General features: G+C 40.3%; 1 protein-coding gene across 10 annotated transcripts; it reads right to left on the bottom strand.

The window, feature by feature from the left end:
• Positions 1-26,910: 26,910 nt before the first annotated feature.
• Positions 26,911-97,860, bottom strand: Wac (WW domain containing adaptor with coiled-coil). Of its 10 annotated transcripts, none has more exons than XM_042685878.1 (14): positions 97,842-97,860; positions 96,280-96,316; positions 94,355-94,550; positions 66,785-66,891; positions 62,106-62,221; positions 61,008-61,120; positions 53,374-53,682; positions 43,073-43,318; positions 38,727-38,849; positions 37,801-37,949; positions 34,766-34,884; positions 32,033-32,222; positions 31,106-31,233; positions 26,911-28,368 (listed from the first exon to the last, which is right to left on the bottom strand). In XM_042685878.1, the coding sequence occupies exons 3-14, from the start codon at positions 94,491-94,493 to the stop codon at positions 28,299-28,301; spliced, it is 1,809 nt and encodes a 602-aa protein (XP_042541812.1). In that variant the 5' UTR covers positions 94,494-94,550; positions 96,280-96,316; positions 97,842-97,860; the 3' UTR covers positions 26,911-28,298. The 10 variants fall into 10 exon arrangements, with proteins under 10 accessions (XP_042541812.1, XP_042541809.1, XP_042541813.1 ...); XM_042685875.1 differs by lacking the exon at positions 97,842-97,860 and adding an exon at positions 97,439-97,690; XM_042685879.1 differs by lacking the exon at positions 97,842-97,860 and adding an exon at positions 97,439-97,522 and having other exon boundaries at positions 94,355-94,568.
• Between the last annotated feature and the right edge of the window lie 46,319 nt (positions 97,861-144,179).

Below are 144,179 nucleotides of genomic sequence, written 5' to 3' on the forward strand. Positions count from 1 at the left end.
TAACTGTAACCCCTCTGTACAGTATTTTTACAATAAAAAAGTATTAAATTTCTTTAAAGAGGGGGGAACAGAAAAAGAAGAGTTGGGTGTTGGTGTCTCATTCCTGTAATCCTATCCACTGAGGAAGCTGAGATCTGAAATTGTGGTTTGAAGCCAGCCTGGGCAGGAAAGTTGAGAGGCTCTTATGTCCAATTAATCAACAAAAAGCTGAATGTAGAGCTGGGACTTAGGTGGTGGAGCACTAGAGTTGAGCAAAAAAGCTCATGAACAGCATTTAATCCTTGAGTTGAAGCCCCAGAACTGGCACTTTAAAAAATATGGTAAGATTCTTCCTCCCTTCTCAATCAAGTATTAATTCAAAGTCATTTAGCAATTACTAGCTAAGTGGAAAAAGGACACATTTCCTGCTTAAAGGAAACAATACACATTATGATACAAAATGATGTATAAATTGATATGTAAAACCATTAATATGTGAGAACAGAGATCTTCACAGAACAGTCGAAACCTAAAAGAGGTCCTTGCTAATCCAACACATGTGAGACAGCTACACCAATTAGACAGTAGTGTGAAAGTTCAATATGAGTCCCATGGAACCTGCATGTTTAATAGTAACTTGTAAAGGAAACTGCAAAATATATAAAAGTATATAATAAGGGCTGAATGTTCCACTGAAGTTGAATGGCTACAATAAAGTCTTTAAAAAAAAAAAAGTTTATTGTCAACGGAGTGTCATTGGCTCATGTCTGTAATCCTAGCTACTCAGGAAACTGAGATCTGAGGATCATGGTTCAAAGCCAGCCCAGGCAGGCTCTAAGACTCTTATCTGCAACAAACCAGCAGACATCATGGCCTCCACAAATAAAAAGATGAAGAAACTCCAGCAGAGGGAGAAAGAAGCTAATGAAAAGATAGGAACCCAGATTAAGGAATAGAAAGAAGTATGATAACCAACTCCAGGAGGTAAAGCAAGCTAGTCAAGACTTAAAAGAAAACCTCAATAAGGAGCTGGCCATCATTAAGAAAGACCAGCAAGAAGAAAACATGATAGACACCAGAGTAAAAAGCCTTCAAAGTAGAATGGAGGAGGCTGAAGACAGAATATTGGAGGCTGAAGACAGTCTAGACTCCATAGAGAAAGAGCACACAATTATTCATAACAAAACTAAGAAGCATGACAGGTCACTGCAGGAAACACAGGATACATTCAGAAAGCCTAATTTGAGAATAATAGGTATACAAGAGGGCCTGGAGAAGGAAGCCAATGGATTAGGAAATATATTCAGCAGAATCCTAGCAGAGAACTTCCCAAATATACAAAAGGACAGGTACATCCAGATACAAGAAGCTTTAGAAACCCAAATAGACCAGACCAGAACAGGTCATCCCACCCCCACATTATAATCCATATCTGCTCAATAGCCACTAAAGAAAGAATTCTTAAAGCTGCCAGGGAGAAGAGAACAATCACATATAAAGGTAACCAATCAGAATCACCTCAGACTTTCAGCAGACACCATAAAAGCAAGGATGGCTTGGAAAGAGGTATGACATGCTCTAAAGTCAAATAACTACCAACCAAGAATAATCTATCCAGCTAAGCTCTCATTCATAGCAGAAGGACAAATAAAAACCTTCCACAGCAAGGAAAATCTGAAGCAATATATCGCTACCAAGCCAGCTCTCCAAAAAATCTTCCAAGACGTTCTACATATAGAAAACCAACAAGAACAGAATATAGGCAATAAAGCAGTCCACAAACAGAGAAATACATAATCACAACAGAACAGCCAAAACACAGTTTCCCCCCAAAATATGGACAAAAACATAGGGGCAGAAAAACACCTCTCAGTCCTAACCCTTAATATTAATGGTCTTAACTCTCCAATTAAGCAACATAGATTGTCCAATTGGATCAAAAAGCAAGATCCTTCTATCTGCTGTCTTCAAGAGACACATGTTGCCCACAAAAATAAATATATTCTGAAAGTGAAAGGCTGGAATAAAATATGTCAAGCAAATGGCTCCCATAAACAGGCAGGAGTTGCAATCCTAATATCAGACAAAATAGACTTCAAATTAAAATCAGTAAGAACTGATAAAGAAGGTCACTACATACTAATTAAGGGATCTCTCCTTCAGGAGGATATTACGATTCTAAACATTTGCTCACCAAATAACAGAGCACCCAAATTTATCCAAGAAACACTACTCTCCCTCAAATCTCACATAGATCCAAAGACATTAATTGTGAGGGACTTTAATACACCACTATCCCGCCTAGATAGATCAACCCGGCAAAAACTCAACAGAGAAACCTCAGAGCTTAAAATCTGCATAGATCAAATAGATTTAACGGATGTCTACTGAATATTTCACCCAGCAGCATCTGATTACACCTTCTTCTCAGCAGCACAAGGAACATTCTCCAAAATAGACCACATTCTAGGTCACAAAGCAAATCTGTCCAAATTCAGAAACATCGAAATTATGCCCTGCATTCTCCCAGACAACAAGGGAATAAAATTAGAATTCAACACCAAAAGCCACCAAAGGAAATACTGTAATACATGGAGGCTGAACAACACACTGTTGAGCCACCAGTGGGTCATGGAAGAGATTAGAAAGGAAATTCAAATGTTCATGCTATTTAACAAAAATGAACACACAAACTATCAGCTCCTCTGGGACATAGCAAAGGCAGTACTCAGAGGCAAGTTTATAGCTCTGAGCTTCTACATTAACAAATTGGAAAGATCTGAAACTAACAATTTAATGAGGCGCCTAGAGCTCCTTGAAAAAGAACAAACTAAACCCTAATCCAGTAGACGGAAACAATTAAAATTAAATCCTAATTAAATGAATTAGAGTCCAAAAAAACTATAGAAAGAATTAACAAAACAAAGAGTTGGTTCTTTGAAAAATTAATAAAATTGACAGACCCTTAGCAAATCTTAGGAGAAAAAAAAAGGGAACACACCCAAATATACAAACTCAGAGATGAGAATGGAAACATCACTATAGAAACAGCCAAGATTCAGAATATAATAAGGGGATACTTCTCAAACCTTTATGCTAATAAGTTTGAGAATCTGAAAGATATGGACAAATTTCTAGCAAATATTGACATGCCCAAAGTAAACCAAGATGATTTCAAACAACTTAACAGACCCTTATCAAGCATCAAAATAGAAGCAGCAATAAAAGTCCTCCAAACCAAGAAAAGCCCAGGACCAGATGGATTTATAGCTGAATTCTACAAGGCCTTCAAAGCAGAACTCACGCCAATACTCCTCCATCTCTTTACTGAAATTGAAAGCAAAAATTCACTACCACACTCTTTTTATGAAGTCAGAATAACCCTCATCCCAAAACCAGTCAGGGACTCATCAAAGAAAGAGAACTATAGACCCATTTCTAGGATGAATATCGATGCAAAACTTCTCAACAAAATCTTGGCCAATCGACTTCAACAACTCATCAAAAGAATCATATGCCACAATCAAACAGGATTCATTTCAGGGATGCAAAGCTGGCTCAAAATAGGCAAAATAATTACTATAACATCAACAAGAGCAAGGATAAGAACCACATGGTTATCTCAATAGATGCAGAAAAAGCATTTGACAAGATCCAACACCCCTTTGTGATGAAGGCTCTGGAAAAATTATGAATCCATGGAACATTCCTCAATACAATAAAGGCTGTATATGACAAACCTACAGCTAGCATTATACTTAATGGCGAAAAGTTAAAGCCATTTCCTCTAAATTCAGGAATGAGACAAGGATGTCCACTCTCCCCATCCTCTTCAACCTCGTATTAGAATGCCTAACAATTGGACAAGATGCAGACATAAAGGGGATCCAAATAGGGAAGGATGAAGTAAAACTCACCCTCTTTACAGATGAGATGACCTTGTATTTAAAGAACCCCTTGGACTCCTCTCTCAAGTTTCTTGAGCTGATCGGAAAACTTTGCCAAAGTAGCAGGGTATAAATTAACCCTCAGAAATCAATGGCTTTCCTGTATGCCAATAATGAGAAGAGCGTGGCTGAAATTAGTAAAGCAACCCCTTTTGTAATAGCCCCACAAAGGAGTTAACTTAACAAAAAGGTAAAGGACCTGTATGACGAAAACTTTAAAAACCTGAAAAAGGCAATTGAAGCAGAGCTAAGCAAGTAGGAAAACATTCCATGCTCCTGGATTGGGAGGATTAACATTATGAAAATGGCAATACTGCCAAAGGCTAGCTACAAATTCAATGTGATACCTATCAACATTCCAGCCTCATTCAAAGCAATCCAAAAATTCATATGGAACAATAAAAGACCTCGAACAGCAAAAACGATCCTTAGTAGAAAGAATAGTGTTGGAGGAAGATCAATTCTAAATTTCAAACTCTACTACAAAGCCATAGCAATCAAGAACATTTCAAAGATAACTTTGTTATAGGAAGTCACATTTATTCTTTAATACCTCATTTAATTATACTTTTTAAAGATAGTTGAAACATTTTCAGTGTAATTACATTTATTGAATTAAATGATTAGCAAATGAACACCACCTGAAATGGACAGATTTGTTGACCTGTGCTACTTCTTTCTTAAAACAGATTATTGTGATATTTATATAACACAAATAAGTCGACTGTACTTCTCAATAGCTCAACAAATCAAAAAAGGATTGTGTCAGAAGCCTGAAACCTGAAGTGGAAAAGATAATGTAACTAACCTAACGTCCTCTCAGAAAGGCCTCCACCTTCTCAATTGCAGATCTTACTTCTGGGTTCAAATTCACTTCCTTTTCTCTCACTGGAAAACTTGTTCTGGGTCCCACAACACTATGAGAATTTCTCACAGGAAGGTCATTTAAGATATTCCTGTACCAAAAGTTTCAGATGAAGTTTCAAACCGCTGATTTTTCCAATGAAGCTTAAAATTTTCATCCTCTAGTCTCTTATTAATTCTTTCAGATCTGCAAAAGGCAAATACCCAGGAATCCATCTTTCTCTGAATTAAACCCAAGGGACTTGTGGCTTTAAAAAATATGCAAAGAGGGCTGGAAAGGTGGCTCGGTGGTTGAGCGCTTGCCTTGCATGCATGAGGCCCTAGGTTCGATTCCTCAGTACCACATAAGCAAAAAAGAAAAAAGCCGGAAGTGGCGCTGTGGCTCAGGTGGTAGAGCACTAGCCTTGAGCTGAAGAGCTGAGGGACAGCACCCAGGCCCAGAGTACAGGCCCCATGACCAGACCCCCCCCCGCAAAAATATGCAAAGACTATTTTTTTAAATTAGTCTGAAGACTAAACTTAAGTTCTCCCAAACAATATCTTGAAATACACATTGGTTAAACAGTTACAACTGCATAAAATTGTATGTTTATTCTAAATAATCACACACACACACACACACACACAACACACACACTCCTTACAAGCAAGTTAATTCAAACGCTGTAGAGAGGAGAGACATGGCTGTCAGTGATGTCTGGCTTAACAGTTACCACTGTTACGTTCTGGTAGGGTTCTACTTAGAAGATTCCTCAGGGAAGTATTACTATGTCTGTCAGATGATCTCTATATTAATTTCCATGGTTATTGTAGACACTTTAGTATGCAAAAGTTCATTGAAACAACAGATTGTACTCCTTAAGTATGTGTGTTTAAACTATGAATAATGAACCTAAATTATTTGTCTTGAGTAAAGCAGTTCAGAGATTACAAATAGCGGACCAAGACATTTGCAATCATTTGTTTTCTCTGTATGTTATCTTTCTTGAGATATCAAGCTTTTGGCTTGAGGAATACAGAGCCACAGTTCTAATGGAGAAGATAGCAGAGCTGGTGATAAAAAGAACTAAAGCAGCCTTTTGGCGATTGGCACATAGTTCCTTTACACCAAGGCATCAGTATTGAGACCTGCCAATTCTGTCTCCCAAACACCTCCCCTTTCACAGAGACAAAGGAATTACTTTCACTGCTTTGCGAATTAAAAATCCCAGTCTTCTAGGATAGCCAAAACAATTCTAGGGAATAATGACAACATGGGAGGGATATCCATGCCGAACTTCAAACTCTACTACAGAGCTATAATAACAAAGACAGCATGGTACTGGCACAAAAACAGACCCGAAGACCAATGGAACAGAATAGAAGATCCAGAAATAAATCCACAGGCCTACAGCCAGCTGATATTCGACAAAGGAGCCAAAGACATACAATGGAAAAAACACAGCCTCTTCAACCACTGGTGCTGGGAAAACTGGGCGGCCACATGCACCAACATCAACTCAAAATGGATTAAAGACCTTAACATCAAACCTGAATCTCTGAAACTACTGCAGGACAGAGTAGGAGAGATACTTGAACTTATAGGCACAAGAAGGAACTTCCTGAACAGAGTCCCAGGGTCACAACAAATTGGAGAGAGACTCGACAAATGGGACTACCTTAAAATAAAAAGCTTCTGCACAGCTAAATCTATGGCAACCAAGCTAGAAAGACAACCAACTAATTGGGAAAAAATATTTACCAGCAATATATCAGACAAGGGGTTAACATCCTGTATACACAAGGAACTCAAGAAACTAATCCCTCCCAAACCTAACAAACTAATTACTAAATGGGCAAGGGAACTAAAGAGGGACTTCTCAAATGAAGAAATAAAAATGGCAAAGAAACACATGAGGAAATGTTCATCATCCCAGGTGGTGAAGGAAATGCAAATAAAGACAACCCTGAGATACCACCTTACCCCAGTCAGAATGTCCCACATCCACAAATCAGCCAACGACAAATGCTGGAGGGGATGTGGAGAAAGAGGAACCCTATTACACTGCTGGTGGGAATGTACACTTATACAACCACTTTGGAAAGCAGTCTGAAGGCTAAAGATTGACCTCCCTTACAACCCAGTCATACCACTTCTAGGCATCTACCCTGAACAACAGGAACCAATATACAAGGACACGTGCACCTCCATGTTTATTGCAGCACTGTTCACAATAGCCAGGATATGGAAACAACCCAGATGCCCCACCACAGATTAATGGATCCAAAAATTGTGGTATCTATACACAATGGAATATTATGCAACCATTAGAAATGACAAAATAATGGCATTTGCAGGGAAATGGATGGAGCTAGAAGGAATCATGTTGAGCGAGGTAAGCCAAGAGCAAAAAGACAAATGGTACATGGTCTCCCTGATAAGTGGATGCTAAATCCAAAATGTTAGGTGATATGACAAAACTAACAATACTTAAGAAACAAAGAACTCCCACTCATCTGGTCGAACCACTACTAAATATCCCCATGCTGCTGATCACATGTATGGTGTATATGTGTACACAGTTATATGTTATAGACTGTGATAGACAATTTGCCCCAGGAAAGTTAGAATGAACTTGTGACTTTAAATGAGCATGATTATTCCACAATACTGTGAAATTTGGGAAATTATGTAATTACTTAATCACAATTAAAAAAAAAAGAACCTCGGGGAAGGTAGGGAGAGAAGGGATGGTAGGGGGAAAACAATGGAGGGGGTAACAATGCTCAATAGGAAGTGTACTCATTGCCTTACTCATGTAACAGTAACCCTCTATATAATCTTTACAATAAAAAATTTTAAAGTCTTTCCTTGGAGCACTTTGAAGGGCAGTTTGTCCCCAGGCACTCTTAGTTATGAAACCAGATCTCACAGTCAGGGAAAGACAAATTGGCCCAAAGGCAAATTGTGCCTTCAGTGGGAGTGCTAAGATACAGGTAGTGCTAGAAAGTTTGCACGGGTGGTGCAATCTGCCAAAAAACACAGGTAAACTATTACTTTTTGGTTAAAGGAAGACTGACAAGTAATTGTATAAAAACAACTGTGCTAACTAGAATGATAACTAATTACTTATTTGAAAATTGAGGGGGCAAAGCCACTTAAAAATAGAACAATAACAAAACAACAACACGTAAAACCCCAAAGCAAAACAAGAAGAAAGAGAAACTGTTCTGGACTAGTAATATTTTTTTTTTGGTCGGTCGTGGGGCCTGAACTCTGGGCCTAGGCGCTGTCCCTCAGCTCTTCAGCTCAAGGCTAGTGCTCTATCACTTGAGCCTCAGCCCCACTTCTGGCATTCTCTGCTTATGTGGTGCTGAGGAATCGAACCCAGGGCCTCAGGCATGCAAGGCAAGCACTCTACCACGGAGCCACCTTCCCAGCCCCTGGACTAGTAATTTAACAGAAAGTTAATATATTCATAATATTTTCCAAAATTGTTTTGTTCAGTTAGGTTTCTCTTCCTAGTAATTTCAGGAGTCTGTCATATCAAAACTATATTTTACTGTCTACTTAACAAGTTTCATTTATTTGCTATGACTCTAGGCTTACTCCAATAGTTTATCTGACAGTGCAGAGATTTTAGATCGTTGTACTTTCAGTGCTAATTGCCAAACTTTGGCTATACATGCTTCAAGTCTTGTTTGTTCCTAAAGAAAAATTGAAAAGTTGTTAAATCAATTTTTCTTGAACAATATTTCTATTTCCCTTCCACATAGATGTCTATCAGTGGTATAGAATACTATTAAATATGTGAAAGCTAGTGCTGGAATTTAAGATATTTATCATCACTTCCAACCACATTTAATCTAAATATTAAATATCCACACATGGTTTTGAACAAAATTGACTGAATTCAATAACATGATTTTCTTTTTTATACATTTTTATTGTAAAAATACTGTACAGAGGGGTTACAGTTACATGAGTAATGTAATGAGTACATTTCCTATTGAGCATTGATGCTTCTTCCTTTGTTTTACCCCTACCATCCCTTCCTTCCTTACCTCCCCAACTACTTCCCCACACTCCCTCCCATCTACCCCCCTCACTGAAGTTGTAATATTTTTGAATTCAATAACATGATTTTCTAATCACCAAATTCTTTCCAGATAAATGGAGCATTCTAAGCAAAAATAACAGAAAAGCCAGGCGTCGCTGGCTCAGGAGACTGAGAACTGAGGATCGCAGTTCAAAGCCAGCCCAGACAGGAAAGTCCTTGAGACGCTTATCTCCAATTAACCACTAGAAAACCAGAAGTGGCACTGTGGCTCAGAGTGGTAGAGCACTAGCCTTGAGCTGAAGAGCACAGGGACAGCACCCAGGTCCAGAGTTCAGGCCCCACAAACGACAAAAAAAAAAACAAAAAAAAAAAACAAACATATAAATAACAGAAAACATTTGACACACTTTGAAAACCACTGGTTGATCCCAAGGCAACCATTACTTCTGAAGTCTAGACTCAGAATTTCCATCTGAAACTCAATGTTGCTGAACTTTCATGTAAACCTTGTCTTTCTACCCTGGAGAAAAGGACTGTTCTTTATTCTAGTGATAATAATGGTCTGACAGTCCTTTAGCCAGGCAACATAAACAGGCATTTTTTAATCTGAAATCTCACTTAATTTATAGATTGACTTTAAATTTAAGAGAATTATTTTGTATTAATGCTGACACCTAATGTGTGGGTTCTCATGAGAGGTGCTGAACAATGGTGAACAGAGGGTCTCCGCAAGAAGTTTGCTTGGGTCTGTCCAACTTGGTACAGTCACAACAGAGATAAGAGCTGGTGAAAAGACACAGAGACCTTAAGGCACCAAATCTACAACTGACAGCCAGATTTTCTCTGGACACTTCATGGGGTTTTGTTTCTTTAATTTTAAAAGCAATCTTTATGTATTTACATAGAAGGGTTACAACTTGAAGTATCATTTATGAGTACAATGAATCTTGATCCATGTCACCCCTTCTATTCTCCTCCCCCATGTATCCCAACTCTATCCACCCTCTCAATGAACACCTGTTTTCTTCTGCAGCTGTAGGGCTTTTGGTGGTTAAATGACTTTGGGGAGAAGGACATATAGTCTAAAAAAGCCATGACATTTGGACAAGCTTAGTCCTGTCTTCATTGTGTTTATGGACATGCCCTAATTTCACCCACTTGGGTAGATTCCTTGTAGAACTTCAGATCTTACTGTTACATATTAATTTTGTATGGTGCTATTTGTGTTGTTCAGTGTCCAAAATTAGGAAAACTAGGATATTCATCCACACACCTTCTACCAAAAGCCACACGTCCCTTGGCCTTTGGTAGAAGTTTCGTATTTGTTCAAATTGGGTTGGCAATTCTCTTATGCTTAATTGGATTCTTTATGTTTGGTGTCATATCTTTCCTATTAAAAAGAAAAACTTTGGGACACAGTTTGACAAAATGGTCTACTTAAAGTTAAAAGCTTATTAAGAAAAAGGTTTCCTCACAAAATAACTTGGCCTATGTATAAATATATAAAATGAGGACATATAAATTGTAGTAAACTTTATATTACAATTTTTTTGTTTTGTTTTGTGCCAGTACTCTGGGTCTGGGCACTGTCCCTCAACTCAAGGCTAGCGCTCTACCACTTGAGCCACAGTGCCCCTTCTGGCTTTTTCTGCTGAGAAATCGAACCCAGGGTCTCATGTATGCAAGGCAAGCACTTTACTACTGAGCCACCTTCCCAGCCCTATATTACAATTTTTGTACTATAAATTATTCTATAAAAAGGAGAAAAGTGGGGTAAAGTTCCATATTTATGGGGTTTCATAACATAAAAAGTCATTCTACACAGCCAAAAATGTTAACTACTGGAACAAAGCAAGTCAAAGGCTCTGCAAGACCTAAGTCATCTTAATAATGCAATGTCAGAAACCTGAAACATGTCATTAGAGGTACATAAAGGATGTAGCATTTCCTGTATCAGTGTTAGCATCCTTCAGTTGTCCCACATTGGTATGACATCATTAGGTAGTGGATTTTTATGTGCATGTTATATAACAAAAATAAAACATACATATAAGATAAGCCAGAGACAGATAACTGAAGACAAAAGGTCCTGAAGAGATTGTGTTTAAATATTACTTTTTCCATTTGCAGTTTCTTTAAATGTCAATTTCCCTAAATTCTAGTGAAAATGGATTCTAGGATAAGATCAAATTCAAGGACAAAGTATGAACATAGAGTCAAAATATCAAAGGAAAGTTATCACTGCAAATTCCATGGTTGAGACTTGAGAAAGCATCATGATTCCAGAAAGAATGTATGGGTACAAAACGATTAGAAAGTTAGTAAAGCTACAGAGGGAGCCTAATGTGAAGAATATGGCTTATAACACATGGAAGAAACAGCTTTTCTTTTTTAGGTGGGGGGGGCGGGGGGGGGGTCTGGTCGTGGGGCCTGAACTCTGGGCCTGGGCACTTTCCCTCAGCTCTTCAGCTCAAGGCTAGCACTCTACCACTTGAGCCACAGCACCACCTCCGGCTTTTTTTCTTTTTGCTTATGTGGTAGTGGGGAATCGAACCCAGGGCCTCATGCATGCAAGGCAAGAGCTCTACCATTGAGCCACCTTCATTTTCTGCAAAGTCTATATACTTTCTTCCATAGCTTGTACTAATTTATAATCCCACTAACAGTACATTAGGATTCCCTTTTCCTCTACATCCACTCCAGTGTTCACTGTAATTTATATTCCGCATGATGCCCATGCTGAGTTAAGTGAGATGGAATCTCAGTGCTGCTTGTGTTTGTATTTCCTTTATGGCCAAGGATGTTGAGTATTTCTTCATGTATTTATTGGTCCTTTGTGTTTCTGAAAACTCTCTAATTCATTTCTTTGCCTAATGATTAGTTGGGTTATTGATTTTTTTGGTGATTTCATTTTATGAAGCTCTCTCTATATTCTGCTTACTAGTTCCTTTTCAGAAGTATTGCTGACAAAATTTTCTCCCTTCTGTAGGTTCTCTTCAGACGATGGACTGTATGTTTTGCTATGCAGAAGCTTTTTAACTGGATGTAATCCTATTTGTCAGTCTTAGTTTCCATATGCTCAGCTACTGGAGTTCTATTCAGGAAGTTAGTTCCTTTAGCAATACATTCGAGTGTTTCTCCTATTCTGTCCTGTGAAAGTTTTACAGTTCCAGGCCTAACATGAAGGTCTATGGTCAAGTTTGAATGGATATCAGTACATGGTAAGAAATGGGGATCCACGACTATCCAGATCACTCAGAACCATTTTTTGGAGATGTTATCTTTTCTCCTACATATACTATGGGTTTCTTTATAGAGAATTCAGTTGGCCGTAAATGTGTGTATTTGTTTCTGAGTTTTCTAGTCTTTTTGATTGTCTTTTATTTGTTTTGTGCCAGTAACATACTATTTTTGTTATTATAGTAGAATGTTCGTGGATATGAAAGCAAGAGAAATCTGAATACACACTATGACTTTATTTGTGCTTAGTTTTGGGTGTTTACTACCAACTTTTGTAGTCACATAGCTAAGGTGTATCTTCCCCTTCATTTTGCTGTGGGCAGTACCTCTGAAATATGGTTATTAGGGTAAAAATTAATCAAATACAATCAATTTCAGGAAATTGTAGGCTACATATGTCTATCTCAGCTGAATGTACCCCACATCCTTTCCTTACATTTTGCTTGGGATCTTTACAGTTGTTTAGAGTTAATAGCTGTGAGTTCAGAGAAACAAACTCCCCCTTCACAGAACCCTGCTAGAGTCTCTGTTTTCTGAACATATATGCTACAAGGAGACAAGAAGCTTGTTTACACATCCTGATCATCCATTAACTCCCTTTTCCTTGCCTCCAATCACCTCTCCTGACATCTCCAATCTTTCCAACAAAACTGGCCCCACCCCAAAAGGGTTTTCTTTCCTTTAAATTCCTGCAGTACTTGTTGTGGACCACAGAACAGAAGCAATACTTCCCCAGCTTACATGTAGATATATATTGCTATCTGGGTACTCTGGGTTTAACATTCAATCATCTTTCTTATTTATTGTGACCAGTCCTATTCCAAAAATGACAAAGCTCCCTGCACTTGTAAACTTGATTGTTCAAGCAGTGGGCAAGAAAGAATTGATATATTAAAATAAAATTTCAGGCAGGTGCTGGTGGCTCACACCTACAATTTTGGCCTTTCAGAAGGCTGAACTATGGGATCACAGTTCAAAGGCAGCCTAGACAGAAAAGTCCATGAAACTCTTATCTCCAATTAAACAGGAAGTGGCACTGGGATTCAAAGTGGTAGAGCACTACTTGAGCAAAAAATGCTCAGAGACAGAGCCCAGGCCCTGAGTTCAAGCCCCAAAACTGACTGAAAAAAATTAAAAATTAAATTAAATTTCTTTTTTATATCCACAGAAAAATTTATACTCTTACATTATAAGTGATGTACAGAAATCAGAAAGATTAACAGAATAATGACTGAGTAGGAAAGGAAGCCCTTGTGATAAATAGAATGTGAAAAAAAACTGATCACATAAAATCTGGGGAAATTTCCAAGCAGAGTAGATTTGGGACAATAGGTTGTATTTGCCTACTTCTTAAAGAATGTGGGGCCACCCCAGTAGATGAATGGATCAAGAAAATGTAATATATATACATACATATATATATATATATATATATATATATATATATATATATATATATAATGGAATTCTATGCCTCCATCAGAAAGAATGACACCGCCCCATTTGTTAGGAAATGGAAAGACCTGGAAAAAATTATATAAGTGAAGTAAACCAGGCCCAAAGAAACATAGGTCCCATGGTTTCCCTTATTTGCAATAACTAGTATATATCTAGGACAAGTAGAAAAGGTCAAAAGCCATACAAGATGATGCTAAGCAAAATGAACCCCAAGATAGGGACACAAGAGGTTTTATCTTTGTTGCTGTTCTTTTTAATATACTTATAATGTACTATGTGATTTTTTTGTTTCTTTTGTATGTTCTTCCCCCATGGTATAACCCCTGTTTTCATTGTATTTGATTCCAGTGTCCTACATCTTGTATATACATTTTTCTAATTTGGAGAGGGGAAGGGAAATAACAAAATGCTGAAATAGGATACAGGTTGACCCATTATAACAATGAGATGTTCAAGACACTAAGTTGAAAATGAACTTTACAACTTGGGGTGGGGGACAGTTAGGAAGGTGGGAAGGAAGGGATGGTAGGGGAAAAACAAAGGAGGGGGTAACAATGCTCAATAGGAAATGTATTCATTGCCTTACTCTGTACAGCACCTTTACAATAATATATATATATATATATATATATATATATATATATATATATATATATATATATATTTAAAAAATAAAAGAATTTGGGACCAGGTACTGCTGGCTCATGCCTGTAGTCCTAACTGCTCAAAGGTTGAGATCTGAGGATCAGGGTTCAAAATCAGCCCAGGCAAGAAAGTCCATGAGACTCTTATCTCCAATTAAGCACCCAAAAAGCCAGAAGTGGAACACTAGCCTTGGGCAATATAGCTCAGGGACATCACTCAGGCCCTTAGTTGAAGTTGGAGGAGGGGGAAGGAGGAAGGAGGAAAAAGAGGGAGGGAAAAAGAGGAGGGGGAGGAGGAAGTGGAGGAGAAGAAGGAGAAGACTACTGGGTTCAGATACACACAGGGAGAACTGGGAATTCCAGAAGAAAGTTTGAGAAAGGTAAGCCACTCTAGGAGGCTTGCATTTCATGTTACCAGCAGGTTGGGCAGTGATAAGAGCTGTCAGGGAGCCTGTGAGACAGCTTGCATACTGGCATGTCTTCCAATCACGTTCTCTCCAGCACCCTATGAATGCCAGCACTATCACAAGGACACAGCAGGAGGTAGGGTACTCAGAAGGGAGCTGTGAATCATCAGAGAGCCACTGCTAATTCTAGGTTGCAGTGGGCAATGTTTTCTGAACCCAAAGCCAGACTCCTTCTTTCTCAAGCACAAGTGCACATGTACCACAGGGCAGACTCCATGAGGACCAGGTAGGTGCCTCCAGTGTGTGGCACATCACAGTCCCGCTCTGAATCCATGGGTACTGGCCATGTAGCTGACTGCAGAAGAGGCCACTGTCCACTCAGCACTCAGCAGCTCTGTCAGTGTGCTGAACATGACAGAGGAAGATGAGGTTTCCTGGAGGATGAAGCCAACAATGACTCAGTTGTGGAGGAAAATGAATCACCCAAAGAGAAGTCAACATGTTAGACACATTTGCCTCTTGTCCAATCCTGTGTCATGGCTTTCCAGGAAGCTCCACACCTATCCCCGCAAGAACCTTGTTTATGTATGAGCAGAGAAAACCCATCCTTCCTTCTCTTGGGTAAATTGTGTGTCCATGGCAAGTCGACTCTGAAGCAATAGAGCCAGAATGTGAATTCAGTAGCTTAAGGGCCAGTATTCCACCTAAAGTCTCAAGAAGGAAGTTTGCTCTTTAAACCACTCCTCAGTCATTTCCCGCCTTCCTATTTCTTCAGGGGCCCCCTTAACATTCTAACACTTAGACTCTAACACTCTAGCCATTCCTGTTTTCAACTTAGCAGATATACTAAACTTCATGCAGGAGAGGTTCCATTATGATGTCTTCATACATGTATATAATCTGCCCTGATCAAATTCATGCCCTGTATTACTCTCCTCTTCCCCCTCTACCATGCTTAAAACAATTTCAGCCAGGTACCAGTGTCTCACACCTGTAATCCTAGCTACTCAGGAGGCTGAGATCTGAGGATCTCGGTTCAAAGCCAGCCCAGGCAGGAAAGACCATGAGACTCCTATCTCCAATTAACCACCACAAAACCAGAAATGGCACTGTGGCTCAAGTGGTGAAGAGCTCAGGAACAGCACCCAGGCCCAGAGTTCAAGCCCCATGACTGACAAAAAAAAAAAAAATTCATTAGGTTATATTGTACAATTTTCCTACTTTATGTAAATTCCTTTGACCACATTCACCTTCCTTCAGCTTATTGGTTCTCCTTCCCACTCCTGGTACCTCTCCCTTTGCAGCAACAAAATCTGTTTTACATTTCTGTCACTAATTGTACATATGGGTTCTGTCTGCTAATTGTACATATGAGTTATGCAGTAGTATTTTACACATACATATGCTGTGGTTTAATCAGATCAATGTCCTCTACTGCACCTTTTCCATCTACACTAACCTCCTATAAGTCAAAAGCTTAAGCTATACATCATGCATAGATACAAACATACATAAATGCGTAGAGAGAACCTGACTTAAATGTGAGACTGTTTGAGGACAAGTTGGGGAGAAGGAAAGGGAAGGATGGAGGGTATCATACCAAGATATACACCTCTATAGACAGAATTGACAAAAAATGCACACTTCTATCCTCTCCCTTCATCCCTCTCTCCCTTTCTTCCTCCTTCCCTTCCTCCCTCCAAATCTGTCTCTGTCTCTCTGTCTCTGTCTGTCTCTGTCTGTCTGTCTTGTCTGTCTGTCTGTCTGTCTAGCTGTCTGTCTGTCTGTCTGTCTGTCTGTCTGTCTCTCTCTCTCTCTCTCTCTCTCTCTCTCTCTCTCTCTCTCTCTCTCTCTCTCTCTCTCACACACACACACACACACACACACACAACACTGAGATTGGGATTTCTCTCGGATCACTTTGCTGAGTGTAGCGCCACACTGCCACCAGGTGTCCACAGTAGATGTTGCAGGCCCCATGGGCACAAACATTACAGGGACCCTGAAAACAGAGAGTCCTGAAAACAGCTTGTATTGTGTTTATTTTCTGGCTGCAAAGGAACATTCTTTTTTTTTTGGGGTCCGGTCGTGGGGCCTGAACTCTGGGCCTGGGCGCTGTCCCTCAGCTCTTCAGCTCAAGGCTAGTGCTCTACCACTTGAGCCACAGCGCCACTTCCGGCTTTTTTCTTTTTGCTTATGTGGTGCTGAGGAATGGAACCAGGGCCTCAGGCATGCAAGGCAAGCGCTCTACCACTGAGCCACCTTCCCAGCCCCTTGCAAAGGAACATTCTTGTGATAAAACCTCAATGGATTCTTGTAAAGAGTGACTCTAAAGGGATCCTAATGGGAGGAGGAAAGTGAAGGAAGGAGTAACATTGTCTAAAACAAGAAATATACTCATAACCTGACTTATGGAATGTCAGCCCCTCTGTACAACCCCTTAATGATGAAAATGAAAGTTGCATTTTGAAAAACAAAATAAAAATAAAGAGATCGTAACACCATGAAAGGCAAGGTGTCCAGCTTTTCCCCCCATGTGGGTGCCGTCCTTCCTTTAATACTCTACTCTTGTGACAGTACTGGGGTGACGGAGGATGGTCACACCATTCTTGGAGCAATAGTGCCATCATGTTTCACGTTGGTCTTCATGTGGTTTGGGAAAAACGGAGGCATGGTGGTAAAGGCGAGAGAGACAGAGACATGAAGAGAGACCCTGGTAACGATTGAATCCAACTTGCTATGTGCTTGCTGTTTTCAAAATTGCTGGTCATCAGCACCACTGGGTGCTGTGGACGGAGCGGGCAGGGGTAGTCTGAATGTGCAATATGGAGCTATAGGAATGCAAAGTGTGCGGGTCCTCCCATGTCCACAAGGCTGGTAGAGGCTGCAGAGAGGAAAGTTGAAGGACCTGGCACTGGATTCCAATGACTTCAAGGTTCATCAAACCCTCATGGGGAGAAGTGATCTGCCTGAGCAGCCCACTGCCTCCATCAGACACAATATATTAGACCTTGCCCATCTTGCATTGGAATTACCCAAAGGCATTTGCAGTGAACCTCCTCCTTTGAGCACTGTAAGATTCTTCTGGAAGCAGAGAAGGGGCAGGCAAAGAGGTCATCAAATGTGAAGCGGCCAGGCCATCAAAGCATGGGGCTGGGTTTACCCTGGACTGGAGTGGACCGCGTCCCCTTAGCAGTTCAGATGCAAGGATGCAGCTCCTTCCCCTGTGAGGGCCACACACATCTCAGCCTTCGCTCCTTCTTCATTCTTCAGTGTCAGTATTGTTAGAAAGCCATGCAGGTATTCCACTTTTGTTCCTGTACTAGAGCAGGAAATAGTACCTCTGGGGGAAAAGATCAAAATCCAATTAAAAAAAATCAATATGTTAAGAGTTTCTAGTAAGTTAAGAGAGTTTCTATATAATTTCTGGTATGCCAAATGATGTATTTTCCGGTTGAGTTTGGGGAAGGGAAAGGGGATGGGTGCAAGGACAATGAAAAGAGGCTGAGCAGATCGACAGGAATGTGTGGACAGACAGCACCACCATTTCCTGAAGCCCATTTTCAGCTACTTGACAAATTCTATGATGGATGCACGTTTAAATCAGGTAAATGTTTGAACTTTTTTGCCACTTCACCACTGGATGCATTAGCATATGCCTGTAGGCCCAGCCCTCAGGAAGTTAAGGTAGAAAGATTGCTTGAGGCCAGGTATTTGAGACCTGGGCACCACAGGAAGGCCCCCATTTCAAAAGAGTCACCTTCTTTATTTAATCTTCATGTAATTAGAAATACCACTGGGGAAGCAAAAGGCAGGGAGGGACCCCCTCCCCAGCAGTCAGCATTTCCTTCCATGCTCCTCACTATTTCTCTCCGTCCTGTGCGCTGCACACTAGAGCTTTAACCTCATTCCTGTGAGATTCCCCTCTGCAAATTCAACATAGCTTTCCAAGTGGAAATGTCTTTTTACTTTAAAAGAGCTGAGAGGAAAAGTATTTTGGAGGGTGAAGGCCCAAAGAAACACAGGTCCCATGGTTTCCCTTATTTGCAATAACTAGTACGTACAAGATGATGCTAAGTGAAATGAACCCCAAGATAGGGACACCAGAGGTTTTATCTTTGTTGCTGTTCTTTTTTTTTTTCTTTTAAGCCAATCAAAAAATATTTTATTGAAATTGCTCACTACAATGAAGTTATTAACATATCCATCTCTTCACATAACTAATTTTATTCCTTTAAAATTACTATTTTAATTTAGAAATAATAACTGTATATTTGTGAAGTGCAAAGGAGAATTCTACACAGCCTTCAAAAAAGAGGAAGCTCTGTCAACTGTAACAACATAAATGGAACTAGCGGGCATTTTGCTACATGAAATAAGACTAGCCATATGATTTATATATGCACTCTAAAAAGGTTGACCTCAAGGAAATAGTAGAAAAGTGGTTGTCAAAGCCTGGGGAAGAAGAAAGTAGGACTAGGTTACAGAACAGAGATACTGATCAAATATACCAAGTTGGAGTCATACTGTTATAAAAAATTATCTTTAAGCCACTCTCAGCCAGAGTTCATGTCACATCGTCTTGTAGACAACTCACCAAATGCCTTTTATTGGGGTTCTTGGCTGAATGGTTGGAAAGAGAGATGCTAAGAAACACTACACATGAATATCCAAGCCTAAAATGGAAACTTTATTGAGTAAGAAGCTTCCCAAATGAAGTACTACCAAAATTTGATATTAGAAAGTGATACTGGTAAATTTTAGAAGTTTTGTTATTTACTTGACAGTCTCTAAAAGTCAAGGAAACTCTCTCATTTTTGCATTCCTGGAATGTGACATACACAATTCTAGCCTCCTTCAGTGCCTAGTTCCTAATCTCGAGTCTGTGTGCTAGAAGGAATTACACTAGCACATGGAATTAAAAATCGCCAATTGGGACATTATCTTGTATTACCCAGTGGGTCCAATGTTCTCAAAAAGTGTCTAAAATTTTTTTATGGAAAAAGAAGGTAGAAAAGTTAGTGTAAGCACGATGTGACATTAAAAAAAATTGGCTACGCCAACAACAATGACAAAATATTTGGCTACTCATCACTATGTTGCTGTTCTTTTTAATGTACTTATAATGTACTATGAAATGATTTTTGTTTCTTTTGTATGTTCTTCCCCCATGGTATAACCCCTGTTTTCATTGTATTTGATTCTGTTGTCCTGCATCTTGTATATACATTTTTTATAATTTGGGGAGGGGAAGGAAAATGCTGAAAATGCTGAAAAAAGGATACAGGTTGACCCATTGTAACAATGAGACTTACAAAACACTATTGTTAAAAACGAACTTTACAACTGGAGGATGGGGGAAGGGAGGAGCTGGGGGTAGGAAGGGAAGAGATAGTGGGGGGAAAACAAAGGAGGGGGTAACAATGCTCGATAGGAAATGTACTCATTACCTTACTCATGTAACTGTAACCCCTCTGTACAGTATCTTTACAATAAAAATTATATATTAAAAAAAGAATTTTGGAGGGTGAATAATGTAGGAATGTATGATGAATAAAAAAAAAAAAAAAGGTTCACTCAGAACACAGATATAGCCGGGCGCTGGTGGCTCACGCCTGTAATCCTAGCTACCCAGGAGGCTGAGATCTGAGGATCATGGTTCAAAGCCAGCCCGGGCAGGAGAGACCATGAGACTCCTATCTCCAATAAACCACCAGAAAACGGGAAGTGGCGCTGTAGCTCAAGTGGTAGAGCGCTCGCCTTGAGCTGAAGAGCTGAGGGACAGCGCCCAGGCCCAGAGTTCAAGCCCCACGACTGACAAAAAAAAAAAAAAAAGAACACAGATATATGGCAGTCATCATTCAACAAGGCTGGTCAGCTTGAAAACAACCTTAATAATGTCATATCCATGTCTGCCTCCAAGTCACAGGAGACTGTAATCTGAAGATCTGTCAATATTTTTATTAGACATTTATTCTTTTTCTTTTTTCCAGCACTGGGCTTTGCATTTGCTAGGTAGGTACTCTACCAGTTGAATGATACCCCTGGCCATTTAATTCAATTTTTTTTTTTACTGTGTTACTAGCCATGTGTACAGCACTGTGCTGCTGAAATGTTTTACAACAGGATCTGGGTAGCGACTGCTATACTGCATCCATGGTGCTGATATTAACACCATGGTCAATTTCGAGTTGCAATGTGAATTCAGAGTTAGGAATAAGTGTGCAGAATCCCCGTTCTCAATCTTAGCTCCTGCACACTACTAAAACCAATAGGAGAAAGTAAATCATATTAAATCAGATTTAATGAAATCATCTAACCCTCCAATGGAGATTTTCTTTCCTTCCTTCCCTCCTTTCTTCTTTCTTCTCTTTCCTTCCCTCCTCCACCTCCATTTTTATTGTTTTGGTTGTCTTTTGAGCTGGCACTGGGCCTAAATGCAGGCCTCCAACCTTGAAGTCTCACTTTGCTTTTTTGCCCAAGGCAAGCTCCACTTCTGGTTTTCTGGTGCTTAGTTAAAGAGTCTCACAGACTTTCTTACTCAGTCTGGCTTTGAAATTGCAATCCTCAGATCTCAGCTTCCTCAATAGCTGGATTATAAATGTGAACCATTGCTGCTTGGTCCTTTTTATTTATCAACCAACATTAGACTTCCTCTCCAGACCTAAGAAGAAACAATGAACCCCTCATATTACCTCCCATCCCATCAGTCCATTTTAGACTAGCAGATCACGTACCCCGTGAGTCTGCAGTTGCATGGATAAACCCTTTCCCCTATGTCTTCAAGTCTCCTGGGCACGGTAATCACTTCTGACCCTTTCATGTTTCATGGGAGTCTTATTTGTGTGTGTGTGCACGCGCGCTCGCACGTGTGTGCACACGCATGCATGTGTGCTGGTCCTACGGCTTGACCTCAGGACCTGGAAGCTGTCCCTAAGCTATTGTGCTCAAGGGTACTGCTCTACCACCTCCACTTGGTCTCAGACTTTCCTGCCCTGGCTGACCTTCTGAGTAGCTAGGATTACAGGATAGGAGTCATCACTGCCCAGTCTTACCTATTGTTGAAGTACAATTTGGGGGTCTGATGAATTTTCTTGCACATTACTTCAGATATGATAACGAAGTGAGAATGTCATTTTTCTCTTTTCCCTTGATCTGGTAGTGTGGTAAGGGGTTGTGCGGATTATTTGCCTGTTTGCCCTAAAAACAGCTCCCTTTTTCCTTCATAGCACAGACCCAGGTCAGTGCTGCCAGGGTATATGCTAGAAAACAACCAGGGGAAGGGGAAAACCTGGATTCTCCCTCAGCACCATTTAGCATTTGCCTTTCCCTAAGACTCACTTCCTGGCATGTAGCACTGTTGGCCACAGTTCCAGCTATCTCCTTTGTCATTTCTTTCCATCAGCAAACCCTAAATTCCATTGGTCCACCAGCTTCGAATTCCCTGCTTTTAGTCAGACACTGGTGGCTCACACTGGTAATCTTCACTATTCCAGAAGCTGAGAACTGAGGATTTAGGTTTGAGGCCAGCCTAGGAAGAAAAGTCTGTAAGACTCATTTCCAATTAACTGGCAAAAATCAAAAGCAGTGGTATGGCTCAAGTAGTAGAGCCTTAGTCTTGTGTGAAAAAAGCCAAGTGAAATCTTGAGGCCTTGAGTTCAGCACACCTTGCATACACACACAGACACACATGACCCACAAATTTCCTTTTTGTAAATACCATGGGCATTTCTATATTCTAGGGCCTAATGTAAAATGTACTAAACAATACATTTTGTGTCTTTTTTTTGGGGGGGGGTCCAGTTGTGGGGCCTGAACTCTGGGCCTGGGCGCTGTCCCTCAGCTCTTCAGCTCAAGGATAGCACTCTACCACTTGAGCGACAGTGCCACTTCCGGCTTTTTTCTTTTTGCTTATGTGGTGCTGAGGAATCGAACCCAGGGCCTCATGCATGCAAGGCAAGCGCTCTACCACTGAGCCACCTTCCCAGCCCCTTGTGTCTTTCTTTTATCCATGGACATCACTCCTGGTTATAGCTGAAAGTGGTGCCTGCTTTCCTTGTTATACAGGTGGATTGTGTTTTGGCTCTCTAAAAACTTTTGCTAAGCCAGACCTCAATGGCTTAACACTTTGAATCCTAGCAACTCAGGAGGTGAAGATCAACAGAACAACGTTCCAGGCCAAACTTTCACCTCAGCAGAAAAATGTGAGCATGTTCTCACACACATCTGTTTTATCAGCTACAGTAGTTAAGCATAAATTGGATGATCACAGTTCAGGCCAGCTTAGGTCAAAAGCAAGGACTCAAGGTGTGACTCAAGTGGTACAATTCAAACCCTACGACTGGAAAAGAGAAAAAGATTTTGCTTGAAGTTTTCTAAACTTTGCCAACTTCTCTTGCATTTTCATTATCCATATTTAGGTACTATCTTGACTTCACTGGCAATTTAAAAGCTAGTACTCTCTAGTTTTGGTAGTATTTTTGGTTCATCATCTTAGCAGTTTGAGCTCACAAAGATGATAAAATGCAAAGGAATCAGAGAAGTGAGATCAGTGTGCTAGCTCACACCTGTAATCCCAGAGACTCAGGTGATGATCAGAAAAATCAGGGATCAAGGCAATCCTGGACAAGTTAGTAAGACCTCGGGCAAAGGGGAAAGAGAGGGATGATTTGTTGTCCCAGTTGCACAGGAGGAACAGGGAGGAAGCTGGATCACAGACCATGCTTGCTGAGACAAAGAATCCAAGATAGTGTCTGAAATGAACTAAAGTCCCCCCCGCCCAAAAAAAAAGAGGTCATGGCTCATGTATGGTAGAACACCTGCCTAGCAAACACAAGTTGCAAACCTAGTACTGCAGGACGAAAGTGAAATTTAAGGTTTGTTGACTTGTGTGATTCTCTGCCCAAGCTCTCCTGGTAACCGGATTTTAAGGCATTTCTCTAAAACACTAAAGGATATAACAAATGCTTAGTATACACACTAAAACATTAGTATATACACTAAAACATTCTGTTGGGCCCTCATCGATTCTTCTAGGGAATGGAAGCAGACATACAACTACTTTCTGCCAGTATCACTCACCAAACATGCCTAAAGTTTATTCTGACCCTAACATCCCCAATTGGCAATTAGCAGGCAGCTTGAAAACAGATGTCAATTTAAGAAACACATAAATGGCAAGCAATTGTCCATCGTAATTGTTCTGCCTGTATCAAAGGCAGGCAATTCTCACATACCTCATTTTCCAACAGGATGTGTTGAGCATGCAGGCATCCTATTAGTTATGCATCAGAGTGCCCTGTACCTATCTTGAAGGCAGGGTGGGTGTCAGGGAATCTCAACAAAAAGCAGAAACAACTCTCTCCAAACAGTGCCTCAAGAGCAGCATCTCACTTCTTTCTCACTGGCTACACTACAAGACATTCAGATGGTTTTGCTATTGGTTTTGACCTAACAGTACTATCAATTATCAGAAATTTTCAGATTCCAAAACACCCTTTAGAGACATTAAGGCAAATACCTGTTGGAAACTCAGGTCAGGGTCAGAGATTATTGGCACGTGACTTACAAGGGTTTTTTAATTTTGTTGGGGGCGGGAGGGAGGGTGGGATTGGGCAGTTAGTACTCAAGTTTGAAATCAGTCTCTCATGGTTTCTAGGCAGGTACTTTACTGTCAGTACCTTTAATTGGAAGTGGCTTTTAAGTTAGAGCTCAGCCTCCCAAGTAACTAAGACTAGATAGCTGTCAGGAAGCCAGCTTCTATAAGCAAAGGGGTTTTTTCCAGGTGAGCCTAGAAGAGATAATCGAGCAAGAAAAATCTCTGGCCATCAAAGTCATTTGGTGTTTGACAGAACACGTATGCTTCTCGTAAGCTACACATAGCTGCTTGCATTGATCATTGTTTGGCCCATCAATGAGATGGCAGAAAAAAAAAAGTTCCCTGCCCCTGAGGCAGAAAGCTCCTAGGACACACAAACTGCAGGAATCAGCAAAATGCAGAAATAAAGCCTAAAATCTAAGGAGTGCCAAATTTAAGGAAGAACTGTTGTCTGTGATGCTGGAGTAGGGAGCCTAGCCAGGGCCTCCTGCAAACACTTTGATCACAGCCCTCAGAGTTTTCATTAAAATAATACTAAGTCAGAGACTTTTGAAATACAATTAAAATTTTAGCAACCCAGTATTTTAAATACTTATTAAATGTAAACTTTGCACTTAGGCTGTTTCCAATATTTACAAAACAACTGCACAACATAATCAAAACATATTTATTTTAGTGTCATTTTGTACACTCCCGTACAAATACAAGAATAGAGCTGTTTACAAGTATTGAAAAGAAACTGTATATTCAAACCCAGTATCTAATTACAGTAGCTGTAAGTCTGGAAGTCCAAGAGTGGTACAAAGCGAGTTAGTCTGCCCCGCACTCTCACCTTCCAAGTAGTCCCTTTAAAGCTGACTGGATTTAAATTGAACACGAAACTCTTCCTATTTAAAAAAAATCCATTCATGACAACATTCTAGGCCCTTCTGAAGAAAAACAGCTTGTTTACTTAAGATACTCTTGAAAAAAAAAGGCTGGAATATGGAGTTATTATGTGCAAAATTTGAACATAAAGCTCGTTTTAAAATGAAATTACACTAAGAAAAAAAAAGGGACTAACATATTTACTAACACAAAAGGTTAACATTACAAAGCTGCACACAGGTGGCTTATGCCTGTAATCCTAGCTACTCAAGAGTCTGAGATCTGGAGGATCACTGACTAGGAAAGACCTTGTGACTCATCTCCAATTAAACACCAAATAACAAAACAGGAAAAGAAAAAAAAAACCACACACTCAACAAAAAAACAAAGACCCATTAATGTGGAGATCTGGCTCAAATGGGTGAAGTGCTAGTGTTAATTTAAAAAGCTCAGGGATTGCACCCATACCCTGAGTTCAAGCCCCAGAACCAGAACCAGTACATATAAAATAAATTAATACAGGCCAGGTGCCAGTGGCACGGGTCTATAATTTTAGCCACTCAGAAGGCTGAAATCAGAGGATCAGTTTGAAGCCAGCCCAGGCAGGAAAGCCCATGAGATTGGTATCTCCAATTAACCACCAAAAAAGTCAGAAAATGGAGCTGTTGCTCATGTAGTACACACCAGCCTTGAGTGAAAAAGCTAAGTAAGGGACAGCACTCAGGCCTTGAGTTGGAGCCCCAGGACAAGCACCAAATAGGAAAAGAAGGGGGGGGGGGGGGAGGGTTAAGGAGGTATCATTCCAATAGTTTGTAAAATTTGAATAAATCACTAATCATCTACAGGAAGATCACCAAGTCTAGAAATACTCATTTCTATATCATGTGAACCCAGGAACATGTAAAATCAATGGCAACAAACTAGATGAAAAGTTATTTCAGGTTATCTGAAATATCAGGTTATTTCAGGTGCCTATCTGGTTATCTTAGGACGGTTAGGAGCTAACACCATTTCTGTATTAAAGTGCAATATTTAAAAGTCTACAGAATCATAAGTAGACCAAAACATAAAAGTATATCACACAAGAAATTTTAATTGTTTTAAAAAATTACCAGTAAGAAATTTCAAATGAGGCATCTTCTCTTAAGTATCTCTGATTAATTCATTTAGGAATGTAAACATTTTTTAAATGAGTGACAATCTGTAAGAGCAAATCAAATTCAACTTTACCTAACTCACAAGTCAATTGCCACCTCATCAGCAAACACTCATACATCACAAAACGGTTCAACTTTTTCCAGAAAAGATACAATAAGGGTTTTAGTTTAACATGACCCTTTGGGGTTTCATTACATGCACTAACGTCCAAATGTTAACAACCTGAAAAATATAAACATTTCATGACAATTCATGGCATTTGACTTCTTTACATTTAAGTGTTCTTGTAAGTTACAAGCAAAAATGTAGATTCCAGCATAAGACTTTTCTTTTCAATTGCACTGGAATATTTCTGATTCTCAGAAAATATCGACAATACTATCGCTTACAGTTTAATTTTTAAAGTTACTGGAAAGTCTGAGTCTTAATGTCTACTTTAAAGATGATTAATTCACAAAAGCAATATTGAAATTTCAGATCGGTATCTCAGAAAAGTAAAACTGATATTGCTGTACATCATCAAAAATAAGCCCTTGGTGCTGGCAGTAACCGCAAGTATGAATCTGACTCAGCAACAACACTTGAAATCAGAGTATACAACCATTTTGATAACTTTTTCATACAGAAACTTGTGGTTTGACACAATCCTGGCAGTGTCACCCTAAGGCCATGTGACTAGTATTTTTAGCAAAGAAAAGAAAGCCAAAGTAACTTTATAGTAGCAATAGTTTCTTTTTTATTTTAATATACTTTAGGAAACAATATACAAAGCTGAGCTTCCCCACCATTTCCAGATAACAGCAGGAAGCTCCAATTCCACAAATTTAGCGTTTTGTGATGGCTAGAACAGCAGTCAGCACCAGACTTGAACAGTTAGCTACAACACAAACATCCTTCAAAATGAAATGTCATAATAGCAAGACAGGTAAACCAGGGCTTAACAAATGACAACCACTTGGGAAATGCAATGCCTTAATCATTCTTGTTGAATTTCACATTTCATTAAACATCTTATACACAATTTCCTGTTAATATGCTTTAAACAAAACCTCCCTTAAGGAATTATTCCAATGAATTATAAATATTCAACAAGAACAGTTCAGAAAAGATCCCCAGGTAGTTCAAATTCTAATGTGCACTGACCGAAGGAAAAGAAAAATAACCATTGTTTGTTTGTTTAACATGTTTATTACAACAGATACAATTCACATCTGACTAGCTTTGTTTCCTTTTTCCCCTCCCATAACCATGTTCATTGGGCCATTTCCTTACATTTGAGCAATTAATGTACTTTCAGCACATATGCCCAGCAGTACTTTTCAGTCCATTCTTACAGGGTGCAAATGGATTTCAATAATTTATACAAACATGTGGGTTATGCTCAATCACTGCAATTTTAAGCTACTGTACACAGGAATGAAAAGGTTATAGAAAAGTGCCATAGCAACAGTGCCGTAAGAAAGGAGAAAAGGGAGCCTTAAAAAATGGATAAAATCAGTTGAGGATTTCAGAGGGAAATGGAACACACAGGAAATGAAAAAAACATTTCTTGCAAAAACAAATGGAGAAGCACTGCTCTTGATCAGGTGCAAGTGTGGGAACAGTTGTTTCATGATATTTTATACACTGCCCATGTGGTTCAAAATCGTATCCTTAGACACAGATCTCCTGGCGCTTGCACTGAATTTTTGAAAATGCAAGATTTTTGAATGATAAATTAACCCCCCAAATTTTTTTTTTAAAAAAAGCTAATTTTGCAGACAGGTTTACATGTAAAAGGCTAGGTATTTAGCCACCTCAGCATTGATTAGTTTTGGATGTCTAAGCTCTGTTACACATGGCTTCCCATGGCTTCACTCTACAAAACATATTTACAACGTGAAGAATACATCTACAAGAAATCTACATTTCAAGGGTTTTACAAATCAATCTTGTATCTTTCCCCTGAATTGACTCTCACAGACCCCCGACCCCTTGTCATTTCATTTGCCCAGCTTAACGGTCCAAAGTCTACTTGAATGCAGCTCAAAAATGTTAAGACTGGGCAACAGATTTACAGTTCCTGTACTCAAAAGCATGTGCAATTATTCACATCTTCAAACCATGAAGGAATTCTGATTTTTTAGCTTTTCAAGTTCCTTAATTTGTTGTCTCAAAAATAATATCCTGAAAAATAAAAGCAGATTATTAGAATATGTGTATACATATAGATGTTATAGAAAACCCAAACTACAAACACAGCCTATACAACAATTCCATTTAGTATGGAATATGAAGTATCAGAATGACATGTTCAGAGTGTTCTTTAGTTTGATAACAAACTATTTCATTCATTACTTTAAAGATGTAAGAAGTGATTTCAATCTTATTATTCTATCATGTTCCCAAAACACTCAGCAAGTACTCTATCTCTAATTAGCCAACAAAAAGCCAGAAGTGGAGCTCTGACTCAAATAGTAGAACACTAGCCTTTAGCAAAGAAAAGCTAAGAGAAAGTACTCACGACCCAAGTTCCAAGTGCATGGGCACACATATACACAGCTCAGAAAGACAAAGGGTGACGTGATTTTTCTCATATGTAGATGTTAGAATTTATAAATACATATGTAAACACAAAGGATCATATATATATTATATGGGTGTTCATATGTGACTATTTAGACTAAAAGTATGATCTAAACAGATGTGAGAGACCATGGTGAAACCCCCTTGGAACAATTAGCATATAGTTTTGTGTATACATATATACACATATATGTATGTATATATGTATATACAATATATATGTATACATATACATGGGTGGTATGGAAGAGAGAATGAATCTGATCAAATACATTATATATTTAAATGGACAATTAATTGATGCTATTTTTAAAGCTATTTATACTTTTATGACTTATGAAATGAAAGCCTAGACTAAGAAATATGGTAACATTTTATGTTTAAAAAAAAATATATATATATATATCATTAAACATTCTATTATCTCTAAAGCATTTATAGCTGAAAAGATAATACAGTAACTTGAAATTTCAACCAAAACAACTTCACTCAGAAATCCAATGTTTGCTCACTGTTATATCTTCTCTTTTCTTGGTATTGGTCCTAGGGATTCAACTCAGGGCCTAGCCACTGTTCCTGAGCTTTCTCTCCAATGTTAGTGCTCTACCACCTGAGCCACAACTCCCCTTCAGCTTTTTAAGTCTCATGGAATGTCCTGCTCCAGGCTAGCTTAAAACCACAAATCCTCAGATCTCAGACTCCTCAGTAGCCACCAGTAACCAGCTCAACATTTCTCTAAAATAACACTGTAGGAGTTGGGAAGTTGGCTCAGTGGTAGAATGCTTGCCTCGCATTCATGAGGCCCTAGGTTCCATCCTCAGCACCACATAAGCAGAAAAAAGCCAGAAGTGGCACTGTGGCTCAAGTGGTAGGGCACTAGTCTTGAGCTCAAGAGCTGAAGGACAGCACCCAGGCCCAGAGTTCAGCCCCCATGACTGACAAAATGAAAGAGAGAGAGAGAGAGAGAGAAGGAAAGAGAGAAAGAGAGAACACTGTAGCTGACAGTTACAACATTAAGACCTTTATCATAAATTAAAACAATAAAATCTAGCTGCCTTACTATTCAACTGGAATTAAATTTCAAGTCATGTATGGTAAAAGAAAATGAATGTTCCATTTAAGAGTAGCTTTTTTTTTTTAAGTAAGCACCATTTCTCATTCAATGCTTTTAGTTAAGTTTCCAGTTCAAAAATATTAAATGACGGGATTAGAAAGGGGTTATAGTGTTCAAAAAGAATGCATTTATTACCTCATTTATGTAAATGTAACCCCTCTGTGTATATCAGCTTTACAGTAAAAATTAAATTATATATAATAAATGAAAATTTTCAGGAAGAAAAATTGCTTTAATTAAATATATACTGTTCTGAGTAGAAAGAAATCTCACTAACTATTCCATGTGAATCACCACTTTCATACACAATTTTATGCATCACTCAGTATACAACATGTTATATATTCAACCTGCCAAATGTGTTAGCCATCTTGGCCATCAGACTGGTGGCTTTTGTAGTATCACAATGCTTATATTCAAGTAGTCATTTTTTCACTCAAAAATGACCCAAAAGCACACAGCAGTGATGTTGGCAATTCCAGTATGATATTGAGAAAAAGTATAAAGTGCTTCTTAAGTATAAAGGTTCTCACTAAGGAAATAATTTTAAGAGATGGCTGAAGTTGTTGAGCTGCGGTAAGAATCATTTTTTTGTGTGTGAAATTGTAAAGCGGGTAAAAGAAATGATGCATCTCAGGCTGGGAAAGGTAGCTCACTTTTAGAGTGCTTGCTTTGCAAGCATGAAGTCCTGGGTTCAATTCCTCAGCACCATATATTAAAGCCAGAAGTAGCGCTATGGCTCAAGTGGTAGAGTGCTAGCCTTTAGCTGAAGAGCTGAGGGACAGTGCCCACGCCCAGAGTTCAAGCCCAATGACAAAAAAAAAAAGAAAAGAAGGAAAGAAAGAAAGAAAGAAAGAAGGAAGGAAGGAAGGAAAAGAAAGAAAGAAAGAAGAAATAATAGAAATGATGTGTATCAAATTGGAAAACATTATGGAAAAGCTATGCTTAGTTGTGATAAACACTGTAAATTATAGTTTTGTGTCCATGGTTTGAGATATCCATAATTAAGGAGAGACCTGGTGTACCTAATTCTTTTTTTTGTTTAAATTATTGTGAAAATACCATACAGAGGGGTTACAATTACATGGGCAAGGTAATGAGTACATTTCTTATGAAGCATTGTTGACTCCTCCTTTGTTTCCCCTTCCCATCTCTCCACCACCATCCCCCGCCCCGGTGCACATAATTCTAAGGAACAAATTAATTTTGCCAAAAAAATGTTACCTTTGCTCCCGCAAAGTTGCTTGAATTTCACATACTCGGACTAAAGACCTTAAGTTTTTTAATTCAGTACAAATTTCTGACATGTGAACACTTCCCATGTTGTGAGCTTCTTCACGCAATCTCGAAGCCTATAAACAAAACACACTACATATAAATGCTAGCATATTAAATGAAACATTACATTTTAAATTACTTAATATAAAATCATACAATATTGTTTCCTTTACATGCATAAAAATGTTGATCAACCCATGAAGGAAAACTGCCTCTAACTATAAAACAGTGTCTCTAACTATAAAAGAAATTTATTTCTTATTTTGACTTCCAGTTCCTTAAGAAAATAGCATTTCCAATCTCAGGTGGTTACTAAAAGATGATGGGCCAAAAAGATTGTAAAAATAGAGCAGCATTTAAAATAGTGACAAAGGAGCTTTACTATATTCCTGTATCATGACTCACATGACATTGTTTCTATGAACTCTCACAACATCCTCGATGCCTTATCAACCAGAGACAAATAGCAATACTCTATATGCCCTAAGATTTCTTAGGAATGCCATTAAGGATTTTAATTTTAATTAAGGATTTTTTCAAGCAAAAATGTTCATAGTTTTAAGTTCCTGAAACTATAAGGTGGGGGAGGTGTGTGGGGAGAGAACCTTGTGAAGAAACTACATCACTAGGCAACCCTGAAACAATACCTCAATGGCAAAACTGGAACTCATCTACCCTGCTTAACAAGGTTAATAGGTCAACTCATAATATTCTTATCAAATATTTACAACCCAACTGTAGACAATATGAGGCTACTTATTAATATAACTTCAATTTAGACTCTAAATTAGATTTTCTAAAAGTAAAACTGTGTCTTTTTTGTTGGGCTAGATACTCGATAGTAAAACATTTGCCTTCAATCATGAAATATACCTGTTTTTCTGCATGATCTGCGGGCCATCCTTGAACATGTTTTATCAGATTTTCATTGAAGTGTGCCGCTAGGGTAGGTGTTAATGAACACGCAGGTCGGGCAGATGAATTCTGTGGTACAACTGTTGCATTTGATGCATTACTAATAGAAGTAGTATGATTTGGACCAGGTGATGGACTTCTCTGGCTACTGGAAGAGAAATCAGAATTGAATGTATATAGTATGCTTAAAAGTGCTTTGTCAGTATCCTAAGAAATACATCAGGGATTTCTATCAACAGGCATTGTCTATCAATTTAAAGAGGAAAAATACCTAAGAAAAAATTATATTTTAACAAATACATTCACTAATCCAAGCACATTAATATCATGTATTCGTATTCTTCAGTATACTGCAGAGAAAAGTGAGCCCTTTTAATCTGCTTTGAATACCACCCTTCTTATAACATATGTTAAGAGTTGAAAATATAACCAACATCACAATAGGGTGCATGCTATCTAGATAAAAGAGTGTTGAATCAGAGGGTAAAATAATGTGAAGCAAAATACAAACATTTTATTGGATAGCACCGAATAAGCCAAGGGGCAAAACAAGGCTAAAAGAAGTTACTCTCAAGGCCAGGTGCTGGTGGCTCACACCTGTCATCTTGGCAACTCAGGAGGCTGAGATCTGAGGATCATGATTCTAAGCCAGCCTAGATAGGAATGTCTGTAGACTCTTAACTCTAACCACCAAAAAGCCAGAAGTGGAGCTATGGCTAAAGTGGCTGAGGACTAACTTGGAGCACAAAAGCTCAAACACAGTGCCCAGGTCAAGTTGAAAGCCCAGGACTGGCACACAAAAAAATTTACTCAGTTGGGCGCTGGTGGCTCAAGCCTGTAATACTAGCTACTCAGGAGGCGGAGATCTGAGGATTGTGGTTCAAAGCCACCCTGGGCAGGAAAGTCCGTAAGACTCTTATCTCCAATAAACCACTAGAAAACCGGAAGTGGCGCTGTGGCTCAAGCAATAGAGTACTCGCCTTGAGCTGAAGAGCACAGGGACAGCGCCCAAGCCCAGAGTTCAAGCCCCATAACCCCCTTCCTCCCCTGCCCGGCAAAAAAAAAAAAAAAAAAAAATTACTCTCAAACTGGCTATACTCTTAACAGTAAACGGTTTAGGCAAGGGTTTAGGGATATACAGTGGTTTAAAAAAAAATCTTGGGGGCTGGGAAGGTGCTCAGTGGTAGAGCGCTTGCCTTGCATGCATGAGGCCCTGGGTTCGATTCCTCAGCACCACATAAGCAAAAAGAAAAAAGCCGGAAGTGGTGCCGTGGCTCAAGTGGTAGAGTGCTAGCCTTGAGCTGAAGAGCTGAGGGACAGCGCCCAGGCCCAGAGTTCAGGCCCCACGACCAGACCCCCCAAAAAAAAAAAAAATCTTACCCCTCATGTCTTATTTCCTACCTGATTTAGCAGACTTGGCTTAGAATTAAATTTATTTCCAAAAACTAAATCTCCCAAAGGATGATGTGTTCATCACTGGAGATATTTAAAATAATAGCATAACATCTAAAGACAATTAAAGAAGTATTTTGCAAAAATGTTCTGAGCAATGGCACGATTGCTGGAGTAATAGAGAGCTTTCCTTAGTGATTATTTTGAAGGAAAGAACTCTTTGGGGAAGTTTAAGTTTTCAAGTGATTATTTAGACAATAAAAAAAAGCTGAATTATTTTGCTACCTTGTAGCATGAAATTGAAATAGAAAAATGAAAACAAATCTCATTTAAAACTGTACTGTTAAAGAAAGAGGGGGGGGGGGGGGAGAATGGGAATGTGACATAGCCCAGGGTTCAATTCCTCAGTACCACATAAACAGAAAAGGCCACAAGTGGTGCTGTGGCTCAAGTGGTAGACTGCTAGCCTTGAACAAATGAAGCTCAGGGACAGTGCTCAGCCCCCGAGTTCAAGGCCCAAAACTGTCCAAATCCCTCCCCCACACCCCAAAAAAAGAGAAAAGAAAATACAGTTGTCTATGTATAACACTATGAAAAGCTATTCACCACTGGATCAGAAAAGCCTGTGACATCAATTTGGAATCACTATGAGTTTGATATGTGAAATTGCTACCTTCATTGATATGCTCAAAACTGCAAAGAGGTTAAAACGCAACAGAGTATTAACAAACAGAAGACTGTAAAAATCAAGTCTTTTGAACAAGTAGAAGTTAAATTTTACAGAGCCACTTTATTTACAACAAGCCAGGTTCACTACTATAGGTAATCTACTTATAATGTAAACTTTGTAACACATAAAAAATAAGGTAGGCTATTTATGGACTCTTCCAAGTTCTCTCTCTCTCTCTCTCTCTCACGCACACACACGCACACATACACACACACACACACACACACACGCACACACACACACACAATTCAAGCCATGCAGATGCCCTCCCTAAGATGCCCTCCCTAGGGGCTGGGAAGGTGGCTCAGTGGTACAGCGCTTGCCTTGCATGCCTGAGGCCCTGGGTTCGATTCCTCAGGACCACATATGCAAAAAGAAAAAAGCCAGAAGTGGCGCTGTAGCTCAAGTGGTAGAGCGCTAGCCTTGAGCTGAAGAGCTCAGGGACAGCGCCCAGGCCCAGAGTTCAGGCCCCATGACTGGACCCCCCCCCAAAAAAAAAAAAAAAAAAAAAGATGCCCTCCCTATTAAAGCAAACAACAATGTAGTTTCAACACACAACATTGACTTGCCTTGAGCGCTGAAGACTTCTAGGAGAGACAGGTTCATGACCCTGCTGTTTATCAACAGTTACAGGCTGCTGTGTGGCTGACTGTGACACTGGTCCTTGCTTAACTACTGGAGTACTAACCTGAAATGGCAAAATCTGATGAGACAATACAAATAGAAAGGTAAAGGGAAAAAAGCAGAAATTCTACATCAAACTCCCTTATTATTTCCATTCCCCGGTGATAAGTTAACAGAACTGTCCTAAATTTGTTTTTATTTTGATGCTAAGTCCTAGGGCTGAACTCAGGGCCTACTGCTCCCAAGCTTTTTTTCTTTTTTTTGGAGGGGGGAGGGGAGTAGGATAAAGGGCTCATCGCTAGCTGTCCTACCACTTGAGCGACAAGTCTACTTCCAGCTTTTTGGTGATTAATTGAAGAGTCTCACACTTTCTGCCTGAGCTGGCTTTGAATCAAATCTTCAGATTGCAACCTCCCCAGTGTAAGGTCTGCTCCTAGATGGTGAGCAGACTCCACTCTCCTCGCAGCAGTCTCCACCCAGTACCTACATTAGCTAGGCAATTGGCAACCTGGAAGAGGTTACATCTGCATCCACTGATGTCACATCTGGATTCGATGTGGCCATACCTTTCCCCGCCCCAGCCCTAGATAAGGCCTAGCCCAGAGCCAGATGCCCTCTTTCCCAGGCCTTTTCCAGACGCGTGCAGTGCCAACATGGCCTGATGCCAGCCGTAACCATGAATAAACCTACCCCTTACCTGAATACCACGTGTGTGGTACTCTTCTTACTCAACCTCTTTTTAAAAACCTGACACTCAGTAGTTACTATCACAGGTATAAGCTATCAGTTTAAATTTGTTATCTGGGGATTTTACTAAGTGAAATCAAAGTACTTTCCAAGTGTTACCCAACAAGAATCTAGCACATTATAATGTTTTTCTTGGTTTACTGCTACATTATTTTTCTTTTATATTGGTTGTAGGACTTGAATTTAGAGCCTGGGCACTGTCCCTGAGTTTTTCACTTAAGGCTAGCACTCTACTACTTTTGAACTACAGGCCATTTCCAGTTTTCTGGAGAGATAGTCTTATGGACTTTGATTCTGGGGCTGACTTCAAACCACAATCCTCAAGTCTGAGCCTCTTGAGTAGCTAAGTTTATAGGCATGAGCCACCAGCACCCGACAATGATTTAATTTTTTTTCCTTTAGGTGTAAAACCTGGACTTGAACGAGTAGCTGATGCTTTTCCTCATCAGTTAGTGCTGTACCAACTGGACTATGCCTCCAGTCCCTCTGCTACCTTTGTATATATAAAACTATCTAAAATTATCACATAGGAAAACATATGATTTAGACTTACACCAAGATTGAGAATTTGTGTGTCTTATCTTTTTATCACAGAGTGAGCTGTAATTAAACTTAAGGGGTCTTAAAAGTATTATTAAACCCTAAAACATACACATTATAGGTTGACAAAGGGAAGAAACAAACTAAAAGACTCAAGTAAGCTGACTTATCAGCAAGATCAAGATAGTTTTTAATGCACTTTTAATTAACCATCACTAGAGGTATGGTTTGAATGCAGAGCTTGTATGTGAGCAAGGAAGTTCAAGACTTGGGGTAAAAAAAAGTTTCAAATAAATGAAAGAATTTCTACCTACACTATCATGAAAAGTTTTAATCAGGTTCCCTGTGGCTCATGCCTATAATACTAGTTGCTACTGAAGAGATCTGATAATCATATTTCAAAGAGAAAGCAGGCAGATAAATCTAAGAGACTCTAACTTTAATTCATTAAAAAAAAAAAGCTAGGAGTTGTGGTTTGGGCTTAAATGATACACAAACTTTAAAAAGCAAAACAAAGGCTCCAGGGCTGAATTGCAAGTCACAGTACTGGTACTCATCCACCAAAGTCTTTGAAAAGTTTTTAAAAGGAGGGAAATCTCAACTTTTAAAATACAAGAAATTCTCAACTAATATTTTACATATGTATTTTTAAAGCAAAGAATGATAACTGATAAGCAGGAAGTAGAATATAGCTAAGTCTGCTTTCCAAAGCATCTATGTTTATAATATACATGTAGCATAGAGTTAAAAACTACCTCATATTTTTAAAATAAAAGCATTAAAAAGTCACTGGAGCCAGGTGCTAGTGGCTCACACCTAGCTACTCAGGAGGCTGAGATCTGAGGACTGCAGCTCAAAGACAGCCTGGGCAGAAAAATCCCTGAGACTCTTACTCAGAAAAAGCCAAAAGTGTTGCTTTGTATGTCCCTCCCCCACAGTATAACCCCTGCTTTCACTATATTTGATGTCAGTATAACTTGTAGAGGAGATGGGGGGAAAACAAGTCGTTTAAGCATACAGGTGGACCTGTTACAACAATGAGAAGTACAAGTTGTCATGTCGAAAATGAGCTTTACAACGTTGGTGGGGGTGGAGGGGGGGGGGGGGCGGGGGAGGATTGGGTGGGTGGAGAGGGAGGCTGGGAAGGGATGTGAGGGGTAAACAAAGGAGGAGTCTGCAATGCTTGATAAGAAATGTACACATTATCCTGCCCATGTAATTGTAACCCCTCTGTACAGTGTGTTCACAAAAAAAATAAAATAAATTAAATTTAAAAAAAAAAAAAGAAAAAGCCAAAAGTGGTACTGTGGCTCAAGTGGTAGAGTACTAGCATTGAACACAGAGACTCAGGGACAGTGCATACGGGCCCTCAGTTCAAGCCCCAGGACTGGAAAAAGAAGTCACTAGAATACTGTGTTGTGTCTTTTAGAATCTGAAAATTCTACAACTATTAAGATTCGTTTAATACTACTAATTAAGCATGCCATATCACAAAAGCTGAGACAAAACAGAACTGATTGATACCATGTATTAAAGTAGCACAGACCCAAATCCCTTCCTTTCCAGTAGCTAGTATCAGTCACCTATCATTCACTGCACCACTACACAATTTGAGAGCTACAGGATCCCAAAATACTGATTTTCTAAAAGTCATTTCTTCTCCATTATTCTATTCCTCTAAAAAATGACATACCTTTGGCTGTGATGAAACAGGAGGAGTAGTAATCAAAGGTTTGATAGGGACTGTGTTAGTCTGAGGTGTGCTTATTCTTGGAGACACATAGGATCTTGGGGATGAAGCATCGGATGTTAAAGACATTGGAGACTGATTTGATGGCTGGGCTGTTAAGAGAAGTAATTACTTTCACATGCAGATTGTGTGAAGGTCTTTACATCACTCTACATATTCCATATTCCCTAAAAACACATATGTCAGAGGAACGTGACATTCTCACCGATGCCACTAAATTCACTCTTCTGAGTCCCCTGTCCACCTTTCTCAAGGCTGAAAGAGAACACTAACCCTGAACGTATTCCAAACGGTAGTCTCCTGACCATGCTAACTTCTGTCTTACTTTCCATTCAGGACTAGCCATCTCTTCTCAGTCCCTAATGTCACAATTAACAAAAGGATTATTAAATGTGTTAAATTTATTTCCATTCCTGACCAAGTATTCATATTTAGTTTATCAACTTGCTAACATAGTGACCTTTGTACTTCTCCATCTCTCTAAATATGTCAAAGACCATAGCTAACTCAAGGTCACAAATATTTTCTGTATTCTATAATTTAAAAAATCTAATAATCTGAAAAACTCTTCCTATATATAACATTTCACAGACAAAGGGTATACCATAGCTTACTTTCAACTTTTCGAATTAATAATTATAATCTGAATTAAGCACCATTATCACAAATCCCATAACAGTATCAGAAGATACATGTGAAATTTTGCCTCACATTTAAAAAAAGAGGGAGAGGGGGTGTAGTATTACTAAATCCAACACATAAAATCATTAATGTGGCCATTTTTTTCTCTAGAAAACTAATATGCAAACATGCCCTTTATTCCAAAATAAAACAAAGGTACAAAGTTATCTATAACTCAAAATTAATACCTTGTGTGGAGAGCTGAGCAGCTTGAGAAATCAGAGATGTTATGTTGAAAGCAGATGGTCCAGCAGTAAGAAACTTATGAATTATGGATTGCAGTGAAGCTTGTGTCACAGCAGCTGTAAGAACTAAAAACATAGTATTTCCTAAATTCAAATAAAACCAAAGAGCTATGGAATTAGAAACATGAAAGTCGAAGAGAACCACAAAAATTATGAGCATTTCAAATAAAAACTTTTTTTTTTTTTTTTTTTTTTTTTGTCGGTCGTGGGGCTTGAACTCTGGGCCTGGGTGCTGTCCCTCAGCTCTTCAGCTCAAGGCGAGCGCTCTACCACTTGAGCTACAGCGCCACTTCCTAAAAACTTTTTTTTTAACTGTATTTTTGTCTTTTCTTTTTTGGTACTGGGGATCGAACCCAGGACGTTGCACTTGCTAGGCGAGGGCTTTGCCACTAAGCTACATCCCAGCCCATCAAATAAAAACTTTTTTTGGCAGTACTCAAACGTTTGTTTTTGGTAGGTTGTGGGGCTTTAACTCTGGGCTTGGGCACTATCCCTGTGCTCTTCAGCTCAAGACCGCTTGAGCCATAGCACCACTTCCGGTTTTCTAGTGTTTTTTTGGAGATCAGAGTCACATGGCCTTTCCTACTGGAGCTGGCTTTGAACTGTGATCCTCATATCTCAGCCTCCTAAGTAGCCATGATTACAGGCATGAGCCACCAGCACCCGGCCTAGTACTCAAATTTTGATCTCAGGGTCTTAGGCTTAATAGATAGGCCTTCTACCATTTGAGCCTTGCCCTAGTCATTTTTGCTTGAACTCAGGTCCTGGGCACTGTCCTTGAGTTTTTGTGCGCAAGGCTAGCACTCTACACTTGAATACAGCTCCATTCCAAGCTCTTTTTGGCGTTTAATTGGAGATAAAGAGTCTCATCGACTTTCCTGCCTGGGCTGGCTTTGAATCTGGATCCACAGATCTCAGACTCTGAGTATCAAGGATTACAGGTGAGTCATTACCACCCACTATAGTTATTTTTTGAATAGGATTTTATGTTCATGCCCAGACTGGTCTAGAATTCCATTTTTGTATTTATGCTTCCTACCCAGCTAAAGTGGAACCATACCCAGGTTTTGTTGGTTCAGATGAGGGTTATGTTAATTTTTTCCCAGGACTGGACTCAACTTCTCTTTTTCAAATCTCAACTTTCTTCCAAAGTAGTCAGGATTATAGGCAAAGCCAATATACCTGGCCTCAAATAAGAACTTACAAAATAAAAGCCTAGAACACAAAAATTAATAGATCTAACATTTGAAATGATCTGTGCCAGGCAAAAAGAAACTTAACAGACCCACAATGAAGATGTGCCAACATTTCCCTATAAATATCACTTGACACTACCATTTATTTAATATAGTATGTAGAAATGTGTAAAATTGAAACTTCTGATAAGAAATTTCATGGTATTCTGTTAATACTTGAATCTGAATGCTTTTGAAATTAAAACCACATCAATTTCAGGATTCTTTTAAGGTGACTGCTGAAACACATTAGCATCATCTTGAAAAACAAAGTTAGAATTGAATCAAGAAACAAAAAAATGGTAAAGTTACTTCTTCCCAAAATTAAGGGGTTTTGTATCTATAAGGTACCATGTGATTTTTTTTGTTGCTTTGTATGTTCCTCCCCCACAGTATAACCCATTTTCACTATATTTGATGTTGGTATAATTTGGGGAGGGGAAGGGAAAAAAAACAAAATGTTTAAATAGGGATACAGGTTGACCCATTGTAACAATAACATGTACAAGATGTTATGTTGAAAAACTAACTTTACAATTTAGGTGGGGAGGGGCTTGTGGAGGTAGGAGGGAAGGGATGGTAGGGGGCAGGGGAAAAACAAAGGAGGCAATGATGCTTGATAAGAAATATACTCATTAGGGGCCAGGAAGGTGGCTCAGTGGTGGAGTGCTTGCCTTGCATGCATGAGGCCCTGGGTTCGATTCCTGGGTACCACATAAGCAAAAAGAAAACAGCCGGAAGTGGCGCTGTGGCTCAAGTGGTAAAGCGCTAGCCTTGAGCTAAAGAGCTAAGGGACAGCACCCAGGCCCAGAGTTCAGGCCCCACAACCAGAACCAAAAAAAAATAAATAAAAAAGAAATATACTCATTACACCTTGCTCATGTAACTATAACCCCTCTGTATTTTCATAATAAAAAAATTTTTAAAAATTAAGGGAGGCTGGGAAGTTGGCTCAGTGGTAGAGCGCTTGCCTTGCATGCCTGAGGCCCTGGGTTCGATTCCTCAGCACCACATAAGCAAAAAGAAAAAAGCTGGAAGTGGCGCTATGGCTCAAGTGGTAGAGTGCTAGCCTTGAGCTGAAGAGCTGAGGGACAGCGCCCAGGCCCAGAGTTCAGGCCCCATGACCGGACCCAAAAAAAAAAAAAAAAAAAAAAAAAAAAATTAAGGGGGTTTTGTTTTTGTCAGTCATGGGGCTTGAACTCAGGAGCTGGGCACTGTGCCTGAAATTGTCTACCACTTTGAGTCAAAACTCCACTTTGGGGGCTGGGAAGTTGGCTAAGTGGTAGAGCGCTTGCCTTGCATGCCTAAGGCCCTGGGTTCAATTCCTCAGCACCACATAAGCAAAAAGAAAAAAGCCAGAAGTGGTGCTGTGGCTCAAGTGGTAGAGCGCTAGCCTTGAGCTAAAGAGCTGAGGGACAGCGCTCAGGCCCAGAGTTCAGGCCCCATGACTGGACCCTCCCCCCCAAAAAAAAAAACAATAACAAAAAAACTCCACTTTGGGTTTTCTGTTGGTTAATGGGGAGTAACAGTCTCACAGCCTTTCCTGCATGGGCTGGCTTCAAACCACAATTCCTCAGATCACAGCCTCCTGAGTAGTTAAGGATCATAGCATGAGACAATAGCACCCAGCTCAAAACTAAGTATTTTAAGTAAAGCTATCTAAATTCCCAAAGTCTAATAACTAAACATGTCAAAACAATTACATTTAAGTGTTAGAAACATACCAGTAATAAGCTGGACTTTGGTTCATTCCTGTAATCCCAGAATTTGGGAGAGGCTGGAGCAAGAGGACCTAGAGCAGACCCAGTTACATAGCAAGACTGTCTCACCTAACACACTGCCCTCCAAAAAATAATAACAAAAATACAGGAAAAGTTTGATACAAGTTTTAACAAATCCTCTTTGCATTGTTCTTACACAAGTTCACACTTAGCAGGGTGCTAGTGGCTCATGCCTATAATCCGATTTACTTATGAGGCTAAGATCTGAGGATCAAAGTGAAAAGTCAGCCTAAGCAGGAAAGTCTATGAGACTCTGATCCAATTAACTTACCAAAAATGTCAGAAGTGAAGCTGTGATTTAAACAGTTGGAACAGGGGCTGGGAAGGTGGCTCAAGTGGTAGAGTGCTCACCTTGAGCTGAAGAGCTGGGGGACAGCACCCAGGCCCAGAGTTCAGGCCCCATCACCACCACCAACAACAAAAAAATTGAACACTAGCCTTGAACAAAAAAAGCTCAGCAGTAGTGCCCAGACCCTGAGTTCAAGCTCCAGTAGTAGTGGGTGCGCACACACACAGTTCACCTAAGCACGTAATACAGGCATATACCACATCTTGTAAAATACACATCAATATTAATACGGCATTAAACCACAGAGGATATAAATCCCAAATAAGAAAGTTCAAATAATAGGTCCCATGGTTTCCCTTATTTGCAGTAACTAGTATATGTCTGAGTCAAGCAGAAAAGGTCAGATAAGTTGATGTTAGGGGAATGAACCTCAAGATAAGTACACAAATTTTTTTTTGTTTATTTTTCCCCTTTCATGCAATTGTTTCTATCATATTTATAAGATGATTTCTATGTTGCATATGTCCCTCCCCCACAGTATAACCCATACTTTCACTGTATTTGATGTCGGTATAATTTGTGGAGGGAAGGGAAAAAAACAAATCGTTTAACTAGGGATACAGGTGGACCTGTTGCAACAATGAGATGTACAAGTCGTAATGTCAAAAAACAAAACTTAACTTTGGTGGGGGGGTGGGGAGGGAGGGTTGGGGGGAGGGAGGGGAGGAGTATGGGAAGGGATGGGAAAGGGAAACGAGAAGGAGGCAACAATGCTTTATAAGAAATGTACTTGTAATCTTGCCCATGTTATTCTAACTCCTCTGTATGATATTCTCACAATAAAATTTAAAAAAATAAAAATAAAGTTCAAATATGAATTTAAAATGGAAAAAAGTCACATTCTTAAATTACAAATTTTCTAAGTAATGTAATTTTGTACAAAGCAAGTAACTTTTACATAGAAGCATTATTATGAAAATTTACCTTCATTTATTTTAGATATGTCCACATTAGAATTATTAAGCTGTAACGTGGCTTGCAAGGCAGGAAGCAACTGTCTAAGAAGATTTGGATCCTGAAGTAATGGAGGTATTGGTGACTGTGGAACAGGAGAAACAGGTACTGCTGAAGCAGAGGATGGAGGTGCAGATGTAGGGTTCAGCCCAGAGGCAGAGGATGTGGAAGGAGTTGTGCAAGAATGAGATACCGATTTGTCTCCTGATGTAGACTCTATAAATAGAAAAGGAGATAATAAGGCTCAAAGTCATTACTTTTAATACAGCAAACATTACAATAGCATTTTCCATGTTCTAGGCACCTAATAGATGACCTTATTCTAGCCTTACAAGTATGCTAACTATTTGCTTAGCTAGAACAGTAGTCATATTTTTTAATTTTTATTCATGAGTGATTCTGTCTTTTTAAAAAAAGGAAAAAAAAACTATTGAACAATTTTCCTGACTAGAAAGTGCCACACTATACAAGTCATGTTATCTTAGTTATCTATGAACTACACACTCAAATAGGTTATACTAAAAGAACATAATTCTACATGACTTAACTTGCGAGTTTTATAAACTAAGGTTTAAAAAAATACTGATAGCCACAGCAATAACCCATGGATGAGGACCATGATAGCCACCCTTAAAATGGGCCAAGGATATAATGAATGAGAGATGGTCATCATAAACTTTTATACATACTACTTTAATCTTAACATTAATAGGGAAAAATACCAGCCTTATTATTTAGAAATAATATGAAAAACTCCAACTTCAAATTATTTACACAGATTTAACACAGATGTATTCTAAGCCCCAACAGCACATTTTTATAACATTTGACAAGTTGATGGCATTAATCCTAAATTCCTAAAGAAAATGAACAGCAGGAAATGCCCTAACCAGATAAACAAAAGTTAATAAAAAGCCAAATTAAGGACAAATTAACTTCTGCCTGTCTATTTAAATGTTTAATACTATTATAGAAAACATAGCATAGCCGGGCGCTGGTGGCTCATGCCTGTAATCCTAGCTACTCAGGAGGCTGAGATCTGAGGATCGCGGTTCAAAGCCAGCCCGGGCAGGAGAGACTGTGAGACTCCTATCTCCATTAAACCACCAGAAAACGGGAAGTGGCGCTGTAGCTCAAGTGGTAGAGCACTCGCCTTGAGCTGAAGAGCTGAGGGACAGCGCCCAGGCCCAGAGTTCAAGCCCCACAACCGACAAAAAAAAAGAAAACATAGCAATGCATCTTTGACCTTAAGAAATACATTTCTAAAATTTTAAAAAATCCAAAATAGGGCTGGGAAGGTGGCTCAGTGGTAGAGCACTTGCCTTGCATGCTCGAGGCCCTGGGTTCGATTCCTCAGCACCACATAAGAAAAAAGCCAGAAGTGGCGCTGTGGCTCAAGTGGTAGAGTGCTAGCCTTGAGCTGAAGAGCTGAGGGACAGCACCCAGGCCCAGAGTTCAGGCCCCACGACTGGACCCCCCCCCCAAAAAAAAAAAAATCCAAAATGTTAGCAATCTGATTATTTTAAGGACTTTCTACAAATAAATACCCACTCAACAGAAAAATGTATAGAAGATATTTCATCTGAATGGCTTAAAAATAGATATATATAGACATTTGTTAAGCACCAGTAGCTTGCTCCTGTATTCCTAGCTACTGAGGAAGCAAGATCTGAAGATCACGGTTCAAAACTAGCCTAAGCTAATCCATGAGACATATCTTTATCTCCAATAAAACACCTGACAACTGGAAATAAGAGCAGAGGCTCAAATGGTAGAGTACTAGCCTTGAGGAAAAAAAAAAAGGGGGGGGGGATTTAGGGACAGCCCTGAGTTAGACCCCGGACTGGCACAAAAAAAACAAACAAGCAAACAAAACAAAGTTACTTTTAATAATTGGAAGTATAATAAAGTGACATATCCATTCACACTTACCTTATTTGCAACAACTATAAACTAGACAATTAGCCACATTAGAAATATAACTTGGCATCATACAGAAAAAGTGAAGATAAATACAATATACCATCATAGAGATTTTTGATAGATTTGTATAAGATTTGATACACAGTTAAATTAGGAGAAACATTCAACAACTGTAACAGCATTGTGACTGCTTCTCAACAATTGTAATAGCATTGTGACTGACTGCTTCAAAAATTATAGAGATTAGCATTTTCATACCATGGAATTTTATTGATGTGAGTTCAATATAGAAAAGAGTATAACAAATAAGGGAATAACAAAAGTTTAAGACGTTCAAATTTATTTAACTTAAATATTGTTTAAGATGTTCATATACATTTGCTAGAGCGTATTTAATTTCTTGTACAAACCCATCTCTTAAAAACTTTAAAACTGCTATGCTTCAAGAGCATAGCAGTAGAGTAATATATGGTCACAAGTAATCATAACTCTCATTTTTAACTCTAGGAACCTAACATTCATGATCCCAGAAGTTGGCAATTACTAGTAATTTTATTGAACATAGACTCCCCTTATCATTTTTTCTACAACACCACTGTTATCATGGTCAAGAAATAGATACAAGTTAAAATATTCTCTCAAACTTCTCTGAAGAAGAAATAAGAATGGCCAATAGACACATGAAGAAATGCTCAACTTCTCTAGCCATGAAAGAAATGCAAATCAAAACAACATTGAGATTTCACATTACCCCAGTTAGAATGGCTATAATTAAAACTCTAATAACAACAGATGCTGGAGGGGATGTGGCCCAAAGGGAATCCTACTGCATCGCTGGTTAGAATGTAGATTTGTTCAACCACTTTGGAAAGCAGTATGGAGGTTCCTCAAAAGTCTCCACATAGAGCTCCCCTATGACCCAGCAATCCCACTTTTGGGAATTTACCCAAATGATCACAAACAAGGCCATACTAAAGCTACCAGCACAACTATGCTTACTGCAGCATTATTTACCATCACTAAGATATGGAACCAACCCAGATGCTCCTCAGCAGATGAGTGGATCAAGAAAATGTAGTATATATACACAACGGAATTCTATGCCTCCATCAGGAAGAATGACACTGCCCCATTTGTTAAGAAATGGAAAGACTTGGAAAAAATTATATTGTGAAGTAAGCCAGGTCCAAAGAAACATAGGTCCCATGGTTTCCCTTATTTGCAATAACTAGTATATGTCTGAGACAAGCAGAAATGGTCAGATAAGTTGATGTTAAGCAAAATGAACCCCAAGTTAGGAACTCAAATGTTTTTTCTTTCTTGCTATTGTGTCTAACATATATATAAGATATTTCTTTGGGCTGGGAAGGTGGCTCAGTGGTAGAGCGCTTGCCTTGCATGCCTGAGGCCCTGGGTTCGATTCCCCAGCACCACATAAGCAAAAAGAAAAAAAGCCAGAAGTTGCGCTGTGGCTCAAGTGGTAGAACGCTAGCCTTGAGCTGAAGAGCTGAGGGACAGCGCCCAGGCCCTGAGTTCAGGTCCCACGACCGGACCCAAAAATAAATAAATAAATAAATAAAATTTAAAAGATATTTCTTTGTTGCTTTGCATGTCCCTTCCCCATGATAGAACCCGTTTTCACTATATTTGATGTTGGTATAATTTGTGGAAGGGAAGGAAAAAAACAAATCGTTTAAATAGGGATACAAGTGGACCCACTGCAACAAAATGAGATGTACAAGATGATATGTCGAAAATGAACTTCACAACTTTGACTGGGGGGAGGGGGATGGAAAAGGATGGGAAGGGGAAACAAAGGAGGAGGCAACAATGCTTGATAAGAAATGTACTCATTACCTTGCCATGTAATTGTAACCCCTCTATACAGGATTTTCACAATAAAAAAAAGAGGCTTAAAGAAAACAAATATAGTACTTTAAGGAATATCAGACACTACTCCATTCATTCGGTGTAAAATTCACAAGTGTTCTAGCAACTCTGGCTACTTTAAATATTCTTTCATTATCAGATTTGGTTACAAACGGATGTCTAGTTTTAACTCTAGCAGTCTTGATTGTGTATGCCTATGTCACTTACAAAGATATCTACTGATCTCTAAATTACTCCAAACTTAATTTCCCACTTTATACTTATAATATGCACCATAAGCAAGTCTTTCTAATTGTTTGTATCTCTCAGATTTAAAAAAAAAAGTCTTTATGCTTTTAATTATAAATGACCAATTTGTATTTCCAGTTTTTGCCACAAGAGGGAGTAACCTAGAACTAAAGGCAAGAACTAAAGGCAAATCACCCAAGAGCACAAAACACAGTCAAAACTTTTCTTGGGGTTGGGGATTTAGTTCATTGGAAGAGCACCTGCCTGGCTGAGTGCAAGGCCCTGAGTTGGGTCTTCAGCTCTGGGGGGTAGGGAGGGAAAAAAACTTTTCTCATTGTACTTTTCTAGTTTGTCAACTCCTTTTTAATAAGATTTCTAAAACACACTAGTAATAACTGCATTTCTGATCAATTTGCTGTGGTGTTCTAACAAGTACTGCAATACCAACACAGCAAGTATATATGTGAAACTTTAAATTACAGCTACACTTAATCCTATTTGGCAATACTAGTTAGTATACCATGGACAACATGGAAAAGGTTAATACATGCAAATGTTATAGAGAAAAGAATGTATTGATGGAAACATCTTCCATAAATCTGTGACTTTTATTTTTTTGTGACACTTTTATTATCATGAGTAATAACAGCTTTCTAAACTGTCTGCCATGCACTTATAAATGTACCTGAAAATGTTACTAATGTTACAACTCATTTTTCTATTCACTGAGAATTTCTTTCCAGCTAAAACATAAAAAGGACATTTTTTCAACTATTAGTAAAGTTTGCTAAACTTATCCTGAGCTACTAATATAACTTTATATACTCCAAACAACTCTTATTTCCCATAAATATTTTCTAATTTATTATCTGTCTTTCGATCTTGGGTATTATGTTACAGAGATGTTTTAAATGTCTTCTAAGGTGAAATGTATTTTTTTGAAAGGATAAATGTACTGTGTCAAAATGCCATATTTATTGTTGAATAAACTTAAACTTAATGATGAGTAAAAATCCTCCAGTATTTTTATTATTAAATAAATACTTTATAAATCTATGTTCATTAAGATTTGTCCACTATAGCTAGTTAATGATCTTACTAAGAGTAACAGTACTTGAAATGTAAGACCTAGATATTTAAATAGTTATTTAAATGGCCGTATATAAATTGTTTATAAAAAGTTACTACTGCAGGGCTGGGAAGGTGGCTCAGTGGTAGAGCACTTGCCTTGCATGCTCAAGGCCCTGGGTTTGATTCCTCAGCACCACATAAGCAAAAAGAAAAAAGCCGGAAGTGGTGCTGTGGCTCAAGTGGTAGAGGGCTAGCCTTGAGCTGATGAGCTGAGGGACAGTGCCCAGGCCCAGAGTTCAGGCCCCACGACCGGACCCCCCCCCCAAAAAAAGTCATTATGATGCTATTTCATAAATTCATAAGTTTTCTTCTATCACTTTGCTATGTAATTATCCAATAATGTCTCATACACAAAAAAGCTCAAATATCAGCAGGACAAAGAGATACATTTAATTGAGAGGTCCAAGTTAAATGGGAGCACGAAAGTAGCCCCTTTCTTCCACCCTACCTATTATCAGGATGGTTCTATACAAAATTACATTTTCATAACTTCTTTGGGTTTACCTTAGGTTGTTTCTCTCAAATAATAAACTGGCAATAAATCTATTGCTGAGATTCTCAGAAGGGGCTAGTTTGAACTTCAAACTTGTTCTTTGTAACTTGAACCACACTTCCAACTCTTTTTGTTCTGGTTATTTTTTAGATTGGATCTCTCTGCCCTACTTGGCCTTGAACAAAATCTTTCTATTTATGATGGCCACTATAGTTGGACTGATACGCACATGTCACCATACCCATCTTTTTTTTTTTCTTCAAGATATGGTCTTATAAATTTTCTAGCCAGGCTGACTTCAAACTATCCTTTCAGTTTAAGCCTTCTCCTACTGTGAACTATGGCCAAAGAGACCCTCCTCTAACCATAAACACATTGATTACCATTACTGCAGCTGTTTTCCAATTTACAACAAATATTTACACACTATTTATAATTTGTCAAATACATAAAACAGTAAGCAGACAAACCTGATTTCAACCACCCATCTCCAATGTAAATTACATAACTGGTTTGTTTGCAGTGTTGAGGATTGAACCCAGGTCCCTCAAGCATGCTAGTCAAGTCCTCTGCTGCTGAACTACATCCTTAATCCATATCTGTATAACTTGTTTGTTAAGGAAAATCATGACCATGACAACAAAGAAAGTCAGTATTGAACTTATTGAAGTAATATGTTCCCTCTGTTGAGGAAATATACTTTAAATATATACTTCAAATTAAGGAACATTTCATAAAGATAAATAGGAGGCTAACCAGAAAGATCAGAACTTATACTACTGAAGAAACATATCCTAAATTAAAAACAAAAATGCCATGAAAGAGTATACAATTCTCTCCACAAAAGCAGGCAATTTAAAGGCAATCAAAATTTCTTAGCAATTTTACTACATACATATACATACATAAATATGATGCTTATGTTTAGCTAACACATTTTCCAGAATTAAGCTTGAATTGTCTGACTTGCTAATAATTTTGAATTCTTCAACTAATATAGATTGTGATATCTTTCACTACAGTTGATTTGAAGGAAAAGAACATAGATTTAAAATAAAAAGCTGCCCCTAATAATTCCATGTGTTTTGAAAAGTATCAATGTTCAACTGCATATTACCCTTCCTTACAATGTTTTTAAAAAAGTAAATTACAAATATGTAAAACAACATCAAATCTGGTATATGTTTCATTACACTGTCAGGAAAGTCATTGAAACAGGAGTGTAAACAGGTAGGAAAACCAAGTAGAAAATTCAACACATTTAACCCTAAAAAAATTAGTATGTAAAATTAGACAACTAAAATTTTAAGTGCTATAATATAAAAAGTACAAGCACTTAGGAAAGACAGAGAGGTTAAATGACACAAAAACTAGAAACACTAGTGCTGGGTATTAAAAAAAACTTGAGGGCAGTGGTAAAGTTCCACCTGTGTAGCAAGTACAAGGTCTACAGTTTGAGTTCAAACCAAAACACTACCAAAAAACAAAAGTAAAAGAAATTTAAACATTGAGTAAGACAGAATATGAGTGGAAAAAAGAACATGTTCTGTTTAACAAAGTCTCAGAACATATTATACAGAATGTACAAAATGTAAACAGAACAAAGGGAAGGTAAGAATGGAATGGCTGGAAATCAAGCTAATAATTACAGATAGCCAGTAGTGCTTGCTATAAACTTCAAATACTTAAATTTACTTACAGTACAAAATATGCACTTTATACTTTCATAGAAAGCCATTAAGTTTTTAAGAAAATGAGATATATTCAATCTAAATTTTATACGAGTCACTTTATGAATTGAGATGGAGGCAGAACAGCATCAGATCTCTCAGGAGAAATAATTTGACTTTCGGTAACTGCACTGAGTTAAAAGAGCATGTACAGATGCAATAACAGAATCAGAGATTTGTCAAAGAGAAATGAGAATTGTTGAAAACAAGGACAAATTTGAAAAGTGGGTTCCATAGTGAACAATATAAATTCTGATAAAAGGGTACACACTATATCTGACTGAGAAAATACAAATACCAAGAAAACAAAACAAAACAAAACAAAAAACTAGAAAGCCAAGCAACCAAGTGTCTCACACCTATAATCCTAGCTACTCAGAGACTGAAACTTGCAGATCATGGTTCCAAGACAGCCTGGGCAGGAAAAGTCTGAGACTCATCTCCAATCAAGAACCAAAAGAACTGGCACAAGGGATAGAACACTAACTAGCATTGAACAAAAAAAAGCTCAGGGACAGCACACAGGCTGAGTTCACTGGTACATAGGGATGAAAGAGATGAGAGAGATGAGAGAGAGGAAGGAGGGAAGAGGGAGGAAAGAGGAGAGAGGAGAGAGGAGAGAGAAGAGAAGAAAGGAGAGAAGAAAGGAGAGACAAGGGAGGAGAGAGAAGAAAGGAGAGAGGAGAAGGGAGGAGAGAGAGGGAAGGAGGGAAGAGGAAAGGAAAAAGAGGATAAATGCACATGTAAACAAAGATTTAGGTATTGGGAAATAAAATGCTAAACAAGGATACAGACTGACTCACTAACAATGAGATGTACAAGACACTATGTTGAAAACGAACTTTACAACTTGGGGGGAAGGTGAGGAGGGAAGGGATGGTAGAGAAAAAACAAAGGAGGAAGTAGCTTGACAGGAAAAGTACTTATAACCTTACTCATGTAACTGTAACCCCTCTATACAGTAATTTTACAATAGAAAACTTAAAGATTTAGATATCATAATAATCACCTGCCCCCCCCAGAAAAAAAGAGGGTCTGTTGGATAAAACAAAAACCAGAGAGAAACAGAACAGAGAAAAACACAGAGAACGCAGCATAGAGATAAAAGGCTGGATGATATTGAAGCAGAAGAGAACAGAAATAGAAAACTGAATAGAAGCCCAAGGAAAAACAAAATTCAAGAATTAGCTAAAGAAGCTAATGTTTAAAGGTGAAAAAGAAATGAAGACTTTCATAAGGCAATGTATTTTGTTTTAAGACAAGGTCTTGCTATGTTGCCCAGGACAGTTTTAAACTTCTGGGTTCAAGTGGTCCTTAAGTCTCTCATATAGCTAGGAGTAGAGACAAAAGCCACTGCACCTAGCTGAAATTTTTTTTAACGTTAACAAGGATTTTTAATTAACTTTTATGAAGAACATTCATATAAAATATCAGAAACAAAAAAATATAAAATATATTAGCTAATACATTAATTTTAATTCAAGAATTTTACTAACAATGGTCGCATTATAAGTTTTGTTATAACAATTTTTAAAGGATTTTACACATCTGGAATAAGCATCATCTATGATGTATTGTGTACTGTATGGTAAAAGTAACACAATAGCCAGAGTAAGAAAGGATGTGTACGTAGCATTCATAAATGAAACAAAATAAATCCAATTATTTGAACTCTGTCAACAAATTGTATCAATGTGAACAATGAAGTATCAGATTTACTTAGCGACTCATTCTCAAAACTCATGTAACATTAAAAATTCATCACTTGCTAATGAACTGCTAAGCCATGAAAATTTGTTTTCTTAAGTGGCTCAATTATATTCTTTAAAACATCATATGAAATACAGGTCTCGAATTGTGACTAGCCTATAAAGTATACTATACTGCTTATGTGTTGTATCACTTCCCAAAAGTTAACTGTTGTCAACAATGCTTCTCTTTTTCAAATATACTAAGGCTATTAACACTGAGTCATATAATCATAATTTTGATTATATTTATTTCTATTCTTCAGAATTAAGATCTATTTCAGAAACTAACACTCTTTATCTTGTAAACATCATGCTTTAGTTTTCTAATTCACAAGTAAGAATCACTAAATAGATGCTATATAGAGAAATGGTTTTTTTTGTTCGTCGTAGGGCTTGAACTCTGGGTCTAGGTGCTGTCCCTCAGCTCTTCAACTCAAGGCTAGTGCTTTACTACCACTCGAGCCACAGTGCCACTTCGGGCTTTTTCTGCTTATGTACTGCTGAGGAATAAAATCTAGGGCCTCCTGCATGCAAGGCAAACACTCTACCACCAAGCCATCTTCCCAACCCCTAGAGATATGTTTTTCAATGTTGGAATTGGCTAGGTGCCCATGACTTACACCTGTAATACTAGCTACTCCAGGAGGCTGAGATCTAAGGATCAAGGTTGGAAGCCAGCCCTGACAGGGAAGTCCATGAGACTCTTATCTCCAATTAGCCACCAAAAACTGAAAATGGAGCTCAAGCCACAGGACCAGCACAAAATGTAATGAAAAGTAAACAAGGACAATCTGTAAACTATCAAGATAATATCACAAAATTAAAAAAAAACATTTCATGGGCTTATGAAAGAATATTCATTTGACTTGACCCTACTATGTAAACCACTGCTGAATGCTATAAATTAAGTACCTGACTTCATTGTCAATGACAAAAAAAGTTCTCAATCTCGACAATTATATATTTTTTTAAAAAGCTAAATGACTAACTTTATGTCTAAGTCTATATAGTAATATTTAAGGTTTATAAGGAATCTATAATTAAGCTTTAAGCCAAAGGAAATAATTCATGTCACATATCAAACTAGAATAGTTCAACGTGCAGCATCTAGTAATAATGGCATACCTTTTCTTTCTGTTTTCTGTGCAGTGACAGAAGATGTGGGTGTAGGCAGTTTTGATAAAGTAGATGCTCCATTAGCATCAAATGATTTCTTTGGCTGGTGATCGGACTGTAGCGTAAATGGACTAGAAGGAACAGTGCTTGGGGTAGCAGTTGGATGAACCACTGGTTTGATGGGGTGCTGTACTGGCGTAGAGCTACTGTGAGTCTCTGCTCTTGGCAGTCTGTAGTCTCTGTCATTGTGTCTGCTTGTTTGAGACAAAATATTCTGTGGGAGCAAACTACTGGCATCACTGGAATGCTTGTCTTCCACTTTAGTTCACAGTTCGAAAAAAGAGATGTTGGAATGACAGAAGGGAGAAGAAAAAAAGATTACGTTAGAATCCTATCTTTTAACATCAGCTAATTTAGCAACATATCTTTCTGTCAACTGCAAGCCCAGTTATTATCTGCAGTTTTACCACTGGAATATAAATACTCAAATGCTAAGAGTTTTATCTGACTATAAAAATTACTCTATACTCTGATTTCAAGTGGATTGTTAAGTTTCTTAGAATTCTTAGAACCATACTAAAGTTACAAAAAAAAAAAAAAATCAATGTAGTTACAACATTTTACTCAAAGAAAACTTTTAAAGTTTTGAAAATAAAAATATATGCTCCATTCTTTTAAAATATGGGACACAGATTCCAATAATTAACCAAATTATCCACAGCGGTTCAGCTACAAAGGAGTATTATCTTCCTTAGTTTGCTTTTTCTAAATACTTAGGTAACTAATTAGGGGGCTCTTAAGTAGTTACTACTAATGCTTCAATGGTATCTTTTTAAGAAACCCCAAATTTATAATTAAATCAACCATTCAACATTTTAAATTATACTAACAAAACGATACATATAGTGGCAGAAGAGAAGGACTACATCTGCAGCATAATCAGAAGACTCTACTAGTGACATTAAAAACAAATACACTTTCAAAATAAAGGCACAAAAATATTTTAACCTCAGAAATATATACTTAAAATAGTTCAAATTTTATTCAAAAAACAGTACGATGTTTTCAAAAATCATGTTAACATTTAGTATTTATTAAAAAGTTTCTAGGGGGGCTGGGAAGGTAGCTCAGTGGTTAAGAGTGCATGCCTTGCAAGCATGAGGCCCTGGGTTCGATTCCTCAGCACCACATAAACAGAAAAAGCCAGTAGTGGCGCTGTGGCTCCAGTGGTAGAGTGCTAGCCTTGAGCTGAAGAGCTGAGGGACAGCACCCAGACCCAGAGTTCAGGCCCCATGATGGCAAAAAAAAATAAAATAAAAAGTTTCTAGGGCTGGGAAGGTGGCTCAATGGTAGAGCACTTGCCTTGCATACATGAAGCCCTGGGTTCGATTCCTCAGCACCACATAAGCAAAAAGAAAAAAGCAGGAAGTGGCTCAAGTGGTAGAGCGCTAGCCTTGAGCTGAAGAGCTGAGGGACAGCGCCCAGGCCCAGAGTTCTGGCCCCACGACCGGACCCTCCCCCCCCCTCCCAAAAAAAAAAAGTTTCTAACCTAAACTGTAGTATCCAATCTCAGTAGCTAGAGATTAAACTCCAAGTAAAGAAACAGGCAATCCTAAAGCCAGGTGTCAGTGGCTCACACTAATAATCCTAGCTTCTCAAGAGAGTGAGTTCCAATGATGGAGGTTCAGCAGGCCAAAAAAAAAAAACCTAAGAGGCCATATTTGAAATAACCAACAACAAAGCAAACCTAGGTCTGGCTGGAGTGGCAGCATGCCAGCCAAACAAGCAAACCATGAGATCTGGTACCAGCACAAATAAATAAATGTAAAAAAGAAAAAAGAAAACACCCTGATTAAAGCTCAAAAGGTCACGAGGAAACTCCCAACTTTTAAAATCCACATTTTAAAAGGCACTAGGCTATTGCCAAAACCCTCAATCTTTTGACAATTACCTAATACACAAAATTCAGTGTTATTAACTTATACAATATTCTGTATTACCTTAAAAGATAAATAGACTGGACTATCATTGAAGAATACAAATGTCCACATGGATACATCAACAAATTATTGACTTGTATGGACAAGAAACTGTTAGAATGTTATTGTAGTTTCCTTACGCAAACTGATTATCACTTGAATGCTTAGAATTTTTACTGCTTTAACTAAACCTTTACAGCCTTACTATTGCCTTAACTTCCTTTAGTTTTTAGTTCTATATGAAATATAGTTAAGTATGAAGTAAAGGACAGTAGCATTATAGGAACTAGTGAAATCAGACCTGATAAAACAGGTATCTACTTGTACAACCTTTTGCCTCAGGATAATTATGCTAGATTCTAAGTGTGCAATCTACCGGATATGATGCTCAACAACCCAAAATATTCTCTTAGAACAATATCTGACCCAAAATATCACAGTAGTGCTAAGAGATTCTAATTAAGTTTCTTTGAATTTATTGCAATTAGAAGACAAATATGGTAGCAATCAATATTAAATTGAAATTTTTACCCTTAATTTCCAACATGCATATCATTAACATCCCTCAACATATAAACCTCAATGTGTCTTTTACTTATTATACAAATACTGTATATTGGACAAATAGGAAATCACCCAACGTTTTTTAGGCAGACAACATTAAACACATGGCTTACTATTACTACCACAATATCTATAGCTCAGTTAACCAATTAAAAACAAAAGGCAACACAGTTAAATTCCTTTCTCAAATAGCTTTCTCTCTACTGCAATACTAGCTACTCAAGGAGGCTGAGATCAGAGGATCATGGTGGGAAGCCAGGCAGGGCAGGAAAGTCCATGAGACCTTTACATCCAATTACCCACCATAAAGTCAGAAGTAGAGACATGGCTCAAGAGGTAGAGAACTAGCCTTGAGCAAAAAAGTCCAAGAACAGTACTCAAGCCTGGAGTTGGCCCAAGCCACAAGTTCAAGCCCCCAAATTGGCACATTAAAAAAGTTCTCTACCTGACTTATGTAAACTACAACCCCTCTGTATATCACTTTTATAAAAAAAAATTAAATTCTGCTATTGAAACTCCTTCATACAACTACTTATCAAAAAAGTAAGTATTTATGGGCTGGGAAGGTGGCTCAGTAGTAGAGCACTTGCCTTGCAGGCATGAGGCCCTGGGTTTGATTCCTCAGCACCACATAAGCAAAAAGAAAAAAGCCAGAAGTGGCGCTGTGGCTCAAGTGGTAGAGCGCTAGCCTTGAGCTGAAGAGCTGAGGGACAGCACCCAGGCCCAGAGTTCAGGCCCCAGGACCAGACCCCCATAAAAAAATAATAAGTATTTAAAAAGGAAAGGAAAAAAAGCATAGTTCTTGACTGTATTTCAGTATAGCCACTGACTTATTTCAGGTAAGCTAATAGTACTCAATCTTTTTTTTTTTGGGTCCGGTCGTGGGGCCTGAACTCTGGGCCTGGGCGCTGTCCCTCAGCTCTTCAGCTCAAGGCTAGCGCTCTACCACTTGAGCCACAGCGCCACTTCCGGCTTTTTTCTTTTGCTTATGTGGTGCTGAGGAATCGAACCCAGGGCCTCAGGCATGCAAGGCAAGTGCTCTACCACTGAGCCACCTTCCCAGCCCAGTACTCAATCTTAATTCAAGTAGGAAAAGGCTAAAAAAGATCAAGCATTCACCAGTAGGAAATCATTTATGGAAGTGGCACTGTAGCTCAAGTGGTAGAGCGCTCGCCTTGAGCTGAAGAGGTGAGGGACAGCACCCAGGCCCAGAGTTCAAGCCCCACGACCGACAAAAAAAAAAAAAAAAAAAGAATGACGATGGAAATCATTTATAAGAGAATGGATATTCAAGCAGCAAAATGTTATATAATAATAATAAAATATATTAATTAGAAATGAAAATAATTAATCTCATTCTGACCTAAAATACATATAACCTCTATACATATTGAAAAAAATCATAGAAGTGAAGCTCTGGATCAAGTGGTAGAGTGCTAGCTTAGGATGAAAACAGCCAAGTAAAAGCACAAGACCCTCATCGCTTTTCAAGTGCCAGTACCAGTACCAGTACACATAAAAGATAATACAAATTAAGCAATTAGTTAAAATTACTCACAGAGGAAAAGGCTCATATACTAAAATCCTAGCTACTCAAAGAGGTTGAAATCTAAGGAATTCAGTTTGAACCCAGCCCAATCATATTATTTAGGAGGCTGTCCAGGGATCTTGATTCAAAGCCAGGCCAAGCAAGAAAGTTCATGGGATTCATCTCCAATCAATCACCAAACAAGCCAGAAGTGAGCCACACACCTAAAGTACATAATTGTAATGGACAGCTATTCAGGAGGCTGAGATCTGAGGATCTTGGTTCAAAACCAGCCCAGGCAAAAAAGTCAGTAAGACACTATTAACAATTAACCACCAAGAAGGTAGAAATGAAGCTATAGCTCAAGTGGGTCAGCCTTGAGCAAAAAACCTCAAGGACAGCACAGGCAATGAATTTGAGCCCCATAATTGATACATGTGGTACATATACACAACAAAAGTGAACTACTGCTCAAAAAACCTCAGTCAGTACCCAGGCTCGGCGTTCAAGCCCTAGGACTCCCCTAGTGCCAAAAAACTGAGCACTAGCTTGAGCAAAAAGCAGCTCAGGGACCATCAACTGGGCACTCATGGCTCACACCTATAAATCATAGCTACTCAGGAGGCTAAGAGCAGAGAATCACCTGGGTAGGAAAAAATCCCTGAGTCTCTTATCTCAAATCAACTATCAAAAGACCAAAGTGGAACTATGGCTCAAAATAATAGCCTTGAACACAAAAACATAGGGACAGTACCCAGGCCCTGAGTTCAAGCTCCAGGACCAGCAAAAAAAAAAAAAAAAAAAAGGCAAAAAAATTGCTGTTTGTTGTAAAAATGTTCATTAAATCCAAGAAAGACTTCTAATTAGGACAAAGCCTTCATTTCTGAGTAGTTGAGAAACAATTTGTAACATATACCACACTGTTACACTGATTGATAACTGATATTTAATATATAATGAAAAATAGTCACAATTTGAAAGCTTTGAATATTTCAGTTTAAATATTATACCATTTCTGTCAGACTAAAATAAGGTGATAGTAGTCTACATAAATATTTTTATGGTTTTAATAAACTACAAGCAAATTATTTTGATTAAAAAAAAAAAAGCCAGGCACCAGAGGCTCATGCTTATTATCCTAGCAGTTCAGGGGGCTGAGATCTGAAGTGGAGCTGTGGCTGAAGTGGTAGAGTGCTAGCCTTCATCACAGAAAATTCATGGACAGCACCCATGCACTGAGTTCAAGCCCTAGGACCAGGAAAGAGAAAAAGAGAAGAAAAAAAAGGAAGGGCAGGCGGGTGGGCAGGAGAGAAAGAGAATGGAGAGGGGGGGAAGGGGGGAAGGAGAGAGAGAAGAGAGAGAGAGAGGAGGGAGGGAGGGAGGGAGGGAGGGAGGGAGGGAGGGAGGGAGGGAGGGAGGGAGGGAGGGAGGAGAAAGAATAGAAGACAGAGAGAAGGAAGGAAGGAAGGAGAGAAAGCAAAGAAAAAGGAAGAAAGAAAAGGGAGAAAGGGCGGGAAGGAGGGAGGGAAAAGAAAAAGAATGTTCCAAATGATAGCTGAGTTAAAAAATTGAAAACTTTCACCACTTTTTCCTTAAGAATACACTTGCTTTACTTTGCAATCATGAAGATAAAAAAACTTATAGAAAATGTTTCACACAGATATACAACTGAGTGACACACACATGCTTTTCCATTCCCAGAAATTTTATTGAAACTTATTCTAATTCTTCCATTCACTTACTTCGCTCAAAGGAAAATTTAAATAAAAGGTTATTTTAGAAATAATACGTTAGATTTACTTGGCTTTATTTTTTTCCGCTTCAGGAAACATCAGCCTAGGAAGAGAGAACTGGCTGAATTTATTTTACTGCCTGATGCTAGCCCTATCACCAAACACACACATTATTGGATCATACAACATATACCCTGAGCACAAATGCTCAGGCAGCACACAGGCCTCCACGCAAGCCCCAGGACACAGGCAGGGTCACGACACAGACACTGACACACAACCTTTAATTTCCTAACTCTAACACTTTGAATCACATAAACTTCACTAATAATTTTTTTTGGGGGGGGGGGGGGGGGTCCGGTCGTGGGGCCTGAACTCTGGGCCTGGGCGATGTCCCTCAGCTCTTCAGCTCAAGGCTAGCGCTCTACCACGTGAGCCACAGCGCCACTTCTGGCTTTTTCCTTTTTGCTTATGTGGTGCTGAGGAATCGAACCCAGGGCCTCATGCATGCAAGGCAAGCGCTCTACCACTGAGCCACCTTCCTAGTCCCCACTATTATTTAAAAGGTAGTATAAATGTTAAACTTCATTCATGAATGACTATATTACTATCTTAAAATAGTTTTTATTTTTGTCTTTTTGTCTGTTATGGGACTTGAACTTGGGGCCCAGGCACTCTACCACTTTGAGCCACAGGCCAGCTGTGGTTTTCTGGAGGTTAACTGGAGACTTTCCTATCCAGGTTAGCTGGATCCTCATATCTCAGCCTTCTAAACAGCTAGGATTACAGGCGTGAGCAATAGGCACCCTTCTTAAAAAGCTTTTGCCACTAAATAATCAATATCACCTTGAGACCAAATAAATCTTTTCTTTGAATTTTGAGTTACAGAAACATAATTCAAATGCTAAAATCTAAGGATCTCTAAATTATTTTAAATTTTTTCCCAAAATTTCCTGAAGAATTCTACAGGGCATTTACATTTTATTTTGAGAAAAGGAAGCACAAACCTTTAGTTAAAAATTTAAATTTACAGAACCAATTAAAAACTAAGGTGATGTTACACAAAATTTGACCTCAAAAGAACATTAAAGTATGCCCACTGTTTTATTTTATAGATCAAACTCTTAAAAGTTCTAGAATAGTTTCAATAATTTTGTGAAAACTCATTATAGAGCTACATTACAAACTCTAGAATCATGGTGAAATTAACTTCCAAATACAAATCTTCTTCGACTTATGTGCATTATGTTTCAATAAGTTTTCTATTATTAAAGATAAAAATACACTGAACACATGAAACTACTGAAATCAGTTTAGCCTACCCTAAACTGTAACATGTTCAGGTATGCTGACACAGATATTTTATAGGTAATGGACAATAATAAAGTGTTATGTACTTTAGGAAGCTTACTGAAACTATAATAAAAATGGTTTTATATATTCTTTCATACCACTACACAGCCAAAAACCCCAAGTCAGGTACCAGCTATAAAGATTAAGATCTTCACAGATAACCTGAAAAGCCAATAGGTGCTTCTCATTCTACCTGGCTATGATCTATGATTCGCTTATTAAAGCCCAGTAAATTCAATGTCCTGTTTTATAGAACAAAACTTGGAGAGGCCACCACCTGCTTTTTGCTTTGTTTTTGCCTTTTAAGTAAATGTCAATCCTCTAAAACATAAAAACTTTATCTTTATCCTTCCTGGGAAATAAATGCAAACAGAGACAGATCATACATAAAAGAAATCATGTGTGTTTGCATTTATCTTGATTTACATAAACAGACAGCAATAATAAACCAGTTATACTATTTCGAAGAAAAACATTAATACTTACTTCCACTGGGAAACCCACTCGTGGCTGTTGCTTGCATCACCTCTCTTCTGTAATCCCTATCTTTTGGAAAGCTATTAACTGCCATCTTGTTTGCTTCCTTTTGTCTCTGTTCTCTAAAAGTAAAAAGAGAAACATTAAAATGCTATCAAATTACGTATTGTCTGGCCAAATACTCAACAAAATGTAACAAATGAACAGCAAAATGTTTCTCATTGACAGAACCCACAACTAAAATTCTCAATGTTTACATCTTATAAAACATTTATGACATCAAAGTCATAAGATTTCTCTTATAAATTATACGGAAGGAGCTGGGAATGTGGCTTTGTGGTACAGTGCTTGTCTAGCAAGCATGGAGCCCTGGGTTCCATTCCTCGGTACCATATAAACAAAAAAACCCGGAAGTGGCCCTGCACTGGGGCTAGCCTTGAGCAAGAGAAGCACAGGGACAATGACCCATGACTAGCAAAATAAAAAATAAAATAAGTTAAGGAAGCTGCATTTATGATTAACATAGGCTTAATTTTTTTTTTATTAAATATAGTGACCTACTCACAAAGTCCCCATGAGCTGAGACTTTTGGGGGGAGGAAGAGTTAATAGGGAGTAGCAGGTAGTTAACTGGTAAGAGTCTCATAGATTTTCCTGCCCAGACTGGCTTCAAACTACAATCCTCAGAATTCAGCCTCCTGAGTAGCTAGGATTACAGGTCTGAGTCATTCGCACCCAGCTGTGAAACCTTTTTTAGTATGATTTTTTTCTTTGGCCAGTCCTGGGGCTTGAACTAAGAGCCTGGGCACCGTCCCTGAGCTTTTGTGCTCAAGGCTAGCAGTCTACCACTTGAGCCACAGCATCCCTTCCAGCTTTTTCTGTTTATGTGGTACAGAGGAATAAAACACAGGGCTTCATGCATGCTAGCGAGGCAACCACTGTACCACTAAGCCACATGCCCAGCCCAAAACCTTTAAAAGTAGAACTATGGAAAACATAGGGAAAAAAACCAATCACTGAAATTCAAAAAGAAGTTGTGTATCTCAATAGTTAATGCTGTATTAACCTAAAATAAATGTAACTATTTAATTGGATTAAAAGCAAATACCTTTCAAGCCACTCTTTTGGTTTTTCCCACTGTGAAACTTCCGTTCGACAATTGTAGTAATATTTTTTCCCAGAAGAGCTAATGTGTTCAGACCAGTCATCCGAAGAATCATAAGGCTTAAAAATAATTTTTAAAAATTAGAAAATGTTTTTAATTACTTAATATTTGGAGTATCAACATTTTCAAAGCATACATAAATAAAAGTACCTGCCTGTGTTAACTGTTTATAGAAGGCTAATTAAAAGCTATGAATTACCTTTGTCTTTAAAATTCATAAAATGTGTCAAATAGTAATTAGAACTTCATCTCATTCAGTATATAGTATAAGCTGGATCATTAATTACCCCATAGTTAAAATTAATCAGTCTCTTGCAGGTATTTGGGGGGCAATGTAACAATCATAATGAAGTTAGAAAAATTGGAAAGTTTCATAGAAGTATCTCCAAAAGTAAACAAGAAAGGTTATGTACCTGTAATAGCCCCAGGAAATCTAGCAATCTCTAAGTATGTTTTTAGTTAACTCTTTTTTTATTCCCTAGAGTCACTTTGGACGACAACAATGTTATATTGTCTTTTGGAGTTCACAGCAGTACAGTGGCAAATTTTCAAAGCTTGAGGAAACTCAAGGCTTATTATCAGTTTTTACTTGACCGAAACAGCTTTTTTTTTCTCAGAAGTTCAGTTAATCCACTAATGTGTTGAAATAAGCAAGACACACACAAAAAAACCCGTTTTCAAATGTTAAATTATTTCCCACTAAACCAACACTCTGAAAATGCACCAGAACTTTTGAGAGCAGTTGGAAAAAGATTCTGTCACACATTATTATATTTACATCTCAAAACAATGAGAGTACTAAATATTACTCCAGTGCCCAGACAGAACTTAAAAGCACTGGGGAATTCTTAACTCTCACAATCTACAAACTGAGCTTCATAAGACCAATTACAAAAAAAATGCCAAATTTAAAAAATTCTTTTCCATTGCCTTTATCAGAAAGAATTAGTTTGCTTGGAAAGTATATGAGGATAGCTAGACTGGCCAGACATAGAACGAGATCTGAAGAAAACAGAGTACACTACCATGGTGTAGTGTGGTTTAAACCAGTGTACTTCATAGTAATGGATTGTAAAATGTCACCTATCCTAAAGGAAAAAATGGGTTTGGATCAAAATGTTAAAACACACTGCTTTTTTTTTTTACCAAAAGCTTTGCTTGAAGAAATAAATCAGCTGAATGTGTTTTTCCAATTAGGGCTTAAACTATGGGCCTGGATGCTGTACCTGAGTCTCTTTGTGCTCAAAGCTAGTGCTCTACCACATGAGCCATAACGCCACTCCGGGCTTTTTCTGAGTGGTTTATTGGAGATAAGAGTCTCACAGACTTTTCTGTCTAGGGTGGCACCAAACCGTAATCTTCAAATCTCAGCCTCCTGATATCTAGATTATAGGCATGAGCCACAAGTGCCCAGCAACAGCTTAATTAAAAAACAGAAACAAACAAACAAAAAACAGTTTTCAAGTCTTCTAAATTGACCTTCAGATTGTAGCCAGCAGATGCGCTAAGTGTTGAGGTCTTTTCACAAGATTGAAACTAAAATGATCTTTTCTTTTCCCTCTTCATCCTATCACAATCACACAGTGGCAATTACTCATAGGCTGTGCAAGGTTTCGATCCAACAACAACAAAAAATTGGATGAAAGAGTAGATACAAGATTCTAAGTGTCATCCACTTAAGTCAGGCACTAGAGTTCAACATCTGTGAAAAAGTCACTTTTCAGATAAATGTTACTCATGTTAACAATATTTTGAATTTTTTAATGGTTTTTGATCTCATCGTTTTAGGATGTTTAATTACTGATAAAGAGTATACATACACTTTCAATGAAGATATTTGAGAAGTTATAGTTATGTAGAATACAATTTAAATCACTATTCAGCAACTCAAAATTGATGTAAAATAATTAGAAGACAAGATCAGTAACAGTGTTTCTCAGTAGGTCTAAGTCATTTTTCTTTTTCTGAGTAGCTAGAATTATGAGCATGAGCCACCAGTATCCGGCAACAATTTTTTCTAAATAAGGAAATTCAGTCCTGTTTTAAAAATTCAGGCATAGGTAATCTCTTAAAGTTCTATCATTAATTTAATTGAAAAGGAGGCAATCTGCAATTGCACCAGGAGCACCGATCCAGTGGTAGAGTACATGCACAAGACCATGGGTTTAACTCCTACTATCATTAAAAATAAACAACAACCAAAAAAAGCTTTTCAAAAGATTTATCATGAGCCAGGCTCAATGCTAAATGCAATTAATGACCATAACAGGCTCATGCTGTTATTGGAACTAGAAATTAGTTATGTTAATACTGAAAATTATAAGGTAATTTGGCCTTCAGTAGCTCACTTCCTTAAACAAACCCCACATAACCAAGTCTCTGTAGGTAACTAATGCTAATACTAGTTACCAAGGACAGACTTTAAACCTGAAAACTTCTAAGTGATGAAACATTTTTTAAAAGCTACTACTTATTTTAACCAGGTTTGTAATGATATTTACTTGGGTTATCTATTATGAGTTTATTCGTTTATTCCACCATTATGAATATTAGATGAAAGATAATCCTATGTTTACTAATCACTCCACTGGTGATTTTTTTTTTTTTTTGCTTTTGTGCTAGTCCTAAAATTGAACTCAAGGCGTTGGCATTGCCTCTGAGCTCTTCTGTACAAGGCTAGCAAAATGAGCTCCACTTTTGGCTTTTCTGGTGGCTGACTGGAGGTAAGTTTCATGAGACTTTCCTGCCCAGCCTGGCTCCAAACCATGATCTCGATCTTACTTAGCCTCCTTAGTTAGGAATACAGGTGTGAGCTAACTGCATGGCTCATAGAAGCTTTATTGTTGTTGTTTTTGTTATTATAAAGTTGATACACAGAGGGGTTAAAATTACATAAGTCAGCAAAGAGTACATTTCTTTTTGGACACTGTCACCTCTTCCAAAAGGACAGGTCAACTATTGAACAAAAGATCATCAAAGAAGCTTGTGAATTAAATAACCCAAATAGACTTCACAGACCTCTAGAGTATTTTACCAAGCAACTACACAATTCATTCTTCTCAGCAGCCCATGCAACATCCTCCAAAACTGACCATATCCTAGGTCACACAATAAGTCTGAGCAAATACAAAAGGATCAAAATAATTCCTTGCATCCTATTTGATCATAATGGAATTAAACTACTTCTCAACAACAAAACATACTGGTTTATCAACCTACACTTTAAGAGACTTCGTCCAAATTCCTTTCTATAATATATGCTTCCACACTACTGATACTTTACTGTCTGAGGATATCCCACTGTCTCTATATGTAACTCATATCCTTAAGACATACATCTCTTTTTTTGGGGGGGGGAGGAGGGAGGTTCAGTCGTGGGGCCTGAACTTGGGGCCTGAACTCTGGGCCTAGGCACTGTTCTTCAGCTCTTCAGCTCAAGGCTAGCACTCTACCACTTGAGCCACAGTGCCACTTCTGGCTTTTATTTTCTGCTTATGTGGTGCTGAGGAATTGAACCCAGGGACTCATGCATGCAAGGCAAGCGCTCTACCACTGAGCCACCTTCCCAGCCCAGATATACATCGTTTTATGACCCAGTTCTCTACTTCATTGCTATAACCAAGCTACCATAATTTTTCCACCCTATCAGAATTCTTATAGTTCTCTTACTAGGCTATATGGTTCTTGTTTGTGTTAAGGCCATGCTGCCCAGACTAGTATCAAAGATCCTTTTGTTAAATAACATTCTCCAAGAAAAAATGTACTTGAAACTCTAACCCCCTCCTTACATCACTTTTATAACAATTCTTTAATTGAAAAATAAAATCCTTTATCTCAGCCTTCCATATGCTGAGACTACCAAAAAATGGCACCATGCCAAGTTATACTATGCTATTTCAAATTCATGTTATTGCTAATTGTTACTCTGTGTACTATACAAAGTTTTCAGTTGGCTAAATATTCAAACTGGAAGCACTGAATTTTAATGTCTGAAAAATACTATTTATTCTTCAGTTTCTTCCCAGTCCAAGATAGGAGGACTCTGTCTTGAGGACTCCCTGTAACAGTTCTAACCTGTTTACTTTTCTCTACTTACTATAAGTCTAAAATTTCCTTTAAAATAAGCTACATAATCTTAACTTTTATATGCATATATCTGATTAATTAAAATTTTATCTTCTACAAAATGAATTAGACATTTCAATTGAGCCTATTATTCTAAAATTATTAAATATTACTTCATTAGCCTAAACTTGTAAAAAATATATATTTATTAAAATTTAGTTTTTTCCATGCCTTTGAGGCCAGAACCTTCTTTATTCCTTGTTTGGTATACAGTACACAATAGTTAATAAACACATTAAGGAGTTTGTGTATGATAAGAAAAAAATATTAAACAACTTTTGCTAGAGAAGTTTTATCATGAATTTTTGTCTTTCTGATGTAACAAAAGTAATATTGTGCTTTCCTGGTGTAAAAATACTAATAGAGGAATATTAAATATGACCACCTTAATTAAACCAAATTTTAGAAACAAAATACTTTACACCTAAGGTTTGCTGTGAGATTCATCTGCAATGAATCTTAAAAATTGGGCATTGGGTATGTTTTAAAATACTTACTGCATCTGAAGTTTTGCTTGGGTTATTGCTTGGATTAGAAGAATGTGAATTTGAACTATGAAGAGCACTGTGGTTGTGTGAATTTTCTTGTGGAGAGTAACTGGTCCCTTAAAAAATAAAACCAAAGTTTATTAGTTGCATTTTATTTTACTTTTTTTAACCATACTACAAGTCATCGTATATATTCTTACATGAGCATCATGAAAAAATAGCAAAATCAATTTTTGATGCAAGTTTCACCATGCAACCCAGTCCCTTGACCTTCTTGCCTTAGCCCATCCTACACTACAATTACAGGTATGCCATCACCACAGCCAGCTCTGTAATTCATACTTTTTATACTATCTGAAGTATTCATGACCCTACTATATAGCAACTTAAAAATACAAAAACAGGTGCTGGTGACTCATGCCTGTAATCCTAATCCTAGCAACTCAGAACGCTGAGATCTGAGGATCATGGTTAAGAGCCAGCCAGCCTAAGCAGGAAAGTCTATAAGACTCTTATCTCCAATCAACCCACAAAAAAACTGGAAGAGGCACTGTGGCTCAAAGTGTTGAACTAAAGAGCTCAAGGGCAGCACCTAGACCCTGACTTCAAGACCCACATCTGACAAGACCCCCCCCAACAAAAAAAACCCCAAATACATAGCTAATAATGTATGGAACAACTGATTTATAATTTTATTAACAAAATGTCTCATTTCTAGAAACTTTGTTCTTTTTAACTCAGGGCCTGGGCTCTGAGCTTTTTTGCTCAAGGCTAATACTCTACCAGGTGAGTAACAGCTCACTTGTGGCTTTATTGGTAGATAAGTGGAGATAAAAGTCTCACTGATTTTCTTCCCAGACTGGCTTTGAACCACAATCCTTAGATCTCAGACTCCTATGTAGCTAGGATTATAGGTGTGAGCCACAGGTACATGGCTCCAATTTTATTTTTAATAATGTCAATAGCATCAACCTCTTTAAATAAAAAAAAACCTCATTCTATGGGATTGCTTTTAAAATAATGGGATAAAAAATCTCCAAATAGGGCTGGGAAGGTGGCTCAGTGGTAGAGCGCTTGCCTTGCATGCATGAGGCCCTGGGTTCAATTCCTCAGCACCACATAAGCAAAAAGAAAAAAGCCGGAAGTGGCACTGTGGCTCAAGTGGTAGAGCGCTAGCCTTGAGCTAAAGAGCTGAGGGACAGCACCTAGGCCCAGAGTTCAGGCCCCATGACCGGACCCCCCCCCCCCCAAAAAAAAAGAAAAAAAAAAAAACCTAAGTGGATAAAACAAAAAGTAAATTACTACAGATGATGATAGTTATGTTATAGATGTCCAAGTAGAAATAGCCAGAAGATTTATACAAAAGTATAATTCAGAATAAAAAGAGTAGCTAGATGTGTATGTGGAAGACTTCTTCATTAAGATGTTAAAAGAGGCTCAAAGAGGCCTTACAAATAAAAACATCTGCTGGGAACTTGGCAAATAGCCAAGTATGTCAAGAGCAATGGTGATGACCAAGATTTAACTGGACAAAGACCTTTCATAAGTGAAGCTATAAGTAAATTCAAATATATTTTAAAACACAAAGCTACTGATGTCAGAAGATTCCAATGATCACTTAAGGAGGATGTAGGTGGCCCAATACAAGAAAGTTCCCCAAAAAAGCAGATGCTGAAGGGCCTAATGGCTCCACCCACTTGTTTTATGTTGTAAACTCTAAAAAACTCAAAGCTTCTAATACAGTGAACAGTGCATATTCCAGAGAACACAAGGAAGAAAAGTCAGTGCACAAGAAGTTTACACAGCAGACTTGAGACTTCTATCTCAGGTAAAAGGCCAGCTTTTACCTGGCCATGGGTAGCCCATGGGGACTTTGATTTCAGAAGAAATATGGTCTAAGCTTTTTTTTTTTCAATGTCACCTCTTTCAACATTCTTTTAAACCCAATTCAAATCCAAAGTGGTTTATAGAAAGCATAATGTATAGAAATGTAACATAAAATTTTCCCTCTTCTATAATCAATACAAACTAATCAAAATCAGGATACCCTCAAGAAATGAAAAGAAACAGGCATCCCTGGCTAATTAATGCCTATAATCCTAGCTACAAAAGACCCCGAGATATGAGGATGATGGGTCAACATCAGCCCAAGCTGGAAATTCTGAGAAACTCTCATCTCCAATCAGCCAGCAAAAAGCCTGAAGCAGAGCTGTGGCTAAAGTGGTAGAACATTAGCTTCGAGCAAAAAAGTTCAGTTCAAGCCCCAGGACTTTATAATAAAAACTGAAACATTATCTTCCAAAGCATATTAAGGGCTATTTGAACTTTTTACCTTCCCCATGTGGTCTTTTATAAAACTGAAATAATACAGAGGCAGAATAATAAAGTTACTATGCATACCTCCCCAGGATCAAGATACTAGTGATCAAGATACTAGTAAATAGTAGCACTGGTGATTTTTGAGGTTCCCTCCCCCCAAAAAAGTACAAAATTCCTGTCATTACAAAATCAGTACAAATTCTACAAAATCCCTTTCAAATATCCTAATTTATCTTAAAATCTCTCAATTTCTATATCTATATTCATGACCAATTTGTGGATTTCAAGGTAAGAATGTTTCATATCTCTTATAACAATGCAGAGACTAAGTCAAGGAGAAAGAACTAGATATTCTACACAATAAGATATCTATGAAGTAGAACTATGCATAAAGTTTGAACTCAAAATATTAGATACCCAGTATATAAAGAGATGTCACCAAGAAAGTTATCTAGAATTAGCATTTCTGCAACATAACCAATATTTTTAGAAAAAAATTGAAATTCTATGATTGTCACATGAAAATTAAATCTTAAGACACATAGTTTAAAAGTAAACCACTCAATTATGCAAAATAGAGGACAGGTAAGCAGCTCAGTATGATTTTTAACAGTTTCAGAGGATAGCCAAAATGAAATATATATATATATTTGCATACAAATGTGGCTTACTGAAGCTTGTACACAAGTACACACAAGTTAAGTTCTGCATTGAGGCTCTGTTACAATGGGCTCAAGAGAAAATGCAACTTGTCACACAGCCATGAAATGAAATAGCAAACTTGATTTTCTTCAGGAATCTTGCCTGTGATATAGCTGAGTAAAGGTTTTTACCTTTTCCAATTATAGGTTTATTAATCTATTTCTGCCATTCTAAATCTTGTTGCCTACCAATAATAATTCACACATGAACCATTTTAACTTCACTTTTATACTGAAGTCATTCTGCAATTTACCAATTACAAACCAAGTGACATAACTACCAGATTATATATCAAGGAAGTTTAGGAAGAACATATTACAAGATATGTCAACATGTATTTGACAGTCAGCTACTGTAGATTCTCTATCTTTAGATCTGTGCTCTATTCAACTATAACCACTGGCCACTTGAAACAAGGCTAACAGAAACTTGTATATAAACACTGTAGATTCAAAAATAGTAAAAAAAAAAAAATTGCAAAATATCACACTATTTTTCATATGGTGAAATAGTTTGGATATTTTGAGTAAACAGTGAATATTCAATGTTGGTTACAAGAAAATCTGAGGGCTGGGAAGGCAGCTCAGTGGTAGAGTGCTTGCCTTGCATGCAGTAGGCCCTGGATTCAATTCCTCAGCACCACATAAGCAGAAAAAGCTGGAAGTGGCACTGGGGCTCAAGTGGTAGAGCGCTAGCCTTTAGCTAAAAAGCTGAGGAACAGCGCCCAAGGCCAGAGTTCAGGCCCCACAACCAACAAAAAAAGAAAGAAAATTTGAAAAGTGTAGACTTAGCCTACTGGACAACTCTGGCCCCAAATGAAGATGCCCAACAGTATTAGTCAAAGAGTTAAAGAATTACCTACAGGGGCTGGGAAGGTGGCTCAGTGGTAGAGCGCTTGCCTTGCTTGCATGAGGCCCTGGGTTCGATTCCTCAACACCACATAAACAAAAAGAAAAAAGCTGAAAGTGGCGCTGTGGCTCAAGTGGTAGAGCGCTAGCCTTGAGCTGAAGAGCTGAGGGACAGCGCCCAGGCCCAGAGTTCAGGCCCCACAACCGCCCCCCCCCCCCAAAAAAGCCAAAGGTGAGCTGTGGCCCAAGTGGTAGAACGCTAGGCCCCGAGTTCAAGGCCCCCAGGACACACACACACACACACACACACACACACACACAAAATTTACAAAAACTGCATACATTGCATCCTTTGCTGTCACTCATATTCTCACTACTTATACATGTGTTAAATTCACAATTAATCAGAGATCTTACAAAATAATTTTTTTGGGGGGAGGGGGGAAAGGTAGGTCATGGAGCTTGAACTCTGGCCCTGGGTGCTGTCCCTGATCTCTTCAGCTCAAGGCTAGTGTTCTACCACTTGAGCCACAGTACCACAGTACTGTTTTTGTGGAGGTAGGAATCTCATGGACTTTACTGCTGAGGCTGTCTTTGAACCGTGATCCTCAGAGCTCAGCCTCTTGAGTAGCTAGTATTACAGGCATGAGCCACTGGCGCCTGGCACAAAACACATTAAAAAGGCACATTCAGGCTGGGAATGTGGCTTTAAGGTAGAATGCTTGCCTAGTCTACATGAAGCCCTGGGGTCAATTCCTCAGTATCACATAAACAGAAAAATCTTAAAGTGGCACTGTGTGTTGCTCAAGTGGTACAGTGCTATCCTTGAGCAAAAGCAGCTCAGGGACAGTGCTCAAATCCTAAGTCCAAGCCCCAGAACTGGCAAAAAAAAAAAAAAAAAAAGAGCACATTCAAAAGAATAAGGCTCAGTTCCCTCTTCACAATGTATATGAAAATGAACTCAAAACACCAAAATTTCAAAATTCCTGTGCTTCAAAGACTCAAAATGCCATTAATCATAAAATAATATTTATCAAAATGAATTACAGAAATGGAAGCAAAGAAGTTTTCTTCTTTGTTATTTTTATTTTCTTTCCTTTTTGTCTTGTTTGTTCATTTATCCGTCCTCTTTTTAGGGGGGGAGGGATACACAAACAGAGGAGACACAGAAGCATAGGGACAAACCATTAATAAATGTAGCCAATGACTATGAAGTATATAACTTGTAGGTGGAGTCAGAAGGGAAAAACTGGAAGAGAGTAAAGGGATGACAGTGGCCAAAAAGATATTTAGTCATGCCAGGCACTGGTGGCTCACGCCTGTACTTCTAGCTACTCAGGAGGCTGAGATCTGAGGTTCACAATTCAAAGCCAGACTTTTATCTCCAATTAACCACTAGAAAACCAGAGTGGCACTGTGGCTCAAGTAGAGTGCTGGCCTTGAGGTGAAGAACTGAGGAATAACACCCAAGCCCAAAGTTCAAACCTAACAACCGACTAAAAACAACAGAAGAAAAAAAAAAAAGAAAGAAATGTAGTCATTACCTGACTTACAAAATAGTACCGCTCTATATATACATTACCTTTATAACAATTTTTTTTAAAAGTTAAAACTTCAAGCCCTGAACTCAAGTCTTGGTACTAGTACAAAGAAAAAGAAAAACATTCCAAATTGACAACTAGGGATTCAGCTCAGTGATTAAACATATGCACAAGGTCCAATGTTCAACCCTCAACACCAACAAAAAAAAAAGGGGGGGGGGGAATAATTATGTAGAATAGTACAATCTATTTGGAACTATTCTCTATCCAAATGAATATGGAAAATACTAATAAAACAAATGGACCTGAACTGAACAAACAGTTTTCTTTTTTACCATTATTCCCAACAGTATGCTAACAGTGTATTAGATATTATAAATAATCTATAAGACAATACATGAAGGATTTGTTTAGGTTATATGCAAATATCAAACTATTTTATATAGGTGATGAGCATCCATCCTACAGTCTTGGAACTTATCACTACTTGAAAATCACGTATTTCTGAAATAGTTCTAGCATAAACAACTCTTACAACCCTGTAAAAAGGCATTCCAACTTAAAATGAAGATGTGGTTGAGAACACTGAAATGCTAACAGTGATCAAAATGCACTGTATTCATAATCTGATTTGAAAAAATGCACTGTATTCATAATCTGATTTGAACCGAAACCCCTTGGTACAACTGCTTTAAGAAAATGAACAAAAGATCTGAATAAGCACTTCTTCAGACATATAAATGTCACTGGGGAAATACAAATCAAACTTGCAATTAATTACCTGTCACTTTATACCACTAGAACAGTAGTATTTAGCTGGTGATGGAAGTCTCATGGACTTTCCTGCTCAGGTTGGCTTTCCAATCTCAGCTTCCTGAGTAGGTATAATTACAGATGTGAGCCACCAGCACCAAGTTGAAATAACATTTTTAATGAATAAAACTCATGGGAAAGACAACAAAAACCAAGATAATTATGGGAAGGAAGGGACCAGAGTATACATTTCTAACAAAGGTACCAACAGAAGGTCCCCCTTTATTTCTAATAAAACGGACCATCACATAGTGTACTACTTTTTTAACTTTGGCACCTGTCATTTTGTTATATAAAATACAATATAAGCTTAAAAATATTTTTAAAGTGGTTTTGACAATCTTTATGAATTCCAAAAGGAAATCTTCCCCAGAACAGATACATAAAGTTACAAACAATTGTTTTCTCTTCCTCTGCTCCTAATATTGCTCCAAAAGGTGTCATTACAAAAACACTGGAGGCCATCAAAGGGTACAGTTTGAAAATAGTAAGATACAAACAGTAAAATAACCTCAAATACATCTACTGGGCTTAATATGAAAAATGGTTCTAAACTCCAGGCCTTTGTGGCTTCTTCACACCTATAAATCCCAGCTACTCAGAGGAAGCTGACACTTGAGGATCAAGACTCAAAGCCAGCACCTGCAGAGAAAATGTGTGGGATCTTATCTCCAATTAACCAGCAAAAAGTCAGAAGTACAGCTGTGGCTCTAGTGGTAGAATGCTAGCCTTGATCATAAAGCTCAAAGATGGTGTCAAGGCCCAGTACACACACACACACACACACACACACACACACACACACACACACACACACACACACACACACACACACACACACACACACACACACACACACACACACACACACACACACACACACTCTCTCTCTCTCTCTCTCTCTCTCTCTCTCTCTCTCTCTCTCCCCCCCCCCATCTCTCTCTCCCCCTTATCTCCTTTCAAAACCTTAACCTCTTAAACCCACAGCAATCATGCCTTCATTTCCCCAAGGCCACTTATAACCACTCTCATCAAGGTCAATGTCCTCTAGGTTAGCAATTCTCAGTTTTCACATTAATCCAACCTAATGGTAAATCCAGACACATTTTCAAGATGCTTGCTTCCACAAGACACTCTCTAGGTTCTCTTCCTCCTCTGCTTACATATTGTCTTCAGTCCAGTCTCTTTCATTAGTCCATTCCTTTGTCCCTGACTCACTTTTTTTCCATGTAAAGTAATATAAGCAAATTTCCTACTGACCAAATCTAGTCTCATTCCCTTATTTACATATTACCTATTTTTGCTTCTGCAATGTAAGGAGGAGTTGAATGCAAATGATCTCCTCAAATCAGTTTTATTTAACAATGTGAAAGCAATATGCATCCGTAAAAGCTACACTAATCCTTTCCCAAGATTAGTAAGTAGTATACAGTAAGAAACTGTCTTAATGTAGTGACCATCCCTCATACCAGGTGGGTGATACTTTACATTTACTTGCTAAAGGTTATACTAAATGTTCTTGACTTAGACTTCCAACTTGTAACTGCATTACTGGGATGTTTTGCTGTCCTAGGTCAAAGAGTATCTGTATCTTAAAGAGACTCTATGTCTGGCAAAGACAAAACTATTTACTTATCAGCCTTTACAGTCTCCAAGTCACTGGTTCATGATAATCATTTCCTAGAGTTTAGCTGTATAATAGATTCCCATTGTTTTAAATTCCAAATACCCCCAACACCCAATCTCAGCCTTTAATTCTAGATCCTACCTACTTATCTGCCTACTCAATATCTCCACTTGGATCCTAAACCAGAATGTCAGATGTAAAAGAACCAAAAAAACAACTCTCGATTCTCCTCGTACCCAAAATCTTTCATTCTGTATTACTCATTCAAGTGAGGATTCCAGCCTGCAACTATTTAGGCCCAAATTCTAGTTACCATTAGAAATAAACATAGTTGCTTCTTTCAAAGTACATCCACAGTCAAGCTACTTTTATTGCTATTATCCTAATACAAGTCAGACATATCTTCTATTTCTTTACTCTTATTCTGATGGTTTTAATAAAGAAAACTGTTTTAATAAAGAAAACTTTATATTCCATTATGCAGCTAATGATGACACTGTATAATATTAATGATTTATCTCTATTATAATCTCTTTTATAATGTCACTATTATCTCAAAATGTGATTTTTAAAAAAATAAACGTTATTTATCTGCTGTCTTCCAATCCCCATTACTGAAAGTTATCAATCCTTATGAAATTAGAAAAAATAAGTCATACTAACTTTGACTGTTATTACTAAGTGAACATCAAGTAAAACTCAGATGACAAAGCACAGGCTACTCATTTATATCAAATCCTGAATATATCAAATTTTCTTTTGAAGTAATACTGTAGACACTCACAAAATCCTATAGCTTGATGAATCTGCCAATCATCAGCTCAAAAGGAAAAGCTCCTACTTGATTCCCTGTGGTATTTGTTTCTAACAGATCTGCTTCAGTTGAAAAGCAGTCTTAACTATTAAAATGTTATTTTTAATAGCCACTGAAATGCAGTAAATTATGCCTCTTTATCAATTAAACAAGATAACCAAGTTCATGGGAAAAAAAATGGCATAAATTCCAGCGAGTGGGAGCAGGACAACTAACTGACAAGGTAGGTGAAGGGTGTAACAGGATATGGTGGTGTACTTCGATTACCCCATGCAACCCCAAGATGAGACTATCATTTTTCTTACATGATCAGGTCAGGCTGGAGGGACTGCCACTGAAACAACTGTAATAATGATTCCAGGATTGTAATAACACAAGCACATTAGAATCTGAGTTTGGGGAACCAAATGGTAGTTCGAAGTGTTGGTCAAGGGGTGGCGGACCAGACTGCCTTTAAGAAGGCTACCCCAAGTATCATCACCTAACACTGTTTTACAATATGAACTTAAAAGGCCCAAAAACGAAAGGAGGCAGGCAGTTTTATTATTTGAAAAAAGAAAAAAGGAGGCAGGCATGCCCAAGTTACCCTTTGCAGATTTATAAGTCCAAGTAAGAAATTTGTGCTGAGCAAAAGCACTTTCTAAGACACATTTCACAATATGAAGACAACTTAAAAAGTTTGTAGTCAAGTGCTGGTGGCTCATGCCTAGAATTATAGCTATGCAGGAGGCTGAGATCTGAGGATCAAGGTTTGAAGACAGCCTAGGCAGTGACATCCAATTGATACATCTACAACTCACCATAAAAAAAATGGAAATAAAGGTGAGACTCAAGAGGTAAGACCACCAGCCTTGAGCAAAAGCCAAATTAAAGTGTGAAGACCTGAGTTCAAGCTCCAGTGCTGGCACAAAGTTTATATGCAATCACAAAAGACAATCATTACCACTCTCTCCAATTTAAAACTTTATCAGAAAGCTTTAGCAATCAACACAGTAGTACTATTGTAAATACAGATCTACACGCAACAAAGGACCTACATGTCCAATGCCTGGAGGTATTGCCCATAATCCCAGCTACTTGAGAGGCTGAAAACAAGGTTTCAGGCCAACCCCAGCAGAAAAACTTTTAAGATCCCCTTCTAACTAATAGTAGGCTCTAGGGAATGTTCCTATCCCTTGAAGACCCAGGTTCCAACACAGCCAGGTCAGGAAAGTCCCTAACTCAGTTACCATGGAGGGTTGGTGGACAAGGTGCTAAACACCTACAACCACAATAATTACAAAAACCATAATAGATAGATGGCAGCTCAGGCATATGAAGAAGAAAGGGACACCCTATCCTAAAACAGTAATTACGAAAACAAAGGGCTGGGAAGTGGCATTGTGGCTTTAAGTGGTAAAGCACTAGCCTTGAGGAAACAAGCTCAAGGACAAAAGGCCACGCCCTGAATTCAAGCCCCACAACTGACCAAAAAATGAAAGACAAACAAAGAAACAAAAAACAAAACCATCAGGCTCAAGTTGTGGTTTCGTGGTCTTGTAATCACTAGGCTCTAAATTCAAACCCAAGATAAAATAAAGCTCATAAATCCACAAATACAGAATCCTAGTTTTTGATAATCATATAAAGCACATACAATAGAGACTGAAAATTTTCTTCAATAAGTAGTACTGGGCAAACGAGACACTATGGCTCACAACTACAATCTGAGGCAAAGGTAGGAGGATGATGGTCTGATTTCAGCCCTACACAATTACAATACTCTGTCTAGAAAAAAATAAAGCAAAAATGGAATTGGGCATGGTAGACTATCTGCCTAGCAATCCCAAGACTCTAAGCTCAAACACCAGCAATGCAAATATAAAATAAATGATGCTGGGAAAACTGACTATCCACAAACAGAATGAAATTAGACTCTTGTCCTACTAGACAAATACAGAATGGATTAAAAATGGAAAAGATTGAAACTGTAAGATTCCTCAAAGAAAACATGTAAGTCTGTCTAACAAGGGCCCTTGGCAATACTTCTGTGGATATGGTAACAATGAAAGCACAAGTAATATAAAAAAAAGAAGAGGCACACTATAGAGAAAAAAACTACATCCAAGCCAAATATCTGATGTGTTAATATTCAAAATATGCAAAGAATCCCCTTATGTGTGTGCATCTGTGTATGTATACACATTATCAGTATTTTATTTTTTTTTGGTCAGTCATGGGGCCTGAACTCTAGGCCTGGGCACTGTCCCTCAGCTCTTCATCTCAAGGTGAGCATTCTACCACTTGAGCCACAGCACCACTTCTGGTTTTTTTCTGCTTATGTGGTGCTGAGGAATTGAACTCAGGGCCTCAGGCATGCAAAGAAAGCACTCTACCACTGAGCCACCTTCCCAGCCTAGTCAGTATCTTTTAAGAGACTTTTGTACCCTATGCAGCATTCCTCACGACAGTCTAGATACAGAAATAATTTAAGCACAATAAAAAATATGAAACAGACAATGAGATATTATTCAGCCACAAAAAAGGAGGTATTTGTTGTACCATGGACCAACTTACAAAGACATTACACTAAGTAATCTTACATATAGAATCTGCCAACAAACTCATAGAAGCAGAGAAAAGAATGGTGGTTGAAGGCAATATTGGAAAGATGTTAGTCAAAAAATATAAACTTTCACACATACATTGAACAACTTATAGGGACCCAATGCACAGCATAGATGGCGATAACACGTACCAATTCAGTCTTGGTTAAGTGTTTCAGAGTAGAATTAAAAAAAAACAAAAAAACTATACCTATTAGAAATCTTTTTTTTTTTATTTTTTTTTTGGGGGGGGGAGGTCCAGTCGTGGGCCTGAACTCTGGGCCTGGACGCTGGCCCTCAGCTCTTCAGCTCAAAGCTAGAGCTCTACCACTTGAGCCACAGCGCCACTTCCGCCCCCCCCCCCCCCCCCCCGCTTATGTGGTGCTGAGGAATCGAACCCAGGGCCTCACGCATGCAAGGCAAGCGCTCTACCACTGAGCCACCTTCCCAGCCCCCTATTAGAAATCTTTTAAGCCAAGGTGAAAAAAAAAAATCTTTAAAAGTGGGCTGGGATAGTTGCTCAGTGGTAGAGTGCTTGCCTTGCATGCAGTATGCCCTGAGTTCGATTCCTCAGTACCACATAAGCAGAAAAAACTGGAAGAGGTGCCGTGGCTCAAGTGGTAGAGTGCTTACCTTGAGCTGAGGGACAGCACCCAGGTCCAGAGTTCAGGCCCCACAACCGACAAAAAAAAAAAGCCTTCAAAAGTTTTTCATCAGTTTTAAGTGTGGATTGATCAGCCTTTTCAGGAATATAAGCAATTACTCCCATCTAAAGTTTTATCCAATCTTCACCCAAGATTATTAGACATTAAATGTAGTGGCAAAGATTTTACTAAGCAAAAATAGCTAGCAGGAAAAGTACCCCCAAAATATTCAAGGCAAAACAGCCCAATTTAGATCTATGCTCAAAATTTAATGCTAATGTAAAATAGCTCACAATAATGATAAACTCATGAAACCTTCCAGTGCAACCCAGGAACTAAATGAGATATACTTCCCTAGAAAGCAGTGGTTTACAAAAACGTTTAAAGTATCATATTTATGCATCTGTGGTTTGAATAATATTCCAAGATTCTCTAGTGTCCTTAAGGAACAAAATGTCATGGAATTAAAAGGGAATCCTAGTAGATCTCATTCCAGTCTAAAAATAAATTATACTTGCTTCAAAAACAAATTGAAGGTATAGGCAGCTGGCTCACACCTGTAACTCAGAAGGCTGAGATTTGAGGATCACAGTTCGAAGCCAGTCCAAACACAGGCAGGAAAGTCCCTGAGATTCTTATCTCCAATTAACCACCAGAAAACTAGAAGTAGTACTGTAGCTCAAGTGGTAAGAGCACTAGCCTTGAGCTGAAGAGCTCTGGACAGCACTCAGTCCCAGAGTCCAAGCCCCACAACCAACACAAAAATAATAAATACATAAATAAATTGAAGTTCCATTCATCCCTTCACAGTCAGAGGTTACATATCTGAGAACTCAATCATAAACCAAAAATATTTGGAGAAGCTAGGTGCCTATGCTACCTAGGAGACTGAGATCTGAGGACCAGGTTTTGAAGCCAGACCAAGCAGGGACAGTCATCTCCAATTAGTCAGCAAAAAGCCAGCAGTACAACCAGCAGTGGACCAAGTAGTAGAGTGATAACCTTGAACAGAAAAGCAAGACCCTGAGTGTAAGCCTCAGGGAGGAAAAGAAATTAGGGGGAAGCCAGGGATAGTGGTGGCTATCTATAACCACACCTACACAGAAGAGGTAGGTAAGAGGATCTCCATCCCTGGCAGGCCCTGGGTAAAATACAAGACCCTATCCCAAAAATAACAGGAGCAAAAAGCTAAGGACATGACTGACTCAAGTGACAGTGACTGACTAACAAAAGCCCTCAATTCAAACCCCAATAAATTAACAATTTGGGAGAAAGTAAAAAATGTGGGCCTGATTAGCATTCTTAAAACACTGCTGTAATCCCAGAGAAAGTAGTCAGTGAACTAAAGTTTCAAAAACAAGAGTACATGTGGCAAAGAAATTAAAAGAGAGTGAACTAAATGTTCCTAACTACAATGAAAATTGACAAGACAATATGATCACTGGAAGTATGTTACAGCATAGATTAATTCCATTACACATTTACAGACACACACACAAAAAAGTATTTAGTCTCTAAGATACCTAAGTACTCTGATGCAGGGGGAAAGACTCAAGAGAAAAGTATTTGAACAGTCTAATCTTGCCTTAAATATAAAATACTGTTACCAAGTATGTAACTATATCCTATTTGTTACTCAATTTCTATATACTTAATGCTATTGCTATTATTTCATTTGTAAAATTTTTAATGAAATATTTCTGAAATATGCAGAACAAAAAAATGAATTGTGAGGCAGAAATGTGCCTTAAATACTCAAGGAACAACACAGATGTGACTAAAGCTCAAATAAGAATGTATTCCAAAGCTGGTGAGGGGTGGCTCTAGCTTATAATCCTAGCTACTCAAGTGGCTAAGATCTGAAGATCTCAGGTCAAGGCTAGCCTGACAAATCCCAGAGGATCTTCTGTTAGCCAGCAAAAAGCCAGAAATGGAAGTATGGCTCAATGGTAGGTAGACTGCCAGCCTTGACTGAAGCAGTTAAAAGAGCAAGAGGCTCAGAGATCAAAGCCAATATGTGCTCATCCACACACAAGAATGTAACCCAGAGAAAAGAGGTCAGAGATGCACCAATGGGAAAAATAACTAGGGCCTTGTAGGCATCTGTAAGGACATGTGAGAGGGATCTCAGATAGGAATAACTAGATCTGAGTTAAAAAGTAAAAAAGCAGGAGGAAGGAGAATTGATTACCAGCCTGAAAACTGTGAGGGTGTTGTTTCCATATGATAAAATACAAGACTTATGAGAACAGTAAGTACACTAGGGAAAAAGTGGCAAGAAGCCAATCTTAAAATATCATAATACTGGGGCTGGGAAGATGGCTCAATGGTAGAGCACTTGCCTTGCATGCATGAGGCCCTGGGCTCGATTCCTCAGCACTACATAAGCAAAAAAAAGAAAAAAGCCAGAAGTGGCGCTGTGGCTCATAGTGGTAGAGCGCTAGCTTTGAGCTGAAGAGCTGAGGGACAGCGTCCAGGCCCAGAGTTCAAGTCCCACAACCGGATCCCCCCCCCCAAAAAAATCATAATACTATCAACACGAACCGTTACATGCAGTAATGGACATGCTAAAATAATAGACTAAGGCTGCATAGTTAGAAGTAACTTATGAATGAAACAGAAAACATACAAAGAAATAAATAGATAAAAAGGAACTGAGAAGCCAGGGGCCAGTGGCTCATTCCTGTAATCCTAACTATGCAATCTGAGGATTGCAGTTCAAAGCCAGCCCTGGCAGTAAAGTCCCTGAGTTTCTGTGGCTCAAACGGTAGAATGCTCAGCTTAAGCTGAAGAGCTCAAGGACAGCACCCAGGCCCAGAGGTTAAGACCCACAACTGACAAAAAACAAAACAAAAAAAAAACTGAGAAGACAGCATCATAGAAGTAAACAGCATGTACAAGATAACAAAGAGACTGCAAACTAAAGCCCTTTTATAGGGCTAACAAAGTATAAAATGCTCTACCAGATCCTTGAAGGTTTGTGCTGCATCTTAAGAGCATTTGAAATATCTTTACACAAAGAATGAGCAAATATACTTTTCCTAAAAGTTGATTCTAGCTGCAGTGTGAAGAATGTACTGCAGTTAGGAAGAAAGTATACTCATTTCTTTACTGTCAAAGGAAAATAGTGACCTGACTAAAAAAAGTAAAGCGGCTGGGAATGTGGCTTAGTGCTTGCTAGCATGCATGAAGCCCTGGGTTCACAGTACCCTCACAGTACTACAGAAACAGAAAGAAGCTGGAGTGGCACTATGTGGTTCAAGTGGTAGAGTGCTATTCTTGAGCAAAAGCAGCTCAGGTACAGTGCCTGGGCCGGAGTTCAAGCTTCAGGACTGGCGGGGGGGGGGGGGGGGGGGGGGGGGTGTAAATAGATTCATGAACTGATTCAGAAAGAAGATTCAAGAGACACAATGAATACTGGCAACAAAAGATTATAAGATTAGGAGTCAAGAATTAAGCAAATTAAGTAAAACTAGGGTACAACAAGAACTATTAAGTTTCACCAAAGATTTCAACAGAAGCTAAAAAACAAAACAAGAACCACCATATCACTACTATATTCTTGGGCATATGCAAACAACAAAGGAATTCAAGTCAGCAAACGAATGTTGAGGGGACCATTCCAGAACATGACACACTGAATAAAGACTCATATGTACATAATGGGTCCATTACAATGGAGCTGCTTAAGACAACATTACAGACATCATGGTCCAGAAGAATGTGATTCAGCAGTTAGGGTCATAAACTAAATGTTAATAGGGTATCTTCTTCTTCCCCTGAAGCAGCTTCTTTACATATCCCCAAGTCTTTTTTTTTGGTTGGTTGTGGGGCCTGAACTCTGGGCCTGGGTGCTGTCCCTCAGCTCTTCAGCTCAAGGCTAGTGCTCTACCACTTGAGCCACAGCGCCACTTCTGGCTTTTTTCTTTTTGCTTATGTGGTGCTGAGGAATCGAACCCAGTGCCTCATGCATGCAAGGCAAGCACTCTACCACTGAGCCACCTTTCCAGCCCCATCCCTAAGTCTTTATGACCTTTGGCTTTCCTATAACAAAAAACTCAGGTGTATAGACAACTGAAACTTCGGGAAAACTCTTCCTTTTTTGTGTCTTAGCCTTTTCTGTTACTACAGAAAAATATTAATAATGACAGGGATAAGAGTAACAGAAAGGATGAAGATGATCAAAGTACATTAAATGCATGTAGAAAACATTACAATGAAATCACTGTGTATAGCATGCTTATTTTGTTGAGTATTACTATCTTCACTTCATATTAACAAGAAACATCCAGACATTTTGTAAAATCTTAAAGATGTATTTGGTATTTAATAAGCAGAACCATGGGCTGGGAAGGTGGCTCAGTGGCAGAGCGCTTGCCTTGCATGCCTGAGGCCCTGGGTTCGATTCCTCAGCACCACATAAGCAAAAAGAAAAATACCGGAAGTGGCGCTGTGGCTCAAGTGGTAGAGCGCTAGCCTTGAGCTGAAGAGCTGAGGGATAGTGCCCAGGCCCAGAGTTCAGGCCCCACTACCGGACCAAAAAAAAAAAAAAAAAAAAATAAGCAGAACCATTTTTACAAATCACTGTATTTTTATATCAAGGTGAAGATATGAATATGTAGTTAATTACAACTGAGTATTCTAAGCCAGACCCTGGTTGTTCATGCTTGTAATCCTATACTCAGGAAGAAGGCTGAGAAATCTGAGGACCTTGATTCTAAAACAGTCCACGCAGACAAGTCTTTGGCAGTTAATACCCAATTAACTAGCAAAAAAACAGAAGTGGAGGTATGGCTCAAGTGGTAGAGCGTTAGCCTTGAGAGAAAAAAGCCAAGCAAAAAAAAAATACAAGGTCCTGAGTTCAAGCTCCAGCACCACGGGACTAAAAAAATTACACAGAACTTTTAATTTCTGTATTATTTCCTTTCTATGTTTTGTTGAATTCCTTTTTGTAAGTATAAATACAGAGTATTATATATGTTGAATGGGAAAATACTTAAGTGTTTCTGAGCTAGAGATCATAAAAGTGAAATGCCTATTTCACATATTATTAAGTAATGTCCTATCTATGTGACGACACAAAGTCCCTTATTAACTCATTTGCTGCTGTTTAAATTTACAACTTCCCTTCTAATAAAAAACTCACAGCAGCTGGGCACCGGTGGCTCACGCCTATAATGGTAGCTACTCAGGAGGCTGAGATCTGAGGATCATGGTTCAAAGCCAGCCCAGGCAGGAAAGCTCATGAGACTCTTATCTCCAATAAACCACTAGAAAACGGAAGTGGCGCTATGGCTCAAGCGGTAGAGCACTCGCCTTGAGCTGAAGAGCTGAGGGATAGTGCCCAGGTCCAGAGTTCAAGCCCCACCACTGACAAAAAAAAAAACAAAAAACACCTCACAGCTTTTGTAGTTCTGGTGCTCTTTACTATGTAACAGAAGTAGCATGTTGCTGTCAGAATATAAGCATTGCTTCTGCTATGGAAAATAAAATATACAAGTTCAAGCCTAAACTCTAGTACTTGTCCATAGATTTAGACTTCTGCACTAGTTTGCCCAGTTTATCCAGTAATTATTTAAAGTTGGACTACAATTACATGCTGCAGTCATTGACTGTGTAGTCCCAAAAATGTTTAAGAATTTACAGTTCATTTGAAAATTAAATTTTCTAGGTTCCAGCCCTACAGTTAAAATTCAGATGTTAGCCAGGCACCGGAGGCTCACACCTATAATCCTAGCTACTCAGGAGGCTGAGATCTGAGGATTGCAGTTCAAAGCCAGCTCTGGCAGAAAAGTCCCCATGAGACTCTTCAATTAACCACTGAAAAAATGGAAATGGGTGCTGTGTCTCCAAGAGGTGAAGTGCTAGCCTTGAGTAAAAGAGCTCAGGGAAAGCGCCCAGCCCCTGAGTTCCAGCCCCCATGAACGACTCCCACAAAAAAAGGAAAAAAAAAATTCAGATGATGCCAAGTAAATAAGCCTAACAGAATCTTAAACATCTAAACATGTGTAACATTACTGTAAACCAGTCTCAGTTAGGGTTGGTTTTTTTTTTTTTCCACAATTATCTCTATCCTCTCCCACCAAAAAGAAAAAAATCTCTTAATTGTGGATTTGGTAACCAAGGAAGTTGGTTTTTACATTACATCATCCATCATTATTATCAATGGCATAGCAAAGTGAGAATATTTTGTACAGATTAGGCTAAATACAACAAATCTTACTTCATTTTTAGCTTTCAAAATAAGGAGACCACATAAATATCATTTGCATCTGTGTTACCATCACATTTCTGTACTGATCTAGAACCCTGTTACTTACATGAAACAAGGAGCATGGAATTTATCTGAGATTTTGTTGAAAAAGGCAGACTGTTGGGCCATATCCCCGAACAGATAAACCAGAATATGCTACTTTAACAAAATTTCTTCAGGCTATCATACTAATAACCAAAGTCTCTTCAATTAACCATTCAAAAACCAGAAGTGGAGCTGTGGCTCAAAGTGGTAAAGTGCCAGCCTTGAGCAAAAGAGCTCAGGAAAGTATCCAGACCCTGAGTTCAAGCCTCACAAACAAGAACAACAACAACAAAAAATCAATCTACCAACTACCTCGATTCATCATATAATTCGATTCATCATCACCAATTTTGGTATAACTTCCTATCTAATTTCCAATAAATCTCCATCTATCATTTTATAGTGTCTCATGAGCTACAATACTTCTAATGCCCACCTGTACAAAAAAGGCTTCCAGTCATTACAAATACACTTAATATAGTGTTAATATTCTTATACAAGTAGATATAAGACCATGCAAAAGGTCTTGGGGTTCAAACCCAAGTACCACAGAAGGAAAAATGTAACCATGCTATAATTTTTATATGGTTCCTTTTTTTAATGTCACCAACAATGTTTATTGAATACTGTACTCCTAAATCCTATTTCCTGTTGGTAACTTTTCATACTATGGTGACTTTGAAATAACTAACAAAACACCATGATACATATCAAGTACTAGAAAGGAAGAGAGCAGGTCAATGATGGATGTAGCTGTTTCAGAGTAGTCAGAGAGTAGTCAGAAAAGGCAGACCTCTGAGAAAGGAAAAAATAAGCAGACATGTTACTGAAAGAAAAGAGAATGAACACGATCATGGCAGAAAAAACATAATGAAAAAAAACAAAACAAAAAAAACAGCTGAAATACCTGGAAAACAAACGGGGTACATGGGTCTTAGGGCAGAACACTATTCAGGGAGCTCTTGCAAAATCCAGGCACAAAGGAATAAAGCTGAAATAACTGTTTTAAGTAATATTTGAATATAAAAATAAAATTTTAGGCATAGTGATGACACTGCCTTTCCAGTTTCAACAATAGTAATTAAATAATTAAATAATTTCATTAACACAAGAAGAGTAATAATAATTCCTATCTTTCAAAAGGCTGTTATGCACTAGGCACTGGGGGCTCACATCTATGCACACTAAGCACTGGTGGCGCATGTCTGTAACCCTACTCAGGAGGTTGAGATCTGAGGATTGTGGTTCAAAAGTCAGCCTGAGCAGAAAATACAAAACACTCTTATCTCAACCAGTAAAAGGCCAGAGTAGAGCTGTGGCTTAAGTAGTAGAACACTTCAGTGAAAAAAGCTGAGGAACAGAGCTCAAGTCCTAAGTTCAAGCCTCAGTATGGGCAAGTACAATCAAAAAAATAAAAACAAGGGGGCTGGGACAGTGGCTCAGTGGTAGAGTGCTTGCCTTGCATGCAGTAGGCCCCTGGGTTCAATTCCTCAGCACCACATAAGCAGAAAAAGCTAGAAGTGGCGCTGGGGCTCAAGTAGTAGAGTGCTAGCCCTGAGCTGAAGAGCTCAGGGACAGCGCTCAAGCCCCAGGACCGACAAAAAAAAAAAAAAAAAAAGGATAGTTTTATGAAAATTAAACTGAGCCTTATCATCTGTAGCAAGCACTTTAGTGTCCCAAATGCCCAAGTTCACTGTCATCTTCATTCTTTGTAAAATTTTAATACAATGATACCCTACCCAAAACTATTCTGGTACAACAGAACATGATTACCATAACTTTTTTTTCCAAGACCCAACCGGCCTAGAGCCAGCCAACAGTGAGACATGTCCAACATGGAAAAGTTTGACCAATCAAAATTGAAGAAAACTAATACTGAGGGGGGGGAGGGGGAAAACACTCTTCACTCAAAGGAAACTATCCAGGAGGAGGAGTAGTATATCCAAACATCCTAAAATGGGAATATCCTCTCAAGAGCAAGTATCAATACCACCTGGAGGCTTCTATAAACCTATGTGTAGCGATTTGAGGTACCTGCTGAAGGCTTCATAAGAAGTAGTTCCCTTAAATTGTTTTCAATCTGAAATTCCAGACAGCAGATGCATATCACAGTAATCTCACCATTGATGACCCTTGTGTTTAACAGAGCAAGCCAGTTTTAACCTAGTAGGTGCCTTCATTGCTTCATAAATATTAAAAAATTGGATGCTTTTGCACATTAAAAAAAAATTTAAGGGGCTGGAAACATGGCTCAGTGGTAGTGCTTGCCTTGAATGTATGAGGCCCTGGGTTTGATTCCTCAGTACCACATAAATAGAAAAAAGCCAGAAGTGGTGCTGTGGCTCAAGTGGTAGAACAGTAGCCTTGAACTGAACAGCTGAGGGACAGCGCCCAGGCCCAGAGTTCAAGCCCCATGACCAGGCGTGAGACACACACACACACACACACACACACACACACACACACACACACACACACGGACGGGACACCTTTAAATGTTTTCTATAAATTATAGAATGAGGGGCTGGGAAGGTGGCTCAGTGGTAGAGCGCTTGCCTTGCATGCATGAGGCCCTGGGTTCGATTCCTCAGCACCACATAAGCAAAAAAGAAAAAAGTCGGAAGTGGTGCTATGGCTCAAGTGGTAGAGCGCTAGCCTTACGCTGAAGAGCTGAGGGACAGCGCCCAGGCCTAGAGTTCAGGCCCCACAACCAGACCAAAAAAAAATAAAAATTATAGAATGAAAAACATTAAGCCAGGTGCTGCTGGGCTCACTTCTGTACTCCTAGCTACTCAGGAGAGTAAGATCTGAGAATCATGGTTCCAAGCCAGCCGGGACAAGAAAGTCCATGAGCCTATTATCTCCAATTAACCACCAAAAAGCTGAAGTGGAGCAATCAATCAAGTGACAGAGCACTAGCTTTGAACAAAAAGGCTCAGGGATAGCTCAGGCTGAGTTCCAGTCCCAGAATTAGCATATAAAAACAAAACAGAAACAGCCCACGAAATATGTTACTCTAAAAACTAAGCCAGGTGCATGGGTTGCTAACACCTGTAATCCTAGCTACTCAGGAGGTTCATGGTTCAAAGTCAGCCTGGGCAAGGATCTCCTATTAACCAACAAAGTCAGAAGTGAACTATGGCTCAAGAGATGGAGCAAAAGCGCAAGGATAGCAGTTGGTCCTGATTCAGGCCAGGACTGGCCGGCTACACACACACACACACACACACACACACACACACACACACACACACACACACACACACACACACACACACACACACACACACACACACACACACACACACACACACACACACACACACACACACACACACACACACACACACACACACACACACACACACACACACACACACACACACACACACACACACACACATTCTCTCTCTCTCCATACAGTGTAAGCAGAAAATAATTCAAATTAAGGCTGTCTTAAATGGTCAAACTGAACCATTTCAAAGTACTTTTATGATTGTAAAATAAAGACATCATTAAATCATCAACAATACATAACTCTCTAAAATTGTTCAAATATCACAAAAGGCCGTAAGACAAAATGCGTTAGTATATATAACTCAAGTAACAAATTTGCAAGTTAATAACCCTGAAATTAAGGAAAAACTACTAGAGTTGAGCCTTAAAATTTCCTGATTTTATGTTCCCTTTTGATAATGTACTATGAGACAATATAACAGAAGCTGGATAATGTACTATGAGACAATGTAGCAGAAGCTGGATGCAAGTATTCAGACAAAAGTTGTAAACTCATGCCACAGTACACGCTACCAAAAGAGCTTTCAATATGTCTGTTTGACAGACTGTACAATTGACCAGATTAGAAACTAATTTCTAGACTAACACTTAGTTGAGCTTTATACAAGCATAATCTTTCATTTGATAAACTGTAAAATATTAATTTTTTTCTACCTATGTTTCAATGTAAACATGAGGATCAATTGACTTTTAACATTACTAATAGAAAGCATTTTTTAATAGTGGATTTAAGCCACATAAGGCCTTGCTGTATAATTAAGTCTATTAATGTGAAAGATTCAAACATCTATAAGAAGTATCTTCTAAGTAATTTCTTAGTAGTTCTTTCAAACTAGTCATGTTATCCAAAATGTTTAAGACCCTAAGTAAGTGCTTTACATTTTAGTTTGGGGTTTTAAAATACTCAGGAGCTAACATTCCTCATCTAAAAACCCCAAATCACAAATATTTTGAACATTTTGGCATGATTTGACTGTTCAAATGCTCAGTCTATAATAAACTGCTTGAGAACTAGATGAAAATACATTTCCTAATTTCTACAAAGTTATTGCTGACAAAATAAAAACTTTGTTATAAAGCTATAAAGCGGGCTGGGAAGATGGCTCAGTGGTAGAGCGCTTGCCTTGCATGCCTGAGGCCCTAGGTTCGATTCCTCAGCACCACATAAACAAAAAGAAAAAAGCCAGAAGTGATGCTGTGGCTCAAGTGGTAGAGCTCTAGCCTTGAGCTGAAGGACAGTGCCCAGGTCCAGAGTTCAGGCCCCACAACCAGACCCCCCCCCAAAAAAAGTTGTCCTACTCCTCCATCTAATAATAATCCTGTAATTTCTTACACTAATTCCAAAAGGAATGATGGAGAAAAAGGCTATCAGAGATACAAGTTCTATGCAACAGCTTAAAGAATTCCCTACAAAGACACTCCTCTTTCCTAAACTTAGTTACAACTATTCTTAGTACATTTAGTAAAACTAGTTCTTTAAGCAATATAAGAATAAGACCTAGCCGAGTACCAGTGGCTCACCCCTGTAATCCTAGCTACTCAGGAAGCTGAGATCTGAGAAATGTGGTTTAAAGCCAGCCCACGCAGTTAAGTCTGTGAGACTCTTATCTACAATAAACCACCAGAAAACCAGAACTGGCACTGTGGATCAAGTGGCAGAGCGTGCGCTCTGAGCTGAAAAGCTCAAGGATAGTGCCCAGGCCCAGAGTTCAAGTCCCTCCACCAACCAAAAAAAAAAAAAGAAAGAAAATGATCTAGGGCACCTCTCAAGATTGGTTTCTCGCTGAAAGCCAGAACTGTAGCTCACACCATGAGTTCTGAGAATCTAGTTTCAAAGCCAGAGAAAAAACAAATTCAAGACTCCAATTACTCAACAGAAAGCCAAAAATGTGGCTCAAGTATTATGAGCAGAAAAATGAATACAAATAGAGTTCAATCCCCAGTATAGGCACACTTACACAACACAGAGAGAGAAAGAAAAATCAAGGTAAAGGAGTAAAACTCCATAAAGTATAAATTAAACCTGTACTACAGGTTTGTATTTTTGAGGTCTGAGTGATAGCTGCGTTTTATTAAAATATATCTAGACTATAAAAAAAACCTAAGTATTACATCTTACAATCGTTACCTCTAAACAAAAGGTTTATTAGCCAGGCACCAGTGACTCCACCTGTAATCCTAGCTATACAAGAGTCAGCCTCTTGGCTCTCAGGATTTCCAGTTTTGAAATCAGCCCAGTCAGACAAACCCAAGACTTATCTCAAATTAACCAATTAGGCAGGCGGTGGCTCACGCCAGTAACCCGAGCTACTCAGGAGGCTGAGATCTGAGGATCGGGTTCAAAGTCAGCAGGGACAGGAAGGTCTGTGAGACTCTTATCTCCAATAAACCACTCAGAAAACTGGAAGTGGGGCTGTGGCTCAAGTGGGAGAGCCAAAAGTAGAGATGTGGTTCAAGTGGCAGAATGCCAGCCCTGAACAAGAATGCAAGGCCCTGAGCACAAGCCCAGTACCAGTGTTAATTGTATTTTAATTAACTATGATTTTTACAATTTTTACTTCTGGATACTTATATACAAAAAGGGTTAGCCAGGCACCTGTGGCTCATACCTATAATCCTAGCCACTAAGGAGGCTAAGATCCAGAGCCAGATCAGTACCTAAGAGCACTGATAATCCAACACCACTGGCATTTCATTTCTGATAATGGCTGGAAATATATTTAGATTTATATTGAGGGAATTCATAACGCTTGTAATAAAATCAAGGTCTGAAGCCAGCATGTGGTGGGGGAGAAGGGGAGGAACCCTGAGACTGTCTCCAAAGTAAATACCCCAAAGCAGGACCAATATATATTGTTCAAGAAAATCAAGTAAGTTGGAGCCCCACTACTGCCAAAAATTTAAAGTTTGCAAACAAATTTATTTCACCAAGAAGTCTTATAGTTTCATCTAAGATTTATAATTATCTATACTCATTTTAAGAAATCTTAAAAGATAAAATCTGTTTATGCTATATATAAAAAAATCACAGTAATAACAAAAATTTTAGGGGTAAAAAATCTTCAATCCCACCTTACAATGTGTCTACATCTTTTTATACATTGCTCCTGAAATAACATTAAGAAAAACTAGCATACAAGAAAAAAAATCCAGTAAGAACTGAAAACAAGAGCTGGGAAGGTGGCTCAGTGGTAGAGCGCTTGCCTTGCATGCATGAGGCACTGGGTTCGATTCCTCAGCACCACATAAGCAGAAAAAAAAGCCAGAAGTGGCGCTGTGGCTCAAGTGGTAGAGTGCTAGCCTTGAGTTGAAGAGCTATGGGACAGTGCCCAGGCCCAGAGTTCAGGTCCCACCACAGGACCCACTCCCGCCCCCCCCCCCCCAAAAAAAAGAACTGAAAAGAATATTGGTGTCAGCAGCAAAGCCTGTTAGTAAGGAAAACTTACTTTTAAAAGTTTCACATAGCATACTGGCTTTTAAGTTTAAAGATTATTTTTAAAAATCATTTAGATTAACATCCTAGTTGCATGTGGTGTTGCAAACCTGGCACTCAGAAGGCTGAGGCAGAAAAAGGCCACTTTGGGCTACACAGGGAGACTGTCTCAAAAAAGAAAAAAAGACCAAGTTTTAACTGAAAATAATTCGAGAATTAGTTCAATGAATAACTGTTCTTACACTAAATTTATTTATGCATGCCTAACAGCACCGATAATCTAACACATTGGCACTTCATTTCTGATAATGGCTGGAAATACATTTATTTGGATTTATATTTAAAGATAAAAATTTGAGGGAATTCATGCCTGTAATAAAATCATAAACACAGGAAAAAAGCTGTTTCAAACACATTAGCAAAAAAGTAACTGGTATATACCTGAAGTCAAACTATAATAACTCAACTTTTAGATGAGAAAGAATTAGCATCAAAGATGTACTCTGAACTATTGAATGAAAGTTTCTTATTTTGTGATATTACTCCCTTCATAGTATAAAGAAATATAGAAGCCCATCACAATAAAGATAGTGTGGACAGGAATGTAATTTTATTGTTAGTTTACTGAAGTAGGCAGGCAAGCAGCCAGAAAACAAATTAGAAGTGGAGCTTAACCTAAAAAATTGAAAAATAAGTAAAAAGCTTCTTACAAATGGAACTGAAGTAACATCAGCAAAGAAGCAGCCAAGGGCCAGCAATACTTGGATATTCACACATGAAGGAAAATAACAAAGAAAAAAATACAGAAAGTATAAGCATCTAGACTATCACTAAGAGCAGTTTCTTAAGACCAAGGTTACTCATATCTTAACTGTTGGCACAGTGGATGCTCACTGTTTGTTGAATGAATAAGCAGCACACTATTTTACAGGGAGTCTATCTATACAGAGGAGATAGCTATTAGAAAAGTTTTCCATGTGGATATAAACTGACTTCTTCCTAGATTTGGGAATATGCAAGATTAACTGAGTCACTAAAATAAGAACTTGAAAGTCTATCTATAAAATATCTCTCAAAATAAAGCACAGTATAGTATAACACCTGCCTGCAAGGGCTAACCCCCTAGCATAGTTCATAAGTAGCATCCAAGCCGGGCGCCGGTGGCTCACACCTGTAATCCTAGTTACTCAGAAGGCTGAGATCTGAGGATCACGGTTCAAAGCCAGCCCGAGCAAGAAAGTCCTAGAGACTCTTTATCTCCAATAAACCACTAGAAAACCGGAAGTGGCGCTGTGGCTCAAGTGGTAGAGTGCTTGCCTTGAGCTGAAGAGCACAGGGATAGCGCCCAAGCCCAGAGTTCAAGCCCCACGACTGACATAAATAAATAAGTAGCATCCTTTCAGGTTCTTTATTAATACTAGGAAATTAACCTACAAAACTGAAGATATTAACAATTTAATTTTGCTACCAAATATTAATCAAACTCTACTACTCTTACTTATAAACATGGGTTTATCTGCATAAGTAGCACAAAGCATAAAGCACTATCTATATTCAAGAGGACTATTTTCCTCACATCCAATTATGCAAACTGCTTGATCCCAATGCAATTTTCTGACCATTAATAATTTCACCAATCTAGTAATTACATAGGAGGCCAATGTTTCTGAAAATCTCAATGCATGATCACACCAAGTAAAGCTGTATGTCTATCCAAAGAGTCAAAAAGGAGGGAACACTAACAAAAAAACACCAACAAAAAGATGCAGGTTATTTTTAAGTAAATATTAAGAAACAGTTGTCAAGAAGCAAAACCAAATGGCAATTTTCCACTAACTTTTTAGCTAATACTGAACAACTCAAGTGTTAGCTTATTTGAGCAATGAGATCTTACATGGAAGAAAATATTAACTTAGTAAAACTAGTTTTTAATGTAGGCTTTAAAAACAAAGGTTTTGGTAAATTTTGCGTAATGTCAGTCTGAAATTTTCTTTATTCTCAGCCTCCAGTACTTAAGTAATAACTGAAGGCAGTAACACTGTGCAAATGGAATAGAACTAACTTACAGAGTTGATCCTTCCATGAACATGTATGTGTTAAGAACTAGAGAGTATGCAAAACTAATTTTTAAATGTTCCCAAAAATAAAATTGTTTTCTGAATTACATTAGGCTCTTTTAACCTATTAACTGTTACCAAAAAAAGCCCTAACCTTTTAAAATGTACATTTTATCATAGTTAGAAAACAGATATGAATCTTGGAAAATAAAGTAGAGCAATAAGGATTTCAAAGTTAACTGCAGTCTTTACTTCAAAAGTAGTTCCTTTCTTATAGAAATGTCTGGCATTTGATAGTAGTAACAAATACTTTGTAGATGGTAGTCACAAATGCAGTTCCCATTTTCAGATACTTGAGTCCATGATCATGTATTATATTCCTACAGTAACTTATGAATCAAAACTGATGTAACAAAAGTTGGTAACATTTAACTTCCTCAAGCTGAAATAAATAGCTATTTAGTGGTATAGGAAGACTGGAATTCAGGGCCTTGCTTGCTTGTAAGCTTTCTACCAATTAAGCCATCCTCCCTCCTGGCCCATATTTACTGTTTTAATTACTGAAAATAAACATGAAACTTGGAACAAGAAAGCTACTCACCACCTTCCCTCTCTCTAACTCTGTGAGTATGCACATTTTTGGCCTTATTGTGACCTGTGCTGTCACTATATTTGTTTTCAGGACTATCAGATCTCCGCAACATTTTATTTGGTGGTGAAGGATCTGCGGCGTCTCGCATCTTCTCATGTCTGTGATCACCACTACTGGGGTGACTCTTCGATGAATATTTAAGTGCCTGTAAAACATCACCCCCCCAAAAAAAACAAACACAAATTAAACTTTAAAATCAACTCCCCAATCACATTACAAATTTTGGCATACTAACTTTATTTCAATTTTAAAGTCTAGTAAAATTTCCATTTTCAAATCTGCCTTCATTCAGATAACACCTGTATGTTTAAGTTACTTTAAGTCTCCTAGTCAAAAAGAAAACAACAACAACAACAACAACAGGCTCCAATTTTTGGTGTGTGTTTTTTTAAGCCCTACCTTGAAAACCTGAGACAAGTATCTTGGCAGTTTCCTCAAAAATTTTTTCTTCAAATATGTCGTTTCATTTTGACATTTTGAGGGGCTGGGAAGGTGGCTGGCTCAGTGGCAGAGTGCTTGCCTTGCATGCATGAGGCCCTGAGTTCTATTCCCTAGCACTTATAAGCAGAAAAAGGCAGAAAGTGGTGCTGTGGCTCAAGTGGTAGAGCACTAACCTTGAGCTGAAGAGTTTAGGGACGGGGCCCAGGCCCAGAGTTCAGGTCCCATAACAGAAATTAAGAAAGAAAGAAAGAGAGAGAGAGCGACAAAGAAAGAAAGCAAGCAAGCTAGACTGAACCCCACCACCACCAAAAAGAAAAAAAGCCTTCAATCCTAGTTATGTTTCTGCAAACGTTAATACAGCCATCAGTTTCTCCATTTCTGTGATTCAAATAAACTATTTCTGACATAATCTGCCTACTTCCTAGTGTAGAAGATGGTCTTAAAGCTATAAAAACACTAGCCAAAATAAACTGCTATTTATAAGCAATGCTCCTAAAAAATAAATAAATAAAAAATAAAAAAAACCTAGTGATATACCACTGAAATGTGATTTGGTTTTACTCAACATTTAAGACAAACATGATATACGTGTCCTTTATAATCGTTGAGGGGACTCAACAGAGATATGCAAAATTTAAGGACAATGATTTGACAGCGGGAAATCCGTTTTTAACTGTAAGTTTAACAACATATGCTTGATAGTAACAACTCTCAGGTTAGAAATACTTATGCTTTCAGGATTAGATACTGAGGTATTGACTTCAGTTGTCATTTGATAGTCACCAAGCGCTAGCGCTCCCCATAGTAGGGCTGGCGTACCGTAATTATTAAAAACTTCACTTGCAACAACTGCAGTTATCAAAACATAACTCACAAAGCCCCGAACCACTTAGAATCACCCAAGTAACCAATGAGTTTAATTACCCTTGATACAAAAGCACAATCTTTCACTTATAGGGCCATGATTTGTACAAAAACAAACTAAATTGAAGAGAGTAGCTTCTCACTGACTGAAGAGGTATAACACAGCTATTTTTCCGAAAAGTTCTGGCAATTTTTCCGACAAGTTTTATCTCAATTTAATAGCTTTACATTAACTTTCAGTACCCTCAGAAGCACACCTCTCTCTAGTCACCTACCACTACCATCCCATCTATTCCTCACTCAAGTGCCTTCCTGCCGAGAATGGTTTTCCCTTAAAAAGAAAAAAAAAAAAAAACCCACAAAACCCAACTGCCAAGACAAGTCACAAAACCTTGCTGGCGAGCTCTCACGGAACCCAACAGCGGATTTTAAGGGGAATCGCGGTGCTACTTTCAGATTTGTGGCACCGCCGGGCCTGTAGCGACTTCTGAAGCCTGCGCTCGAGTAGCAGTCCCTCCCTTCCCCCCTCCGGCCCCTTCCGATCCCCCCCACCCGGCCTCGGCTGGTACCTGGTAAGGCTGCGAGTCCCCCCTCCGGTCGTGACAGCTGAAAAAACAGGAAGAAAGAGTGACTCGAGACGTTGCGGGGAGAGGAAGAAAACGGGTCCCCCGGCCGCCCCTCCCCGCGGGGGACCTCCGAAACGTACCGGCGCCGGGCGCCGACACGCGCGCCCCGGGCACTCACGGGGGCTCCCGGGAGCGGCGGGGAGGGCCGGACCCCGCGAACCCGGCCCCCGATTCCCCCCACACACGCTCCGGGCTCGCCTACCCGCGCGGCCGCTCCACCTCCCCGGCCCGATCCCGATCAGGGTTAACAACAAAAATGGCGGCGCGGCCAGCTCCAGATAAGGAGGCACAGCCCCCCCCCCCCCGCGCCGCCGCGGGCGCCGCCGCCCCCCGCCGCGGCCCGGCCCGGCCCGAAACGAAAAGACAATTTACCCATCACTGAGTCTCTGCTGTTTCCTCGCATACATTACCATCAATGCCCGGCCTGTGAGTGTGTGTCGGGGAGGGGGGGAGAGCGGCCGCGGAAGGCGGGCGGGCGGGCGAGGGCGAGCGTGCGGGCGGGCGGGCCGGCGGGCGCGCAGGCGGCGGCGGGCGGGCGGCAGCCCCCGGCACCAGGGCCCGGCGCGCCCTCGGCGACTCTCAGCACCTCCCCGTTACTGGCGCCGGCGCCCCCGGGCCATGTCCCTCCGTCGACACCACGCTCACTCTCGGCCGGGGCAGCGGCGCCAACTACACGGCGGCCGAGCGGACGGGGTGGGGGGGAGGGGGGGTCGGGAAGACGCGCCCGGCTCAACCCCGCCGAGAGCGACTGCCTCCGGTGCCGCCTTCTTCTTCAGCTCCGCCGCCGCCGCCTCCTCGTCTCCTCCCCTCCTCCCCCCCTTCGCCTTTCGCCGCCGCCGCCGCCTGGTCCTCCTCCTCCTCCTCCTCTCCTCCTCTCCTCTCCTCCTCCTCCTCCTCCTCCTCCTCCTCCCGCCGCCGCCGCCGCCGCCGCCGCCGCCGCCGCTGGTGCCGCCGCTGCCGCTTCACCAACTACATCCGGGCAACTCGGGCGCTGGGGCCTTCGGAAAGCCTCGGCAGTTTCCGCCGCGCCCCTCCTCTCCCACCCTCGGCTCTCCTCTCCTCCCCCACCCCGCGCGGCGCCACCACGCCGCCTTCGGCCAACCTCGGCTCGCTCGGGCCTTCCTCTTCCTCCGAGGCCTGGCTCGCTCCCCGCCACCACTCAACCCTTTCCGGTTGCTGCTGCTTTTCCACCACTCGCGAGTTAAGGCCACGACCGTCCCAGGTTAGGGGTAGTCGTGCCCGGGGACCTGCTCGCGGCCGGTCCCGGGGGCCCCGGGCTGCGCAGGGCGTGAGCTGCCTTCGGGAGGAGGACCGTGGGGCGCGAGGGACGCCATCGCGGACTAAATAGAAGAGCGGCGGCGGCTGCGCGTGCGCCCAGAGGCGCGGCGGGGGCGGGGGTGCCCCTCGGCGAGCTCCGGCCGCCGGCCCCCGCCCCTTCGCGTGCGGGCGGGGTGGTCGGGACGCCCCTAATTGGGCGGCGGGCGGATGGCTACGCGGTCGGCTACCTCGGAGCTGCCTCGTGGCCCGCGGCGGAAGTCGCCCTCGGCCGGGTGGCGCGCGAGCTCCGGGGCTCCACGCGGGGCGTGCCTGGAACCTGGAACACCCCCACCCCCCACCCCGACCGATCGGGTCGGCCGCCGCTCACCGGGCGCCGAGCGCGCGGCCGTCCTCGGACCGGGCCGGGGCCGCCACGAGCGCGTCGCAGCCGCGCGCAACCAGTTCGACGTAAGTCGCACACCGCCCGGAAGCGCGAGGGAAAGCGGGCTCCCCGGGCGACAAATGGCGGCCGCGGAGGGGCCGAGGGGCGCGCGGCCCTGAGCCCTGCACCGTGGGGGGCGTCCCGGGTGGGAAGGAGGGGTCGCGCCCGGGGCGCCGGGAACCGCGGGGAGTTCCTTGGACATGAAAGGTCTCTCAGCCTCGCCCTTCGTGTTGGGTTCGCAGCCCAGCCCTCTCCGCCCTCTTTAGTTCCTCTGTTTCCCGCTCTTAGTTCCTCTTCTTACCCAAGTCCTGGCAGAGAGCTTTTAACCTGGGGCCCGTGGGGTACGGAATGCCTGCAAGTTTTATTTCGCAGACAAAGAGAAGGGAAATGTGCGTTAGACTGTTGATTTTTTTTTTCTTTTCTTTGCAAAAACAACCTGGAGTTGATGGAAAGGATGGCAGTACGTGTCAGTATATCACAGTTGAATCCAAAAGGAAACTGGATACACGTCAGAAGAAACAACAGTCCTTTAGAAGAAGAATAGTATCAAAAAGTAACCTCTTGGAGCCAGGAGTGAGGGTACACGCCTGTGATCTCAACCTTTGGGAAGCTGAGGCTGGAGGATTCAAGGCCACCCTAGGCTGCAAAGAACTTTTATCTCCAAAAAGTTTAACAAAAAAATACAATTTACTTGATAGTCCATAAGTTGCGTTATTGCTAGACTTAGTGTAGAAAGGTAGAATAATGGAGGCACTGAAATCACAACTGATAAGGGGAAAATGTAACGGTTAAATACCTCGTGTGGCACATCCACATCAACTGTTGACATTATTATTGTTTGTGGGAACAAATGAAGCTTACCCAGTGACCATGGAAGCTGCCAGTAACTAAGGGGGAAAAAAATTGTCCCTCTCTGAAATGACCAAAAAATTTAAAAAAAATAAAAATCTAAAAGCTTTGCATCCAGTCGCTGGCACATACCCAAAAATCAGATTTGGAGAGGGCAAAAAAATATATCCCTTATGCGGAAACTGAAACTGGCTGCAATATAACTTGTATTCCTCATTTAGTAAAAAGGTGCTTGCTGAAATTGCCATTTCCCATTTAATAACAAGCTGCCAATAGGCTGGGGGCGTGGTTCTTTAGGTCTTGGAGTGCCTGCCCTTCAAGCTGGAGGCCCTGAATTCAAACCCCAGTACATCCAGAAAAAACAAACAAACAAAAAAAAAAACAGATAAAAGGAAACAGGTCTCATTGCATTGCATTTGTGCAAATTCACCCACATAAAATAATTTATTTGTATGGACATGAAAGATGTGAGAAATTTGCCTATTTTCCCTGCCGAGATGAAGCAAGGTAACTGCCATATTTGGCTCTGCCAACAGGAGAAAGTGCTTCTTAATAGATATTTATTACCATGTTTTTCCTTTTTTTTTTAAATTTTGTATTGTGGGTCTATTATTGCAAGGCCAGTTCAGATATAACAAGCCTTTAAGAGAAAACCCATCTGCTAGTAGGTTTCATTCAGGCTCATCTATAGTGATTTTGGCCATGAGCTCCCTATTAATGAGTCAATGGTATAAAGTCAGTATCTTAAAACAAACAAAACAAGCTTACATGTCCATCAATTGATGAAAAAGTGACCAAAGGCTCATAGGGACTTAACCTTCTGTTTACCCTGGGAGCAGTTCAGAATTTGTCATATATTTAAAGAATCAGCTATTTGACTAAAGAGCACATTCAATGTTGTACTAATTTTTTTTTAAACTCATTGCCTAGCTTAAATCCTTTCAATATATTCTCATTCCTTTCCTCCCTAACTGCCTAAAGCACAACTGTAGTTAATTCCTTCCAGTATATACCTGCAACAGGGTAACAACTTGGCTGAGAAAAACAGCCAAGGTAATGTTGAAGTTAGCTTGTGTTCCTCACTCTACCAGACTACATTTCCCTAACCTATTTACCCACCTTTTTAAACAGCAGTTTCACATCTTCTAAACCCAATACTCATTTAAAGATCTTGTTTTTTAAGTCTAAAAAACAAATTAGAAAAATAGTTAACAAACCCTGCCTCCTCCTACCCTCAAATCTGCCAGACTTTACATCTGAATAAGTACCACACTGATAACTAATAAACTGCCTAAGTTCTAAGACCAGACTGTACAGTTTAGCATTATACTTTATTTTTACTGTTAGAATTGTGCACTTTGCCTGTTTTTTCCCCCCTCTTATTAAGACCATTTTCCAAGCACTTGTAAGCAGGCTGTGTTAGGTATAAAAATTGGGAGCAGGAAAAAAAAAAATCTCCCGCCAGATATCCTTATAAGAACATTTCATCTCTGACCAGGCATCAGTGGCGTGGGTCAAAGGCAGCCAGAGCAGGAAAGTCTGAGCTCTTATCTCCAGTTAACCACCAAAAAAGCCGGAAGTAGAACTGTGGCTCAAGTGGTAGAGCACTATCTGTGAGCAAAAAAAAAAAAAACTAAAGAACCATGCCCAGGTCCTGAGTTAAAGGACTGTCACAAAAAAAAAAAAAAAAAAAAAACAAAGCAATATATATTATATATATATTGCATCTTCAGGCTCAATGTAGCTCAAATGGTAGTTACCAGCCTTGAAAACAAGTACAAGGCTCTGAGTTCATAAACCAATGCTAGCAAAAAAAAAAAAAAAGAATGTCTCTACTGTTGCCATGCAAACATGCAAACCTATACAGACTTTATTCCCACACTCTGAAATTTGTTTGAGATTATCAGTCTTTCAGATTCTTAAGCCTGATTTTTACTGTCATCCCATTTTATTTGTCAGACGTGAGGCTTGAGCTCTGCCTGGGTCCTGTCCTTGAGCTCTTCATCCACAGTGCCACTTCCAGTTTTATGGGTGGTTTATTGAAGATAAGAGTGTCACTTTCTTGCCCGGGATGGCTTTGAACCATGATCCTCAGATCTCAGTCTCCTGAGTAGCTAGGATTATAGGCATGAGCCACCTGTGCCTGGCGTCCCACTTCATTTGTAAGCATTTGATAGCTTATGACTGACTCCTTCCTTAAGCACCTTATCTAGCTGGCTAAGACTATTCTGTTGCTTATTCCTTAGTCTCTTTGTGACTTCTTATTTTTCAGCATCTACATTGTGGAGTGTCTTAGATTCATAGCAAACAACTTTGTTCTTTGTTCTTTCCATGAGCAGTACCATGCATATTTCTGGCTGAATGAAGCCCTCATTTCAAATCCTAACCCATACTAGTCCTTTAAAAATTAGCCTCACACCTAGGACTCATGGCACTGCTTTACTGTCTTAACAAGCATCATACCTTAAATGTATCCAAAACCAGATTTACCCTCTATACCAAAGAAGTCTAGCTCAGATCTTCCCTACCCTATGAAATGTCAACTATTTTCCCAGTTAAACACTTTGTGAGACAGGAGTTGTTAGACTCCAGTTCTATATGTCAGCTTAGCCACCTGACACTCTCTCAAATAAAGATACTTAGTGAAGGGTAGAGGAAGGATATTTATTACATGTAACCATGGGAAGATAGCACATCTGTACACCTTCAGCCATCTTGGGGTACAGATACTAGCTATACAGTATTAGGGACAGGCAGATAAAAATATACATAATTATTCAACAGTCTTGGTCAAGATACGGGCTGAATGATCATTATTAAGAGAATTTAACACTGGTCAGCGTAAATAAATTATTCCTGGTGAGTGATCTGTCCTGAGGAAGCTCTATTGCTTCTTAGGATTTGTTTCACTCCCCATAAAATGTTATTGATCAATGATGAATCCTATTCTTAGAATCCTGGCATTAGAACTCTGACATCTATTTGAGATGGGACCCCTGGGGTAGACGTTAAAGTAGGAATGGTGGTGACTTTAAAGGATATCATTTTTGATTTCTATGTATTTGTAGAAAACAAGAGAAGTGAGAAGTCTATTAGAAGGACTTTGCTAGGGTCCAGATATAAGGTGGTAGAGGAGGTAAACAGATCAGGTTCTGGAAGGTTAGGGATTTTTTGTTTGTTTTGTTTTTTGGTACTAGCCCTGGGCTCTGTCACTAAGCTTTTGTGTTCAAGGCTAGCACTCCACCACTTGAGCTACAGCTCCACCCCTTGGTGGTGGAAAAGAAGAGTCTCACATACTTTCCAGCCTGGGCTGTATTCAAACCATGATCATTAGATCTCAGCTCCCTGAGTAGCTAAGATTACAGGTGTGAGCCTCAATAACTTGCTCATTCCTTCCCCTCTACCCCTTACTTATGTGGTATACCAAGTATGTCTGCCTCAGGACTCTTATCACTATTATCTTTCTTCCTAGAATGTTCTACCCTTAGTACCTAGGCCCATATTAGCACTTCTTCAAGTCTCAACTTAAATCTCACCTTGTTAGGAAGACCTTTTCTGAAAATACTATCAGTCTCCTATTGTCTTAATTCAGCATCCTGTTCAAGTTTTGTAAACCACTTGTTATAAAATGTTAAATATTTCCTTGTTGGTTATTTCCCATTAGAATGAATTCTTTTTTTTCTTTTTTTTTTCTTTTTGCTTATGTGGTGCTAAGGAATCGAACCCAGGGCCTCATGCATGCAAGGCAAGAGCTCTACCACTGAGCCACCTTCCCAGCCCCTAGAATGAATTCTTGGTACGTGTTAGATCAATAATTGTTGAATGAAGGGATGTTTGATTATAAGAAGAGAATTTCACCAGGCGCTGGTGGCTCATGCCTGTAATCCTAGCTACTCAGGAGGATGAGATCTGAGGATCTCGGTTCAAAGCCAGCCCAGGCAGGAAAGTCCATGAAACTCTTACCTCTAATAAGCTACCAGAAAACCGGCAGTGGTGCTGTAACTCAAGTGGTAGAGCACTAGTCTTGAGCTGAAGAGCTGAGGGACGTACCCAGGCCCAGAGTTCAAGCCCCATGACCCCCCCCCCGCCCCCCCCCCACACACACACACAAAGACGATTTCTTTGTTGAACTTCTCAGGAAGAAAAGATTGTTTTCTAAAATAATAATAAATCCACTCTTCAGAAATAAGATGAGGAAAAGCTGGATCATTATTAATATAAGTAAACATTGCAACAGATAACAGAAAACAAAAAATTCTGTACATAGCAAATTTTTTTTTTTTGTCGGTCGTGGGGCTTTAACTCTGGGCCTGGGCACTGTCCCTCAGCTCTTCAGCTCAAGGCGAGCACTCTACCACTTGAGCTACAGCGCCACTTCCGGTTTTCTGGTGGTTTATTGGAGATAGGAGTCTCACGGTCTCTCCTGCCCGGGCTGGCTTTGAACCGTGATCCTCAGATCTCAGCCTCCTGAGTAGCTAGGATTACAGGCATGAGCCACCAGCGCCCGGCTTACATAGCAAATCTTAAGCAGAATATTTGTATTGTTAATGTACAAACAAGTTTACAAGTGAACTAAAATTTTGTATTTAAACTGATAAGGGTAAGAATGATTATATCATAGGCTATATGTAGTGACCCAAAGTTTTAATGTGATTCTGTCACTAGAAGAAAAATTGAAAAGTCCTCAAACTTCTAATTGTAAAAGAGACACTAAGGTGTTTTTGACAATTTTTAAAACGTCACAAAATAAAAGTATTTCCTGAAGTTTTTGTCTCTTCACTCTTTATTCTCGCTTTTTTAAGCTGGATACTGGTGGCTCATTCCTGTAATTGGACCTACTCAGGAGGCTGAGATCTGAGGGTCACAGTTCAAAGCCAGCCTGGGCAGGAAAGCATGGGAGACTTTTGTTGTTGCTGGTCCTGGGGCTTAAACTCGGCCTGAGTGCTGTACCTGAACTTTGGTGCTCAAGGCTAGTGTTCTACCACTTGAGCCACAGCACCACTTCTGACTTTTCCTGAGTAGTAGTGGTAGCCACCAGCGCCCAGCTGTGAGACACTTATCTCCAATAAACTACTCAAAAAAAGCCAGAAGTGGAGCTGTGCCTCAAGTGGTAGAGCGCTAGCCTTGAGCACAAAGAGGCTCAGGACAGGGCGAAGAAGGAGGAGGAGGAAGAGAAGGGGGAGCAGGAGGAAGGTGGGGGGGGGGGGCCGGGGAGAGAGGAAGAGGAGAGGATGTGTTTTAGCTAGCTACCCAGGAGCATGATAGCTGAGGATCATACTTCAAAGCCAACCCTGGCAGGAAAGTCTATGGGACTCTTCTCTCCAGTTAACCAACAAAATGTCAGAAGTGGAATTGTGGCTCAAGTGGTAGAGTGCCAGCCTGGAGCAGAAAAAGCTAAGGGATAGGCCCTGAGTTCAAGCCCCAGTACTAGTGCATTCACACATACACACACACACACACACAATGGGTTTAGAATGAATTATCTAACAACTGGCTATGGCACTATTACTGTGACTTTCTAAGTATTCTCTTCAAAGAGTAGAGCAGTATTGATGAAAAGTAAATGAAGTTATGCAAATCATTTTCTTCTAGCTTTTTGGCAGTTAATTGTAGGTAAGGGTTAGGTAGGTGGCTCAGTGGTAGAGTGCTTGCCTTGTATGCAGTAGGCCCTGGGTTCGATTCCTCAACACCACATAAGGAGAAAAAGCTAGAAGTGGTGCTGTGGTTCAAGTGGTAGAGTGCTAGCCTTGAGCTGAATTGCTGAGGGACAGCACCCAGGCCCAGAGTTCAGGCCCCACAACTGACAAAAAAAAAAAAAAAAGATTCTCACAGACTTTTCTGCCCAGACTGGGTTTGAACCACAATCCTCATCTATCCACCTCCTAAGTAGCTATGATTGTAAGTGTGAGCTGCTGGCACCCAGCTTCTCCAAAATTTCTTGAGAGAGAATGTCACTAAGTTTCCCAGGCTGACCCAGAACTCTCAATTATCCTGCCTAAGCCTCCTGAATGCTAGAATAAAGGCATGCGCTGTACCACATTTATATGATTTATTGGCCCCTGCTTTGTATATGTACCCCACTATGGGGTTTATATTTTAACTCTAATGTGTAACTAAAAGCAGAAACTTTGGGTATTCAGATTTGTGGATATAGGTCTTAATTGTAGAACAGATAAGAAAATTATAACAGAAATTACTATTTAGAAAAGAAGAGTAGGGGCTGGGAAGGTGGCTCAGTGGTAGAGCGCTTGCCTTGCAAGCCAGAGGCCCTGGGTTCAATTCCTCAGCACCACATAAGCAAAAAGAAAAAAAACCGGAAGTGGCACTGTGGCTCAAGTGGTAGAGTGCTAGCCTTGAGCTGAAGAGCTGAAGGACAGCTCCCAGGCCCAGAGTTCAGGCCCCAGTACCGGACCCCCGCCTCCAAAAAATAAACAATATAGAAAAAAAATAAAAAAAAAAAAAGAAAAGAAGAGTAAAAATCTCCAGGACATAGATCCCATGTAGATCCTTTTACCCAGTGATGGTGTAAATACTAATGTGAAGAAATCATGTTACAATTATTGACTCAGTTATTGGCAATAGAGATAAGTTCTGACTTTACCAATCTGGCCATTTTGTTAAGTTCTTCCAAGTAACAGATACTAAAGTTCAGGGAAGATCATATACATTAATCTTAACATAAATCTTCGGCCTCTACCTGGCACAATTTTAACCTAGATTAACCCAACTATTCACTCTCTAAATTTGAAAAGAAATATACATTGCTGGGTGCTGGTGAGTTGAGGATGCTCGGATTTTGAATCTGAACTTCATACTTCAGCCTGTAGGGATCTCTCCTGCCATCTGGAATCCACCTCTTCTACCAGCCTCACTTGCTACAGCCTCATGTTCGCTTTGTGAGTGCCAGTGAGCCAACCTACCTGGCTCTAGTCTTTTTGCTGTTATCACATACTGCTTGATATGTGAGTGGTCACTACTTGTTGGAATGTTTCGTTGAATTCTTACATTATTGAAAAGCATCTTGTGTTTGAGTCGTTGCATACCTCCACCACCTCCATCACCTCAAGTCCCAAGAGGAACACTGTTGAGAATAGTCTGAATGCTAATAAAGAAATAGGCAAGATTCTACTGTATATAAGGTCACTGTATCAATATCTAAGGCTATTTTCTCCACAGGTCCTCTTCTCTCTCACACAAGTATGGAGCTTGAACTCAGGGCCTGTCCCTGAGCTTCTTTTGCTCAAGCCAAGTGCACTGTCACTTGAGCCACACAGTTCTACTTCCCAGCCTTTTTGGCAGTTTAGTGGAGTCTCACAGACGTTGCTGCCCTGGCTGGCTTCAAACCATGATCCACTCTCTGATCTCAGCCTCCTGAATAGCTAGGATTATAGGAATGGACCACTGGTGCCTGGCTACGTGTGCTCTCTTTTTACACTTACAAATATATTCTCAATTATTTCTAACTTTAAGTCATTCTCATTGGTTTCTATTTGCGGGAGGCACTGAGAGGGAGCACACACACGCATGTGTCAGTACTAGGGCTTGAACTCAGGGCCTAGGAGCTGTCTCTTAGCTTTTATACCCAAGTCTGATGCTTGACCACTAGATTCAAAGCTCCACTTCCAGCTTTTGGGCATGGGGGTGGGGGACTGGGTATTGGAGATAAGGGTCTGCCTGGGCTGGATTAGAACTGAGATCTTCAGATAACCTCCTGAGTAGGATTATAGGCATGAGCCACTGATGCCTGCCTTTCTCCTTGGTTTCTAACATGTCTGAATATTGCCTTTTCTCTTTTGTTTTCTAGTATTGGGGCTTGAGCTCAGGACTTTGTACTTGTGAGGCAGGTCTCTACCATTTGAGCATGCCCCAGCCTTTTCTTGTTTCAGGTCTGGCCTGGGCTGATCCTTCTACCTATTACTTCCCAAGCAGCTGGGATTATAGGAATGAGTAAAATATCCTGTCTGTGGCTCACACCCGTAATCATAGCCACTCAAGAGGCTGAGATCTAAAGATCATGGTAGCAAGCCAGCCCACACAGGAAAGTCTATATCTCCAATTAGCTACCAAAAGATGAGTAGTAGAGCTGGGGATTAAATGGTAGAACACTAGCCTTGAACAAAAGACCTCAAGGACAGTTCCCAGGCCAAGTTCAAACCCCAGGACTAGCACCCACTCCCACCAAAAAGGGAAAAAGAAAAGAAAAAAGATTACTATTCTTTAAAAATCTTCCTCAACTAGCCATCAATGACTCATGCCTATAATTCTAACTATTCAGGAAGCTGAGATCTGAGGATCATGGTTTGAAGCTAGCCCAGGCAGGAAAGTCCATGAGACTCTTATCTCCAGTTAACCACCAAGAGATGGAAATGGAGCTGTGGCTCAAGTGGTAAAGCCCTAGACTTGAGCACAAAAGCTCAGGGACAGCATCCAGGCCCAAAGTTAAAGCTCAGGACTGGCACAGAAACATGAAGAAAAAACTTTTCTCAATCCTACATTCCCAATCTTGCCCCATTACTATTCTGTCACCTTCCTCACTTTAGCCAGACTTCCAGTACGTTTTGTCTGTACCTCCCTAGTTTTGTTCTTCAGCCCTGTATTCATATTTCAGGACACTGTAATCTGACATTTCTACCCATAAGTTTATGAAAGCAGTAGTTCTTTAAGAGGAAGTGCTGGTTCTTTAATGAGCATCAGGAATTTGGAAATGTTTGGCAATATATTTCTGGTTATTACAAGTATGTTTTTAGTATGACCTAAGGGTAAGGGGTCCTACATATCTTTACTTGAACAGCTAACTATTAAGCCAAAGTCTATTGGCCACAACAATGAATACAGTTTTACAAAGTTCAGAAAAGCTACCAACTAAGCAAATAATAGCAAGCAGCAGCAAGCTTTGACAAGCAAAGAGAACCTGATTTCCAGAGTTGCCACATTATATTCATACTATATTTTGGTGGTGGTGGTGTTTGTAGGGTTGTTTTTGTTTGTTTTGTTTTGCTCGTGCCAGTACTGGGATTTAAACTCGGGACCTGGATTCTATTCCTTAGGCTTTTACTCAAGGTCGGCACTCTACCACTTGCTTGCACCATAGCTCCACTTCTGGTTTTTGGGTAATTAGAGATAAGAGTCTCATGGACTTCCCTGCCCAGGTTGGCTTTGAATCATGATCCTCAGATCTTAGCTTCCTGAATAGCTAGGACTACAGGCATGAGCCACTGGCACCTAGATTTCGGCTTGTTGTAGTTTTGTTTTGTTTTTCTTTTTGAAACAGGGTCTGTCTATATAGCTTATGCTTGCCTTTAACTCACTGTGTAGTCCAGATAGGCCTCAAACTCATAGTCCTCCTGACATAACCTCCTGAGTGCAGAAAATACATGTTTGCAGCACAGTGCTCTACAAAAATAAATAAATAAGGACTGGGAAGTTGGCTCAGTGGTAGAGTGCTTGCCTTGCATGCCTGAGGCCCTGGGTTCGATTCCTCAGCACCACATAAGCAAAAAGAAAAAAGCCGGAAGTGGCACTGTGGCTCAAGTGGTAGAGTGCTAGCCTTGAGCTGAAGAGCTGAGGGACAGAGCCGAGGCCCAGAGTTCAGGCCCCACGACCAGACCCCCTCCCCCCAAAAAAAGAGGAAAGCTTCAATGATATGGCTTTACTGGTGACATCAAACATTTAAAAACACCAGTCCTCCTCAGATTCTTAATAAAAAGCACAGGAGGAGTATTACTGTCTACTCATTCTGTAATGTCAACATTACCCTGATAGCAAAACCAAAGACATTACAAGAAAATAAAACTACAGAACAATAACCCTAACAGACGGCAGGTACAAAAAAAAAAATCTCACCAAGAGATAATGTAGCTCACTGATAGAACCACTTGCCCAGCACGCTACAGTCCCTAAGTTTGATTAGCAACACTAACTAAAAAAAAAGTTAAAGAATGTGAACAGACATTTCTCCAAAAGAGGACTTTCCTTTGTTTATGTTTGTTTGTTTGTTTTTGAAGTGATTGAGGAGCATGATGTTCATTTTGTTTGTTTTTTGGTGCCAATACTGAGCCTTAAACTCAAGGCCCGTGCACTGTCCTTGAGTTTTTTTGCTCCATTCTGGCTTTTTGGGTGCTTAATTGGAGATAAAATCTCAAAGAGTTTAATGCATGAGCTGGCTTCAACCCTTCATCCTCAGAACTCAGCCTCCTAAGTAGCTAGGATTACAGATATGAGCCACCAGTGCCCAACAGGATCATGATATTGTAATGGTAATGAAGTACTAAAGAGATGCACAACATTATTAGTCATGAGGGGAATGAAAATCAAAACCACAATGAGATACCATTTCATATCCAGTAGGTTAGCTGTAATTACAGAATGTCAAGACACAAAGAAATTGGCACTCATAAATTGCTAGTGTGAAGCTAGAGGAGTGGTTCAAGTGGTTAAGAGCCTGCCTAGCAAGTACAACAACCTAAGGGTTCAAACCCCAGTACTACTAAATGAATGAATGAATAATTATTAGCATAAATTTAAATACAACTGCTGTGGAGAAATTAATACAATTGCTTCCTCAAACTTCTAAACAGCATAACTGTATACCCCAGTAGCTCTAAATATCTATTCAAGAGAATAGGAAAGAGACATTTAAACAAAAACTTGAACTTGCATGTTTAAAATATTATTATTGGGCTGGAATGTAGCTCAGTGGCAAAGCACTTGCCTAGCAAGTGCAACGTCCTGTGTTTGATCCCCAGTACCAAAAAAAGAAAAGACAAAAAAGAATATAGTTAAAAAAATAAAGTATCGGGGCTGGGAAGGTGACTCGGTGGTAGAGTGCTTGCCTTGCATGCATGAGGCCCTGGGTTCGATTCCTTGGCACCACATAAGCAAAAAGAAAAAAGCCAGAAGTGGCACTGTGGCTCAAGTGGTAGAGCATTAGCCTTGGGCTGAAGAGCTGAGGGACAGCACCCAGGCCCATAGTTCAGGCCCCAGGACCGGACCCAAAAAAGAAAAAAAATAAAGTATCATTATTCACAATAGCCAAAAATAGAGATCCAAATATCCATCTACTATCAATAAATCATGATATCTCCATCTACAATAAACAAGAATGAGGTACTGATATGTGCTCCAGTAACTGATCTGTGCTACAATATGGATTGACCTTGAAAACATCCTTTTAAAAAAGCCAATACCAAAAGCCACATACTGCATGATTCCAATTTTGTGAAATGCTGACAATAGGTAAATCCATAGTGACAGAGAACAGATCAATGGTTTCCAGGGCTCGGGGAGAAATAAGGATAGAGTTATTTAGTAAGTATGAAATTTCTGCTTTGAGTAATGAAAATATTTCAATTTAGATCATGGTTATAGTTGTAAACATGTCTATATTGGAAGCCATTTAACTTTACACTGAAATGATTTTTTCAAATGGCCAATTTCCTTACCTTGATTTTAAAAACTACTCCCTATCATTGAAAAAAAAAATTAGCTAGGGTTTTCTAAATAGGGTTTTCTAAATAGCCTAGGCTGGCTTCCAACTCATGCTTGCCTCTACTTTCTGCATGTTGTCATTACACATGTGCCACAACCATGCCTGATCTCTCTATACTACTTTCTGTGAATTCTATTTGCTCATGTGGCTTCTGTTGTATACTTATGGTTAACTACATATGGCTCACTAGAAGCACATTTTTTTTTTCTGAATTTCAGCTCTGAATATTCTACTGTTCGCTTACTTAATACCTCTACATATTTACTTCAAGTGCATCCTTGAAAAATGTATGATGAAGCTATAACTGCCTTTCAAAAGTGGTCTCATTAAATATTTAGTTGCTCACTAAAGTCTAAAAGTAGCAGTCATGGGGGATTAGTATGTGTTGGACAGAATCAAGTGTTAGCTCATTTAATCTTCAAAACAACACCCTTAAATTATTATCTCTCTTTTCAGCACTCAGTAATTGAGAGGTAAAATGTAGTATGTACACACATCACGTAAATAAGGCTAGCCTTGAAAATGAGCCTGTGTTCCTAATAACATTGCTATACCATCCACCTTTTGGTTGAAATCTTGTCACTGTGCTCCTTAATATACTATATAAAAACCAATAGGCCAGCCACTGGTGGCTCATTACGCTGAAATCTGAATATTGCAGTTTGAGCTTTTACACAAAGAATTCCATAAGACTTACCTCCAATTGTAGTATTTAATTGGAGATAAGAGACTCTCTGGAAAACTAAAGCTAGATCCTTATATATCACCCTGCACCAGAATCAACTCCAAATGGATCAAAGTCCTCGGAGTCAAAGCAAACACTCTGAAACATTACAGGATGGAATAGGAGAAACCCTAGGTCTCCTTGGCGCAGGCCGAAATTTTCTTAATAGAGACCCAGAAACACAACAAATCAAAGAAAGGTTGGACAAATGGGATTGCATGAAGTTGCAGAGCTTCTGCATGGCAAAGGACATAGCTAGCAAGACCAATAGAAAGCCCACAGATTGGAAGAAAATCTTCACTAGCCATACAACGGACAAGGGTCTCATATCTAAAATATGCTTGTAACTCAAAAAATTAAATCCCCCAACAACAAATCTTCAAAGAAACAACTGCCCAATAAATAAGTGGGCTAAAGACTTAAAGAGAAACTTCTCTGAAGAAGAAAGAAGGATGGCCAATAGACACATGAACCTCCCTAGCCATAAAAGAAATGCAAATCAAAACAACATTAAAATACCACCTCACCCCAGTTAGAATGGCAAAAATCAAGAACTCTAATAACAACAGATGCTGGAGGGGATGTGGACAGAAGGGAACCTTACTTCATTGTTAGTGGGAGTGTAAACTTGTTCAACCACTTTGGAAAGTAGTATGGAGGTTCCTCAAAAGACTGCACATAGAGCTCCCCTATGACCCAGCAATCCCACTTTTGGGCATTTACCCAAATGTTTACAAACAAGATCACACTAAAGCTACCAGCACACTATGTTTATTGCAGCATTATTTACCATAGCTAAGATATGGAACCAACCCAGATGCCCCTCAGTAGATGAATGGATCAAGAAAATGTATATATACACAATGGAATTCTATGCCTCCATCAGAAAGAATGACATTGCCCCATTAGTTAGGAAATGGAAAGACTTGGAAAAAATTATATTAAGTGAAGTAAGCCAAGCCCAAAGAAACATAGGTCCCATGGTTTCCCTTATTTGTAATATCTAGTATATGTCTGAGTCAAGCAGAAAAGGTCAAATAAGGTGATGGTAGGGAAATGAACCCTAAGATATGTATTCAAATGTTTTTTTTTTTCTTTCATGCGATTGTTTCTAACACATTTATAAGATTATTTCTTTGTTGCTTTGTATGTCCCTCCCCCACAGTATAACCCCTGCTTTCACTGTATTTGATGTCAGTATAATTTGTGGAGGGGAAGGGGAAAAACAAATCATTTAAATAGGGATATAGGTGGACCCATTGCAACAATGAGATGTACAAGTCATTATGTCGAAAACGAACTTTACAACTTTGGTGGGGGGGGGGGGGAGGATGGGAAGGGATGGGAAGGGGAAACAAAGGAGGAGGCTACAATGCTTGATAAGAAATGTACTCATTATCTTGCCCATGTAATTGTAACCCCTCTGTACAGTATTTTCACAATAAAAAATAAATAAAAATTAAAATTAAAAAAAAAAAGAGACTCTCCGACTTTCTTGCCTGGAGGTGGTCAAACCATGATCCTCAGATCTCCAGCAAAAAAGCTGAAAATCAGGATAGGATTCAAAGCCAGGCACTGGTGACTCACCCCTATAATCCTACCTACTCAGGAGGCTGAGAGCTGAGGATCATAGTTCAAAGCCAGCCCAAAAAAAAAAAAAAAGATATGGTTCAAGTGAGCAAAAAAAGGTAAGAGAGAGCAAGAGGTCCTGAGTTCCAGATCCAGTAGTGTCATGTGCGCGCGCACACACACACACACTAACAACATGTACACAAGAAAGAAAAAGAAAATCATCATTAGGCTCTATTGGCTTGACTTCCTGAATAACTTGCTCCATCTACCTGGGGATTACTACTACTAAAAATCTCATCCAATTCACTTTTGTTCATTTAATGAAAAGCATTTTAAAATATTATTTTGTATCTCACAAATATAGAACTGATATTCCTCTCATATTCAAGGAACATTTACAAATAGTAACCATAGGATTAGCTACACAGAAAACTATAGTGATTTTTTTTTTTCATTTTTTGGTCATGGGGCTTGAACTCTGGGCCTGGGCGCTGTCCCTGAGCTCTTCAGCTTAAGGCAAGTGTTCTACCACTCTGGCCACAGTGCCACTTTTAGTTTTCTAGTGGTTAATTGAAGGTAAGAGTCTCACGGACTTTCCTGCCCAGGCTGGCTTTGAACCGCAATCCTCAGATCTCAGCCTCTTGAGTAGCTATTTTATTTTATTTTTTTTTTATTGGTCGTGGGGTTTGAACTCTGGGCTTGGGCTCTGTCCTTGGGCTCTTTAGCTCAAGGCGAGCGCTCTACCGCTTGAGCCACAGCACCACTTCCAGTTTTCTAGCGGTTTATTGGAGATAAGAGTCTCACAAACTTTCCTACCCTGGCTGGCTTTGAACCGCAATCCTCGGATCTCAGCCTCCTGAGTAGCTAGGATTACAGGCATGAGCCACCAGCGCCCGGCTCTTCGTAAATTTTAAAAAGGAAAAGGTGCTTAAAAGGCTACTCCCGACTTTATTGTAATAAATTTGACTTCAAGAAAGGTTGCCTTTATCTCATTTTTGTTTGGTTTTGGTTTTGGTTCCTGTCTTGGGGCTTGAACTCAAGATGTGAGCACTGTCCCTGAGATTTTGTGCTCAAGGTGAGACCTCTGCTACTTTCCAACTTTTTAGTAGTTGATTGGAAATAAGAGTCTCCAACTTTCTCCCTGGGGCTGCTCAAACCATAATCTTCAGATCTCAGCTTCCAGAGTAGCTAGGATTAGTAGTGTCAACCTCAGGCAGCCAGTTCTATTGATTATTTTAACTGCTAAGTCATTATCAATTTCAGCAATACTCCTAGTTAATTTACTAGTTATTTTATTTTTGGTTTTCTGAGATAGGGTTTCGCACATGTATCCCAGGCTGGCATTGAACTCATGATCCACCTGCTTTGGCTTTCTGAGTGCTGGAATTACAGGCATGCTCCTTAGCAATTTTAATATGCAAAAGATGATGTTTCCAGTACCTTGACAACCAACATCTCTTTTTCAACTCAATTCCCTAGAAGTTCTCTTAATATTAGTAACTGCAAATCTTCAATTACTTCAACAACCACTTCTATCTTAACAGTTCAGTCCCTCTAGATCCCTAGTTTCTAATAATTCTTCACTTTCATTGGAAATACCAATATATGTTATTGAACAGTGGTCTGGGTTCAGAGTCATTCCAGGTTCTTATTATTTCAAAAAATAAAATTGACCAAAACATTTGAGTTACAAGAGAAGCACAGGATCCTGAAGTAAAAGTGAAGTAAATACAGGAATGTACTCTACACCCAGGCTGTGAGCTTGATCAAGGCTTGGGAGGCCCATGGTGTCCCAAACAATTTAAAATTGGGTTGATAAGTATTGGAGGTCATTCCCACAAGAAGAGCTCTTTATGATGGACAGTTTTGAGTGGCAAGTTGTAGTCACAGACAGTTTTTCAAATGTGAATGTCCAATCCCATCCAATCCCAAAAGAAGCCTCAACACATTCCACTCCAGTAAAAAAGAAGAACTGCAAAGTATTAGGTTGCCAGTGCCATCAAAGGGGTTTCCCCTCCAGGAAGATCTCCTTTATCAAGGTCTTTGATACCTAAATTATTGCTTAGGGAGCGGTTGGGGTATATTCAGAGTTGGGCCTTGAACAGTAAGAGGAGATCTTGAGTTTTGTGACCTTGTCATCTCTACCCTACATTACTGGGTTGCATTGATCCTGTTATTGTTTTATTGCCCTGTACTCTTGTTCAATTCAATTCCAGAAAATCAGTGATCCCTCCATTAGATAGTCCCTTGATTTCCTCTCTGTTCATCATACATATATATATATATATATATATATATATATATATAGGCAAAACCAGAACCCTAATCAATGTCTGTGTCAACCCCCCAAAAATGGTGCTGCTTCTACTGCGTTATTGTCCCATTTCTTTGTTCCCCTTTGCAAACCAGCACTTTAATCTGTTTTTGAAAATATGTTGTACATTAATTGTACAAAGGGGCTTTACTGTGATATTTCATAGATGCATACAATTTATATACTTTGATAAAATACCCCATCTATTATACTTCCCTTTTCAAACAGCATTTAGTGGGTTTATTATGTTATTTTCACATATATGTATTTTTTCATATTTATATATGTATGTGTGTATATATGTCTATATACATTTTGTATAAAGTGTGTTTTGATCACAGTCACTTCCCAAGTATCTTCTTCATGTCCCCTCCTTCCTCCATGTCCCCCCCATTCTCCATCTTGCTGTTTTCCCCTTCAGACAATCTCCCTTTTATAGTCCTGTTCTATTATTATTATTGTTTTAGGAAAAGATTCCACATATGAGTGAAAAAGTGGTTTTTGAGCTTGGCTTATCTAACTTAATGTAATGATCACCAGTTCCATCCATTTGCTTGCAAATGACAAGATTTCATTCTTCTTTATGTAAATGTAGCACATTTTCTCCTGTATGTAAATTGGTTGTTGGACATCTAGACTGATTCCATAGGTTGGCTATTATGAATACTGTTGCAATGAATATGGCAGTGCAAATTATCTCCCATATGTTGACTTACATTCTGGATTTATGCCTAAGACTGTAGCAAGGTTATAAGGTAATCCTATTTTTTGGGGGGGGCGGGGGCTCCAGTCGTGGGGCCTGAACTCTGGGCCTGGGCGCTGTCCCTCAGCTCTTCAGCTCAAGGCTAGCACTCTACCACTTGAGCCACAGTGCCACTTCCGGCTTTTTTTTCTGCTTATGTGGAGCTGAGGAATCAAACACAGGGCCTCAAACATAAAAGGCAAGCACTCTACCACTGAGCCACCTTCCTAGCCCCGGTAATCCTATTTTTAATATTCCTTCCCATACCAGGGTTTCATCTCAGGGCCTTAAGCCTGCTCAGTTTGCTCTACCAATTGAGCTCTGCCTACAGCCTAATTGTGGGTGATTATTTTTGGAGATGGTGTTTCAAGAACTTTTCTGCTCATACCACCATCTTCTGAGTCTCGGTCTCCTGAACAGCTAGGATTACCTGTGTAAGGCATGAGTACCCACCTTATTTTTAGTTGTTTTTTTTTTGATGAACCTCCATACTGGAGATTCAACTCCATTGTGGTTGTACTAATTTACATTTAAACCAATCTATACTTTCTGTTTTGAATTCCTCCTTTCTAATTCTTATTTGAACCTTCTCTAACTAGGCTTTTTCCCTTTCACTAAAATAAGAGCCCTAGCCATCGCCACTCATAGCTCCCATATGCTCATTCTGATGTACCTGGCATATCTCTGTTTCATTTCCTTCCCATACATAGAACATATCTGTGGAAATCCGTGGTCTTTGCCCCAAGAATAAAATCTTAAGAAGTGTTCTCTAGATTAGACCAAAGTATGTGTGGAAGAATAGTCAAGGTGGTATGAATATTTGGTAAGGAAGAATGATAGGGATTGGCACAACTCTTCTCCAAGGCCACAGCCTATACACAAATATAAACTATCCATTAAACAGAACCACTGTTCATTAAATGCCCTCATTTCAGAATGCTAGCAGGAAAGGCTGAAGGCATGGAACAAGTGGTAGAGTGCTGCCAAGCAGAATGCTGGCAGGTGTCATTAGGCTTCTCCAGAGGGAAAAGATATGCTTATCTAGGGCTAACAGAAGCCATACCCTGAATGACAAAGGACTAACTGATGCTTGTAATCTGGCTGGTAGAACACCCAATACTGGTTTTCTATGTACAATACTGAATTTAAAGTTTCTCTTTAATAAACTTAATTTCCAAAATTGAATTGACTTAAAAACAAATGTTAGGGGCTGGGAAGGTGGCTCAGTGGTAGAGTGCTTGCCTTGCATGCATGAGGCCCTGGGTTCGATTCCTCAGCACCACATAAGCAGAGAAAGCTGGAAGTGGGGCTGAGGCTCAAGTGGTAGAGCGCTAGTCTACAGCTGAAGAGCTGAGGGACAGCACCCAGGCCCAGAGTTCAGGCCCAACAACTGAAAAATAAATAAATAAACAAACATTAGAAAAATAGATATTTGAATGTGGCAAAAATTGTTGTTAGAGAAGTTAAACAAATACTATGGCAAATTATTGATTTGTCTGAGGTTGCAGTTTTTGTGGGAGTCTCAGAAAAAATAAGACAGAACTTCAGGTAACTCTGGACCCCCACAGTAAAGTGGATAAAAAGCAAAGGGTGCCGAGTGTTGGTGGTTCACACATGTAATCCTAGCTAGCCAGAGGCTGAGAGCTGAGGATAATGGTTCAAAGCAGCCTGGGTGGGAAAGTTGAAGAGACTCTTATTTCTAATTAACCACCAAAAAGCCAGAATTGGAGCTGTGGCTCAAGTGATAGAGCAATAGCCTTGAGCAGTAAAGCTCAGAGATAGTGCCTAGGCCCAAGTTCAAGTCCTAGGACTAACATACCTAGAGAGAGAGAAGAGAGAGAGGAGGGAGCAAAAAAGGAAGGGCAACTCTGCCTAAGTTAAAGGTCAAAGTGCTTTGTGGAAGCACTTTGCAAAAAAGAGTTTTTGCATATCAGATGTTTTATTCTCTTACACAAAGTTTATATTCATCTTCATGTGTCTTCTACTACTTCTCAGTCATCATTGGAAGCTAATGCCAACTTTAAAACATGGTCTGCTCTTAAACCTAATGAAATCAGTTCCAGAATATATAAAAAAATCTTTCCAACTCAACAACAAAATAGCATCTTGGTGTGGTGGTTCATGTATATCTCCCAGATACCTGGGAGAATAATGATTCAAGACCAGCCCAAGCAAAAGTTAGTGAGATTTTCATCTCAACAAATAACCTGGGGGGAGCTGGGAAGGTGGCTCAGTGGTAGAGCACTTGCCTTGCATGCCTGAGGCTCTGGGTTCGATTCCTCAGCACCACATAAGCAAAAAGAAAAAAGCCGGAAGTGGTGCTGTGGCAGAGCGCTAGCCTTGAGCTGAAGAGCTGAGGGACAGCGCCCAGGCCCAGAGTTCAGGCCCCACAACCGGACCCAAATAAAAAACAAAAACAAAAAACAAATAACCTGGGCATTTGGTCTATACCTGTAATTTCAGTTAAATGGGAGTCATAAGTAAGAAGATCTAGGCTGGCCCAGTAAAAATTAAGACCTTAACTGGAAAATTATTAAATTGAGAGTGTGGATCATGTGATAGTTTGCCTGGCAAGCAGAAGACTCCAAATTCAAACTTTAGCACTGACTATCTGCAAAAGAAAAAAGTCAATCAAATTTTAAAAATTGGCAAAGAACTTGAACAAATATTTCTCCAGAGTGCCCAATAAATGTGAAAAGATACTCAAGATCACTAATCATTAGGGAAATGCAAATACAAATCATATGAAACCAGGTCCCAGTGGCTCAAGCCTGTAGTCCTAGCTGCTCAGGAGGCTGAGATCTGAGGATCACAGCTCAAAACCAGTCCAGGCAGGAAAGTCTGTGACACTCATCTCCAATTGACCAAAACAAAACACCACAAACAGAAACCGCTGGAAGTGGAGCTGTGGCTCGAATGGTAGAGTGCTAACTTGAGCAACAAATCTCAGGGATTCCGCCCCGGCCCATAGTTTAAGCCCCAGGGTAGATGCAAAAGAAAAAAAAAGAAAGAAAGAAAGAGAAGAAGGAAGGAAGGAAGAAAGGAAAGAAGGAGGAAGGAAGGAAGTGAGGGAAGGAGGGAGGGAGGGAAGAAGGGAGGGAGGGAAGAAGGGAGAGAAGGAAAAAGGGAGAGCAGGAAGGGAGGGAGGGAAAGAAGAAAAGAAAGACTGGAAAGAAAGAAAGGGGTGACCAAATATCTTTTAGAATTCTATTTTAAGTTTCCCTCTTGCAACTCTGATATTACAAAAGATTACCCTAGAGCCAAAAAGGAAACATTGGAGCCGTGGTGTGCCAGGAAATTACACCAGAACAGAAGCAATCAATTATCCAAATTATCCAACTAATGTATAATGCCGTTTGTGGTGACCTGAGAATTATATAATGCTACAATGAATAGGTGCTCAGGACCTATCCATTCAGATTCCTGATTTGGCTGGATCATTCTGCTAAGCAATTTTTTTCTGTGAACTTCTTATTGCAAGCCACATGCTGGTGTTTCTCACTTAACTACTCAGGAGACTACGATGTGAGGATTGTGGTTCAAAGCCAGCCAGGGAAGGAAAGTCTTTGAGACTCTTATCTCAAAGTAACCACTAGAGGGCTAGGAAGGTGGTTCAGTGGTAGAGCGCTTGCCTTGCATGCCTGAGGCCCTGGGTTCGATTCCTCAGCACCACATAAGCAAAAAGAAAAAAAGCCGGAAGTGGCTCAGGTGGTAGAGCGCTAGCCTTAAGCTGAAGAGCTGAGGGATAGTGCCCAGGCCCAAAGTTCAGGCCCCACGATCGGACCCCCCCCAAAAAAAACCCAAAAAAACAAAATCAAAGTAACCACTAGAAAACCAGAAGTGGTACTGTGGTTCAAAGTCGTAGAGCACTAGTCTTGAGCAAAAGCTCAGGGACAGTGCAAGCGCAGGGACAGCGCCCAGGCCCTGAGTTCAAGCTCTACTAGGACTGACAAAAGTTCAAAAAAATAATAATAACAAAGTAACACTAGAATTTACAAAAAAGGTAGACCAGTCTTTAATGCTTTTGCCAGATGTGTTAACTTTTTGGGGGTGGGGGATGGGGCGGTGGGTCTGGTCATGGGGCCTGAACGCTGGGCCTGGCGCTATCCCTCAGCTCTTCAGCTCAAGGCTAGCACTCTACCACTTGAGCCACAGCGCCACTTCCGGCTTTTTTCTTTTTGCTTATGTGGTGCTGGGAATCGAACCCAGGGCCTCAGGCATGCAAGGCAAGCGCTCTACCACTGAGCCACCTTCCCAGCCCAGGAGTACATTTCTTTTTGGACAAAATGTCACACCTTTGCTCTCTCTCTCTCCCAAATTTTTCCTGCCATATCTTATTCTTGCAGTTGTTTTTGGCCAACATCATTAGGTTGACCACACGAAAGTCTTCAGCATTTATCTGTCTTTGAATCAAAACAGAAGAAAAATCTGCAAGTGGTTTCTTGGGATCCTTTCATGCTCTTAAATTTTAGAAATTATACCTGTTTGAGTCTGCTAAAGCAAGTTTGCTTTAGCTCTAAAGCTAAATCCTTGAGGTTTTCTTTTTACTGTTTTCTACAATTACGTTCTACCGGGGCTGGGAAAGTGGCTCAGTGGTAGAGCGCTTGCCTTGCATGCCTGAGGCCCTGGGTTCGATTCCTCAGCACCACATAAGCAAAAAGAAAAAAGCCGGAAGTGGCGCTGTGGCTCAAGTGGTAGAGGGTTAGCCTTGAGCTGAAGAGTTGAGGGACAGTGCCCAGGCCCAGAGTTCAGGCCCCACGACCGGACCCAAAAAAAAAAAAAAATTACGTTCTACCTGATGCTACAAATCATTACTTCTAATTATTTCTTTACAGACCCTAAAACTCCATTAGCTCATGAATCCACTTCTATAAAATGTTCCAAACGTGCATATTTTGTTCATTTTTTGAATTCCTACTAGAAAGATCAAGGGCTCATACAGCTTCAATTCAATCCAACTTCCAATAGAATTCCTTTGTTTGTAAAACTGTTATTCTACTCCGCATTTCCTAATAAACAAAGGTCATCATTTGGGGATGATGTGACTTTTGTAAGAGTTCTCGAAGCCAACACATGGCCTTCAGGCAGCTGCATATTAAGAGCACACTGCAGCTGACCTGGTTGTTTCATGCCTGTAATACTAGCTACTCAAGATGCTGATACCTCAGGATTGATGTTTGAAGCTAGCGTGAGTGGGAAAGTCCCTGAGGTTCTCGTCTCCACCAAAAAGCCAAAAGTGGAGACATAGCTCAAATACTAGAGTACACACACACACACACACACACACACACACACACACACACACACACACACACACACACACACACTAAAAGGCACACTGGGCACATGGAAGCTTTTTTTTTCCCCCTGCATCCCAGTCTGGCAGGGACATATTGTTGTATGGTGAGAAAATAGAAAAGCCACATTTTTGAGGGGTCAAATTGGGAGTCTTTATTGGAAGCTGGCAGCTGCAGACGGACTTCTGTCTCAAAGAGCTGCAGCCCCAAACAGAGCTTGCACCAAGCTTTTTTATTTTTTTATTTTTACTTTTTTGGGTCTGGTCGTGGGGCCTGAACTCTGGGCCTGGGCGCTGTCCCTCAGCTCTTCAGCTCAAGGCTAGGGTTCTACCACTTGAGCCACAGCGCCACTTCCGGCTTTTGTTTTTATTTTTGCTTATGTGGTGCTGAGGAATCAAACCTAGGGCCTCAGGCATGCAAGACAAGCGCTCTACCACTGAGCCACCTTCCCAGCCCCAAGTTTTTTTATTTTTATTTATGTTTATTTTTGTTGGTTGTGGAGCTTCAACTCTGGGCTTGAGCATTGTCCCTGAGCTCTTCAGATCAAGGTGAGCCCTCTACCATTTGAGCCTTAGCACCACTTCTGGTTTTCTGGTTGTTAATTGAAGATAAGAATCTTGTAGAAGTTCCTGCCTGGGCTGGCTTTTAACTGCGATCCTCAAATCTCAGCCTCCTGAGTAGCTAGGATGACAGGCGTGACCCACTGGTGCCCCGCTGCAACAAGCTTTTAAAGACAAAAACCACATGCTTAGCATGGAGACCAAGCCTTAATAAAAGCAGACTTTATTTGGACATACTTGTGTAGAAGCTCAGGTACCAGCAGAACTTTTCCATCTAGGGGAAATCTTAGAGGCTACTCAGAGGTTAGTGATTCAAGTCCATAAGGGAGGTAATAAAGGCAGAATCAGAGCATTCTCTATGCAATGCTTTCCTAAGGCTATAACATCTCCATTTCTCTGAAGCAAAGCCCTCCTAGCTTACCTTGAGCTAGGAATCTGCATTCAATGAATGGCCTCTCTCACCTCTAGGCTTTTTGCACTCTCTCCACCCAACAAGAGGCACCAGAATGGCCTATAAAAAATTTCTGAGAGGGCTGGGAAGGTGGCTCAGTGGTAGAGCACATGCCTTGCATGCCAGAGGCCCTGGGTTCGATTCTTCAGCACCACATAAGCAAAAAGAAAAAAGCCGGAAGTGGCGCTGTGGCTCAAGTGGTAGAGCGCTAGCCTTGAGCTGAAGAACTGAGGGACAGCGCCCAGGCCCAGAGTTGAGGCCCCATGACCAGACCCAAAAAAAAAAACAAAAAAAAAGAAATTTCTGAGAATCAGCCTCCTCACTTCATTCCCCACTGGTTTTATTTATATAAAATCAAATCATTGATTTCTCAGTTAAAGAGCTATATTAGACCCTTTATGACCAAGAGCCTAACCAATTTACTTTAGCCAGAGTTTACAAAGGAGGCCCTACTGGCCTCCAACTGTTTCGTTAGCATTAAAACATAACCAGCAATCCTTTCCCAGGTCTGGCTGGGTAAGATTTACAAATCTATGTACCACAGAAAGAATGTCCCACAACAAAAGTCTTCATTCCAGCAGATCCAAAGCTATCTTCCACTAGGAATTGTCTGTGTGTAATGGAGTCAGGCAGGAGTACCTTCTACTTTCACCATGGTGGAGGTGGTCAGGATGATAATACAGAGTCCCTTATGGATGGCCAGCCTTTGGTGATGAATTTAACCCAAACAGAATCTCTAGGTTGGAAGGGATGGGCTGCAGCAGTGTCCCCCAGCATCTGTCCATCAGATAGATTGTCATACCTCCTGCTGGGTTACCTGCGAATTTCTACAGACTGGTTTAAAAAGCGTCACATATGGCAGGGGCCTGGCTTCAGTGAAATCTCCCAATACTTTCCTGGTTGCTTTTTCTGAGTACACTAGCTTTGAAGGCTGGCGCTCCACTGGTTTTCAGGCAGTGGCCCAGGGCAATTTACCAGGGCAACAACTTTTGGTAACCAGATTTTTTAATAAGGCTAGGATTTTCTAGGCAGACATAGAAGCCTTGAGCTTGTAACTATGTCTCACAAGTGCATGCCTCTTTAATTTACCCTGCCTTATTTTTCAAAATATCACTGTGGGCCTTTGATCTTAAGGGGAGTTGATGGGCAAAGAGCCATCTTCTGTGACTTCTTCAAACTGACTCTGAGACACTGACCCTGCCTAACCAGGAACCTAAAACCTTAGCGTATTGCCAGGATCAGATGTCATTAGGAGCAATATTTACTACAGACTGGAAAATACATACAACTTTAACAAATGCACAGACTTCTTTCTTAGCTACAATGTAGCCTATTTAGCACTTTGGTTTGCAAAAGCATTTTCCTGACAGCTTGGGGACCCTGACCTCTGGTCACCCTGAAAATGCCTAGGTTACCTGTGTACAGGCTTTTAGACTGCTCTCAGTAGGAACATGAGCTCAGGTCCACAAACTTCCTTTTCCTGAACAGATAGATTATTTTATTTTTGGGTCCAGTCGTGAGGCCTGAACTCTGGGCCTGGGCGCTGACCCTCAGCTCTTCAGCTCAAGGCTAGTGCTCTACCACTTGAGCCACAGCGCCACTTCCGACTTTTTTCTTTTTGCTTATGTGGTGCTGAGGAATCAAACCCAGGGCCTCAGGCATGTAAGGCAAGCGCTCTACCACTGAGCCACCTTCCCAGCCCATAGATAGATGTATTTATGTGGCTGGCACCAGTCCCAAATTACAACCAGTTAGGGCTTTGAGCAGATACAGGGGGTTGGGATTTTAAACTATCCACCCATTTGACAACCTTAGCCTTTTACAGTCCACTAGTTTAAGAGTTTAAGTTCCTGTCCAGTTACAAAATAGTCATGGGCATTAGATATGCATGTATATAAACTATTTTCCCATGGCCTCCCAGCTCTGATCTCAGGCACAAGTGACTCCAGGATCTAACAGCATCTGTGTCATCCAAGCAGTATATTTCAACTACTTCTGGATGCCTGTTATTGCCAAGACAAGCCAGGAGTGTTTTTTCCATTCTGAGATTATGCTCCATTGGCATTTCCCTTGGTGGGTCACTGGATTTGAACTCAGGGCCTGTGTGCTGTCCCTGAGCTCTCCAGCTCAAGGCTAGTGCTCTATCACTTTGAGCCACTGCTCCACACTCCTGTTTCTTCTAGCACTCTGATAGCCAATTAAAGATGAGAGTCTCACAGGGATCCTTCTCTGCCCAAACTGGCTTTGAACCACAGTGTTCGGATTATATGAGTCCTTTACCAAAAGCCCTTTTTTTTTTAATTTTTTCCAATTGAAGCAACAAGGAGATCAGTATAGTCCCTAAGCATGTTCTTACCTGGAACATATTAAGAGCCAGAGTTACATATGACAAACTTGTAAGACTCAGGTATCCCTATGTGGACCCACCTAATTGCTACAGAAAATGTGTAAAGGCAAAAACTTAAACAGCAAACAGTCATTTTGGTAGCCCTAATTTCCCTTTTTTTTTGTTTTTGTCGGTCGTGGGGCTTGAACTCTGGGCTTGGAGCCTGTCCTTGTGCTCTTTAGCTCAAGGCGAGCGCTCTACCGCTTGAGCCACAGCACCACTTCGGTTTTTTTTTCCTAATGGTTTATTGGAGATAACAGTCTCACAGACTTTCCTGCCTAGGCTGGCTTTGAACCGTGATCCTCAGATCTCAGCCTCCTGAGTAGCTAGAACTACAGGTGTGAGCCACCAGCGCCCGGCTTAATTTCCCTTTTTCTACTTTGAAACAAACAATTAGGGCAATTTTTAAGAGTCTAGGACTTTCGTGCCTGGGCTGGCTCTGAACTACATTTCTCAGATCTCAGCCTCCTGAGTATTTAGTATTACAGGGGTGAGCCACCAGCAGCCTGGCTCATTTTTAACTTTTTTAAAACCTTCTTACTAATCTCTCCTTTAACACTTAGATTTTGATTGCATTTGAATAGCCCTTTAAACCTTTGAAGCACTAGGTTAGTTTTACTTTTCTCTCCTGGAAGCCTGGTTTTTAAAGCTTCTGGGTTTGCTTTTTTTTTTTCCTGCCATCTGAGTTTAGAAAACCTCTGAACTCAAATGAGTTTTTTGTTGTTGTTGTTTTGTTTTGATGCAAGAATTACAACCACCAGCACAGCACTGTGCCAAAAATCCAGACTTGAATCTCTGGATCTTTTTGCTTATTTTTCAAAATATGCATCTGATTGCAAAATAGCATTGGAACCAAATTGTACCACAGAGTAACCTTTTTTTTTTTTTTTTTTGATCCGGTCGTGGGCCTGAACTCTGAGGCCTGGGCACTGTCCCTCAGCTCTTCAGCTCAAGGCTAGTGCTCTACCACTTGAGCCACAGCGCCATTTCCAGCTTTTTTTTTCTGCTTATGTGATGCTGAAGAATCGAACCCAGGGCCTCATGCATGCAAGGCAAGCGCTCTACCACTGAGCCACCTTCCCAGCCCCAGATTAATCTTTCTTTATAACCCTCCTTTAAAGCTTTTTCAATTTTTGAAACATCCCAAGGGGCAGTTTTAGAAATACCAATCATATCACCCACATTTACCATCAGGTTTTTTTGTGTCAATTTGAAAGTTAAAAAAGATAAAATGAAGATAGGCCACTTGGCCCATCATATAGAATGGGCATATACTCATCCTACTCCTTAGGGTTAGATGAAGTACCTTTGTACCAGCTGACCACCCTCACTATGAGCAGGCCCCCTAGTTAGGGCCTCTCCCACCATGAGTGGGCTGGCTGAGCTGCACCTTTGCCATTGCCAGATCATCCCTAAAAGATAGGCTCACTGGCCCATCCTAAATTTTTCCATATCCTTTTCTCTTGATTTCTGACTGAGATAAAAACCAAGGCATTTCCAGACAAATAGGCAGAATGGGAATGTCTTTAACAGTGATAAACAACCCCTTTATACTCAAATGTCTAATACTTAGCCCCAAAATTTTAGTAGTGGAGGAAAATAAATAAGTCCTTAAGATATTTACATTTTTGCTAAGCCAGATAACTCTTGATTACAGTGCTAACAGCTGCATGTTTACATACATACATACACACACACACACACACACACACACACACACACATACACACACACCACCACCACCACCACCACCACCACCACCACCACCCTTGTGCATAGAGATCTTAAAGTGCACAAAAGTGAGTATTTGGGCTGGGAAAGTAGCTCAGTGGTAGAGCGCTTGCCTTGCATGCCTGAAACCCTGGGTTCGAGTCCTCAGCACCACATAAGCAAAAAGAAAAAAGCCGGAAGTGGCACTGCGGCTCAAGTGGTAGAGCGCTAGCCTTGAGCTGAAGAGCTGAGGGACAGCGCCCAGGCCTAGAGTTCAGGCCCCACGACCGGACCCAAAAAAAAAAAAAAAAGTGAGTATTTACCGGAATATTTGTGGCAAGAGATTTTTTTTTTGCTGACAAACTAGCAGAATCTTTTACAGATGACTAGTATTTAAGACAAAACTTTGCTAACAAAATTAATAGATTACCTTAGCACCCCACAGCCCCAGATCACCAGGGCTTGCTAGTGTTAGCAAAGCACATTAGCATACCAATTAACCTTTTGAATACTTTCTGATGGAGGAAAAGGTTGGGGGTTACCTGAAGCTAATCTCTTAGACCATCTGATGGCCTGACTGTCTTTTACCAATTTTAGCCAGGAGCCCTTTACACATTTTTAATCTGCTAGGATCAGCTAGTTGTTTGAAGTAGGCCCTCAGCCTCCCCCCCCCACTCTAACTGCCACCATGCAGAGTAGACATAGTAGACTCTGATTTCCTCCATAGAGACACAAGAAAACAGAAGCCAACATCAAGACAGACAAAACTGAAGGCTGAGTTGGGGCCTAGTAGGCCTCAGCACAACCCTAACCAGATCCCTCTACTGTATGAGAGCAAGCTGGGTGGGTCTTAATCCACAGATCTTCCACCATAGATCCTGTAGAACCCTTCACAGTATGAGAGTCTGCTGTGTGTTCCTTTCCCACTCAGTATTACAGTACTCCCTGAAAGTCTGTCAAGTGAGCCCCTCCTACTCAGCAAACCAGAACCAGAACCCCCTCACCTTGTCAGCATGGGGGGAAGAAAGGCAAGTCTTGAGTGTAAGGTTCGCTCCTAGATGGCAAGCAGACTCCACCTTCTTGCAGCAGTCTCTGCCCAGTACCTGCTTACCTAGGCAACTGACACACCTGGAAGAGGTCATATCTGTATCTGCTAAGGTCACATCTGGATTCAATGTGGCCACACCTTTCCCCATCCCTACCCTGGATAAGGCCTAGCCCAGGGCCAGATGCTCTTTCCCAGCTGTGAGGAGTGCCACCATGGCCTGGTGCCACCTTGTTAGGTTTTTAAAAAGAGGTAGCCGAGTAAGAACAGCACCATGCACGTGGTATTCAGGTAAGGGGTAGGTTTATTCATCGTTCTGGCTGGCACCAGGCCATCTTGGTCCTCCACGTGGTGGGGAAAGGCCTGGGAAAGAGAGCTGGGAGAGCTGGGAAAGGGAGAGAAAAGAGCTAGAAAAGAGAGCATCTGGGAAAGAGGTGGGAAAGAGAGCTAGGAAAGAGAAGAGAAGGAAAGAGCTGAGAAAGAGCTAAAAAAGAGCAGAGAGAGCAGAAAGAGGGTGTCTGGGTCTGGGCTAGGCCTTATCTAGGGTATGGGCAGAGAAAGGTGTGGCCACATCAAATTCAGATGTGACCTCAGCAGATGCAGATGTGACCTCTTCCAGGTGTCCCAGTTGCCTAGGTAACGCAGATAATGGGTGGAGACTTTGCTGCGAGGAGGGTGGAGTCTGCTAGCCATCCAGGAGCGGACCTTACATTCCAGCCTTTTAATAATCATGAAATAGGGCAAGGATTCTCTCTGGCTACTTCCTGCTGACAAGGGGCTTCGACAATAGGGGTAAAAGGCTGGAATTTGGTCCCCTCCCAGAGAAGGCAGTGAGCAGCAGCTGTCCCTTGGTGGCGTGAGTCCTTAGATGAAGTCTGGAGAAGTTTCATGAGGCATTGAGGGGCTAGAAAAAAAATACTAGAGAGCAAATAAATGGCAAGAGGAAGGACTTGGGGCTGAAAATGTTGGTAGAAATGTCCCTAGCAACTTCTGACATCTGGCTACTAGGTAGAGAAGTCAGGTGACAAAGGCAAGAATATAAGTTCCTGTTGTTAATAGGTAGACAGGTATAGATATTGGATGGGCAGGCTTCTTCTATTGACCTCCCGGCTCTGGTTAATTTTGAAAGGGTAGGCACAAAGTAGCTGATGTGACATCTCCTCTTACTCCTCTCCATGTTCCCTTGTTTCCCAGACTGGCTGAGTCTAGGTGCTTGTTGCTGGGATGGCTTGTCCCAGTTGGTATTCAAGGAGGTTTGAACTCAAGGCCTGGGCATTTCTGCTCAAGGCTAATGCTCTATCATGTTGAGTTACAATAGCACTTCCAGTGTTTGGCTGGTTAGAGATAAGAGTCTTGAGCCATGCTTCCAGTCTGGCTCTTTGCAGGTTAGTTGGGAGATGGAGTCTTAGAGATTTTTCAGCCCAGGCTAGCTTTGAACTGCAATCCTTGCCACAAAGGCCCTTTATTATTTCCAATTAAAGCAACAAGGAGATCAAATAGAATAAGTAGAGCTTACCTGGTTCTTATCAAGAATTGCCAACAAATATTCTGAAATGACAAAACTCATTAGATGTGAGGAGAATTTTAGCACAGATATGCCCAGTACTTTAGAACCATGTAGTCAGTAGAATACACAACACAAAACAAAAAAGGCAAAACTCAAAACCTAAAATTTTGACAACAATGTTTAGACATCTTTGCTAACAAAGCACATCAGATGGTTGGGCCTCAGTTACCAGGGCCTGGGAAAAGAGCAACTTGTTAGCAAGGCACCTTAGAATAGATGGATGGAGTAGTAAGCTTGGTGGAAGGTTAAGGGTCAGATGGGGTCAAACCCTTAACCCACCATGTGGCCAAAATGGCGAACTCAAGATGGCAAATTTCTGAAAAAATGCAAAGAAACCCTGAACAAATAGATCAAGCCTACATTGGCTAGCCTTTGAGAGGGAAACTAGAGGGGGGGCCCCCAGACCCAGCCTGAGTCGCACTCTTCAAGGCACAAGCCAAAAAGTTGTAGAAAAAAAGGGCAGAAAGTTGGACATGAATGGCAGAAAGAGAGCAAAGAGAACCCGAAATTAAACAGACTTCTGACCATTTACTATTGCAGCAGCACAAACTGTCTACATCTGAGAATGGCATAAAAGTTAGGCGCTCTGGCTTTGCAGGGAGCGCAGGAGGCATTTCAAAGGTGTTTCACCACTCGGGTGTGATTCGCAGCACCCCATTAAATGAGTAGGAGAGTCAGTCTGGTGAGTGAAGGAGAGCTGACCAGGCAGAAGCAGCGTCCCCACTTCCCCCAGAGCCCTCTAGAGAGAAATGGCCAAGCCCCCAAAGCCAAGCGTCCTCGGCTTCAGAGGTGACCGGCCTTTCAGCTAAAGGCCGTAGGAGCTCTCTGGTGTGGCGCCACATCAGGACAGAGACTGAGCAACAGAGAACCGTAGAGAGTAGTTTCACTCACCAGAGTAGAGAAGTGGTGTGGACGTGGATGTGAAGGCAGCAATGGTATCGATGTGCTGTATCCGCAGCAGACAGACAGGTTCGCAAACAAACAGAAAAAGAAAAAAGAGAAAAAAAACAGAGAGGAATCCCACCTATCCTGACTTTAAGCCCTTTATCCGAGTCACGGCACCATTTTTGTTAGGTTTTTAAAAAGAGGTAGCCGAGTAAGAACTGCACCACTCATGTGGTATTCAGGTAAGGGGTAGGTTTATTAATCATTCCGGCTGGCACCAGGCCATCTTGGTCCTCCACGCGGTGGGGAAAGGCCTGGGAAAGAGAGCTGGGAAAGAGAGAGAGCTGGGAAAGAGAGGAAAGAGAGAAAAGAGCTAGAAAAGAGCAGAGAGACGGGAGCTGGAAAAGAGAAGGGAGCTGGGAAAGAGAAGAGAAAGAAGGAGCTGAGAAAGAGATAGAAATAGGAGAGAGAGCCGAGAGCATCTGGGCCAGGGCTAGGCCTTATCTAGGGTATGGGCAGAGAAAGGTGTGGCCACATCAAATTCAGATGTGACCTCAGCGGATGCAGATGTGACCTCTTCCAGGTGTCGCAGTTGCCTAGGTAACCCAGGTACTGGGTGGAGACTTTGCTGCGAGGAGGGTGGAGTCTGCTCACCATCCAGGAGCAGACCTAACACACCTCTTTAAAACCTAACATTGACTTGCCTTGCATGCCTGAGGCCCTGGGTTCGATTCCTCATCACCACATAAGCAGAAAAAAAAAAAGCTGGAAGTGGCGCTGTGGCTCAAGTGGTAGAGTGCTAGCCTTGAGCTGAAGAGCTGAGGGACAGCGCCCAGGCCCAGAGTTCAGGCCCCACGACCGGACCCCCCCCCCCCAAAAAAAGAAAAAAAACAACCTAACATTGCGCTTGTCTGCACCTCTTACCTCTTCAATTTCCAGATGGATTGATGCCCAGATACTAGAAATACTTATTGTTAGTATTATGCTCACCTTTGGTCTTCAGCTCCACCCAGACCAAAACCCCTCCCATCCCAGGAGTTCTTGCCACACAGCTGGCCCCTCCCTCTCTCTGCCCAGATCTACCAGGGCTCCCATCCACCTCACTTCCAACCCCCAGACTCCTCCTGCTACTTGGATGGTGACAGAGGCCATGTAGTCCCTCTTGGGGGTGTAGTAGGAAGACCCCCTACTCAGGCAGGCAAGCCCACCTAGTCATCCAGAGTGACAGAGCCCACTGCAACAAAGTTGTTAACAAAGAAGCAACTTTATTGAGAAGGTTCCTACACTAACTGGTCAGGGCTGCAGCATAGGCTCAGGAGGTCAGGGCCGCAGCCCAGGCTCAGGAGCTGATACTGGGACCCTGAGCAGCCCACTTTTAAAGGCAAAATCCATGAGGTGGAGCCCAATCACATGCAGGTGACCAATGGGATCGTAATACACACAAAGGATTGTACAGTCATACCAGACCTCACGCAGGTGGTCAATGAGGTTACAGTTTGTAATGGCTGTTTAAACCAGCCTATCAACTTGGTTTAAAATGGCACTGAAAAGTTAGCGGTAAGGTGGGGTCTACCTTTTGGTGGGCAAAAGGTGGAGTTTACAGTAAGCAGGACAGGTCACCAGTCTGGGCCAGATTACAACCTATCTGTTTTATCATCAGTCTTTAACTCAACTATCAAGAATGGGTTAGGTTGTTAAGGAGAGGGGGACCAGTTGCATCTTTTTCATTCCAGGAACTAGGCCCTTCGAGTCTAAAATCCCTAAAACAAAGGTAAAGCTCAAAATGGAATCATACCAGCTTGGTCCACTTCAGCGGAAATATGGCTCCTCTAATAAACCTTATAATAATCTTTTTCCTGTGCTTGCCTGTCTCTGTGTGATCCCCTGGGATGGATGTGTGGGACCCTTCACTTAGAAACAGGACAGAGAAACAGACTTTCTTCAGGAAGATCTCTGAGTGAATCCAAAAAGATTTGGATGGCATATCCGGTGTCCATGAGCTGGCTATGGGAGCAGTGGAAAGAACATGGGTCCCTGGAACATCTCAGGGAGCAGTTCCTGTGGCGGTTTCCATCCCTTGTTAGCCTGCTCATCGAGGCCATGGCCAGTGTCTTCAAGCAACCCAGATGCCCTCTTGGCAACAGGTCCTCCAATATGTTGTTCATGAGAAAACAGAGAAGCCACATTTTGAGCTGTTGAATTGGGAGTTTTTATTAGAAAGTCAGCAGCATCTGCAGGTGGACTATTGTCCCAAAGACCTGCAGCCCCCAAAGAGCTTACATAAAGCTTTTAAAGACAAAAACCACATGCTTGGCATGGAGACCAAGACAACAAAAGCAGACCTTATTTGGACACACTCAGGTAAAAGCTTAGGTACAGCAGAACTTTTCCATCTAGGGAAGAGAAAGCCTCAACCTTCCAAATAGGGGAAATTTTAGAGGCCAGTCAGAAGCCAGTGATTCAAGCTATTGGGGAAGTAATCAAGGGAGAGTCAGAGCATTTTTCTATTCAAATCATTCCTCAGGCCATAACATCTGCATTTCTCTGAAGCGGAGCCCTTCTAGCTCACCTTGAGCTAAGCATCTGCATTCAGTGAATGGCCTCTCACCTCTAGACTTTGCAGCATTGGTGGAGAACTCTCTCCATCCAAAAAGAGGCACCAGGCTATAAGAAGTTACTTAGCCTCCTCACTTCAGTATGACACTACTGGCCAGACTCCACATTTATACTAGTAGTGTCTCCTTGCTAGTTGTATAGAACTGAGTGCTAGTATTGAATTCTTTTAACATGTAGAGCCCTAGCCTTGAGCAAAATAGTTCAGGCCCTGAGTTCAAGCCCTGCACCTTCCCCCCCTCCCCCACACACATTGAAGATGAGGTCTGGCCAGTGCCATATTGGCCACATGGTGCATGGTAGAGTCTGGCATCTTGTCTTCATGCTGGGGGAAAAAAGCCCCTGCCCATCACATGCCTCCCAGGTGATGGGTGTGCCTGGATCCCTGGAGACAGGGGTGTAAGGTCTACACAGGGTCATCTCCCTACCTCTTGGCTAAGTTTCCACCCAGTATCTGTTACCTAGGTAACTGGCAGACCTGGAAGCAGTCACCTTCCCTTCCTGCTAGGTCACATCTTCGGCTGCCTCTGGTCACATGCCTCCCTTCTGACCTTAGGGGGCCCCTAGACCCTGAGGTCACATCTAGATCCAGTGTGGCCACACCTTTCCCCTACCTGGCCACACCTCTTCCTGTCCCTGGCCTAGATAAGTCCTGGCCCAGGGATGGATCACCCCCTTCCTTTTTCAGCCATGCCTCTCCACCTTGCATGGTGGGGCAGCAGTTTGGTAAATAAACTTCTTTTCCTGCCTGAATAGTGTGTGGTGTTCTCTTCATGGGCTACCTAATGAAACCTACCTATTTAATATACCTTACAAGGAGTGGGCACTTAGCCGATAGGTAACTGAGTCAGTCCAGTGCCTGGGATTGGGAATTTCCTGAGGATCTGCCCCTTGAGCTGACCTATTTAGACCCAGACCAGCCTAGCCACATGTGTCTCTATGATCGTGTCCTGTGTCCTGTCTCCTGGCTTGTCTCCAGTCATCATGGCATCCCAATTTAGTCCTCCATTGGAGCTGACTTGGCTTGTTGGTATTGTTTTTGTTATTTCTTTCCTTTTTAGTGTGTTTCCTAGCTGTGTTATGTGTATTTGCATGCTGCAGGCCTTTGTAACAACAGGCAGCCTGAAGCCTGTTAACTGTATAATAAAGACTTCAATATTCTATATTTTAAAATGTGGCTTCTGGGATGACTCACCTTACAACAATATGTATACACGTATACATTAAGGAAAATCTGGAAGAAAGTGAGGAAAAGAGTCACATTGTCCAAAAAGAAATGTACTCTTTACTTATGTAAATGTAACCCCTCTGTACCTCACCTCATAATAACAATAAAAAGTTCTTTTTTTAAAGAATCCTGAAACAGCTGGGCGCCGATGGCCCACGCCTGTAATCCTAGCTACTCAGGAGTCTGAGATCTGAGAATCACGGTTCAAAGCCAACCCGGGCAGGAAAGTCTGTGAGACTCTTATCTCCAATAAACCACTAGAAAACTGGAAGTGGCGCTGTAGCTCAAGCGGTAGAGCGCTCACCTTGAGCTGAAGAGCACAAGGACAGCGCCCAAGCCCAGAGTTCAAGCCCCATGACCGACAAAAAAAAAAAAAAGACTGACCAATAAAGCAGATAGGTTGTAATCTTGCTTAACTGGCAATAGCACCTGCTTACTGTAAACCCCACCTTTTGCCTGCCAAATTCATGTGCCAATTCAAACCAAAATGATAGGATACTTTAAACAACTAGTATAAGACAGACTGTAACTCCATTGGCTACCTGTATGTGAACTAACATGACTATGCTATCCTTTGTGTGTGTTGCGAACCCATTGGTCACCTGTGCGTGGCCAGGCCTGACCATATGGGTTTTGCCTTTAAAATCCCTAGCTTGTGGGCTGCTTGGGGTCACAGTATCAGCTCCTGAGCCTGTGCTGCGGCCCTGCCCGGTCAGTGTAGGAGCCTTCTCAATAAAGTTGCTTCTTTGTTAACAACTTAGTTGGGGTGGGCTCTGTCACTCCGGACGACTAGGTGGGCTTGCCTGCTTGAGTAGGGGGTCTTCCTACTACACACATATAGCTGGGCACTGGCAGCTCATGTCTGTAATCCTAGCTACTCAAGAGACTGAGATCTGAGGATCAATGTTCAAAGCAGAAAAGTCCATGATACTCTCATCTCCAACTAACCAGCAAAAACTTGAAAGTGGAAATGTGGCTCAAGTGGCAGAGTTCCAGTCTTAAGTGAAAAAAAAAAAGTGAGAATTTGAGGTCCTGAAATTCAAACCCCAATATCGGCTTACACTTACACACACACACACACACACAGCATTTTATATGAATTTTAAACTAACTTTTAGTGGCTTTCTCAGCCTCTTGAATAGTTAGAATAAAAATTCATATCAAATTTTTATCAAATGTATGTGGCATTTTAAATTTTGTTTTAAATTTTATTAGAGACTGCACCTGTTTATATTTTATTTTAAAAGAGCTGTACAAAAGAGTTTCAATTCAACATGTCAATTAGTGAGTACAATTCATCTTGTTCAGTGTCATACCTTTCATCTGCTCCCATATGTTCCAACCCCTCCTATCTCCTTGTTACCTAGTTCCATTGTATGTGGTATTTTGGTTATTTAGGTTGAGTTCCTTCCTTCCTTCCTTCTCTTTCTTCCTCTTCTCTCTTCTTTCTTTCTTTAGTAGGATTACAGACATGACCAATACTGTCTCCAATAGTTTTAACTAACAATAATTCCAGAAAGTTATGACTTTTAATATATAGCAGCACTTTAGCCAGATATATAAGATGTAATTGAAATGCTGTTGTAAGGTAAATCCAGCCATGAGAAATAAAGAAGCCACATTTTAAGAGGTCGAATTGGGAATCTGAAGCGGGGCTCTCCTAGCCCACCTTGAGCCAGGCCTTTGCAATTCAATGAATGGCCTTTCCCACTTTTAGACTTTTCAGCATTGGGTGGAAACCCCCCTCCACCCACAAGGCACCAGGATGTCTGTGAGAAGTTACTTAGACTTAGCCTCCTCACTTCAATACAACCACTTCAAATCTTTTATAAAATAAGGTGAGAATAAGGAAGTAGGTACATCAGATTTTAAAAGCTGGGCACTGGTGATTCATGTGTGTAATCCTAGCTACTCTGGAGCCTGAGATCTGAGGATTACAGTTTGAAGCCAAAAAAGACTCTTTAATTAAACAACAAAAAAGCCAGAAATAGAGCTGTAGCTCAAGTGGTACAGTGCCAGCCTTGAGCCAAAGAAGCTCAAAGACAGGCCCCAAGTTCAATCCCCAAGACCAGGACCCCACCAGAAAAAAAGAAAAGCTTCAGAAAGCTCCCACAACATCTTTCCATAAGAAATATAACATAGTAAAGAAACTTGGGTCAGCCGGGCGCTGGTGGTTCACGCCTGTAATCCTAGCTACTCAGGAGGCTGAGATCTGAGGATCGCGGTTCAAAGCCAGCCCGGGCAGGAGAGACCGTGAGACTCCTATCTCCAATAAACCACCAGAAAACCGGAAGTGGCGTTGTAGCACAAGTGGTAGAGCGCTCGCCTTGAGCTGAAGAGCTGAGGGACAGCGCCCAGGCCAAGAGTTCAAACCCCACGACCGACAAAAAAAAAAAAAGAAACTTGGGTTATCACTAATGTGTTTGAACATGACATAGACATCTTTTGAGCTATAAAAAAAAAGACAAATACATTGATCAAGAAGCATTGTACTCATAATCTTATGAAATTGTAACTTTTTTATGCCATTACAACTGCTTAATAAAGAGAAAAAGAAGAGGAGGAGAGAAAGAGAGGTTGGGAACCAGTAGCTCATGCCTATAATCCTAGCTACTCAAGAGGCTGAGATCTGGGTATGGTGGTTCAAAGCCATCCCAGGTAGGAAAGTCCATAAGATTCATCTCCAATTAACCACCAAAAATGCTTAAAGATGGGGTTCAAGTGGTAGAACACCAGCATTGAGTTCAAATCCCAGTGCCTGCATCCATGGCAAAAAAATGGCTTAGCAATCAGACTATGCACTGTTTTATATCTTTGTGTGTGTGTGTGTGTGTGTGTGTGTGTGCGTGCGCTCGCGCCTAGGGCTTGAATTCAGGGCCTGGCTTTGAGCTTTTGTGTTCGAGTCTAGGGCTCTATCCCCTGAACCACAGCTCCATTTCCAGCTTTTTTTTTTTTTAAGGTAGTTAATTGAGATAAGAGTTTCATGGATTTTCCTGCTTGGGCTGGCTTTGAACCACAGTCCTCCAATATCAGCCTTCAGAGTAACTAGGATTGAAGTGAAGACACTGAGTCTAAGTAATGTCACTTTGTTCTTCCATCCTGGTGCAGTGCTGGGCGGAGGGAGCTCTCTACCCAGTGCTGAAAAATCTAGAGGTGAGAGAGGCCATTTGAAAAGCAGATATTTGGCTCAAGTTGAGCTAGGAGAACTCTTCTTCAGAGAAACACAGATGTCATAGCTTTAGAAAAGCCTTGTTTCAGAAAATGCTGATCTTTGGTTTCCCCTAAATGGCTTGATTTACTTGCCTCTGAGTAGCCTCTGAAGCTATTTCCTTATGAGAAAAAGCTGAGGCATATCTACCCTAGATGGGAAAGGCCTATTGTATCTGAGCCACTTCCTAGTAAGGTCTGCTTTTGCTAAGGCTTAGCCTCCACCCAAGTGTGTGGTTTTTGTCTTTAAATGCTTGGTTTTAAGAAAGAGAGGAGCCTGTCCTGGTCTCTAGAAACTTCCCACCCCATTTTTTCTTACCTTTTAAAAAAAGGAAAATAATCCCCAACAAGGCCATCTTTGGTCACTGCATTGGAGAGTCAACCAACCATCACCTTTTTGCAACATCTCTGTTATTGCTTTTTTCCTCCTACCCTTGGTTTTGTCCTACCGTACACTTCAGGTTCCATTTTGTGTTGAACTTTCTGCTTTTTTTCATATTGAAAAATGACATTGCCCCAAGAGCAAAAAAAAAAAGGAAATTGAAAAAGTTTTTTTTTTTTTTAAAGTTTGGTTTGGACTTTCTTCTGTTTCCTTTTATTTATTTTTATTTTTTGAGACAGTCTTACTGAAGCTGGATAATTTAAGGAAACTGAGGCCTGGTGAAGGCAACTCAGAATATGGTATTTAGAAACATAGAAGTGCTACCTTTGCTTCAAAGAGAGACAACAGGATGCATTCCTTCCTATGGGATGCATTTCTCACCTCAAGAATTAACACTTGTCTGATAGGATGTATGCCTTCCTGAGAAAAACCCAGTTCCCCCAAACTTAAACCAACTCTTGACCCAAAATGCAGATAGCAGGGAGCCTCCTTATCTCAAGAATGAAGTGTTTTTGTTTTTGTTTTTGTTTTGCCAGTCCTGGAGCTTGAACTCAGAAGCTAGGCACTGTCCCTGAGCTTCTTTTGCTCAAGGCTAGTGCTCTACAACTTGAGTCACAGTGCCACTTCCAGCTTTTTCTGTGTGTATGGTACTGAGGATTCGAACCCAGGGCGTCATGCATACTAGGCAAGCACTCTACCACTTAGTCACATTCCTAGCCCTAAAGATCTGTTTTATGGCAGGATGCATTCTTACTCAGAAAGTAACAGCAGGTATGATTAGAGCAAAGACAAAGCACCTATCTTTGCATAATATTGAAGCCAAACCCTCTGCCTTTACCCTATAAATGCCCCAACAGCCCAAGAAGCTGTGTGTCTCTCTGTGTCTCTCTGAGTGTCTGTGTTTGTCTCTCTGTGTCTCTGTCTCTCCCTATGAGAGCACCTACACTCTGTTAGTGTGTCCCTGCCCTTCTGTGTCTATTTGTCTGCTCACCTGCTGGCCTGCTTGTTTACTAACTCAATAAAACTCTGCCAAGTTTTCTTATCATCGTCATTGGTCCAAAATTTCTTATTTTGTGATTAAAGTCAAGGACCCTATATGAAGAGTTCCTATATTTAAAGGGAAGCTTCAATAAACCTCACCTCCGTCTGGTGACATTACTATGTAGGCTGGCCTTACATTCTAGATCTTCTGTCTCAGCTTCCCAAGTAAAGAATGATAGGCTTAAACTAGCCTTTGTGAATTTCTAAGTGTTTCATAATACTGCTTTATTGATTCAAAATTCAAAGACCCAGAGAAGATCTGATTGTAGGCTAAATCAGAAGTTTCACACCATCCTTTTCCTGCTAGCTCCTTCTACCTCCATCCTGAATTCTCCATACGGGAAGTCAGCCACTCCTTCCCAAAATTACCTGGTGTAGAGCAGTCTCTAAGAAAGAGATTTGAATGCCAAAAAAAAAAAAAAACAAGCAAAGGAGAAGAGTGTCAGTGAGATCCAGATGCTTTGTATTCATTTCATAAACTGTTTTTGTTGAATGGCAGCTTCTTTGTACAACTACTTAAGGGTAATAAAAATATATTAAAAGAATCTGGGCATGGGTGGCTCACATCTGTAATCCTAGCTACTCAGGAGGCTGAGATCTGAGGATCATTGTTCAAAGCCAGCCCGGGCAGGGAAGTCCATGAGACTCTTATCTCCAATAAACCACCAGAAGGCCGGAAGTGGCGCTGTGGCTTAAGTGGTAGAGTGTTAGCCTTGAGCTGAAGAGCTGAGCACCCAGGTCCAGTGTTCAAGCCCCCTGACCAAAAAAAAAAAGAAAAGAAAAGAAAAGAAAAGAAAAGGCCAGCCAAAGAACAAACAATTCCCTGCACTTCCTGGCCTTCCTGGCCTTCTATCATCTCAGTGACAACACAGGCACTTGGCATACACACTTTTTGGAAAAGAAATTTAAATTTATTTTAAATCATAGTCAATTTCTTATTTCAGTTTTATATGCTCAATAATAAACTAAATACATAATAATGTGTTAACTTTTAGAAATACTACTTATCTTTTTTTTTTTCCCTGTCCTGTGGCTTGAACTCAGGGCCTGGGCACTGTCCCTGAATCTCTTTGTGCTTGAGGATAGTGCTCTACCACTTGAGCCATAATGCCACTTCCAGCTTTTCCTTAGTCATTTATTGGAGATGAGTCTCACAGACTTTCCTGCTTAGACTAGCTTCAAACCATAACCTCAGATCTCAGCCTCCTGAACAGCTAGGATCATAGGCATGAGCCACTGGCACTGGCCTACTTATCTTTCCATTCCTACTGCTTCCATTCCACAATTTATTGTAGAAATAAAAATTGAGTACAGTTGGGCCTTTAAAACATATGATTGAGGGCTGGGAAGGTGGCTCAGTGGTAGAGTGCTTGCCTTGCATACATGAGGCCCTGTGTTCTATTCCTCAGCACCACTTAAGTAGAAAAAGTTGGCTCTACTGCACTAGCCTTGAGCTGAAGAGCTGAGGGACAGCACCCAGTCCCAAAGTGCAGGCCCCACAATTGACAATAAATAAATAAACAAACAAACAAACATATGATTGAGCCACGCACTGGTGGTTCAAGCCTGTAATCCTAGCTACTCAGGAGGCTAAGATCTGAAGATCTTGGTTCAAAGCCAGCCCTGGCAAGAAAGTCCATGAGATTTTTTGGGGGGGGGGGGTCCGGTCATGGGGCTTGAACTCTGGGCCTGGGCGCTGTCCCTCAGCTCTTCAGCTCAAGGCTAGCGCTCTACCACTTGAACCACAGTGCCACTTCCAGCTTTTTTCTTTTTGCTTATATGGTGCTGAGGAATCGAACCCAGGGCCTCAGGCATGCAAGGCAAGCACTCTACTACTGAGCCACCTTCCCAGCCCCGAGATTCTTATCTCCAATTAATCACCAGAAAACCAGAGGTGGCACTGTGACTCAAGTGGTAGAGTACTATCCTTGAGCTGAAGAGCTCAGGGACAGCACCCAGCCCAGAGTTCAAACTCTAACTGACAAAAAAAAAAACCAAAAGTATGAATGTGGCTTAGTGGTAGAATGCTTGCCTAGCAAGCATGAAACCCTGAGTTCAATTCCTCAGTACCACATAAACAGAAAAGCTAGAAGTGGTCTGTGGCTCAAGTGGTAAAATGCTAGCCTTGAACAAAAAAGCTCAGGGACAGTGCCCAGGCCTTGAGTTCAAGCCCCAGGACTGGCAACAACAAACAAACAAACAAACAAACATATGGTTAAAAGTGAAGGAAGGGGTAATATCCAAAAAGAATTGTATTCATTACCTGACTTATAGAATGGTAACCCCTTTGTACAACACTGTACTAATAACAATAAAATTATATTTTAAAATGTGATCGATAATTTTGAAGGAGATATGAGGAAAAGAAATTCAAAATGTGAGAAGCCAACAAAAGTAAGAAGAGAGCCAGGCTCTGGTGGCTCCTGCCTGTAATCCTAACTTCTTCAGGAGACAGATTTGAGAATTACTGTTTGAAGCCAGCCCAGGCAAGAAGGCCCTGAAACTCTTATCTCCAATAAACACTCAGGAAAAGCCCGAAGTGATGCTGCAGCTCAAGTGGTAGAGCTCTAGCCTTGAGCAAAATAAGCTCAGGGACAGTGTCCAGGCCCTGAGTTCAAGCCCCAGGACTAGTTAAAAATAAATAAATAAAAGTAAGAAGAAGCAAACAGAAAATACAGAGAAGAGACTGTAGAGGAAGAGAAATGAAGGCAGGAAGAAACATGGAGGTAAGCCTTGAGCCACTTCTTCCTGTGCCTTACTTCTTCCACTAACATGGACTCTCATTAACCTTCAATGTCCTTCTGTTCACTTCACTGCTCTTGGATAGGTCTCAGTGAATTCTCTGTACCCAGAAACAAGCACTATTTGAAGCCTCTCACAGGGATCCCAGAAAGCCAGAAGGACCACCATCTCCTACCAAATACAGCTTAAGTGGACTTGAGCTGAGGCCCGAGGGAGCAGGAACCTCAGGCTTGAAATCTTGAAATCAAGGCCCTGCTCTCCCTTGGCTTTTTCTTCTCAAAACTGGCACTCTACCACTTGAGCCACAGCTGGACTTCCAGCTTAATTGGAGATAAGAGTTTCATGGATTTTTCTTCCCAGGCTAGCTTCGAACCAATCCTCAAACCTTAGCCTTCTGAGTAGATAGGATTACAGTCATGAGTCACTGGCTCCCAGCTAACCATATTTTGAATTTAAGCCTTTAGGGTGCTAGGTGCTGTCCCTGAGTTTCTTTTTTTTTTTTCTCAAGTCTAGTGCTCTAACACTTGAGCCACAGCTCCACTTCTAGCTTTTGGGTTAATTTGGAGGTAAGAGCCTCAGGGACTTAGCTGTCTGGGCTGGCTTAGAACTACAGTCTTTAGGTATCAGCATCCTGAGTAGGTAGGATGAGTCATTGACACCCAGTTGCATATCTTTTTTTTTTTTTTTTTTTGGTCAGTTGTGAGGCTTGAACTCTGGGCTTGGGCGCTGTCCCTCAGCTCTTGAGCTCAAAGTGAGCTCTCTACCACTTGAGCCACAGCACCACTTCCAGTTTTCTGGTGGTTAATTGGAGATAAGAGCCTCACAGACTTTCTAGCCCTGGCTAGCTTTGAACCACAATCCTTAGATCTCAGCCTCCTGCATAGTTAAGATTATAGGCGTGAGCCTCCAGCACCCAGCTGCATCTTCTTCTTCTTCTTCTTTTTTTTTTTTTTTGGTCCAGTCGTGGGGCCTGAACTCTGGGCCTGGGTGCTGTTCCTCAACTCTTCAGCTCAAGGCTAGCACTCTACCACTTGAGCCACAGCGCCACTTCCAGCTTTTTTCTTTTTGCTTATGTGTTGCTGAGGAATCTAACCCAGGACCTCAGGCATGCAAGGCAAGCACTCTACCACTGAGCCACCTTCCCAGCCCTGCATATTCTTTTTAAAGGAAAACAAATTTATTTTCCCTTTCTTTAGAGTTTTTAACTCATTTCCATTATTAAACAGTGTCTCAAGTGTGATCAACTTTTGCACTGTTCAAAAATTTAAAAAGAGTTCAAACAGAATGGGTGCCAGTGGCTCATACTACCTAGCAACTCAGGAGGCTGAGAGCTGAAGAACAGGGTTCAAAGCCAGCCCAGGCAGGAAAGTCTGTGAGATCTTTATCTCCAATTATACACTAAAAAAGCTGAAAGTGGAGTTGTGCCTCAACTGGTAGAATGCTAGCCTTGAGCACAAAAAGCTTAGGGACAGCTCTCAGGCCCCAAGTTCAAGCCCCAGAAACAGCACCAAAAAAAGAAGAAGGAGAAGAAGAAGGAGAAGGAGAAGAAGGAGAAGGAGGAGGAGGAGAAGAAAAAGGAGAAGGAGAAGAAGGAGAAGGAGGAGGAGGAGGAGAAGAAGAAGAAGAGGAGGAGGAGGAGGAGGAGGAGGAGGAGGAGGAGGAGAAGGAGGAGGAGGAGGAGGAGGAGGAGGAGGAGGAAGGAGAAGAAGAAGAAGAAGAAGAAGATGAAGAAGAAGAAGAAGAAGAAGAAGAAGAAGAAGAAGAAGAAGAAGAAGAAGAAGAAGAAGAAGAAGAAGAAGAGGAAGAGGAAGAAGAAAGAAAGAAAAAGAAAGAAGGAAGGAAGTAGAGAAGAAAAGGAACACAAATGGAACTTTTTATCATGGAAAGCTGGTGGGTTTTGTTTGTTTGTTTTTGTTTGTTTTAAAAAGAATATTTGTGGGAGTAAATAAGGGAGGGGTTAGCACTGTTCAAAAAGAAATATACTCAGGTTGAGAATGTGGCTCAGTGATAGAGTGCTTGCCTAGCACGCATGAAGCCCTGAGTTCAATTCCTCAGAAGAATCTGTAAGTGACACTGTGGCTCAAGTGCTATCCTTGAGCAAAAGCAGCTCAAGGGCAGTGCTCAGGCACTGAGTTCAAGCCTCAGGACTGGCAAAAAAAAAAAGAAGAAGAAGAAAAACGAAAAAAAGTATCTTGTTGATATTGGTCGCTCATGCCTGTAATCCTAGCTAAATTCTCCTAAATGGAGGCTGAGATCTAAGGACCATAGCTCAAAGCCAACAAGGGCAGGAAAATCTGTGAGACTCCTATCTCGAATTAATTGTCAAAAAGTACTGTGGCTCAAAGTGGAAGAGCACTAGCCTTGAGCAAAAATAAGCTTCTGGACAGTACCTAAACCCTAAGTTCAAGACCCAGGGTAAGGGATGTTTGGAAGCTAAAAAAAAAAAAGACGAAGAAGAAGAATATCTTTATCAGGACTAAAAATCAAAACTACAAATTTAAGTAGTTTTATATTTGTGTAAATTTTTGATGAAAACTTTGTTATTTATTAGAATAAAATTGCAAAGAGAAATCTGTAGACTGAAAATTCGATTGGAAAATTAGTGGATTTGGAAATTTTGCCATTAATCTGGTATACACGAAGCATATCAGAATGTTTGACCTAGAAGACAATAGTTTATTTCTTTTCCTCTCTCTCTCTCTCTCTCTCTCTCTCTCTCTCTCTGTGGCAGTGTTGTCACCTTGTATCTGAAGCTAGCTTCTGACTCACCCTTCTCCTACTTTAGCCTCCATAGTGCTGGAATTACAGACTTGCTCTATCTCCCACCTCTAGCTAAAGACAATGCTTTCTAGTAGGAGTTTCTTTATCTTTATTTAAAATTGTTATTGTAAAGGCAAGGTGTCTACATAGGTCAGGCAGTAAGTGTATTTCTTTTTGAACAGTGTCACCTCTTTCCTCCTTTTCTTTGTTTTTCCCTCCAGACCCCCACCTCCCACAAGTTGTATAGTTCATTTTCAATGTAGTGTCCAGTGAGTATCACTGCTACATTTGTTTACCCTTTGTCCCACTATTTCTGTGCTTCCCCTTTCCTTCCCCAACAGATAAACTTACATATAAGACAAAAGGTACAGAAAACAAAAACAAGTACTATGTGATTTTTTGTTTCTTTTGTATGTTCTTTCCCCATGGTATAACTCCTGTTTTCACTGTATTTGATTCTGGTGCCCTGCATCTTGTATATACATTTTTCTAATTGTGGGGCGGGGAAGGGAAATAACAAAATTCTGAAACAAAGATACAGGTTGACCCATTGTAACAATGAGATGTACAAGACAACTTGG

Source organism: Dipodomys spectabilis, unplaced genomic scaffold (genome assembly GCF_019054845.1).
Source record: "Dipodomys spectabilis isolate Male_0828 unplaced genomic scaffold, ASM1905484v1 ptg000096l, whole genome shotgun sequence".
NCBI lineage: Eukaryota > Metazoa > Chordata > Mammalia > Rodentia > Heteromyidae > Dipodomys > Dipodomys spectabilis.

Coding starts and splice junctions, on each gene's coding strand:
- Wac (XM_042685872.1), bottom strand. CDS start 96,749: ATGGTAATGTATGCGAGGAAACAGCAGAGACTCAGTGATGG. Junction 43,319..53,373: donor ACAGAAAACAGAAAGAAAAG/GTATGCCATTAT, acceptor TTCTATTTATAG/AGTCTACATCAGGAGACAAA. Junction 32,223..34,765: donor AGAAGTCTTCAGCGCTCAAG/GCAAGTCAATGT, acceptor TTTCTCTTCCAG/TAGCCAGAGAAGTCCATCAC.